This window comes from Perca flavescens, chromosome 11, assembly GCF_004354835.1.
Source record: "Perca flavescens isolate YP-PL-M2 chromosome 11, PFLA_1.0, whole genome shotgun sequence".
Lineage (NCBI taxonomy): Eukaryota > Metazoa > Chordata > Actinopteri > Perciformes > Percidae > Perca > Perca flavescens.
This window is the reverse complement of record NC_041341.1, coordinates 22,657,314-22,800,513: the sequence shown is the minus strand read 5'-3', so window position 1 is coordinate 22,800,513 and position 143,200 is coordinate 22,657,314. Positions and strand designations below refer to the sequence as shown.

At 40.1% G+C, this 143,200-nt stretch overlaps 9 protein-coding genes and 1 non-coding gene across 18 annotated transcripts in view; 2 read left to right on the top strand and 8 right to left on the bottom strand.

The window, feature by feature from the left end:
• Positions 1-36,542: 36,542 nt before the first annotated feature.
• zgc:162707 (UPF0524 protein C3orf70 homolog B) lies at positions 36,543-47,821 on the bottom strand. Its single transcript, XM_028591361.1, has 2 exons — positions 47,288-47,821; positions 36,543-39,008 (listed from the first exon to the last, which is right to left on the bottom strand). Exons 1-2 carry the CDS (start codon positions 47,469-47,471, stop codon positions 38,314-38,316), a joined length of 879 nt encoding a protein of 292 aa, XP_028447162.1. The 5' UTR covers positions 47,472-47,821; the 3' UTR covers positions 36,543-38,313.
• A 687-nt stretch (positions 47,822-48,508) lies between these two features.
• ehhadh (enoyl-CoA, hydratase/3-hydroxyacyl CoA dehydrogenase) lies at positions 48,509-59,579 on the bottom strand. Of its 3 annotated transcripts, none has more exons than XM_028590601.1 (7): positions 59,277-59,579; positions 57,601-57,704; positions 56,669-56,838; positions 56,255-56,366; positions 55,415-55,519; positions 50,908-51,249; positions 48,509-50,479 (listed from the first exon to the last, which is right to left on the bottom strand). In XM_028590601.1, exons 2-7 carry the CDS (start codon positions 57,674-57,676, stop codon positions 49,227-49,229), a joined length of 2,058 nt encoding a protein of 685 aa, XP_028446402.1. In that variant the 5' UTR covers positions 57,677-57,704; positions 59,277-59,579; the 3' UTR covers positions 48,509-49,226. The 3 variants fall into 3 exon arrangements, with proteins under 3 accessions (XP_028446402.1, XP_028446401.1, XP_028446403.1); XM_028590600.1 differs by lacking the exon at positions 59,277-59,579 and adding an exon at positions 58,836-59,256; XM_028590602.1 differs by lacking the exons at positions 57,601-57,704; positions 59,277-59,579 and having other exon boundaries at positions 56,631-56,750.
• Positions 59,016-63,507, top strand: tmem41aa (transmembrane protein 41aa). The gene is made up of 5 exons (XM_028590605.1): positions 59,016-59,590; positions 60,343-60,493; positions 61,130-61,291; positions 61,772-61,910; positions 62,303-63,507. Exons 1-5 carry the CDS (start codon positions 59,421-59,423, stop codon positions 62,521-62,523), a joined length of 843 nt encoding a protein of 280 aa, XP_028446406.1. The 5' UTR covers positions 59,016-59,420; the 3' UTR covers positions 62,524-63,507.
• A 3,373-nt stretch (positions 63,508-66,880) lies between these two features.
• Positions 66,881-112,857, bottom strand: igf2bp2a (insulin-like growth factor 2 mRNA binding protein 2a). Of its 2 annotated transcripts, none has more exons than XM_028590603.1 (16): positions 112,433-112,857; positions 111,217-111,277; positions 86,444-86,492; positions 85,701-85,752; positions 81,962-82,025; positions 80,216-80,506; positions 79,706-79,840; positions 76,342-76,464; positions 74,519-74,654; positions 72,287-72,424; positions 71,566-71,634; positions 70,822-70,944; positions 70,254-70,328; positions 69,964-70,095; positions 69,669-69,782; positions 66,881-68,278 (listed from the first exon to the last, which is right to left on the bottom strand). In XM_028590603.1, exons 1-16 carry the CDS (start codon positions 112,605-112,607, stop codon positions 68,180-68,182), a joined length of 1,836 nt encoding a protein of 611 aa, XP_028446404.1. In that variant the 5' UTR covers positions 112,608-112,857; the 3' UTR covers positions 66,881-68,179. The 2 variants fall into 2 exon arrangements, with proteins under 2 accessions (XP_028446404.1, XP_028446405.1); XM_028590604.1 differs by lacking the exon at positions 112,433-112,857 and adding an exon at positions 112,022-112,130.
• Positions 112,858-116,451: 3,594 nt separating this feature from the next.
• On the bottom strand, positions 116,452-123,094 carry tra2b (transformer 2 beta homolog). Of its 4 annotated transcripts, XM_028591676.1 has the most exons (9): positions 122,801-123,087; positions 119,730-119,968; positions 119,252-119,391; positions 118,974-119,136; positions 118,599-118,787; positions 118,409-118,524; positions 117,066-117,236; positions 116,876-116,946; positions 116,452-116,788 (listed from the first exon to the last, which is right to left on the bottom strand). In XM_028591676.1, exons 4-9 carry the CDS (start codon positions 119,004-119,006, stop codon positions 116,778-116,780), a joined length of 591 nt encoding a protein of 196 aa, XP_028447477.1. In that variant the 5' UTR covers positions 119,007-119,136; positions 119,252-119,391; positions 119,730-119,968; positions 122,801-123,087; the 3' UTR covers positions 116,452-116,777. The 4 variants fall into 4 exon arrangements, with proteins under 4 accessions (XP_028447477.1, XP_028447473.1, XP_028447474.1 ...); XM_028591672.1 differs by lacking the exon at positions 119,730-119,968 and having other exon boundaries at positions 122,801-123,094; XM_028591673.1 differs by lacking the exon at positions 119,730-119,968 and having other exon boundaries at positions 117,066-117,233; positions 122,801-123,094.
• Positions 123,095-126,036: 2,942 nt separating this feature from the next.
• hce2l1 (high choriolytic enzyme 2-like 1) lies at positions 126,037-127,726 on the bottom strand. The gene is made up of 9 exons (XM_028590456.1): positions 127,655-127,726; positions 127,508-127,559; positions 127,344-127,403; positions 127,094-127,246; positions 126,883-127,000; positions 126,553-126,731; positions 126,354-126,435; positions 126,141-126,265; positions 126,037-126,050 (listed from the first exon to the last, which is right to left on the bottom strand). The coding sequence occupies exons 1-9, from the start codon at positions 127,724-127,726 to the stop codon at positions 126,037-126,039; spliced, it is 855 nt and encodes a 284-aa protein (XP_028446257.1).
• A 994-nt stretch (positions 127,727-128,720) lies between these two features.
• hce2l2 (high choriolytic enzyme 2-like 2) lies at positions 128,721-131,967 on the bottom strand. The gene is made up of 10 exons (XM_028591295.1): positions 131,851-131,967; positions 130,715-130,848; positions 130,590-130,632; positions 130,445-130,504; positions 130,176-130,331; positions 129,916-130,033; positions 129,447-129,625; positions 129,159-129,240; positions 128,946-129,079; positions 128,721-128,835 (listed from the first exon to the last, which is right to left on the bottom strand). Exons 2-10 carry the CDS (start codon positions 130,772-130,774, stop codon positions 128,816-128,818), a joined length of 852 nt encoding a protein of 283 aa, XP_028447096.1. The 5' UTR covers positions 130,775-130,848; positions 131,851-131,967; the 3' UTR covers positions 128,721-128,815.
• Positions 131,247-131,319, bottom strand: trnak-uuu (transfer RNA lysine (anticodon UUU)). The gene has a single exon. It is a non-coding gene; the product is annotated as a tRNA-Lys (tRNA).
• Positions 131,968-134,449: 2,482 nt separating the features above from the next.
• On the top strand, positions 134,450-140,459 carry ankzf1 (ankyrin repeat and zinc finger peptidyl tRNA hydrolase 1). 3 transcript variants are annotated; one of them, XM_028591140.1, is made up of 16 exons: positions 134,450-134,669; positions 135,027-135,183; positions 135,272-135,390; positions 135,517-135,619; positions 135,705-135,916; positions 136,004-136,113; positions 136,237-136,390; positions 137,872-138,094; positions 138,192-138,290; positions 138,473-138,649; positions 138,776-138,907; positions 139,023-139,305; positions 139,375-139,486; positions 139,581-139,748; positions 139,848-139,918; positions 140,053-140,459. In XM_028591140.1, exons 2-16 carry the CDS (start codon positions 135,054-135,056, stop codon positions 140,177-140,179), a joined length of 2,220 nt encoding a protein of 739 aa, XP_028446941.1. In that variant the 5' UTR covers positions 134,450-134,669; positions 135,027-135,053; the 3' UTR covers positions 140,180-140,459. The 3 variants fall into 3 exon arrangements, with proteins under 3 accessions (XP_028446941.1, XP_028446939.1, XP_028446940.1); XM_028591138.1 differs by having other exon boundaries at positions 134,451-134,669; positions 138,470-138,649; XM_028591139.1 differs by lacking the exon at positions 134,450-134,669 and adding an exon at positions 134,789-134,872 and having other exon boundaries at positions 138,470-138,649.
• Positions 139,789-143,200, bottom strand: part of glb1l (galactosidase, beta 1-like) — a 9,735-nt gene continuing 6,323 nt past the window's right edge. The window contains exons 11-16 of the mRNA XM_028591141.1: positions 143,038-143,112; positions 142,447-142,536; positions 142,219-142,332; positions 141,926-142,057; positions 141,121-141,348; positions 139,789-141,001 (exon numbers count right to left, since the gene is read on the bottom strand). Of these exons, the coding sequence (XP_028446942.1) occupies positions 140,804-141,001; positions 141,121-141,348; positions 141,926-142,057; positions 142,219-142,332; positions 142,447-142,536; positions 143,038-143,112 (837 nt within the window). The 3' untranslated portion in view covers positions 139,789-140,803. The remainder of the gene's footprint in view (positions 141,002-141,120; positions 141,349-141,925; positions 142,058-142,218; positions 142,333-142,446; positions 142,537-143,037; positions 143,113-143,200) is intronic.

Here is a 143,200-nt window from a genome sequence, read left to right as displayed (position 1 = left end):
ATTTTGTAAAAGGACAAATCACAGTGCGTTGCGACAGTGAGCGAAAAAGAGAATCATTAAATGAGACACTCAAAAAAAATAGCAGGGTCCTTTATGCTCTTGTCAACAGCCCTGCAGTTTGTTTTGCGCTCACTGTTTTGTATGTACCGTATGACATGCTTCTATTAGTAACCCTATGTCTCGCTTGGAGCTCATTATGCAACCAGATGGGATCTACAATCACCTCCCCTCCATCATGGCGGCTGTGACAAGGTCCTTGCCCTCAGAAGATTCATAGTGTGTAATATGCAGGCGGCTGTGTTTTTGTCTTACCTTTCATCAGAGAGATGCAAGGAAGTGACTGCTTTTATCAAGTCAATGAGAGACATTGTTTGATGCTTCTATCCCATGTGCCCAATTTAAATATTGGCCTTTGTTTCGTAAATGTCATCAGTAAACATTGCTGCTGCGTGCTTGCAGTTGACTGTACCCTGAACAGATATGCTTCTGCAAACTCAAATGTGATTGCTCTGGCCCAGGGGAATGCACTGGGAGAAGATTATTACAGGGTATTTAGACAAGATGTTACTATCTCATTCAAAGCTGTGAAGCTGAATTAATCATTACTGTAAGTCAGTGTGGCACATGTTCAGACAAGGGAGAGACTGTACACTCTTCAAATGAATACTCTGTACTGTCTATATCTTGATAGGTGGTGAGTAATCATGCCCACAGAGTTCGCCTTTATGTTATGAGTATTCCTCAAAATCTGGATGCATCATCAAAACAAAGAAGCAAATTGCTCTTATTTTTAGTATTGCCTGACTCATTTAGGTTCCTCGTGCAGTTACTGACAAACCTCTGTGTACTTGTCCATTTAAATTATGCCTCCAGGCAAAGGCTTTTTAAAAATATATATTGGCCTAAAAAACATTGTGTTTCTTAAATCTCAAACAAAATACTTTAAAGGATTCTGCAGGATGTCAGAGTTTTGCCACGGGCCATTTGTTTGACAGACTTTGAAGGTCTTTGCTTCAAGCTGGTTAACATACTAATGTAAAAAGGTTTCCATGGTACATTGCAGGTCCTTCCCCATTCTCTCAGTTAGCCCCTCAGTCCCTGTGGCTTTGGAGAAACCACTTATCATCTTCTCTAGTGGATTGCTGTTAATCTCTCCTCATTGATGAAAGACAGAGGATTTGAGGCTACGACAGTTCTGAAGATTAATCTCCATTAACATTTTAAGCACAGCAATCATATTTAAGCCTCATTAAAGAACTTCATTTGTTGTGTTTATTTTATGGGAAAAAAGGATTCATCCTAAGATTCTCACCACAGGCTCAAAGGGCTTTAGTCTAATTGTTCAGAAACAAATGTTGAAGAAATCCCAGTTTGTCTGTAGCTTCGTGCCTTTAAGGAATTATTGTTGAAAACAAACAAAATATCTTAATTTTTTTTCTTGGCATTGTATTTTTTAGAAGGGACTAATGTAGGGCAGCAATTACAATTATTTTCATTATCAATGAACTTGCCGATTATTTGTGTGATTAATCGATTAGTGAAAAAGTAGTGAAAAACATCACAACTTTGTAGAGCCGAACTTTTGGTTTAAAACAAATCCACTTTTCTTTACTATTTTTGTTTAGAAAATGACTGAAATGATAAAGCGATAAAGTAGTTGTTGATTGACTAATTTATTAATGAACTAATTGTTTAAACTCTAGATTGCTGCAGTGTAAAGCAAAATGCAAACATCAAAAAGCAGACGTCTAAATGTATAATAATAGCTAATGGAAGTGATGGTGGAAGTACACATTCCTAAATTACACAAGATGGTTTAATGTAGCTTCAGTAGATTAGGAAGGTGTCAATTTGTGATGCCAAAAAAGTTTTTACAAGTACATTTAATACCGGTGAAATTAAATAAGAGAAAATGTCAAAAATGTTTTACTGACACATTTGTAAGACATCCAACTGTGTTTTTTCTTTTCTTCCAAGAGGGCACTATTGCCTCAACATTGAAACACACACAAACACACACACACACACACACACACACACACACACACACACACACACACACACACACACACACACACACACACACACACACAGTTTTTTAATAGCAGGAAAGCCCTGTGCTTTCAATATGCTGGATGCATGCTTATCAGCTCTTCCATGCCTAAAACTTATCCCGTAAAGCAATTGAATACAGAATAGCATTTTTTTTGCTGTCATATTTGTAAAAAAAGTCCTTGTGTATAATGTTGAGTACTGTCAAACTGAAAGAATTAGAAACACTATTTCTGTGTTTAGGAGTGACAGCTATGCTTTCTAGTGATATGGTGCTGAATGTAATGAGACATAGTTTTAGACCTGTTAGTATTTCTCTTAGCCAACTTCCCATTTTTCTTTTATCATGACAACCAGGACTGTGTGAAGCTCTGTGCCTTCATACACAAGTTCAACTGAGAGGTGGTTTGTTCTCTTTTTGCTGCACAAATGGAGAATTTATACAGAGTAAAGGGGAAATAGTTTGAGCCAAAGGGGGTTGAGGGGGAGCGTATACTGGCAGTCAGTCAGTCTCACATACAGACAGACAGCAGTAGTGATTGACTGTCAGTCTGTAGAAACAGGAGGGAGCTTTCTTCTCTTTTCCCTGACAGGCAGCTCTACCAGTGACAGAGGAAGCCAGAATGGAGGAAGTCATCTGCATCTAAATAAAGACCGCCAATGGCTTTGTCAGAGTCCATTAGGCAAATTGCCATGTTTGATAAATGCATCTACCACTCTTTTTTTACACCCATTCGTACAAATCAGCCTGAAGCAAAAAATAGTTTTTTTTTATGGTTTCCTAGAAAGGGAGAACATACATTGAGACGAGAGTAAGGATTCCACTGAAATATCATTTTGATGCAAATGATGATTGATCTTTGCATTTCATAATGGGTTGCCTCATGTCAGGTGCGCAGTGAAAAAATATCACCCTGGGCTATGTGCAGTAAACCTATTTTGATTAAAATGTGGAAATACATTATTACTTTTGCATGGGTGCCACTATTATTGTTTTCATATATTTTATTATTAATCTATCTTTTGTTTGTTAGTTGGCACAAGCAGCAAAGTTGCAGCTGATTGCCCCACACCACAGTTTGAATGCAGCTAATCTTTGCTGCTTCTCCTCGCAATTAAAGTGCTAGATTGTTGCACTGACTCTGTAGCATCATTAGAGGCAGGTCTCTGTTATCTGTCACAGCGTAAACCGCTCCTGGTTAATAGCTGAAGTCACTCAGTCTACTTATTCAGCTATGCTGCTTCCAGAGAGCCTCATTTCCCTGATCTGCAGCTCACTTGCTCTCCTTCTTCAGCATACAGTTGGTTGGGCAGTACAGCAGAAATCATTAGGGTTTTGCCAGGTAATGTTTTTCTTCACAATCACAATCTCTGATATTGTGAAATTAATGATAACTAGCATGACAAAGTGCTTTACAGTGAAACAAATATAAGTCATTAACAGAAGTAGAGCTTAAAGTGAACAAAAAATGAATTGGCAGCTATATTCAATATCGGTTAATAGCTTAATGCCAAACATTTGATGGTTCTATTCTTGTTTTTCCTTGTTGTTTGGGGTTTTGGACTGCTGGTCGGACAAAACAAGACTTAATGATAAATACATTCTATATAAACATACTTGAAAATATTCAAAGAAAAGTCACAGAAAAATTATGATTATATTAATCACTTGTGGTTCAGGCTAAAGCTAATTAGCAACAGTATCTAAGAGAGGAGCACTGAGGTGTTTCGAAGGTGTCATGCTGAACTGTGAACCCCTGTGATAACACCTGAGAACATAGTTTTGCTCATCTCACCTCCGAAGCTGTTATCAACACCCCTTACAAAGACATAAAAGCACTACCAGGACTTCCAGGAGATTGGCCGGCCTGCTATCTTGGATGTGCCTTCAATACTGATAATTCAAAGTGATACCTTGTCCTGGTTGGAGAACAAAATGCCCCAGGGCAGCAGTGGTGGAAAAGGAGAAGAAAAAAGAAGAAGTCAAATCAGACCTATTAAATGGATTACGAGTTATCTGCAGCACAGCGTGTAATTGGTTTTGTCTTATCATTGTAACGTCACATAGGTGCTAATTGAAAAGCCAGTTTATTAATGGGTGGACAGTCTTCAGAGGGTTGAGTTGTGGTTTAAAGGTCTTATTTCCAATAGCCTCCCAAATGATTATAGATAATAGACTGCTCCGACTGAAGCTTGCAGCTCACTCTGATGTTATTCCCATGCCGGTTTTCTGTGGATTTCATCCTCACTTTGCCTGCAAGTCTAATGAGAATAGAACTCAATGTAGTGGTAATAATATATTTCATTCTGAAGTCAAGATTTTATTTGTAGTGTCATACTCTAGCAACATACATTGTGCTTGACAAAAGCAAACTGTCTGCGGCCACTGTAAGTCATGAGGCAAATCCACAGTCCTCCAATCTATTTTGTGGGGCTTTTTGTGAAAGTGAGAGACAAGCATTGTCTCAGAAATGCTAGTTTAATTACATTCAGTTGTTCTGTGTGTTGTATGAAAGGTGTCTTGATGCAGCAGAAGTGTTTGGAAAATACGGACTCTAGATATAATGAGGCAACTGCCAGACCTCTTCGGCCATGAACAGTGGGAAAGAATAAAAAAAAAAAAAGCCTGTCTAAAACTCAAAGCACATACACCTAAAATCTCAGACAAAGCTGCAACAATTGAATTATGTGAAACAAACAAAACTGTGGTGGCTGCAAGAGGTTTTGCGTGTCACATTGTCAAACCACAGAGAAAGCTCCCTGATCCTTTTGATGATGCCTGACGGTATCTACAGTTGGAGACATGCAAAGAGAGCCTGGGGGATTTCTCAGAGGTCTTGTAACCTCGTGGTAAAGCTTCTCAAATAAGCTGTGTGTCTTTAGAGTGCTGCAGATGGCACAAAATGAGCTGCGATCTTTGGCACCCAAATGCAGAAAGAGCTGATGTGCTCAACTACTGTCTTTTATCTTTCACATATCTCATCTGCACGTCTGAAACAGTGAGGGAGTAGTGTACAGCAGCAGGAGAATCTCTATCCTGCCATGACATCCACTGCTGACAAAATCTTCCAAAAACAGAATTGTTTGGAAGGCAAACTTTATAGCCCACTTTATGCAAGTGGGCTATTCAAGCCTCAACCTTTTTGGGATGCTGTAGCACTGCTGCTGCTTTTTCCATAGAGGCTTGTGCATCTGCTGCTGATGGATGCGGATAGCTAGCATACATTATTCAAAAATTGAGTGCAGTAAAGATGATGGGCCTGACACACTGGAGGATGGACTGCCACCACGAGCTCTCACAGTTAGCTGTTTGTCCGAACACTGCTCAGATTCAGCATTCCCTAATCAGCAAAGGGAAGGCTTTCACTTAAAGGCATTATTGGTCTAACTAAAGCATTCTTATAGATGCACAACAGAGATGATCTATTCACACTCTCAGCAGTAGATGTCAGCTACCATTTAGGGTGTATACAGAAAGTGAAGGTTTATTGAATAAGCCTAGTCTTTAAAGTGTATTGGAGATGATTGTCACATTCACTTTCATTCAGCTGGGTATGCTTGTTATCACCAAATAGTGTTAGGAGCACACAGAGCATCTGTAGGCTGAGCTAATCTTCTTTCGCTTCAGCTCTGAGAGGTAGCCTCCACTCCACAGTATTACACACAATGCAAGATCATTTAAATGGTGACATTCCTAAATGGAGGAATTGGTTTGGTGTATAGAATATGGCTGAATGCATTTAAGATCCCTCCTTGATCCCTTTAAAGAAACTGGCAACAAACAGCAGCTAATAGAGGCTGTCTCTGCAGATTCTATCTAAATGGATTCATAAATCTAGATACTCATATGAAGACAGTTATGCTTTAGGTAAACAAGCTGCCTGACACACAAAATGCATTGAGTGCTGACCAGCATGTCTCTGTGTCTCTTGTTTCATTACCTGTTGGTAAAGATTAAACAATGCAACCAGATAAAATAGACATAGTGAATGACCATAACCAGTAAGCACTGATTGACAATTTGCAGGTTAAAAGATGTCTAGATATTTAGGTATCTAGGTATTATCATTTTAACAGGGTTTAAATGATGACATTTCAAGCCACCTAAAGGAATATATAGTTACATTAAGAGCTATAACAAAGAACAAAGACAAAACATTTCTATTCAGTTGTGTTTCTTTAAGGAATTTAAAATAACATTTACTCTCATTTTAGCTTTGTTTTAGTCTCCATCAACTCCTGTCGTGAAGGAAGTAAGGCACAGGTGTTTCTGTAATTTTGTCCACAAGCTGCATACTATTAGAGTAAAGTATAAGGTGTTTTCCAACACACCATCACTACTAAACACTACATAAACCGTCGAGATGTACAGTAAAAAAAAGTAGAATGTCTCCCCTGGATGTTTTATTTGGGCTTTTATCAGCCTGTATACTGTGTGATAGACAGTTAAGGGTATCTCAGGTTGGACTGAAGCTGCAGAGCTCATTCAATCTAATAAACTGTTAAATAACACAATGGGCTCACAGTAGGCCAAGGGCAACGTGCTGTCAGCCAGGACATGGAGGATAATGGTAAAGCGGAGATTTGATGCTGGTTTAGTGAGGTAGACAGTTAGCTGTACATGAAATACTGAGATGATGAACTCAAAGGCTGTGTAGCTTTATAATATCAATGCAGTATATTGTTGTTTCTGAATGTACTGAAACATTCATTCCCTTTTCTATAAAATGTATCTAATCTCATTTCCTGTCTCCAAGAAATTATATGTATAATACTACTAATTTGTTTTGCAAATTATGTTATGGATGTAGGGAATTGTAATTACTGCCTCTTTTATGTTTTCCAGCAACATTTATTTCTTGTGTAGGAAACACGCAGCTCTGGTTGGGTTTAGACAGATTGTGGTTGTTGTGAAGTATGCAATAAGAGATTAGTTTTGGCCACTTGGGGGAAGAAGAAACTAGTTGTCAGCACATTCCATTTGAGTTGATTTTGTAAGCAAACAGTTGCTCATTTATACATCAGTTACTTATTTACACAGCAACATAATTATCCATTTGGAGTCGTGTTTGTGGCCACCTGGTGAATCTCTGTTAGCTCTGTTTTTTCCTGATGGAAATATCTCTTTAGCTGCTAAATGCTCCACTATATATGTTCACCTGCTTTTTCACTGAACAGCTGCCTGCTGTGGCTCAAAACAACGCTATGAGAGCGGTGAGAGTGCAAACTAGTACATAAACGTAATTTCAAGGAGACAGGGTTGTCACGCTTTGTAAAATTGCCCTTCTCCCCTGAATAATTTCCTCAAGTATAAGAGCAATCTCTACATGTGTTACTTCACATCCCACTTCAACAGAACATATGTTAAATTATGCAAGGTCCTCTCAAAGCGCTGCTACACTGTGAATTTAATATATCTGTTTAGTGCTCACGGAGTGATAGCTAAAAGCACTATTTTGAAGATTACTGGGTGACTGTTTACAGTAGCCTGCTGTCATAGAGAACTACAATCAAGCCTTTACAAAAGGCATGTTGGCTGATTGTCTGATTATCTATGAATATGGGCTGATTAAAGAGTGTGTTCTCCTTGAGCCCACTCTGCTTCCTGTCTGCCCTCCTGCCTTCCCCTCCTCCTTCTCCTCCTCCTCCTCCTCCTCCACCACCATTACCATCACACCTGCCCGTCGTGCTCTGAACTCTACAGCCCTGAAAGTTCAAGGGAAAAATAGCCCGCCATCAATCTAATGCAGATGAGAAGAGCAAGCTCTCTGGATCAGCTGAGCCTGTTGAACATCACACAGCACAATTAAAACCCCTGAATGCAAATCATCTTCAGTAGACAACTACATGAAAAAGAGCCTTCCTTTCAAGAGTGCTCAATAGTGGCAGGCTTTCCAAAGCCTCTTGCCCATGTTTGCAGTTTAATGATGAAAGTCAGGGAGGAGACTGCGTCAGAGGGAGACTGCACCCTGCTTGGCAAGGTTGTTACCATGACATTAGGCAACAATATCAAGCTCATGAGGATGCTGTAACACGCTGTTTCAATAAGTTCAAGGCCCAGTGGAGGATTACAGTGTCATTCTTATTTAGATATTCATATTAAGCCCTGCCCTGCATCCTCCCAAACTCAAAGTGGAACGCATTAGGTAAAACTTAGCTAATTAAGAGAAGTACCTGTAGGGACTCTTTGATTTTGGTGTTTTAAGTCTGTTCATTTCTTAAAGTGTTTGACCTTGCTGCCTCTGTGGGGAAGTTTGGGAGCGAGGTAAAAAGCTTCTCGCAGGACTCTGGTCACGACTACGTAATTAAAAAGTGCCCCACAAGGCCCTAACTTTATTATTACAGCCTTGCAGAAATAACTTCAGATTCTTAAACACTGCTTAATGGGCCTGGTAGGAAAGCTTATTTTAGACAAAGGGGTCGGAATAAATTCTGCATCAGTGTACTCTGTGACATTTTGAAAGCTAAAACTCATTTTTATTAGGAGTGGCTTTGCTTTGCATTCTCTATCGCAGCTTTGTTCCCTTTAGCTCCAGGGTGCAGCATGTTTTCATGCTGACTTGCACTCAGTGAACCTCACATGATGCTGACATAGTAACTATACAAAACATGTTGGCTGTGTTCTCCATGGACCAGACTGCTGGTGTCCATGTACTCCACTCCTGGGTCTTATTAATATACCACCACAGTCTGAGCTCACATTTCTCAAGGTGGAAAGTGTAGGCGTGATTCAGGAATATTAACCAAAGCCTAACGCAATTTCCACAAGTCTCCTAACACTCTGGTGGTCTTGAAATGTCGATTTTAATCAAAAAGAATAGTTTAACATTTTGGAAAAAATGCTCATTAGCTGAGCAAGAGTTAGATGAGAAGATCGATACCACTCTCACATCTGTCAGCTCTATGAAGCTTGGCTTAGCATAAAGATGTCTAAAGCGCACTACTTTACACCTTCTATCTGAATGTGTTTAAGCCATACAAAAACCAATATGTAAAAACAGCTAGGCCTGGGGCATCCTGGCATTTTGTTGTCACTCTGAGGTTACTAGGCAACCAGTGGAGTGTTACTTGGACCTCATAACCAAGGGGGTAAGCTTCGCTTCAGAACTCAAACCTCCTATGGCGCCATTTTGTTGCTACCTGGCCATCACCTCCCGTTAGCATTCCACTGACTAGTGTTAAGAAATGTCTAAAAGACGTGTTCGTTCTGATTTCTGGAGGAGAGTCTGGGGTCGAATTGAAAGTTAAGCAAAAGGTTTAATGAAACTACATGAAAATGACAGTCAAAACAGCAGACTGCAAAACATGCTTCCCCTGTCGGGTCACAGTTAGCAGCCATGCGACATGACAAAACAAATACACTGTAAACAGCGGACTCCAGCAGCTTCCCCTTGCGGGGTCACAGCTGAAGTCCCGAAATCACCTCCGTTTCCGAATTATATTCCTGTGGAATTGTGGGTCTCGGATTAAGGACACACCTCTGATTTCCGGTTTGCTCCAGTTCACAGACAAAGGTCATTTTTCTTGGTAGTGCTGATTATATTCAAGTTTACAGAGATACACATTTCCTTTGTTCTAATCACGTCTAGCTCAGCAGGGAGTGGCTCTCAAAGTTGTTTAAACAATAAGTCTTCTAGAGCTTTTACATTTATGCTAAATAACAGCCATGACCTAATCAATTATTTAGAAGCTTGAGAAGGTGTGAGCCAGACAAATGCTGATTAGTGTAGTTACTTGATTAGATTTAGCTGCAGGCCCCATTAAACATTGTTTTCAAAACATAAGCATGGTTTTAACTTTTTACAACCTTGACAGTGAATAACTTTACATCTGAAGCGTTTAAAGACTCTATTTGTCCATTGTTTAGTTCAAAAGAAACACGATAATGTATAAAAGGCTCCATTACCTTGTACCTCACGTTATGGCTCTGTAACGTTTTTGTAAAAATAGGCTAACGATTGTGTCACATAGTAGAGGAATTACCGTATAGTACAGGATAAGCTTGCAGGCAGTTTCGATTTACATGAGCTGGTTTAGGATTAATTACTAATGTTAACCAGCATTTTAGTTAGCAATAATTAGCCTGTGCCCATGTTATCTCCCTCCTTCTCTGTAAGATTGGGAATGATTGAGATTTCTCTTGGCACAGCTACCAGAAGACTCACAACTTTCAGATACGTTGCTCACGTCACATTTACGCTGTCTTTCTCAGTTGGAGGCTGCTCAGTAAAGCTGGCCATCACCGGAAAAGTGCTTCTAATAGCCTCCACTGGTCTCCGTCCAGAACAACGGGGTCTGTTGGTCCATTATATACTGTCTATGCTCATAATCCCCCCTAAAACCATAACTTGTGGCTTTTCCACTTCGTTTTTTTGTAAGGATTAAACAAACGAGCTATAACATGTTAATTAGTGAGTTTTAAACATGCTAGTAGGCGGATTTCATTACCTTTGGATAGAGCCAGGCTAGCTGGTTTCCCCTGTGTCCAGTCTTTATGCTAAGCTAAGCTGCTGTAGCTCTCATGTAACTCTCTGCAAGAAAGCAAGTATGCTAATTTAACAAAATGTCAAACTATTTCTTTAAGACCAACTTAGTAACATATCCCCACTAACTGAAAGAGCAATATACTGTATTTTCCAGAGATCCACTGGATCAGTAACGGCACTGACACTGACCTTATCAACTGGATCGGGTAAAAGCCAGCTGTGACCAATTTTGACCACATTACAGTAAATACACTGTTATGCAGTTTCCTAAACAATTTCATTATACAAATCACTTTATCAGTTACATCCTGTCGGACCAATAACAATCAATAATATGATGTGTGTCTTCTGTATATCAGTCAATCTTTTGAAAAAATTTGGTCTTGATCAACACAAATGCTTTGACTGATTTATTACATATCCTCATTTTGGCAGTGAAATGCATTTTATGGATGCAATTATGATACAGAGGAAAAAAAGAGTGCTGCAGACCACACATTTGTTAATTATTCATCAGATTATGAAAGATAAAGTAAATCCTGGCACAATAGACAAAGACGACACCCAGTGCAATTAGGGTTTTAATGAGGGTTAAGAAAGCCTTGTACACAGTTTATGACACTTGGAAACAGAACACCTGTAGATTTGATCACTCCTGTAGAGAAAACCGCCATGAATCATTTATCTGTCGGGAAGTACACTGTGACTAATTGGTGTGCGTTTGTGTGTGTGGGAGGTTGTGTGGATGTGTGTATCTTTCATGTACACTGACATTACTTAGACTTGTTACCTGGTCTCCAGGCAATTGGTATTCTGAATTAAGCAAACCTTGCAGGATCAACATCATCTTCACACCTTTTCTACAATAAATGCAGAAGCTGAGGCCGGTTAGGGTTTTACTGTCATTAACTTCCTCAGTGCTGTTAAAGGCCGTGTTGCAGGGTTAATTTTCCAACGAATTTGCGCAAATTGCTTGTTGGTAATAAACATTTAAACTGTTATCCATTATATTTGATGTTGTTGGGTATCACAAAACAGAATATAACACAAAAAAGTAAGTACTATTTTACAGCGGTTTGCAATGATTCTCCTTTCCCCCACAATGCATTGCATTACGTCACGTTGGGGAGACGACAGACCAAAGCCCGCACTTTGAGACCATGTTTAAGACCCTTGAGAGTGACAAGAGAGTAAGGAGAGACGAGAAAGAGAGTCTTCAGCAGTAGATAGCGCAGGTTATGTTATATTACATGTTATTAGTGGTTCTTGCCACCTCTTCCTCATCCCAGTCAGTTGACATAGTTACTAGTACTAGGCTGAGGTTAGTCTCCCCAACGTGACGTCATCACCAAATTGCGTTAAAAAATCGTGCTAATACCAAAAACTACAAAAACTGGCCTTTAACACCATTTGGAGACATTTTTAAAATGATATACATATCTTGAGTGCTTTATGTACCCATTAATTGACAGTGGTTGTTAACCTGCAACATAGGCTTTAAAGAATCACTTGAAATGTGCAATAAATCTGAATATTACTGATTGGTATAAAAGTAGTGTGCTCCTCCTTGTGTTCTTGCTTTCTACCACTGAGCACCAGATGCCTCAGCTTGACTTTTTAGAGATCAGTGCCACCTATAATCAATACGTTTAATACCCGAGAGGCAGCTGTTGTTTGCCACAGACAGGCCACAGATGAGAAGATAGCAGCCAACCCAAAGGCACTGATCCAACTCACCATCTGCTCATGGAGGCAGAGGGGAAGGCTGCATGAATCAGACGCTCTCCTCTCATCACCTTCACGATGCCCTTAGCCTCTTTCAGTCTGGAGGTGAAGAGGTTTGAACTAGTCGCCTGAAAAACAGTAGTCGCAGAGGTGATTATCTTTGACTTTCATCAGTTTTGGGCAATTATTATGAAATAGGAGGTGCTGGGAGATACAGGAAGAATTTAATTAGTTCTTTTCAAGCGCAATTAATTCTGAAAACACTCTCAACTTTTTCTTTTGGCCAGCACAATAAGCTCTTGACACAATATTGACATATTGTCAAAGACATTACAAAGTCAATATGGGGAACATGTTAGCAAACAGTTGCCTATTTACACATCCAGCAGACACAGAGCCACCCGTTGAATGTAGGTCCAATTTTTAGCTCTGTTATTGGTCTCCACCAACTCCTGAAGGAAATATCTGGCTCTTAAGATGCTAAATGCTCTACTGTGTTCACCAGCTAGTTGCTAATTTAATCTGTGTATCGTTTGATTCCGGGCAGATAGTGTATAGATGGTAAATTGGTCGAGCTATCTCGTGAAAAACAGCTACCTGGTGCTGCTGCTGGAAATGAGAGCTGATGAGAGCTGTGAGAGTAAACCAAAACAATAAATTATATAGATAGATAGATAGATAGTTAACTTTATTAAAGTACAATACATTAAAATACAAATGCACTTAAAAAGGAGGTATACAACTACAGTGGGGTGTTGAACTAAAACAATGAGCTGCAAGACGTTAAAATGCTCCATAGCGCTGAGGGGAACAGCAAAGATGAGGATAATTATCTGTAGGTTGGTTTGCAACCCATTTCGCAGAATATGTAGTCATTTTGACAAACTTGGATTTAGTGTTTCAGAAAAAAGTAAAAAGTCACTGAACTGATACATATTTCACAAAACACTTATGGGATTCATGGGGATTTGTTTTCTTGGCTCTGCTGCTTCTGACTGTCGTTCCTTCTTTTAAATTCTCTCTGAGGCTTTCACTCTGTTTCATATGGCCAGTTACTCCCACCTGAGGCAACAACGACACTGGGGTTTGTGTCAAGTGTTAATAAATGTGACAGCCACTCAAACTGTCAAGGGACACTGCATGATTCAAACAAGTACAATAATTCGGCTGTTCACCTTTTTTATTACCTCTAGGTATGGGGACAGGCTCACGCTGCAGGCTGCTGCGATGATATTACATTGATGATATTGGATTATAATTGAAACCTGTTGAGCTTTTTCAGCTTGTCACCCGAACAGGAGATGTTCATCAAATTCACAATTAAAGGGTGTATGTGTCTTAATTTTGTGGGAATCAGTCTCAGAGAGCATTGTGCTGTATGTTTTATTATTTAAACACCCTTATATGTTTGCACTCATAATGAGCTTTCCAATTCTCTAATTTACGCTGCACTTGAAAAAAAAAACTTTACTTATGTATTTAAATCGCACAGTGTGTTGGTTAAAGAAGAATTTAAAATCACAGTATGCACATTTTTCTTGTCATAGCAAAAGAGAATGTGTAATAAATATCGTCAACTTTTGGATCATCCAATGATGCAACACTTATCACAACCTTACATTAACCAGCAAGAAAAGATTCACTGATGCAAGTACTAATTTTATTGGATTAGCTCACATTTTCTCTAACAAAGGAAATGAATCTCACCAAAATTTATTAAGACTGAATAATTAGACTGAATAAAAGAGAAATTTGTCTTGTAAAATTCCTTGCTAATTAACCAAAATGTGATAAAGAGGCAAAAATATGGCAATGCACACTTTTGGTTTTAGCTCATTTAACTGCTAAGGCAAATTTAAGACATTTAATTGTGAGAAACTCTTAAATTTCACATTTTCTTAAACAACTTCTCTGCAAAAGGACTGTAGAAAAACATACTTTCTGCTGTACTTGACATGCAAATGTGGCTTGTAATTACTGGTGCCAAAATTTGAAGAATAGACCACATTGTCGAGGTTATCAGCTTTAATGCTGTTGGACCTGCTCTGTCCCTGCTTTGTATATTTCTGCTCGTTTTAGTTTGTCTTTGTTTCTCGCATACATATTCATCCGAGGCTGCTACATTCATTAAGTTGCCTGCAAGAAGCTGTCGAATGCATGCATTTAGTAACAGCACAACCTCTGTGACTAATCTCAATTTAAAAAAAGACATACTGTGAAAATAGGAGGCAGTGATTTTGTGCAGCCTGTGACAGCCGTTACTCTCAGTGAGGAAGAAAATTCACTCTGGAAAATGACTCTTCCTCCCACCCGAGATCAGATATGTTGATTTTTCTGAGGGAAATAAACACTCTAACAGCTCCCTCTCACTCCCACACAGCCAAATTAGCTGTCACAGAGGACATTATTCTGTCATCTTCTGAGGTTCCTATCAAACATGTTTCCAGCATATAGATGCTCTGTGAATGCTGCTGCCCAAAATGCCATTTTGGAAATAGATGCACTTTAAAAAGGATAGTATGTTGTCTCTCTGCCCAAATAACTGACTGGTGTTTACAGTATACTGTCCCGAGCTGACTGTGCAATCAACTGCAGAAAAACAACAGCAAACCCTATAGTCCGCCATTACACAACACCACTATAGTGTCTGGGCTTGAAGTTAATTTGCTCTCTGTGTGCGAAGATGAAGTGCACCTCATTGTGCATACTAATAGCCCACATAAGGTCTTCAAAATGATAGAATGGCTCTGGTTTGGGGATGACAGTTGAAAGTTAAAATTGGTTTAAGCTTGAAAACAGCTCTCTCAGTGGTGATAATTACGTTGATGTATATTATACATCAACATAGTTATTATTATATATATTGCATTTATACATTGTATGAATGCAAAACAGTAAACAATGCTAATTTGCTAATTTGTCTCTTGTGTAAGAAAATTATGCTTTTCTGGCTGTGAATGTTTATGTTTAAATGCAAGTGGCAGTGAAATGTTTACTGTCGTTTCAGGACTAAAGGTAAAACAGATGGCTCTCTGCTGTTGCTCAGTCCTCATCTGTTGTAAATTTGCTCTGTCAAACAAATGTTCTGCAGTGCACAAGCCTACACAGTAATGAGAGCTAGTTTTTACACTTGGTTTGCGCTCTGTTGAAGTTCACAGACGTCTAAAGGCAGCAACAAAATAGTTTTCAGCATATGACAGTGTGATAGCTACAGTAGCTGCTGTTTTCTCTGCAGCTGGTGCATGGCTAATGACACCATTCAGCGGCGTGATGGACCCACAACAATTACCTATCACCAAGGAGGCATATTGAGGGCAGTGCCTAAGTGTCTCTGTCAGTGATTCAGATAAAAAGAAATAACAGCACTTTTAATCACTTCACACTCTGTGTCATTTTAACACTTTTTCATTAAAGCGCTTATATTATGCACATTTTCAGGTTCCTAATTGTATTTAGAGGTTGTACCAGAATAGGTTTATGTGGTTTAATTTTCAAGAAACACCATATATTTGTTGTACTGCACATTGCTGCAGCTCCTCTTTTCACCCTGGGTGTTGAGCTCTCTGTTTTAGCTACCGAGTGAGGCATCTCACTTCTGTTCCATCTTTGTTGGGAGTCGCACATGCGCTGTAACTATACGTACACACCGTCGCTGACTTGAGCTTCTAAAGATACCGGAAGTCATTCATTTTCAATGCAAGCTGGCTTCTTTCAGCTGCAAGGAGCGTCAAATCTGTCGGCGTCGCGTTTTGGGCGTTTTGGGCGTTTTGGGCGTTTTGGGCGTTTTGGGCGTTTTGGGCGTTTTGAGCGTCAATCAGAAAGTTGAACTTTGGTCAACTTTATGGTAATGAGCTATGACGCGGTTCAGCGGCAAGCAGCGGCAAACGGCAGCAACCAATCGGAATATAGACGTCCTTCTCGCTGGCTGATTCTGGAGAAACATACGATGTCAACTTTTGTTCCTACCAAGACATTAGTTCCATGAAAATGGAGGGACATCTCATAATCGTCATTGCTGGGTTCCCCTATCATTTATGATATGACGTTGTTTGCGTATAGGAACCAGTTAACGTGCCGTCACATGGTCTCTAAACAGTCCGCTCACGGTGAAGTCCTGCACGGGTCAACAGCTGGCGGCTGCTCGCTCTGCCTGTATTCTGCTGCGGTTCAGCGGCTAACGAGCGAGCTAACTGCTAACAGACATCGCTGCCACCAACAAACAATACATATTACTGGCCGTGCAGTGTCTGCTTGTGCTTTTTCTTCAATCGTGTGTTGAACATGATCGAAGAATGCTGCCACGTCAGAGCGGCCAAAGCGTCAAACAGCTTCCCCGTACTTTTTGACAAGCGTCCTCGACAGGGCGGCTCGAGCTTCTTTGCAGCTCAAGTCGTCGGCGGTGTGTACGTACAGTAATTACTGCTAGCCAGTCAATAGCAGAGTATAAGGGAGTGCCACGCTAGCAGCTAGGCGAGCATTATAACACGTGTTACAAAGTAACGCACATTCGTCACAGAAGTAAATGTTGGACAACAACAGAGCTGTTTGGAGCAGTTTGTGAACAGTGTTTTCTCTGGAAGATGGTAAGTCCCTTTGGGGTGAACTTTGGAGTTTTTCACTTTGTAAACCTATAACATGCACAAAAAAAGCCAAAAGGCATAATATGAGCACTTTAAAGAAAGAGTTCATTGATGTGCAAATCTGACAACAACCTTTATCACAGACTTGGCTCTCTTAATTTTTTTTTCATCCACAGCAGTAGGGTGGTTTTAGAGATGGCAATGTTGGTCTGTTGGTTGGTCATTCCACCACTTTGGTCCAGACTGAAAAATCTCATATAAAATATACTAAGTTTATAACATTTATAACACCCCCTGACTTTTAGTCTAGCTCCACCAGGTTGACATTTTTGTTTTTAATAAAGTACCTCCACAATTATTTTATGGATTTCCAGGAAATATGGTTCAGATATTTTTAAGCCCCTCTCAGGATGAATTGTAGTAAGTTTGGTTAACCTCTTACTTTTTCTTTAGCACCATCATAAGGTCAAATCTTTAATTTGTTCAATACTTTGTTTCATGATCAAATACCAGCAAAATGACTTAATTCCCATCAGCCTCATCTTTGTGTTTAGTGCTAATTAGCTAATGTTAGCATTACTCACACAATAAACTAATATTGTGAACATTATACCTGCTGAACATCAGCATGTTAAAGGATTTGTTTGACAATTTGCAAAATACGTGTATGCATAGTTTTTTTTGTACAGAATAAACAAACAAGCTATAACGTGTAAATTAGTGAGCTTCAGAGGTGCTGGTAGGCAGATTTGTTTAGGCTAGCTTTTTTCCCTGTTGTCTTTATGCTAAGCTAACTAGCTGCTGGATGATTCTTTTTGATTGAGAGAGATGCGTGATGAAATGTATTTCTCAAAATGTTTAAACTATTCCTTTACCATTGTCATTGGGAGCGTGTCAACGTGATGGCATTAGCATTAGCTCAAAAGCAGCACTGTGTTTGGCTGGTGACCACTGGTAATATGAAAATGATAAGACAATAACAAAATCACAGTTCAGTCTGTTGATGTACATTATCTGGACCATTCAAAAAGTCAGTCAACATAGAACCTAAAGTCACCTAAAAGAACACTATACCACACATACTTTTGAAATTGAATTGTATCACATAAATCAAATCCCTTCCTAGAAATAATGCACAATATCTATGACCTTCCTCCTCCTGTTACTATATTGCATGAAGCTCCTGGTCATTCATCTTGAGAGCAGGTGGAAAAAGGTCAAATCAGTTGTGCTGGCGGCTGGGCTTGTGTCAGGCTGAAGACACTGATCTAATAACGTCCTCATTAGCCGGCCTCCGCCTAACGGAAACCACGGCGGGGACCAGGGGGTCTGCTCTGCTGGTGACAGCCACCGCCTCAGGGCCGTCATGGGCCAGATGAGCCCAGGACGGCAGCTCACACACACCTCTGGGCTCCATCAGTCACAACCTATCTGTAATAGAGAGGACAGGACACAGTTAAGAAGCTGCTGGTGTTTGAGGATGACTTTGATTAATGTGGTAGGTTCATTTGACTATGCGACAGAAAAATATAGCACCCAATATCCTGTATGCTAAGAGCCAACAGCTGTATGTGTTGATACTGTGTTGTTCTTCTCACATATCAACTCCTCCTTTTTACATGAATATTGCAAGCCCCTTTCCTCTCTCTGCCTCTGTCTATGAAGCATTGCACAGTTTCTAAACCCAACAGGAATCACACCAGCACATCTGGTGCTTCAGCTTTGAGTACAGCCAGTATAATATCCAAATAGAAAGCTCCACTGTGGCAATAATCCTGCTTCTGTATATGCTACAGCTGCTTGTGTACTTTCTGGCAAGGCTGCTTTGTATCTCCTGTGACACAGATCAGTTTATAGCCTCAATGTAAAACTGTGGAGGAAGAGAGATCACTCCTACCTCTCTGACTGATGGGCCTCTGACTTTATTTCTGCCATCAGCAAAGTCAGCATGAAGAGATGCCCCCTGAGTGTGTATACAAACATGTTTGATGCTCCAGGATAACACTGCCACTCTTCAGCTGAATAGAAAGAGGAGGAGAAAGATGGTGGAATATTTTTGTAGGAATAAATAAACTATATAGTACTGAACGCATATTTGAAAGGTCTTTTTTACATTGATTATAGAGTGGGGTTGTACAATCTCTGGTTCCAGACTCTTAAATGTGAGGACTATTTTCAATGCAATTAAATCATTGTATATTTAATGTCTTTGCTGGGCTCTTTTTCACTTAAACGATTAAGCAAATATTTATAGCCACAGATTGATTGATAATAACATGTATTAGTGCAGGTCTACTAAAGAAGCGTAGGAGTATTGGAATTTAGACACAGATTAATTAGAAATTATTAAACATTAAACAAGTATTTGTCACAGTACAAAGGTGCTAGTTAGGACACCAAGATAAGTATACCAATTAGGTGCCAAAAGAGCCTCTGTGTGATTTATAAAATGATCAATAGATAAAGACCATTATTTTCTGCTAACTGGAAACAGTTTTTTAGCTGTGGAGTTGCAGGTAAGTACTGCTATTGAGAGAAAAAAGAATTCCTCGACCTTACTGACAGAGAGGGAAATAAGTGAAAAGAGGGTAACTACTGTACAGTGCAGCTAAAAGAATGATTGAATGTGTGGCATCCAATTTGACCTTTTCCCTTGCATTGCTGCTTCCTGTGCTAAGTTTTTTTTTTCCCTTATCACCCACAGTTTATGAAATCTGACTATCACTCACTGACATGTCACTCTTGTTCTTCTTTGGGGAGAGTTGAGCATATGGGCAGGATTAGCAGCAGCGAGCCTATACACGTGCTGATCGGTAATCTTGATCGTTTTTCAATCCTCTGCCCTTAATGATTCCCCTGTACAATAAAGCCATGTGTGAAGACAGATAGCCAGTTCTTCATCGGCCAGCTGTCATTTCCGGCTGCCATCAGCACTAAACACACTGGGCTCATAGTGACTATAGAGGCTATTTCACATGAATTTTAGTGACACTGACTGCCATAATGTTTTAGGCAAACAGCAAAGGCCAAACAGCCTTTGTGGTATGTTTTCTGTCATCTTCTTCTCTCAAGTATTTTTCTAGTGAGGGAAGCAGTAACGCTGAGAGGAAAACCATGTAGTGAGCATGCAGTAGGCGATGAAGCTCCCAGTGGGACTTGCCTAGCCAGCTGCTGTTAAAGTCAGGTGTTTCTAAGACATTTCAAGATTTTTCAAGTGTGCTTTATTTCCTTTTTTAGTTTTCAAGCCAGCAGTAGGGAAATGTGTTGCTAATTTACATATGACATTTTGGTAGATTTTGGTCTTAATACTGCTTAAATACTGTATGTCAGTGAGTCAGTAAGTCGATTAGAGCTGCAAAGATTAATCGATTAGTTATCAACTATTAAATTAATTAATTATTTTGATATTCGATTAATTGGTTTGAGTAAAAATTCTCTGATTCCAGCTTTCTCAAATATGAATATTTTCTACTTTTTTTCACTCCTCTATGACAGTAAACTGAACATCAGTGAGTTGTGGACAAAACAAAACAAGACATTTGAGGATGTCATCTTGGGCTTTGGGAAACACTGATCGACATTTTTCACCATTTTCTGACATCATATACCAAACAACTAATCGATTAATCAAGAACATAATTGACAGATTAGTCAACAAAGAAAATAATTGTTAGTTGGAGCCCTGATATCGATCATGTAGCCTAACCTTGATGAAGTGTTGCTTCCCATACTTTTACTGGCATGCCATTGTGTAATTGCACGCTCCATCCCTGGAGCTTGGAGCTCAAGTAATTTGGAAAGCTTTTGAAACGCTGTCATTGCAGGTAAAGAGCAGCTGACGGAAACAAGGCAGGGCTGTGGTGTTAAAATTGCAATCAGTGATGCAGCACTGGGCAGATTTTGGTTGACTTTAAAAAAAAACACTTCCCAGTTGTGTTTCACTATTTTTTGTCGAGGGTTTATTAAATAAATCTTCTCATCGATTCCACTGATTTCAAAAGCTGAACATATTAAATGGTGTTTGCTGTCCACATTCACATGTTAAACGTGCATCAACTGCTGTATCAGTAAAACGTTTAGAACAAGAGAGAATTTGAATTAGAGAAAGCCTTATAAATTCAGCTTTTAAAGGATACATCTGTGATTCTATATTTTTGTTATTATCAACAAATACCATGAAAGCATCTAAGCCAACAATAATTTAGTAATTGTCTGTGTAGCCTAAAATGGGTTTCATGCTTCTTGCATTCTCGTGGTGCAGACGGCGCACATAGTCGCCACGAAACCTCCTTACTGATTGTGGTCAAATTGGTCAGAGCGGATGTCCGAGTGGTGGTCAGAGCGGTCGCCTAGATCGGTCGGTCATTTGCGTATAGCGCCATCCACACCGTCCCGACCTCACTGACGAAGCACTAAACACATTTAAGCCTGATGTAGCTTCTTCCTCTAACCTTCACTGTTGTTCAAAAACACAGTTATCCACACTGTTTCATTAGGTGACATGTTCCCTGTTAGTGGGCACTGTGGTTTTTGATTCAATCCCACATATACTGTCCTGCTGCTGTAACTAACAACTAGAGTGCCAAATGTTTATTAATCTGCAGCTGAAAATAGTCCCCAACAAATACACAATCTGTTCCTGTTTGAGTAATGATTGCTAAAAAACTACACTACTAGCTACTAGCTCTTTTAGGAAATCACTCAGTCCTTTAAAAAGCATTTAACTATATATATTTGTAAGCCCTTTCGGTAGGAACAAATGGGCCGGGGACTGAGCACTAAACAGGGAAAGTCAAAAAGTAGTCTCAGAAAGACAGAATAATGATTTGGGTCTTATCATGGGATTTGTTGGCAATAAGAAAAATATAGAATAACAACAGCCTATACTTTAAAAACAAGGCTAATGGAAGAAACCCAACAATGGTGGACATCAAAACTAGGTTGCACACTAAAGATTATTCTGTATTTGTGTGTATATGTGTGTGTTATATTCTGTAGGTTTAGTAGCTAATCAAATAGTTGTGTGCCATGGGCTTATGTTTTCTAAAGTGCTTTGAACAAAACTGTGGCTCTGAAACTCTCTTGGGAGTGAAAAAACAACTAGGCTAAATAAGAACATAAAATCCACAAAGCAATAAATCAGATTTTAATTATTTTGTAAGCTGTATGTGAAACCTTATCTGGGTGGGGGAGTGAACTGCTCGGCACACCACATTATCACTGCCCTTTAGCATATGTCTTAACAGTCATCTCATCAAAATGTCACCTCTCTGGTATCTCATTCTGTTGCATTTTTGTAATATTGGAAAAGGTGACCACCACTACTATCTGATGCAGATTTATTCAGATTTATTTATTCTCCAGAGGTTTTTCTACAATGGGAAACTGCTTTATGAATATAATATGAAATAGCTAAGGAAATGCAGTTCTACCATCCAATCGTTTCTCTCATATTTAATCATGCTGAGGCTTATTCTTGCCAGCCAAACAGCGTGGTAGACATGTCTGCAAGCGTACTGCATCGTAAACATTCACAACCAAGTGTGAGGGCTTTGCCAGAGAAACCATGGTACTGTGCACTTCTTTGTTTCCCCGGGGTTACCCAGCACAGCGTTGACATGGCTCATAGTTATTCCTGCTCTCTCATTCATGCAAAAGCTCTCTCCTCTTGCCTTACATTTCTCACAATATTCCGCTATATCTATGTCTCCCTCACTTTGCTCTCTCTTTCCTGCTTTCCATCCCCTCTCTTGCAGACCCATTCATCCGTAGCCGGTACATCGGTGGCCATCCTGTGTGCTGTGTCCGATGCTTACAGGCTGCTCTCATGTCTCTATCTCACCCCTAAGCAACAGCACAGATTACATACTTAACTTTATTCATTTTTTTTTCTCTGTCCTACCCTCTCTTGCCTGGCATTAAAAATTCATCCACTCTGTGCTGTGTTAAAAGCACATTACGCAAGACTCTAAATATTCCCCCTCCCAGGCAGGAACAGTCTGTCCCTAACTGCCTTTACGTCTCTGCTCTGTCTGTGTGTATGCATACATTGTGTACGTGTGTGTGTGTGTGTGTGTGTGTGTGTGTGTGTGTGTGTGTGTGTGTGTGTGTGTGTGTGTGTGTGTGTGTGTGTGTGTGTGTGTGTGTGTGTGTGTGTGTGAGAGAGAGAGCTGAGAGCTTTTTCATTGCATGCATCTGTTCGCCTATATCTATCAGGTCCCAGGAGGAGGCCAGCTACAATGCTTAGGAAAGTCCCTCAGGTAGCAACGGGTGATGCAGCAGACAATAAAAACTGGTGAGGTTAAGTAAGGACCTCTCAAATCAACAAACACTCATGCCTGTTCAGTTTTAAAGAAGCACATGTTTTCTTCTTGCCCCGATCATGATTATGATGATAAGGTTTGCCACATTGAAAAATGTGCCTTTACCTCTTTCACCTGTAAGAGGTCGTAATTGCTGCAGTTTGACCGTTCACTCTAAAAGCCGTTCATCACCTAGAGATGGGCGTTCAGAGAAGAAGAAAGTGCTGCTGTGTGCATCAGTCTCTCCCCAAGCTGCTCTGCTTCCAGGAACAAAAGCTGACAGTCGAACCGTTTGCTACTGCCTCCTGGATGAAAAGCCTTGGTAATTGGCTGCCATTTCAAACTGTACGCCATCCTTGACAATGGCAGTGAAAAGAAAGAAAAGAAACATGTTCCCTCTGTCATCTTTTTTTTTTTTTAATGCTGTACGTGCCAAAGAGCAAAAGAACAAGCCCATTTGTTTTAAATGGAAACTATGTATGTTTCTAACGTGGTGTTTAATTTGTCTTCTGTGTTGTTCTAATGCAAAATCTCTGATTGCTGTTTAATTTGCACAGAATAGTTCCGTAAAATTTCTGTATCAGAACTGTTCAAATCCCCTCTATCCCTTTTAAAGGGCTGATTTTTAAAAAACGTTTCTATACTTTCAGGTCCATAATGTTGGGCATCATTGCTCAAGTATTAAGTATGTTTAATTCCCTCGATTGGATGAAATACAATGTGTAAGTGTGGAGAATCCAATTTCAGCAGTAACATAGTAAAGAGCTACACTGAACAGCTACACACACACACACACACACACACACACACATATACACACATGCACACACTTAAACACTGGTCCCCTGGTGCTCTGTGCAGCTTTTCTGTAGATGTTGGGGTACAAGTTTAGTGAATCTAATCATGATGAATATCACAAGGCTGGCTTTGACAGAATAAGGGTTGTTCTGTTCCTCCAATCCACTCCAAATATGACACCTTGTGCTTGCCAGCCCGTCTCTCCAAAGACAACAACTGCCAGCTCTTCCTGCCAGCCTGCACTGATGTGTGGCATTCCAAACTCGATCACAGTCGGGAATGCAACACCTGCAATCGAGAAATTTGAGGAAGCTGCCAAGTGCCTCCCATTGTGAGACATGTTTCTCTCTCTGCATGTATTTCTCTCTTTTGTCCTGCCTCTTTTTTGTCACCTGTCGTCACCATCTGTACCAGGTGTGCAGAGTATGCCAAGGAGAGCAACTGTATAGCTTGTCTTTAGCGGGTGTAAGGAGAAAAAAAACAATGCATCCATTCCACATGCATTACAGGCTTCCTCTGCTCCACATTACGTAAATAAGACCACCATGCCTTAAAATTACAAGTTGAAAGCAAGGGGATGTAGGTATATGCTGCAATGCATTGCTCTGCAGCATAATACATCCTGAATTAGTTAGAGGAACATCTGGTCCCTTGTGGCCAATTCTTCTGCTGGAGCACGTTGCGTATCCAGTGTCCCCTTCCTCGCTCTCCTCTGCAAAGGCTGTTTGAGTGACAGTTGTTTGCTGCACATTGGTCTGTTCTCTCTTCCCATGGGTCTAATTTGTGCAAGCTGCTTTTGAATTGTTGCAAAGAAGATGCAGGAACAAAGCCAGCTGAGGGGGCTGGGGCGTCTGAGACCTGCTGTTCCTCTCTGCCTTTGGTTATGATGCCAATTTATCTGCATTGTTCTGTTCCTCACCCCAAAGTGTCAGCCTTGTGTTTGTACTGTTTGGTGATATAATGAAGGAGTGGTGTGAGGTGAAGAGGTTAGTGGGGTAAACTTGAGTGCATGAGTTTTGTGCATCTTACATACCATCTAAATAATATGGAACAGGATACAGTGAACTACCAAATGTAGTTCAGACATTAGTCACTCATACAATTTTGATTATTTTGCAGCAATATACAGTACCATACACTAATTTGCATTTACACAGCTTCATCGCCGTGCATAACATTGGTGCAACTGCTTCCCCTGTCTTCTCTCACAAAGTTAATTTTAACCTGGCATTTGCAGCAGCAGCAGCTCATGACATCCTGCAAAGACTTTGACTAAGCCATGATTCAGAGAACTTTTAAAGTTGCTTTTAAAGTACAAGTATCACACTGTAGTTATTTTCTCTGGTGATAGGATGAATCAGCAACATCTGAACTCTGCAGGAAAAAAAAGTCAAGGGAACGAGCTGAGACCTTCAAAGTGAAAAAAGTCAAACTGTCTGTTTGACAAGTGAAGATTAGTTACCTTAAACTTTCAAAAAGGCAGAGTGCAGAGCATCAGCAGTAGAAATGTGTCATTCCTCTGCCCAAGGACAGCTCAGTTCGCCTTTGTATGTTGCCTTTTACACCTCGATCCCCTATAGCAAGAAAGAGGAACGCCTGTCCTAACACCTAAACTATAATGACATGCCAATTTCAGCTGGAGGAAATAGGAAGGTTACAGCATGCAAACTGTAGCTGTGACAGTGCTCAGCATCTTTAAACCAGGAATATGGGTGATCAAACTCTTAGCGGTATAGCTTTTTTTGATGATTTGAGATCCCAAATATTGAATAAATGGTGACAGGATTTGGAATAACATGTTTGAAGTTCAAAGGTGGTGTCAGAGGAAATCTTTGACAGTGGAGACCCACTATGGTTAGGCTTATGGGAAAATATAGAGCTTTTAGTTAAATGTTAATTAAGAAAATGCGTCCTGATGACTTTTTCAATATTTAACCAATATACTGTACATTATAAAAATAATAATATTTAATCGTTCCCTAACCTTAACCAAAAGCTTATAGTGCCTAAACATAACCATGGACATCTTTAAAATAATGTATTTGCCATAGACGGATATTGTATTGCTACAAGAAAATATTTAGGGAAAGGAAATGAAATATGTTATCAGTGAACATTTTGCAATAATAACAAATTAATATAATTTTGCAACTTTGCAGATAGTATATAACATAGTAGTAGTACATACAGATAATTTCTAGGAGACAGGGTTCTTTGACAAGAAGAAACAAAGGCAAACAGTGAAATGATTATCCAAACTGCCTATACATCCATCCATCACTGTTTACAGACTGCCCTGGTTCAGCCTTAACATACTGTACTTACTGTAGTAGTGCTGTGACATAGTTTTCTCATTAAATGAGGGATTATTACCAACATTATGGGTCTGTTCACTATCAGTTTTACTTCCAAATACAGAGGTTTAGATAATCTAATAATCCAGCTAAAGTGTTGGCTTGTTTACAAGCTGTCTGATCATCTGGCTGCTCATGTTTCTTGCACAGCAGATCTCAGCAATTAACTTGGTGAATACAATATTATCATAACTAATAGGGACAATGACCAAAACTATGAAAAAATACCTAAATTCCCAAATAATTTGAATAATTATTTAATTTTGTCACACAAAAGAATTATTACAGGATCACAAGCAAAGTTTTCTTATTGTTGCATGACATGCACTACAGTAAAGGCTGTGATCTGTGTTACAGCAGATAGACTTGATGTATACAATATATAAACTACAGTATATGCGTACAGTAGCTCCGAGACTCGTCTTTTTAAGAATATCCTCATTTACTGACTATCTGACTGTTTTTCTCTGGTTAGTGTGAAAGTAAGAAAAGAAACAGCTGGAGTCTAATCAATTTTAAAAACACAAAATGCCTGGTGTTGCCCAAAATGTCAACAGCACAACATAACAAATACACCTATTTCTACAAGCCACGAGTGAGAAAGTAAATGCCAGGCAGAGAGATGGTGGGAGGTTTATTACAACATTTGTAATGATCCATGATGAAGTAGAATGGAGCATAAATCAAAGAGACATCCAGCTAAAGACAATGGAAATTAAATTGGGTAATGGAGTGCCGGAATATACTGCGGAAAAGCTGCATCAAATTTCAACATGCAGACAGAACTATTGATGATAACAAATGGAGTCCTGCTGTGAGGCTGTCAAATGAGATAAAGTTATTAAACTTTTTTTACAACTACACAAGAAGAACATCGTAATCAGCGCCTTTTGTGTGAGGAGTTTCGCTTATGCACATTTAACACATATATACGGCTTCCCAGTCCTGGTTGTTTTTATTTACTTGCACTTGCTGCTTCTGCCCGCCTTTAATGATTTCAGAGACAAAAATGAGACAGCCACTAACAATTGTCCCATGAGTGCTGTGTGTGTTCTCTACAATGAGCAGAGGCAGTGTATGATGTCCTCCACAAAACAAAATAAGCCTGAAATCTTAATTTAAAAAAAGCCTTTACAGACGTCCCTAGGAAATAGGATGAGATTTGTGAGTGTAAAAACATATCTCTTGGAGCAAATCTCAAGGCCTTATTCAAGAAATTACATAACATACCTACATAGAAAGTAACATACTCTGGTTTTAATTAAAGGAGACAAATAAAAAAAAAACATAACAGTCTGACATGTTTCCCTCCAAGTGCAGCTGTGTCGTGGTGCCATATGAGGCAGCAGAGAGGGATGAGAAAATACTTTCGAGACACTGACTGAAAGAGTTTAGTCTTCATTTAGTCTGTGTTTTTTCAGCCAGAGGCAATTCTGAGTCAATATCTGCTGCTTAACATTATTGCTCCACAGTGACCTTTGCAACATGCATTCATACAGCTTGAGACGGTGAGTGTGATGAAAATACAGTAGGCTGGTTTGACAGGATGGCTCCAAACCATGAGGGAAGTGATGGGTGATGATTATCTGGAGTGAGAAGGATGACAGCAGGCCGCAGACAGTCATCAGACATCTCCTGACTTGGCGTTTTGTCAGTTTGAAAGGACAGACTGCCAACACTTCATGTCTGTGTGTGCATGTGGGGGTGAGATGGTGAGTAAAATGTTGTGTCCCGTCATTTTTAATTTAAATCTAATTACATCATATTAATTCAAATTATTTGTGTGCTTGTCTGCCTTTGCCACAGACACACCTCTAAAGGTTGAAGTTTTCAACTTTGACAAACTGTGAAACAGTCAGACACACTGATAAATACAGAGCAGCATGCAGGTTTTGTACCTGGGATGGTTTTGGCTGGGACCTAAAGAAACAAAGGTGGCTTCTAGCCTCAGTGCTAGAAGCCACCGTTGCTAGTTATAGCATGAATGAAGATTTTAACAATAATAATAATAATAATAATAATAATAATAATAATAATAATAATAATAATAATAATAATAATTGTTATCAAGTGCTTTCCATAGACGGAAGGCATCTCAGTTCGGGGAAGTGGGGGTGCTGGCAGTGAGCCAAAAGGCAACAGGGGTTGAGTCGAGTATTGAGGCTTTTTTGTATGGATCTGGCTTCGCCCAAAACTCTGAAATGCTCTTTAGACCCATAGCTATCCTCTCCCCTGAGATCCTGCACAGAGAAGAGGCCTTTGTTACTGCCTGGCATCAGCACATCTTTGGAAACCTTGATTGTACTCCATTTGCAGCAGGAGTCTCTGAACCAGATACCAACCTCGTGCTAAAGCCACTACAGCCAAATTTCTCTGCCATGTTATTTCCGGCATCGTTGCCCCAGCTACTTGTCTGCTTCTTCTTCGGCTCATGGGACACAGAGAGGAGAGTCTGTTGGGTTTCCTCAGAGATGGTTGCTGTCTCTTAAATAATTTAGTGCAGCCACAGAAAGCTTGGAGCAGTGAATGACACGTCTACTCACTGAGCAAAACTCATGGTACTGTATCTGCCAGCCATCTAAACCCTATGTCAATGTAATGCAATGTAGAGGTGTTTCATCTGTGTGTGTGTGTGTGTGTGTGTGTGTGTGTGTGTGTGTGTGTGTGTGTGTGTGTGTGTGTGTGTGTGTGTGTGCGTGTGCGTGTGCGTGTGCGTGTGCGTGTGCGCGCATGCATGCGTGAGTTTGTGTATGTGTATAAGCACTGCTAAAGAAAAAAACCTTAAAAGTTGCAGACATCACAACAAATAAAAGCACAACAAAGGTTGTTTCGGGTGAGATATACTTTAGTTTACCCAAGTAACTTCGTATCTATACCATCGTACCTGCAGTTTCATATAGCACAGAATGCAGACTGCAATGGCACTCAGATCAGGATGCCAACATGCAGAGTGAAGTCAGGCAGCGGGGTGAATACAGTTGGAGTGCATCAACTGGACTCCTGCAGCAGTCAGGGTGAGAAAGATAAAAAAAGGAGGTTGATCAAAGGAAACTGAATCAAGATGTGAGAAAATTATATTTGAATACACATTTGGGGGTTTTGCATGAAAAATAGCTAGGTTAATGAAACGTAACTACTCTCCAGCTCTAAATACTTTATGTGTTTGTGAATGTTTCTTTTGGATGGGGGTGGATTGATGCAGAATGTGATGTTCATTAAGTTTTTTCTGTATGCCTGTTATTTGTGTTTGCATACGCCTTGGTAGACCCATGCCTGTTATTTTGGTTAAGAGAGCATTGCAGCCTTTGGCTAAAAATACCAGCCTAACAGTCAGCAATTAATAAAATTTGTTGTAATTGTGCTCACAAGGCTCAATGTGCTGCACAAAAATGAGGAGTGACCATCGAGAAATAGAGCCAGGAAATGGAGCGGGAAATAAAGACAAAGTAGCAGCATTGAAAGCGGAGGAATCAACAGTAGCTGAATGCAAAACAAAATGCTGTTGTTTGCAGGTGAAGATGTATGACTGAAATGACAGTGAAATTATGTTCATATAAGTTTAGCATAAGATGGAACAATCAGAAAGCAAATGGACAACTTACTAGTGCATGCATGTTGATTTAATGATTTAATTGGCTTAATGTAGGCCTACTGTTTATTTCAACTGCTCAAAGAAATCGTTGGACATTTTGGGAATTATCAAAATCCTTGGCTTTCTTGCCCAGAATTAGATAAACGGGCAGATACCACTCCCACCTCTATACGGTAAATATAAAGTTACAGCAACCACACTTAGTTTAGCAAGAAATAGTCTACATAATCCGTTTTTTACATTCTGTTTATGTACATATTAAAAAAACAAGATTTAACATAGTGAACTTTAGAGGTGCTGGAGAGCGGATTTAGTTTAGTAGACCTTTGGACAGTGCCAGGCTTACTGTTTCCACCTGCTTCCAGTCGTCATGCTAAGCTAAGATAATCGGCTACTGACTGTAGCTTTACATTCAGAGCACAGACATGAAAGTGGTATCAATCTTCCCATCTAACTCATCAAAAAAACAAATAAGCGTCACTCATTAGACATTTATGTACAATATCTACCTGTTTGTACATTTACATACATATAATTGTAATTGTATACTGTAGTTCCCATTTCAAAAGAAAGAATAGAGAAGCTACATAGAAACTTGAAATGTTTCTATGTTAACTGTTTGTCTCCCAGTGACATCTCGTTTTTTTCTGATCATAAATGTCACAGTTTCTCTTCTATGTGGTGTTCTGTTGCATATACAATGTCCTTGATGGAACAACACCTTCTTCACTGCTGCGTCTTAATCCATTAAAAGTGGTGTGAATCTCTACAACAACCTTTCATATTCATACCAAGAATCAAGCCAACCTGACCGCTCTACCCCCACCTCCACATAATCCCACAACAATGAAGAAAACCATATTAATGCACTGAGAAGCTAGAGGTCTGGTGCAGCCTATCAGCACCCACAGGCAAAGGGGCTCAGCTGTTATTTACATGCTAATAGTGTTAGTGGAGGCAATGAGAATGGGGCCAGGGCAGGGGGCCACACTGCAGCATTTTTTATGGGTCCATGGTGCATCACAGCGGAGCACAGCCCCATGGTGTGGAAAACCATCGGCTGGTCCTCATCTGGTCCAGCCAGCAGGTCCATTTACGCGCTGCTTAATCAGACGTGTCCGTTGGAGGCTGCTCCTCCTCCTCTTCTTCTGCCAGGCCTCTTTTCAAACACAAATTTGTCCGTCTTATTTCCTACTGCTGAGCTGGTGGTGTTGTACACCTAGCTTGGGTCACCATTAAATGCAGTTTGAAGAAGTCTGTTTTCATTGTCCATATTAGGCTGCATGCTATTGTTTGTGGACATTTACTCATGTTTTGAGTTGAGATATTCAGATATTCTCTGTATCACGCAAATAGATTACAATGTACTTAGGGTTTTATGAACATGCTGTGTTACTGGGAGCAGGATTCAAGGCTATAGACATGAGCAACCTTTATTTTTCACCCACACTCTAACTGTGTGGTGTAGGTGTAATGTCCTTTATTTAGATGCAATTCAAAGATTGGTGTGGGTGTAATGCAACTTAGGCCATCCAGAGAAAAAGGCCAAGAATAACCTCCTGAAAAGAACAGTACGCTAAATATGAAGCAGGCAGTAGCTGGTTAGCTTAGCTTAGCAAAAAATAGTTTATTTAACTATTAAATAGTTTATTTAATAGCCATTTAACCCCTGTTAAATGGCTAATTGTCATTTTTACAGTGAGGTATTACTGTGTTAATTAGTGAGATTTAGAGGTGCTGGAAGGCAGATTTTGTTACCTTCAAACAGAGCCAGGCTAGCTGTTTCCCCTTGTTTCTAGTCGTTATGATAAACTAATCCAATCTTTATGCTAAGATAATCTAGTTGCTGGCTCAAGCTACATGTTTAGCGTTCAGGCACAAGAGTTGTATCAATCTTCTCTACTAATTCTTAAAAAAAGCAAATAAGAGTGTTTCCCAAAATGTCAAACAATTTCTTTAAATTATTCTTTTTAAAGCACACACTAATCTCTGAACTTTGTCTGTGTATGCAGTATGATGGTTTCAGACTGTTTGGCTATTTACATTACTGCTTGTCTTGTCAGTTTTTGTGTATAATTGTTCGAAAAGGTGATGTTTTGTTTACTGAAAGAATTATATGAAATAATATAATCACACGTCGACTGCCAGTTTGGAAAAATGAGTTGGTGTGGGTGTACTGTAACTTTGGCCAGGTAATCACGCTGACATTTAAGAAATCCTGAATAAAGAAAATATAAAGAGCATGTACAAGTTTCTAAAACTTTCTTTTCATACTTGATGATGTTTTTTTGAACATTTTGCTTCAAGATCTTGATACACATTAATGGATGCACAAAGCTTATCCTGGGGTGCTATAATGGCTAAGATCTCAGAATGCAATAATTCCCCTGAAGCCGATGCTTTTTTATGGTTGACAGGCAGCGGGCCTTTAGATTTAGAAAGCTTACGTCCCATATTTTTTCAGTCATATCTGCTAGAAGCAATCTGGGTCCAGTGATGGCCTAGTTCTGTCCCTCTATTTTGGGCAACCCTTTAGAAAGTATTAAATAGAGGAGAACAATGCATTTTTTGAACAGCAGCATTATAAAATACTCTCACAGATGAGGGCCACATCTGTCCAAAGTGTTGTGGGAGAGAACTGAAGTGATATCAATCATTGTGAAGGCAGAGATGTAATAGAGTTTTATTATGTTACAGCCTCTTAATGTCACATCTGTAATTTCTCCGTAAAGCCATCATTTCCTGAATGTAGTTTTTTTGTGCGTGCATGAGGGTTGAATCGACATGATTTAAAACTGCAGTTTTTGTGTCCTCAGGGTTCAAGTGATTGTAAGTCCCCACTGGACACTGGAGCCACCTGCTTCTGATGAATTCCTCAAGTGGTTTTAGCTGTACTGACCTTTGAATTGGGGACATGGTCTCTCCACAGGTGCTTTGTGTTTTATATCAGTGCCGTGTGAAGATGAAAAGAACAAAAATTGCTCTTTTTTCAGAATTTTTTTTTCTAATAAAATGTTCAGTATCTAAAGGGGCTAGAAAAGAACGCATACCTTTGATGTCAAACAAAATTTCTACAACACTCTTTAAAAATAAATCACTATAAATCAGTCCTCTTATGTGCAGCTAAAAAAAATGGTTCAGATAAGAGAGCAGTAAAACAAATGTGCACATTCATCTTTTTTTGTTTTGTTTTCCTACAAAGCATAGAGTATCTGCCCACTCCTAATGATGGTAGTTAATTCCCTTTGTCTTGTTTCTAAAAATCAAAAGCGCAAAAAGAATAAAAGTTATAGGGGAAAAGATTTACTATAACAAACTGAAAAGCCAGCATAGGCATCCCCAACATCCTCTGACTCTTTGATGTGATTACAGAAAGATGGATTGAGACTTTCCCCCAGTGCTCAAAAACCACACAATTGTTCTGCTAATGGCCACTATCAAACTCCTGAAAACTGCAGAAAAGCAAGAAGATAATAGCTTTGTTTCAACTGAGAACTTTTGTGGAGAGATGTGAACTAGTTTAATTCAGGATCATTAAGTGAGAAATGGAAAGTCCAATATTCAAAAGAACGTGCAGAAGGTGTTACAAATTGTAAGTGATCATTCATCCAGCACTTTCTCCAACTACAGAATCATCATCTAATACAGACTAATCCACAGCAACAAAGTCAACTAATCACATTATTGTGAGTCATTCGGCCATCGCACAAAAGCACTCACAGGCTCTTCAGCAGTAGTAGTCCAAGGATGGATCACCAAGTAGCTTTAAGCAACAAAAAGGGAATACTTTCAAACAAAGCCCTGTCTATCCATACTAAAACTTGAAAGTCTTTTGCAGGGAGAAAGTCATGCTCTGTGTGTAAAAGGAAAGAGTGCCCTAAATCCATTTTAAAGAAGAGGGCAGACAGTGATGGGAAAAGTAATGAATATTTTACAGGTAGGGAGTACGGAGCTGCACTCCAGGTGACACTTTTGCGTTTATAGAGCTTATCAGAAACCCATCACTCATTGAGCACTACCAAGGCAAAGCCATGTGTCTGATTGTTTATCAGCAGCCTGTTGGTGGTCCTCTGTTACCTGCACACTGGCTGCATCAGGCCAATCACAGGGACATTATGCTGTAAATTGGACATATAAATGACCCTTTTGATGGAGTGGTGCTGCTGAAATTTGGCTTGGCATGCCTCAGATTAGAGACGGGCGATATGAGGAAGCTGTATGCCTGCAATATAGTGCTGGTTCCCTGTAGGGAGCTGATATGGATTTTCATGAGGTGCACTGTCAAATTATAAATGATAGAAGAATGTTAACCCCTTAACTTCTGGTTTCCCCCTTAAACTTTCCTTTAAGTGGCTTTGAAGTTAGAAAATTGCCACGCTGTTTGACAATATCACATATAGTACTGTGTTCTGTATCAGCTTGGTCCAGCTCTTCTTTTAAGCTTCATGACGTTTTTATGATGTATATGGAAATGTTGTGCATCATTTTATAAACATTTACCGAAAATATGGATGTTCTCTGCAATTCAAAATAGAGTTCTGTGAATTTAAATAAGGTATGGTTTCACAACATGTGTTTATTACAGTATGTCATGTAATGACAGTGGGGTTGTTTTGCCCAATATTCCTACATACCTGGAGGGTTATTTTTTACACTTACAGATGTCAATAATATGCCACTATTTAAAAACGTATCAATAACATAACGTAACATTACAGTATACACCAATGTACTGTTTACAAAAAGCCTTCTGAAGCTGCCCAATGACGGGCACTTACAGTACCCAACACAATTAGTCAGCACAATAATCCAAAATCATTGTCACTCTCTCGTGGTATTTGTGACATGGTTGTATGCACAGTCAGGCCAAATTAAGGCGAAACAGGAAAACTCCTGCTATCTGCAAACTGTACCATGTCTACTGTGTCTAAAACCCAATAAACCTTTTAGAGAAAAGCATAAGAAAAAAACGTATTTTAAATCATTTTAACAGCATAGAATTGTCAAAAACAAATAGTTTAAGGAATAGAAAGGACTTTAACTGAAGATAAATGAATAAAAGTGTGATATGGCCTGTTACTTAAGATCTGGGGCATGCCATCAAAAACATAAATGGAAGGCATTTGTAATAGTGTATTTTGTGGTTATTCATTTGTCTGCATCTATTCCACCTACCTGCATTACAGTAAAAGTAGACATAATGAATAACAAATTCTGCATTAGAGACATTTTTTTACTTGATTCACTCTCCTCTTACTCAGGCGAGGCACTGCTGGTGCTCCATGTTTTCATTTTGTCACTTAAAATCTCCTCTGAGTATTTGTGGCTTTTGCTCGTCTAATAACTGGCCTCTGGAGACAAAGTGCAATTGTATGAAATTAAAAGGCAACCTCCTGAGGAAGGTAATGTGTTTGTACGCACATCAAAAGAAAAAATAAAGTGCAGCTGACATCTCTCTACAGCTTGTGTGACTCGTGCTGTGCCAACCGTGCTTGTAAAGCGGTCCTTGAACAAGGGCGTTTTTTGATTTGGCTGTATCTTCCTGTGTCGTGCGTGTGTGTGTGTGTGTGTGTGCGTGTGAGAGAGTTTGAGAGTTCTCCACTGCTCAAGGAGCCTGCAAATTGAATGACTTTGCTGCGAGGGATTAACACTAACTGTGATCTATCTCTTCATGAAATCTGTCTGCAGCTCTTTTTAAATAATTTCAAAATGTTGAATTACATGCAACCCTGTGTGCCTAAAGGCACGCACACACACACACACACACACACACACACACACACACACACACACACACACACACACACACACAAAGTCCGTCCAAAGACTTTACATGTGCTTGCATCATCATCCTTTTAATTTAACTTCCTCCGCCTATCCCTGCAGTCCCTCCGTGCACTCCCACTTTCTTCTCCTCTCCCACTTGCGCAACCAGTAGCACACTCCTCCTATTCACCACCTAGCAGAATAATGAATGTACATTTATAAAACAAAAACAAAAAAATTATTAACATTTCATCACGGCCTTGGTTTTCTCTATTTTTCCTCACAAATAATCAATAGATAAAATGAAGCGGGTAAAGAGAAACATGGAGAAATCAATCTGGGCTCAAAGTCAAGGTGAGAAAGGCCCTTGCATGGTCTCTCAGAAAATCAGCTGCTGGACAAAGATTGTCTGGTGCAGAGACCCAGAGGACATGGCTGGACTATCGCTGGTGTGAATCAATACCAGGAAGCATGGAGGTCAGAGATGGAGGGGTTTAACTCTAACTTGTATTGCATTTCTTTCACCATAATTGTATGCAATACTAAAATTGAGGCAAAGGTCATCTTAAAACCACCTCCACTCTTCCTCTAACTTCAGTTTTCCTCTTGCTTTAATGTTATTTTTCTATGCCGGAGCAGTGCAAGAAAGTAAAGGTTACATAGGAGGGAATGTGAGAAAGAAAAACAAAGGACACAGAGCTAAAGTAATGACTAAATTTTAGTGTATCTCTCACTTTGCTTTGCTATTCCACTCAATCTCTGGAGAGCATTAGTCATCTGTGTGTCAGGTGGACGTGTTTGAGGGTTTTTCAAAGAAGACTTAAACTTTATTTTTGCAGAAAATGCCCCACACTGGCAACAAAAGACAAAACGAGGGAGAAAAAGTGTGAGTTTCATTAAGATTTATTCAATATGAAAATAATATAACATTAATAAGAACATAATATGTTTTAAACTGCATGAAGCGGGACTGTGTTCGGTGTAATGTCAAGGGCTGTCCCTGAATAAAAAAAAACATTTTAATTGATTGACAGATACAGGATTGGATTTGAATCACACATTTGTTAAATTGATTTTTGACATGAGGAACTTCTGCAAATGAATGCAGTCATGCAAAAAAACATCTAGCGTATCATTGCAGCACTACATATTTGTGAATATTTTAGTGATTTTTTGCAGATAACTCTCCAGGAAGTAACTCTTTAAACTTTAAACATTATTTTACTAACTGACTAATAAGGGGCTGTCTCACCTTTTATATTGGAGTGCATTTCTTATAACATTATGTCCATAACAACATCACAACACCAACTCAGAATCCTATTCCATACTGTAATCTCCGTGCATTAAGTGACATTTTTCTGCCCCATAGCACAAAATTACTGTTACATACTAGTCTAGCCTGCACACCTTCTGGGAAAGGTCCCCTTTCAGCTGGCATCACAAGACATTTTACTGTCAAGCCCAAAAAGCCAATAGCAATGAAGGTTTATTATTGTAAAAGTTTATATGTATTTATGTGATATATTCCCTCTTCACTAGATGTCTTGCCAGTTGCTTCTATGACAATGTGACTCCTACTTTCGTCACTGTAGCTCTGCCAGAGACACGTGCTATTTAATTTCTTGGCTGCTAATAGAGGTCAATACAAGTCATGTTTTGCTTAACACCCTTGCCACTGCAGTTCAGTCCAGCTTGACCAGAAAAGTTGGTCAGAACAATGTGTTAATGTCTGATAAATGGTTTTAAAGAGTATCCTTGACCTTCGCTGGCAGGTACAGTATAGGAATGTGCTTCTGTGTAATCCTTGATTGTCAAACACTGACCTACCTACCGCTCGTGTTGGTGTCAGTAAAGTGCACACAAACTGTGGGCCGGGAATCTTTTTATTAATGTGACAAAAGCAGGTGTGTCCCAGCAGCTCGGTGCTGAGCAATTAACAGGTTACAAGGCTGATGTGCTTTAGGCCCATGAGAGGTAGCTGGCCTCGTAGATAATATGCTGAAGTGTTAGAATTACTAATACGTGTGGGTTGAGCCATTGACCAGAGAACAAGAAATGGAATGCTTATCTGCCACTTAAATGTTGAATTAGAATAAAGTTTGACTGCCAGATTGACGACTGGAGAACTCTTGAGAATTACCTAACTGCTCATTATCATCAGGAAACCTACGTATACCACCTTAGTTCATACAAAATTTAACTCCAGTAATATATAAGAGAAATCTCGGAAAAAAAACTTTTCCTCTTATGGAAGTGCACCTACTATTGATTCCTTTTGTATTTTAGATTTTCACTGTATAAGTAGTACCACATACAGGAAGTCTATTTGGTCCTCTGTGCATGTGCTTGATATTCTTGTGCTTGTGCCTTTCTCCTGTACAGTATTGTAACAATTAGAAATATCTAATATCTAGAAATTCACTCCATGCAGGGGATGTGGACAGAGGCTGGGTTTGAGTGCAGACGTACAGTCCTCGGCCACCTGCTGGAAAACATATTCAACTAAACAACCCGGCAAAGCCCTGCTGAAGCCTTAGAGAGGGGTTTGTGTCCTATTTGGTCTACATAGAATAAATCCTCAAGTGTTATTCTCAATAATTCTACTCTGTAGCACATGCTCCCTCACACCTGGTGTCCATGTTGATGTTGTGTCAGTTACACAGTTGTTTCAATCTTTTCGATGATCTCTATCATTGACTTGGAGGGGGAGAGCAGAGAACAGTCGTCCTGATCCCAGAGGCTGCCAGGGCTGGAGTTCCCATCGGTGCTCAACTCGTCGTCCTCCTCCTCACTCTCCTCCTCGCAGGACTCCAGGTAGTGCAGACCTAGCGCGTTGATGCCGGAGTCCTCAGAGCTGGACGGAGAGGAGCAGTGGTCCATTTTGGGGCCTTTTATCTTATCCACGGGGGAAGGATGTTTGTGTTCACTGTACACCTGTTGGACCTGCTGGACCGGCTGCACAGGCGCAGATACGTGTTGGGTTGGTGCTGCAGGCTTCACTGGTTGCCTCGGCTGAGAGGGATTTTGGGGCATCTGAGGTGTTGCGGGAGCAGGTGTGGGAGGGGTAGGAGGATGAGGTGGTTCTGGTAAGGGAGGCGGGGGGCGTTGCACGTAGCACATCTTTCCGTTGATGCGTTTGACAATGTAGTCATCCACAAACAGATCTGCGATGACGCAGTACTTGGGTGACTCCAGGTGAGGCGGGGACTGAAAGCAGGGGGCGAGCTTCAGGAAGCGCTCAGCCAGAGAGACGGACAGGTCCATGGTGTTACTGTACTCTGTCTCAACAGCTGGCACGGTTGTGCTGGGCAGCTGGCACACATTGGTCATGGGCTGGTACACATACTTGCCTAAAGGAGAAAAAAAAGGAAAAGCTTTGATTAACGCACTGTGCACTACCTGCTCAGCAGCAAACAGCAGACTGACACACTTACAAGCTGGTGAACATAGTGAAGCATTTAGCTGAAGAGACAGATATTTCTGGAGTTAGAAACCAAAACAAAAGTAAAAGTTGATAATATGTCAGTGTTGTTTTTACAGCTTGTTCCGCTGCTCCAAAGTGACCAAAAAAAAACACTCGATGCAGGTTCAAATCAATGAAATACTAGATAAATCCAAACTATGGCACCACGTGGAGACTTTTGGCAGGAATCCCGACAGCAGCATGAAAATGCACTCTGAAAATTGTAATTCATGTAAATATGCTTTTGACACATTTTACAACTTGTTTTTCTGTGTCTCTGCATTAATTGTTCTGTTATGTCTTGGTATACACCAAATATATGTCCCCAAAAAAGCATTTTTGAGCATTTACATATCACAATCCCTCTCTTTTCTCTTCCTGTCAACTGGAATATATTTGATGACACTTAGGGGGGTGTATAAATACATATATGCAATCAAATGTGAACCCTTCTCATCATTTAAAACCGCACTTGACCCTTAGCTCGTGGGTCGTTGTAGCTAGCAGATAAATATAATAGTATTATTAGTAATGAAAAAACAGGTTTGTTTTCAGCCAGTCTCATGCAATTTTCGCATCACAAAGCATTTTGTACTGCCAGAGGCAAAAATACCTGCCTTGCCATTATCTGCGGTGGAGCGGCAGCCAGAGTGTAACATAGTTTCCATTTCAGGCCTTCCAGAGCAGTGCAGCAATCATTTTTGACCATAAGAAGCTGACTCAAGTCTTAATTCAAAAATGACAAAATAACACATAGGATAAAGGCCATACAACAACGGCGTGCTGATTTACATCTGTATTTCTAACATAATAATGGTGTAATATATCGTGTCACATAAATCCTCTATGAGATAAAGGCCATACATTTGTAAAGGAAAGTGCAAAATGACTGCTCTCAAATGTTACTCATTGTTTGCAGCCCACTGCCTCCAACTCTGAACCGTGCTGCCTGAATAGTGCAGCTCAGATGTGTGTTTAACTGGCTCCCTGGAGAGAGAGAAGATGACAGGCCTACAGTACGCATCACTTCCTCTCACTGTGTCCTTGTCTTTTGTTTCAATGGCTGGGGGAGTCATTCAATCAAAATCTGCTCCCAGGTTACATTGAAAACATCAAACTACTTCAAAGTAAGGAAGTGTCTCTGTTTACAGAGTTTGCTGATGAGACAATTTTGCGCCACACAAATTATATTTTGTTCAATTAAATCTTTTTTCTGTCCACAATAGTTAACTGAATTCACATGACCACCTCATTATTTAAGGACAAAAATAATCTACACATGTGAAGCAATTAAAAGAGGCTTGATGTCCATATACTTTGTAATCACTGTAAACACAGGAGCTAATGTCAATACAGACAAAAGGGGGGACAGTAGCCATCCTCTGTTTAATGAGAAACTCAATGGTCCATGTTCAGACTGAGACGAGCCCATTCAGGCAGACACAATAGCGGCAACAAATGAGAGCTAAAGCTGTAAAAGGCAATGTGTTGACATTTAGTTTATAGCATATTACATCTAATTGCATTCATCCATCTGGAGTTTCAAATACTAAACGCAATACTGGGGTACAGACAGATGCATGGGCAGACAACAAAACAGACAGACATACTGTAAGGTGCTAACACAACACCAACACTGGTTGTCCTCAACAGTCTTGCAGAAGAAACACAGCCTGTCTGCAGATTTACATGGTGTGTGTGCAGAATGCAGAATTAGTTTGTACAAAAATGGAAATATTACTGTTTCCATCAGCCCCACAGGACTGAGCGTTATGTTATATGTGAGATTAATCTCACTTAGTCTGGCAATAAGGAGAAAAGGAGAATGTTCTCATGCTAAGCAAAACAATACATTACTGAACTGCAAAATTAAACTGAAGAAGTTTTTAATTGATAATCAGACCTGTAGTCACATATAGGGGTGGGACGGCGTGGGGTGATGTATGGGCGCGGGGGTGTGGGGGTGGGTACAGATGTAAAAATACATCTATTAGTAAAATCAAGAGTTCAAGAGGTTAATGAGACGCTGGGAGAACAGGCAGCTCTTTCCTGATAAGTTACAGATTGCTCTCTAGAGGAGGGATTAGAGCAGAGGAGCTACAGTATGAGGAGCTCCAACTCCTCTGCTCCCACCTGCCTCCATCTTGCATGCCTTCTCCCCTCTCTCCTGGGCCTGTATCTGGCTGACAGCAACACAGTCTGGTTTAATACAGGAGATAGTTTCTCTAAATAATGCAGCATGTAGCTCCTCAATCTCCCACTCTCTCTCACACAGAGCTTTGGCATCCCTCCGTCCAAATTTCATCTTTACTGTTGCTCTAAAGAGTGCAGCTGGAAAAAAAATACTTGGAGAATGAGGTGTTATTGTTGAAAAACTTGACATGTAGTGATAGGAATGGGCACGACTGTCTGACACAGATCCTAATGTTGGCTTATATCAAAGCCTCAGTGGAGACTGAGTCATTAACAATCCCCTCAGTTGTTTGAGACGAAACCAGAAGTCTTTATGTGCAACCTGAGCAGATCTTCTACTGTAAATGCAACACACCAGTTCAAAGCAGCATGTTGGTAAAATCAGATGAACAAAAATAATTATTTGAGCAGATTGTTTTTCATTTATCAACAGCTGCTGCACCCATTTGGCCGGTGGTTACGGCCCGCTCACACATCCGCTGCTCTTTGTGTTTAAATCTGTCCAACAAAGAGGCTGCTGCAGGGGCAATAACGTCAGTTTCAGGTTTCAGCCAAGGGGACAGTCTGACCCAACATCATGTGAAACGCCTTTCCTATTTCCTGTTTCATGCCTCCAGAAGCAAAAGGATTTTCCTGACTTGCAGCCAGTTTAAAAACCACAGTTTAGTCTGCTACCATAATGAAAAAAAGCAACTCTCTGGACAGTTTATCCTGTACCTATATCTAACCTTCCCTTTCTCTCCAAGATCCTTGAGAAAGTGGTTGCTAATCAGTTATGTGATTTTCTCCATAGCAACAGCTTATTTGAAGACTTTCAATCAGGATTTAGAAAACATCATAGCACAGAGACGGCACTGGTGAAAATTACTAACGACGTTGTAACTGCTGCAGACAAAGGACTTGTCTCCATACTTGTTTTATTAGATCTTAGTGCTGCTTTTGACACTATTGACCATACAATCCTGTTACAGAGATTAGAACACTTAGTCGGAATTAAAGGAATTGCACTAAGCTGGTTTAAGTCTTATTTTTCTGATCAATCTCAATTTGTTAATGTTAATGATAAATCCTCTAAGTACGCGAAAGTTAAACATGGCGTTCCACAAGGCTCAGGGCTTGGACCAATTTTATTCTCCTTATATATGCTTCCTCTTGGTAATATCATTAGGAAACACTCAATTAACTATCACTGCTATGCGGATTTACACCCAATTATACTTATCAATCAAACCAGACGAAACAAGTCAGTTAGCTAAACTTCAAGCATGTATTAAAGATATAAAATCCTGGATGACCTATAATTTTCTGATGTTAAACTGTAACAAAACTGAAGTTATTGTACTGGGACCTAAACACCTCCGAACTTCATTATCTAAAGATATAGCTACTCTGGATGGTGTTGTCCTAGCCTCCAGCACTACTGTCAGAAATCCAGGAGTTATTTTTGATCAGGATATATCCTTTAACGCCCATCTAAAACAATCATCGAGAACAGCCTTTTTTCATCTTCGTAACATTGCCAAAATTAGGAATATCCTGTCTCAAAACGATGCTGAAAAACTAGTCCATGCATTCATTACTTCCAGGCTGGACTATTGTAATTCCCTACTGTCAGGTTGCTCAAATAAGTCCCTTAAGACTTTCCAGCTGATCCAGAATGCTGCAGCACGTGTTCTGACGAGAACTAAGAAAAGAGATCATATTTCTCCTGTTTTAGCTACTCTGCATTGGCTTCCTGTGAAATTCAGGATTGACTTTAAAGTCCTTCTCCTGACCTACAAAGCCCTAAATGGTCAAGCACCATTCTATCTAGAACAGCTCTTAGTACCTTATTGTCCCACTAGAGCACTGCGCTCCCAGAATGCAGAGCTACTTGTGGTTCCTAGAGTCTCTAAAAGTAGACTGGGAGCCAGAGCCTTCAGCTATCAGGCTCCTCTCCTGTGGAACCAGCTCCCAGTCTGGGTTAGGGGGGCAGACACCATCACCTCATTTAAGAATAAACTGAAAACTCTCCTCTTTGATAAAGTTTATAGTTAAGAAGTGAGGAGTTGCAGTGTCCGCCTAACCCGGCCCACCTGCTTCTCTTCGTAGTCATCAGATTTATTGATGATATAATCAATAATAAAGTGAGAGTAGAGGGAGGCAGGCCAGTACAGCCTCTCATCAATGTTTTCATTTGTTTCCTTTTGTATGCATCCTGTCCCAGAACTGCTTGTTACTAACCTAGCTCTGGGGAGTTTACTCCCCGGAGTCCTTATGTTTCTTCTTTCATTCCCTTCAACGCCCGGCCGCGTCCTGCTGCGTCTGCTACACCCACCCGTGCTCTGCAGCGCCACGTTTCATCCCGCAATGCCCTGCTGTGACATGAACTACAACGACTACCTTCAAAGTCACTGTTCCACTATCTTTAATGCGACTATTATCGCCATCACACCCCCAACCGGCCCCGTCAGACACCGCCTACCAAGAGTCTGGGTCTGCCGAGGTTTCTTCCTAAAAGGGAGTTTTTCCTTGCCATTGTCGCAATAGCCACTGCTACTGCTTGCTCTTGAAGGAATTACTGTAATTGTTGTTGCTTTGTAAATTATAGAGTGTGGTCTAGACCTACTCTATCTGTAAAGTGTCTCGAGATAACTCTGTTATGATTTGATACTATAAATAAAATTGAATTGAATTGAATTACCGCAACAAGACTTGAGTCACATGTTAGTTTGTCACTACAGTGAGGTAGCAGTCACCAAGAATGAACAAGACAATTACGTGGGTTCATTTTTTTGAAAAGGTGAACTTGTTGCATGCAAATATGCGTTCTAAAGCTCAACTCAAAGCTAATATGAGGCTTCAGCAGTCTAAGTTAGCCAAATCAATGTGGGTATCTTACAAAGTTGCAGTCTTTCTTGTACATAATTCCCTCTTTGTGTTTTCCCGTACAGTGTTTACTTGCTGAGCTGCGTTGAGGGAATAGTAACATAAACAGGCAATGTGGTGTTGTATTAAAACAGACTTAAAAAGAATCTGCAATAATTCTTTCAAAACTTGTTGAACTTTTGTTTGGTGCTCCCCTGTTTGCAACATTGCGAGACCAACCGTTAAAGTGGTTCCCAAACATGAACAATCAATCAAAAAACATCCCCTCTGGCCTGTGCTAACAATGTATCGACCATTTAATAATAGCTGAAGATTTTTAAGGTTCAGCACTGCGGCAAATTTTGAATTGGTCAGCAAATCGATCAATGTAGCGCAGAGCTTTATCCAATAAGCCTCCATATTTCCCTTAAGAAATAGATTCGAGCTACAGCTACATGGTGTGACAGATGAGATGAGAAAGTCTGACAGAAGGATCCGCATTTCTTCTATCTTACAACAAAAGTACAAGTTGTAACATTTGTAACGTACAAAATTGAAGCTGGCAGAGAACAAGCAGACTGACAAGACTGTTCAGGACTCATTAGGATCTGTTAGACTTTCTTAATGAGTAATTCATTGCTCTGCCCGGTAATTGTAATCAGTTAGTTGAGGATAACGAGAGAAAAAAACTATTCAGACCAGGTGGTTCCAGTGTTGCTGTGAGCAGAAGCTCTCATCAGACATGACATATTGGCGGTGACACTAAATACAGCTAATTACCACTAATGAGAGGCTTGGACTGATGTTGTCACCAGCTGGGAACACTGCCTCCACATACATCCAATTCCAGTTTTCCCCATTTTCTTAGCCAAAGGTTTAAAAAAAGCTACAACTAAGTGGAAACTACTAGCAGTCAAATCATCTTTTTTGGTTGTTGCTGTAGCCTGCAGAGACGATAAGCGTCGTGTCTGAGAGCAGAAACTGAGAGGAAGACAACCTAAAGGTGTTTCCTTTGCAACGGCATGTAGGAAATAGGAGAAGCCAGTAGTGTAGTCACAGGTAATCACTGTTTGAGAATTCAAATGCTGAGCCAAAGTCTTATTACACATTGACCTTTTGTATTTGTTTGCCTGGAAACCTATTAAAAATGTAATTAAAAGGCAGACTAGCAAGGCTCCCTGTGGTGAATGCACAATTATCAGCCTCAGAACAAGTTTATACTCAAGGCGACAGTCATAGGCACATTTAAATTAAAAAGTTATTAAGGGCCTTACAACATTTTCACTCTTTTGCATCCAACGTTATAATGTATTAGCTAGAAAGAAGGGCGTGAGCCAGGAAGCGCAGGCGGGCATTGCATGCAGAAGCACGCTGCTGTACTTCTCTCACCGGGTGCCCTGTTTCTGCCTGATTCAGCAGTCTAAGCTGGTTTATTCTCACTGTGGTGCATGAGTATCCAGAGAGGAGAACCTGCAAATTACAGTGGGAAGAGATGTGAGGGTGAGAAGCTCCATTATGATGTGGCTGGCTCTGTCTTCTATACCATGACAAGCCTGAATGAAATAATGGGGACAAAGTGCTCCATGTCAATTGTGCAGCACAGTTTCAGCCAGAGTGATACATATGTCAATGCAGAAAGGAGGAGCAAGTCTAAATGTTTACAAATGATGTAACACTGAACAGGCTTTACTTCAAATCCCAGCTCCTAATAAACACCGGAAAGAATTCATCATTTTTCTGCCACATCAGATATTTCAAATTGCTTGGCTCATTCTGGACGGAGGCAAGCATCTAAATCCAATGATTACATGGCAAAGATTACAATGTGACTTGTGCAGTTGCACACTATAAGCCTCGACTGAGTGGTGCAGAGTGGAGGGTGATTGTGTTTTACACTGATCTGAGGATTTTCAGAGCAGTCAGAGATGGGATGAATTAGGGCAGCACAAAGAGACGGACATCTCGTCAGGTTCAGACAGGGCTATTGTGGTTCTTCGGCGGTGTGAAAGTAACCAGATCAAGAAAGGTTCAAATGGAGAGAAAGTGTCTGAGGTACATGGGTGGTGAAAATGTCCCCAACAGTCCTCAAAGTGAAAAGAAAATTGTCCATGAGTGAGTGGAGCTGCTGTCCTGTTACCAACACAGTCAATTTAACAGTCAAAATAAATGACACTGATTATATTGTAGTACTACTATTGAGTTAAGTTAACATTATCAAATATTTGGCTTGCAACTAAAGAATATCAGCCACTGAACCTAACCAACTGATTGACTTTGTCTGAACATGTGATGATTTTGTGGCCAAAGGTCATACTTTAAAAGGATAATGCTAATGATATTCAAAATGTGGTTACACTTTACTTGAAGGTATCTACATAAGAGTGACATGACATTGTCATGAATGTGTCATAAAACATTATAAACAAGTCATAAATGTTTATGACATAACGCTTCTTTTAATAAGTGTCATTCGGTTTTTGTCATGACAAGTTATGGTTATGGTTAGGGTTACAGTTAGGGTTCATGTGTCATGACTGTGTCATGTGTTCATATGACAGTGTCATGTCACTCTTATGTAGAAAACTTCAAGTAAAGTGTTACCCAAAATGTTTCTTATTGTCAATAAATCCCATGAAAAGTCCAAAACAGTGTGTTAATTAACCTTTTTAACATCCCTACACTGTCTGTAGCACTCAGCCCCAAGCCCGTTCCTTCCTACGGAAAATGTAAATCTTTAAATTTGGGTCACAACTATACAGTTTTATTTTTAAAACAGGCTAAATAAACTATCCATAGGGCGTCTGTTCGAAGGTCTCTGATAAAGCTTAAATGTGACACTAAGTTTGACATCGATATTATTGCAATGAAAAACAAACATGTTTGGAAGTTTTATCAAAAGATGAATTACATCACTGGGCAGCAAATCTTCACTAGTCTAAGCGCGTCAATATCGAGTTCATATCTGCTACATTTTGCCCTTTTCTGTCGAGACACAATGCGAGTACAGTGAACTGATACTGCACTCACAACACGGCCATGAATAACAGCATATTTTGCCACCACAGTGACAGTGAGATAGATCTCTGGTAATACAGAAAGCTATTAAACCACAGAAAACAAACTTACAGTGACACCAGCCCAAGTGGCAGCACCAGTGCAGCTTGAAGCACTTTCCGTGGCTGTGGGTAGCGCAGATGGAGAGTCCATCGCAAGGCAGGAAGTCTGGTCTCCCCGCGCAGCTCTTGGCCAAAGCCTGCGCCTCGTCCAACTTCTCATTCTTCGGACACTTCTGTGCTCGCGAGGCGGCCATGCCAACATTTCCTGGATCAAAAGAAGAAGGAGCTCCGAGTCCGAGTAAACTACAACATAACCGCGAGGGACCGAGCGGAGGTTTTACGGTCCACGTAGCCCACGAAGCTTTTCAATTTGGAAGAGAGACGCGAAAGGCGTTGCTGGATCTCCCTCCAGAGCAGCTGGGTTAACGCTCTTACAAAGGGTACAACAACAACAAAAAATCCTGTAAAAGTAGTCAATTAGCTAACGTGTAATGCCACATTCAGAGCCTCCCATGGTCGTGATCCACACATCTCTTCAACCTCCCCTCGCGTCACGAAGCTCCTCTGTGCGCTGGTGACGCCGTGAACAACGGCGCGCATCTGAACTTCATCTCACGACGGGAGGAGTCCACAAACACAAAGCCAGCTGCTCTGCGCACTTCAAACACATCCAGGCTTTCATCGACCCCTCTAAGAACTTCAAAACACCAGGGTCTGGATCTAAAAGAAATACCAATTCACCTCAATAGCTAATATTCACAAATAGGCTACATTTCTTTTAAATATATTTTTATAATCTTGGTAATATTTCATAAGCATGTAGTCTTAAATCTTTTTTTAGGGTCATGCATTAACCTGCTTTTAAACAATGAAAGGTTCAGAATTAGTGTTCTTTCAAATAAAATGGAGCATCGTGGGCCTACTGTATAATCCAGCTGTTCAGTTTGGAGCCTACATCCGCTAGATGGCAACCCCAACAACATCTAATCATGGCTGGGGCGTGAGATTAATTCGAGAGTGAGCCATTGATTTAGGTTTGGCGCTTTGTGTCTCCCTCAGCTCTTCTCTGTCACCGCTGCAGATGAGTCAGCAGAAAAAAAACTGAAACCCGAGACGAATGCTAGAAGAATGTTTGACTGATGAAACAAATTAAATGAAGGGCCACAAGGCGTTTCTTGGATATACTGATGGTAAGAATAAAAAGCCAAAAAATTGCTGAAGTTAATACTGCACATAGTGTTCCAGCTGCACACAAATAGGACAGTAAATCACACAAAAAAAAATCAATGCATGAGTTTATAACAGATCTTTATTGAGGTATTAGCTGATCGATGTTGACATTTTGTACATACAGTAAAAAAAATTTACCAACATTTATTAAACATATGAATAGGAAATCTAGGAAAATCAGTGAAAGAATCTCTTTTGCATGCAGATGTTGCAATTCTAAGTGTGATTTATTACATTTTGGAGCATTTAAAAAAATCTGTTATTACAGAGTGAATTATTCACATCATTATTTCAGTATGTTTTTCTTTTTAACTCTGCACTAAACTGAATTACCATTTTATTGGCTACATCTTTACAATGTAATTCGATAGATAGACTAGTATTTTGACTACCGGCCACTTACATACACCAGGAAGACAAAATATTAGAAAAAATTATACAATTGATACAGTATTGCAAGTTGAATCAACATCCCTGATACAGTGTCAACAAAAACTCTATAAGCTTCACAAATATACGATCTATTGTCGTATTGAATTGCATTACACTGTTTATGTGTACCTAATGCACTGGTAACTCAGTGTACTGTAGGCCCACATCCAGAGACACTATGATAATTAATTACAAAAAGCACAACAGCCTCTAACAATATCATCCATAATCACAACATACATTAAAAAAATCAGCGTTATTATACAGCGCAGTCCATTTTCTTTTAATTAAAGTATAAGACTCATTATTAAAGTGAATAAAGAGATTAAAGCTGATATGCTTGAGATTTAAAGCTGGCTTTGGTATTTCTTGATGACTTCCCTCCACCTGTGGATAGGTGGGCTGTCACTGGCCACGAGCCTCCTGAGGAGGCTGCTGGGCTGCAAGTAGGGCACATCAGGGTGGGCCTGCTGGTAGTGCTCCAGCCTCTCCAGGATCTTTGCCAGCCCCACCATGCTGGCGTAGAACATGGGACCTCCACGGTGCCTGGGCCAGCCGTAGCCGAACACATAGATGACATCGATGTCTTCGGGTCCTGCAGCAATTCCATCCTCCAGGATGCGGAAGCCCTCGTTGATCAGGGCATAGAGGCAGCGCTCCAGCACCTCCTGGTGGTCTATGCTGCGTGGCACTAGGCCATGCCGGGCTCGGTACTCCACCAGAAAGCTGTGCAGCCAGGGGTCAGACCTGGCAACCCGACTGCCGGGTTTGTCATACCGGTACCAGCCCTGGCCTGTTTTTTGGCCAAACCGTCCCTGCTCACAAAGCAAGTCTCCCAGGGGGCTGTACCTGCTGCCTTGTCGGATTCTCGCTGATTGCCCTGATGCCATGTCAGGCTCCACCAGCTCGTCTCTCTTCCTGACTCTCCAGCCTATGTCTAGCCCAGAGAGGTCGGACATTCTGAACACACCCATGGGAAAACCAAACTCCTCCAGCGCTCGATCTACCAACTCAGGTGTAGCTCCCTCCTCCAACAGGAAGAAAGCTTGTTGGAGGTATGGCATCAGCATGCGGTTCCCCACAAATCCCCGGCAGTTGCCAACTGCCACACTGACTTTGCCCATTTTCTTTCCCAGTTGCATGGCTGTGGCCACAGCTTGAGGAGAGGACCGTGGCCCATACACCACCTCCAGCAGCTTCATGACATGGGCTGGTGCAAAGAAGTGCATCCCGACCACCAGCTCCGGGTTTGGCATTTCAGAGGCCAGTTTGTCCACATCTAGTGCAGAAGTGTTGGTGCACAGCAAAGTGCCTGGTTTACAAACCGCAGACAGCTGCTGGAAGACTTCAGTCTTGAGGGCCATGTCCTCAAACACAGCCTCGATGACCAGGTCGACTTCTGCTACAGCCTGGATGTTTTGGCTGTAACTGATCCTATCAAGCATAGGAGCAACCCCATGTCGCTTAGCTCCTCGCTCCAACATGCCAGATACTGCCTGCTTTGCCTCCATCAACTGCTTCTCCTGGGTCTCCACGGCGACCACAGACAAACCTGTCTGAGCCAGGGCCACTGTTATGCCTCTCCCCATGGTGCCAAGACCTTTGCGGACAAAATACCATGGTGACTACATAAATATAACCTCAGAATCATCAGTGACACATATCACAGACATTTGTGACCAATCAAAAACAGTATATACATGTATAAATCACAGAAAATCATTTTTTCATGCACACTACACAATACTAGACTGTAAATAGCTTTTAGCCTGGGAGCATGAAGTTTTTCCAAAGCTTGCAATTTTAATGCACAAGCTGCTGAGCTTCACATATCCAGATTGTCAAACATCCAATCCTCCCTGCAGAGAAGACAGAGTTCATCCATACTCAGCCGAACTATAATTGAGGGCTTAGTTTCCATAGGCAACATGAATTTGGAGCTTCCGCACAGATAGCTTGATGAGTCAATGTGCTTGTGCTTATTGAAAGCTTAGACAAATAGAAATAAAAAAAACCCAAAGCTCTTACCGATGACAGCTGCTTTATGTACAGGCATAGGCTTGCTGGTCTCCCAGCGGGCTCCACTGGGCATCCTCCACCTGCCAACAGCTCTCTGAGCAAAGAAACAGTACTGCTGGGCACGGGCCTGGCCTGAAGTGAAGAGCGTGGCCATCAGCTCTTGCTCTCGCTCCATGCCCTTAGTATACGGCAGGGTGGCGGCCGCCCGCACTGCCTGGACACATGCAACTGGTGCTATAGCTCCACGGGCACTCTGACGCACCTTCTGCATCACACCCTCAAACAGAGCATCGAAATCAGACGGAAGTGGACACGGATAAGTACTTATACGACGAGCATCCATTGACTGACCTGAAATAGAAACATGGAAGAAACATGACATGGAAGAAAATCAAAGATTTCCTCTCAAATAACATTTGTACACCTGCATCATTTTATTGTCTTATCTAAAAAGCACTTCCTAGTTAACATTAGTACCGCTTTTTTCAATTTGTCAGCCAGCACTCAGTCTGGGTATAATTGGCCACTCAATTACTAGAAAACCCAGTAGCTTATAAGAGCAGAGTGATTTGACAGACCATTTCCAACATAATTGGAGAGACTCAAGCATGAATGCATAACACTGATCTGAAACTAAAAGAAAAGAAAAGAACAATTTGGTTCTGGGCAAAATAGTTAAATTAGGTAAATTTCCAACTCTCAGAGCAATGGGGGATATTAAATTTTTGTGATTCTCAGGCCTGTGAGCAACAGGACAATCCTGGAGCAATTTGTCATGTGAAACTACATGGGAAGAGTTAATATTGGAGCCTAAAAACTTTACAACACAAAACTTCCCGTCTGCAGTGATATAAGCCTGCGAACAATGAGACGGAAGAGAAGAGGGCCACTTGACTAAAACCTTGTTAAAAGCATCTTAATTCCCATTCCTGTCTCCTCTGACATGATTACATGAGACAGTAGACAGAATCCTTCACAGCTCCACTGAATAACACTCAGCCGTGGGTCTGGGCCAGAAACTGGGTCACCATGGCAAAGCTTAAACGGACAGCAGTCGCATCTGATCTGTTACATCCACTTAGTCCAATAACTAACAATTTGGTCTAATAAAGGCAGTGTCAATATATCACAGAGGAAGAATCAATGGTAAAGGTAATTTCAGGTCAGTTAAAAGTACTTTCTGGAATGTCAATGACATGCTGTGTGGCAGTGCAATGTGATTCCAATGTACTTTAGGAGGGCATTATTGCAGCAGTTAATCTGTAAATGGTTGAGCTGTGTCGATGGATTTGTTGTGCAGCAAGTGGAAAGCCTGGTCATCCTGACAGATGTAGCGGGCAGATGTTGCAACTACTGGGGTACAAAAGATAATCTCGTCACCAGCAGAGACTTGTATTTGTATGTGTGGGTTTTGTGTGTGTGTGTGTGTGTGTGTGTTTTTTTTTTGCATAAATATATACCCATGCGCCAGCTTTACTGCTGTGTAGTGTTGTATGGTTGTATGTATGGATGTGACCGTTCTATTCTGTGTTGGTTGACTCACCAGCTGTGCATCTCAATGTCACAAACATTCACATGTTTTGTTTGTAAATTTAGACACACATTTCCTGTCTCAATTTAACACCCATGCTAGTCAACTCAAGACTGGATCATCTGTTAAAGTCTCCACAGATTTCAGTCCTATCTCCACAAATCTCCCATCTTGCATGCTTCTCTGTCTCTCTCTGGCGTCTCTGTCTGACTCATTCTAAGCCTCAGCTTTGCTAACAACACTGACTTTCTTACCCACTCAAAGTCATCTTGGCAGTGTTGTGTGGAAAAAAGCATTTGTAAAAAGACTGCAATCATCTTTTGAAATGTTTTACAGGCAATCCTGGAGACTTACTGTTGACATTTTGCACAGACGTAGTGAGACTGTTTGCTAAAAGCGGAGCATTAGGCACAAACTAACAGGTTTCATACTGACTTTCATGTCTTAGGTAATGAGCTGTCATTGCCAAGTAAGCTAGCAACTAGACTGGATCAACGGAAGTACATTTCCAGGATAAAGCCTGACATCTGGTGCGTGATGTCAGAACTTCAAGCTAGCAAGCTACACGCTGAAAATGGCAAGTTTTGAAGAACATTTGGATCATGCAATAAGGTAGGCCTGCTTGGTTCTTTTGGTGAATGAGAATACGTTTAGGACATTTACTATTTAACTGGGGCATTTTGCTGGGATTGCTGTGGACAAAGTACACAGGGTGATACACTGGTAAGAGCAAATTATGTTTAACCATGTATCCAGCTGAAGTAAATAGCTCATGTTACTTTACTTTGTACTCAGTTAACTTTATGTGATATTTTCTTTTGCGGGATGCAAATGTTCCACCATAACAAGTTCCTTCCCCAGACTATTTTGCAGATCCACCGTTGTTGCGTCCAGAATTTAGAGCTGCCCAAGACGATTGTGATTGGTTTAAAGAAATGCAAAGAACCCAGAGCGTTTTTTCTCCTTATTCCAGAATGTATCTGTGGTGTAGCCAGACCTTACTCGACAGCGCTGTGGAGATTGTTCTGGCAATGTGAGACTAGCTAGCAACAAACAGTTAAAGATTACATCTCTGAAACAAGTAACCGGCAACCAACAGTATAGTCATGAAAACATACACCTTCCCCTCATGTAATCTGACAATGCCAAAACACAAATCACACAGCAGAGTGGGTGGTACAGTATGTGTATAAGATCACAATACTAGAGGGGTTAAAACATTCTTAAATACTGAAAGGAATAGTTTGGGAAATGTGCTTATTCACTTTCTTGCCGAGGGTCGGATGAGATGTTTAATACCACTGTCATATGTTTATGTTAAACATGAAGCTAAAGCCAGGGTCGGAGCAGGGGGGAAACAGCTAGGGCCCTATTTTAACGATTGAAGCGCCTGGCGCAGGTGTGTTTATGGCGTGTACAATCCACTTTTGCTAGTTGAACGGCGGAAATAACGGTCCGTAAACCAGGCGCATGGTTCAAAAGGGTTGTACTTAGGTTTGGACCTTGGCGCATTGCTATTATGATGGCGGATTTGCTAAGCAGGAAGAAGAGATTTTCAGGAAGAGAACTGATCTGCTCGTGCGTGAAAGCAAGCAAGCAGATCATATCATAATACTATTTCACTTTTTAACCTTTTGCATGTTTGTGTGCTGCTGCGCGTCCCTGTGTGTGTAACAAGCTTAGTGTGCGCACAAGCTGTGCACGAGCCTAGGTGCGTTTCGCTGTTAAAATAACAATGAAATGCTGCGTTGTTGACTTTAGACCAGGTTTTTGTTGGTCAATGGTGCGATAACTTTCCGCTGCCTCAAGATAGCAATACGCCAAGAATGCACCTGAATACACCTCCCTGTAAGACCAGCACGCCCGTGGGCGCACAGATAGGCGCAGGTGCATTTGCTATTTAAACAACGTTGGCACTGGATGGGAAATCGACAACTGCAAAGACACTTGCGTCGGGCTTTGCGCTGTGCTGCGCCAGGTGCAAGATAGGGCCCCTAGCCTGGCTCTGTGTGCCCAGCCAAGAAATAGTCCAGCATATAAAGTTCCCGTGAACCCACAACCTGTTGTTCTTACACTTTGGCTTTTGTACGGACAAAACAAGACATGATGTGTTAATTAGAGAACATTAGAGAAGTGCTGGTATGCAACTGTGAAAAGAACCAGGCTAGCCATTTCCCACTGCTTTCAGTTTTCATGCAAAGCTAAGCTAAGCTAAGCTAAGCTAAGCTAATCTAAGCTAAACTAAGCTAAGATAATCAACTGCTGGTGGTAGTGTCATTTTTAGTGAGAGTGGTATCAATCTCCTTATCTAACTCTCAGCAAGAAAACAATTAAGCGCATCTAATTTCAAAGTATTCCTTTCAAATAAAAATAAAATGTATATAAATATGGCTGCATTTGAACTGATTTGAAGAATAAAATCATCCTCTACACAAGAGCAACAGTGGAAAATCAAAACATGTCGCAATCAATCTTAAATGTTTAATTTTTTAATTTCAGTTGAGCCTACTACTGTTGTCCGTCAGTTTTATAATGTACATGTAGCAATGGGTTACCCTTTACACAGACTAAGAAATCATTCCTGGTAAACTGTAGGGACGCGGCACACTTTAGCAATCCATTCAGTGTGAGTGATGACTGTGATTCATGGAGAAAATCCTCATCCTCCTGAACGACTAGCAAGGGCGCATTATTAATATGCTTAGGAAAGTTTGTCCCTTTCTGCCCTTCTGAATAATACAGCAAATGCAGTGAAGACATCCGAGTACATCTGACAGAGCCATGAAACATTTATGGTTTCTGTGGTGGAGGATCCTCTTGCCGTGTTTTCTGCTTCCTTTGACTTCCACAAATCTACATGTCAACACTTCTTGATGTCGGACTTGCCAAAAATAACTGCACTGGGAGGAGTTTTTCTTCCTTCCACTGAGCTAATTTTAAAACTAGTGAAGAGTGAGTGGATGTTATACCAGTGGGTACCCTCACCTGCAACACTCAGAGAAAACGTCACAGCGACCTCCACAGCATTGTGATCAGTAACCTGATCCACTATGCCAAGTTGAAGTGCCTGAGCAGCAGTCACATGGATGCCTGTGGGAGACATGAAGGGCATCAAAGGTCCATCTGGATGACATGTGACATTTCAAATTATTAGATAAGGAATAACGAGCCATCCATTCAGTACACAAGCAAAATGTTAAATTCTGACATTTATTAAACAATGACACAAAAGGAGTCTTAAAAAAGATGAAGAATCACAGTTTGCCTAAATCCATTTGTTAAGAAAATTTCAGAAGAGAGCAGTGAATCACAGAAAAGAACACCTACTGATCTCTGCTGGTCATCAGAGTAAACAACCTATCTCTACATAACAGCAGCTGCACTCTTGTGTTTATGCACAATCAACAGCTCAGTCAATATTAATAATAGATTTTAAGAACTATAATTATATTAAAAAAAAATGTTAACCTTTATTTTACCAGGGAAAAGAATCACATTGAGATTGCAATCTCTTTTGCAAGTGAGCCCTGGCCAAGAAGGCCGCACATAGAGGATACACTTTAACAGACAACAAGTAACAGACAGACAGGTATAATATGTAGGGACATCTGCATGTTGCGTTATCTGCGTGTTCATCTTCAACCACAACTAAATTACAAAAAATGTTGCAGCACAAACAGAAACCTGTTCAGAAAAACAGACCAAGATATATGGGGACTTCTTCACATTTGATACTTTCCTGTATCTGGTTTGGTACTTTAAAGACGGTCTTAATTTCTACTACTAACTCTGTAATAGTCAGGCAAGTTAACCTGTCTTTGCTACCTGTGGTGATGAGGTTTAAGGCCGCTGGGACCCCGATGAGCCTTGACAGACGCTGGGTTCCCCCTGCAGCTGGCAGCAGACCCAGAGTCACCTCTGGAAGCCCCAGTCTGGCCTGAAAGGACAAAATAAATGAATGGGTTTTTCATGACATTAACAGACACAGCTTTCTGTGGCCAATAAATATACATGGGCTATTACATGGCCTAGAAGGGTGAAAAACCTTCTTTTTCATCACAAAATTAAACCGTCTAAAACATGTGTCATGGTCAAACAAGGCTGTGTTTTGAAATGAACTTATTTTTAATGACTCTGGAAACAACAAAAACAAACATAAGACAACACTGTCAGTTAGATACTGATGCAGCTCAACACTGACCTTAGAGAGACAGAGAGAGATCTGAAGCATGAACTAACTTTAGAGTGTGCGATTCGATAATGACAGCCAAGTGCCAACTCAAGGCCTCCGCCTAAAGCGCTTCCCTCTATGGCTGCCACCACCGGCTTGTTCGCAGCCTCGATGGCGTCGATCATCGGTACCAATGGAGGACCAGACATGTTTGTCCCAAACTCCTTGATGTCAGCCCCTGTTATGCAAAATGAAATTGATGCTGTTATCAGGGGGGATTAAACAGAAACAACATACTGTAATATGAAGGGCATCTTGTTCCACGAAGAGGTTTGCTTCTGGATGCCTTCTTCTTTTTATATATTTGTATGTGCTTCGAATGTAGTAGATACTGATGTTCTAGTGAATTCCAATTCAAGCTGGAATAGTATTCATTTCTTTTATGAATTTCTTTTCTTAAACATGAAATAACAGTATCTATTTTTCTTAATGTGTAATTTTTCTTATATGCTGCCATTCAATTTGTGTGTGTGTTTTTTTTTATGTCATATTTAAAGATAACACTCTGAAGCATTTGTATGCATTTATTTTTAAACTTTGTTCTTAGTGAAAATACAGTATTTTGAGCCAGTGGAACGACATTTTGTTCATATGGGCACTCAGTTGAATGACAATAAAAGCTATCTATATATGTATCTATCTTATTGCTTGTAAAGGCAATTAGATTACAACTTCAACAGCCCTTGTTCCCTTGCTGAGGAGCAGAGGCCCTAATTTATTGTAGATTATAAAAAACACTGAAGGGAAGACATCAAGTGTGTGATTGGGGGCCAAATGGATCCATTGTTTCCAAACAGAATGTCATGGAGTTTTGCCTTTTCTTAGCTTAAGGGCACACTGATGACAGTTCACATCTGGAAGTAAGAATGGAAATGACTGATGTGGGGCTATGCTACCATTGTGAAGTTACAAGAAATAGAAAAGAAAAAAAAACATATACCTCCACAGAAGTTTCCATTCTGGCCACAGATGACCACAGACTTCACAATTGGGTCACTGAGTGCTCTCTCCACCATGTCAACAATGCCCTGCCTCACCGCTGCACTGTATAAAAAAAGACACACTTTTATGTGGTACTGGATGTACAATATCGCTGAAGTTTACCTTTTAGTTACCCTTTAAACTGCTAAGCTTAAGGGGCAATACACACCCTTCTGTTACAGTCCTTCTTCCCAAACATAATGTGCAATATTTAGAATATGACATTGTGTACATTTGTGGAATATGTTTCTGTAAAATGCAGCAGTAGTGGCCCAAATAGCGAGGCGGACAGGATACATCTTTCTGAGAAAAGTGCCCCTCCCTTAATACCACAAGTGGGGTGCCCTTGAGCAAGGCTGTTAACCCCTAGTCTCGCATTGCCAGACCTTATTCCATAGCGCTGCGGAGTAGTTAATCCTGCTGCAGTAGATCATTGACCAGCAGATCAGGCTTTGTTTTTATGTGCAATACCCACTATTCATTCATGGCAATACCATAATATTACAAGTAAAGTCCTGCATTCAAAATTCTTAAAAAAAAAAAAAAAGTATTATCAGCAAAATGTACTAAACGTTAAAGTACTCAATATGCAGCATATTGGCCCTTGTCAGTTATTATTGTCACTGATGCATTCCCATGTAAGCACCATCATTAAAGAGCAGGTCGAAGGTGAGCTGATTTTAACTACCTAGCTATACTGTATAACAATGTATATTTTATAGTCATCAATAGTCACAATTTTTTTTATGTAATATCTTAATCTACAAAGTCACGTACTGGAATAAAAAGTACAGCATTTTTCTCAGAAATGTAGTAAACATGTAGTATTTTTATGTTATAACATGGAACATGGACTTCTTAAGCAAATGTACCATATAGACTATATTAACAGCTATTCCACCATTGATTTAAGTAAAAAGCCGTTGCTCTGACGCCACCTTCTGGCAAAGAATATATATACAACGTTATATTTAAAATCTTGTGCTGATAAATCAGGGTTATATTCTCTTTCGCACACAAGTTTGTGCGCACCTTTGCAAGTTTGGGATATCTAACGTTATAGCATCTCGTTGATATAAAAGTCCCTAACATATGCAGTAAATGGTCTTACCACAAGATAAAAAGAAACGTATGTAAACATTATTGATCATGTATTAAAGAAGTTCTGCAGCCTTGTTTTGGACTTCAGCTCACCTTAGTGCGTTGACAGGCGGATTCTGAAGAGTAATCAAGCCAACAAACCCCGAAACACGAGTATATTGAGCCATCGAGCCTGTCGACCAAATACTACAACTTTGAACTTTGTAACTTCCCTCCTGTTGGCAAGACTACATTAGCTACCTTTGTCACACATCCATGCTTTTACAAAGCGGTCTTCTTCGTCGCCTCTTTTACTGGTGGTTGATGGCAACGACTCGGAGCATTAACGCCCCGATCTGGACCCGATCAGAAAACACAATTCTGTCCATTTATTGTTTCCTTGTTTTAATAGCATACCGTTAACTTGGATTTCTTGATGTAGCTAGCATGTAATTATACATTTCAATTCAAATATTGTAATAACCCCAAGTCTCCTCCCAAGTCTGTCGAGCAAACAGCGGCTAACTTGACAATGTAGGAGTTAACTAGCATTACCTCCAGACGGTGGCAGTGACGGAACACCATGGATACCAGCTGCCGTTAAACCTCAAAGAAGAAAAAGAAGCAGTGGTTGGCCATTATTTCTCTCAACAACAACGAGGAGGTGAAGCCGTGTCCTGGCTGACCGAAGTGTCGAATATGCGCTCACTTGTCGGACTAATCGCTGTTGTTGCTGCAGCCAGCTTGTACCTGTATTCGCTGTCCCTGTATCTTCCTGCGGCACCGCGGCGACGTCCTCATCCAGCTGCCGACAGAAAACATGTGGAGACAGAGGTGTCAACTGACAGCTCCGAAGATACCAGCAGCAGGTGACTGACGGTAGCGTTAGTAGCTTTTAGATATAGGTAGATATTATATATGTATATACAAAGTATCTCTCTACAATATTTAAAGAGGTATTTGACTGTAACGTTACTATCACTAACGCTATCTGATGTTATCGTGCTCCCATCTCATCCCAGTCTCTTCATACATACTCTCTCTCTCACACACACACACACACACACACACACACACACACGGGAATAATAAAGTGACACTGATTTCCGACATCCTACCAGAAAAAGTTTATAGCTAGAAGTATAAAAGTGCCGTAAAATAAAATGTATAATGGCGTCTCAATTACCTCGTCATTTTTCGTCCTCTGTTTCGTTTAAATGTTTTAAATGTCTCTGCAGAGTTCATTGGGTTTTACGTTAGCGTGATCGGCCATAAAATATCAAAAATGATTTGTATTTTGCTCTAAAGAATACCTAAACGATTAATTGATTATCAGATAGATTGCCTATTCATTTTCTGTCAAGCTACTGATCAACTAGTTTCATCACTAGTAAACAATATGAGAACTAAACACTAAATACTTATTAATATTATTAATTCATTTTAAACCAGTTCAAAATGCTGAATATTTGATATGTGATTTTGTATTTGTTACCAGATATACTGTGTCAATATTGAAATATTGTTGATTACAATTATATCCTTTGTCCATATTTCCCTGCTGTGTCTGTTCATGAAAGAAGAGTGGATGATGTGACTATAGCTGTTGGTGTTCTTGCAGGTTGAAGTTCCCCTCAGATCTGGAGGAGCTGAGGGAACTGGCTGAGCTCCTGCAGTTTTACAAGACCGAGCACACTGGATATGTCCTGCTACTCTTCTGTAGTGCATATCTCTACAAGCAGTCCTTTGCCATTCCTGGATCCTCATTCCTGGTAAAGTAAAACTAGACTCTCTGTAGTGATGCTGGATAACAAGGCAGACATTGTGAACAAGGCAAAAACAGTGGATGTTGACTTGTCGAATAATATATTTTCAATTATGATTAAAGCAATTTGTTTGAAATTCATGGGTAAGAATTAGTCACAGTATTTTTTGACAGAAAAATGACGAATGGATTTAAATTTGCCCACCCAAATATGGCAATACTGGAAGGAAGGTGTAAAAGAAATAAGCGTTGCATGCAAGATGTACTTAAAGGAAAAATAAAAAGGCTGGGTCTCTTTTTTTAAAGACACGCCACAGAGGATAAAAATATACAGCTACCTCAAACAACAAAGGGTTGTCAGGCTTTCCTTTTTTTATTAGCTTTTTGTGACAGTTTCTCTCCCCCATTTAATGTTATTTTAATCCTTAGAACTGATTGTGCAGCACAGAGAAGAGACCTCAACCACACAACCCCTGCTGGTTAAAGGGACACCAACATCTTACACTTTAAAACTGTTGGATCACAGAGTATTTCTCTCCTTAGAGAGAGACACAGTAAATGTGCATGTCAGAGCTGATCATTACACACCCATATCGATGATGTCTAGCAGTAACACGGGTCATCTCCACTTGTCATTGTGCAGAACATTTTAGCAGGAGCTATATTTGGACCATATCAAGGACTGCTGCTTGCCTCTGTGCTCACCACTGTGGGGTCCACCATGTGCTACCTCCTGTCCCAGGCCTTTGGAAAGCGCTACATTGTTACCCTCTTCCCTGATAAAGTCTCCATGCTACAAAGGAAGGTAAATCTGTGACACTATGTAAAAAACTAATTCATCATGATGCTTACATTGTGCAAAAATTGCTCAAGTAAAAGAGAATAGAAAATGATTGTACTTATACCTAACAACTCTATTTTCAGGCTCCCAATGAAAACTTACCATTGCAATTCTTTTTGTAAAATGTGACTCCTATTTGTAAGTAAATATGCAAAGTTATACCACGGGTGATAACATATTTTGTTTTTGCAGTATTATTCAACAAAATGTATCTTAGTTCTACTATAACTAGGTCATATGATGATTCTTGTCACATTCCTGTTGAAAAACTAGACAGCACTTTATTGTGGTTACTGTGATTTGAAACTGGATTTTCGTTTTATTACAGTATCAGAAAGCAATGTGACATAACATTTACACCCAAAAGAGAATTCACAAAAAAGAAACATGCATCTACTGTCCCTTCATAGATTCTAACGTCTCGTTTAACATCTCATCACCCAGGTTGGGGAGAACCAGGACTGTTTGCTGTTCTTTCTGCTCTTCCTGAGATTCTTTCCCATGACTCCCAACTGGTTTCTGAACATGTCTGCCCCTATTGTCAACATCCCCATCACCTTCTTCTTCTGCTCAGTCTTCATTGGTAAGCACACATGGATCACCTGATTGACAGCTAGTTAGAGTGACAACGCACGCATTCATCATACTGTGCGTCATGTACTCAGGAAGCTCAACACTAAATCAAAACAATACAGATAATTTTCCATTCTTGGGTCCCCCCCACCCCCACATAGATTATAACACTAAAAGAAAAAAGATTTAGCTGACTTCATATCACCTAAATCTAACACCTAAAGGCCACTTTAATGGTTGTTTTTAGGTTGCATGCTAATTAATATTAATAAGTCATATTCGTCCCTCTGTTAAATCATTAGTTTCATCTCATTGAGCATTTATCTCAACACTGCAAATAAAACTTCATATAATCATGTCTAACTACCGATTTTGTTCTTGATCTGCCATCTGCTTTCGTAGGCCTCCTGCCGTATAACTTCATCTGTGTACAGACGGGTGTCATGCTGTCTGAGGTGGCGTCGCTGGATGACTTGTTCTCCTGGGAGAGGTTGCTGCAGCTGCTGGCCATCGCCTGCATGGCTCTGCTGCCCGGCGCCCTCATCCGCCACTTCAGTCAGAAGCGTCTCAAACTGGATGTCCAATCGCAAAATGGGCTCATCACAGATAAGAAGGTCCAGTGATTTGTTTTGGGAATTAATTTGCTCCCTGGTGCTTTAATGCCATCTGCCCTCAAGAGTGAATGTATTTAAAGAAAAACTTTGCCCACACAAGTGTAAAGGTTTCTTTTATCTGGAGTCCTTTACTGTTCTGCAGCCATCTGGAGATGGAGAGCTTTTAGGAAAAAATAAGACTGGCACAGTGGGATTTGGTGCCAAGTTTTTTTATGTAACCAAATGTTGGTGTTTTTGTGCCACAACTTTGTTTGGGCACAGTATGTATATAGATGTATGAATGTACAGTAATCATATGGAGAGAGGGAAGGAATTTAAGGAGACTGTTATTATACAGTAATAAGTGAGTACTACGTCAATGTAAACAGCTAGTGTTTCAAGTGCCTGTCACACAGTGAAAGACTGTTTGTTTGAAACTTCTACCTCCAACATGGACTTGTGGAAAAGTTCATGTAACAGCCTACTCATGTTTGTTGTTGCTGGATGGTTAAGGTGATTGTTTTTTGGGTTTGTGATGTCAATTATTTGATTTGTAACTGAAATGTGTATCTTGTTTGACAATCACATTTTGCAATTTATAAATTGTAATACTATTACTATTTTTAAACTTTGAACTCAAAGTTTTTCAAATTGTGTAATTTGGCCTCAGTCTTTTTGAGTAACCAATTGAATTACATCCTGGTTTTGTCATATCTAATCAGCTGGATTCTTATCTGAAAGGGAAGGTGCAGCTAATTCAAGCAGTGTGAGGCCTCTGTTAACTCAAGACTTAATATTACTAACTTTGCTGCCTCTTTTCACAGTCCGTGTGTCTTTTGTACAGTAAGGGTCCAACGCTGCATAAGCTGCAAGTGTTATTTTAAGTCTTTCTTCATGTGGGTTAAGATGTAAAATGTTCTGTCAGCTTTCTGTTTCTTCAAAGATGTAAAAGTGTAATGTACATTTGTGGTGTATCAAATCACAATCAATGTGAAACCTTTTTATTTTAGGTGAAAAAACTTAATGATAGATAAAATATAAAAACAGTAAATGTTTAAAAAAAAAAAAAAAGAAGCATTTCTTTTTTTCAAATAGTCTTTATTGCTCAGATCCAGGTTGCTCAGCAATACAGTTCACTCACAACTCAAAACAACAGCATGGCTGTTACGAGAAAGGCATGGATCCACGAGATGGATTAAAAATGGATCATATGTCTGTCCAGTGCACAGTCACTGATAACTTTGAGATGTTTGGGACCGTTTGGCCCATGGAAATGTAGGATTTGAGGGTTGGGACCTACTCAGGAAACAAAAGGAATCTCCCAAATGGTGAAATGCAGTTAAGAAATGGATCCATGTAAAACCACAACTGAAAGTCTAGTGCAATATGAAGTGTACATACTGGATCGCCTACAACAGTTTCATGCAATGCTTTGTGTTTTCCCATTTAACAACAAGACAGGACAAAAACACTGCTGTGGTTCTGCATACATCCAACCAGACTTTACTAAATCCTTCCTCAGATAATCTATAATTTTTGGATGGTTGTTGAATGCCCTATTTTTTTCTGTTCAGTTGCAAAGGCAGACAGTTATTTTGCCATTCCGATTCCCAAATCTATTCAAAATCTGAGCTAGGATATTTTTTTTAACCACAATTTAACAGCTAGTATTATTCGTAGTGATTTAACAGGAATGAATATTAAAGCAAAGAATTGCAGCTACTGCTCCGAACTACATTATTAAATCAGTGTAAATGACGAGAAAACCAGATCAACAGAAAAAAAAGCCTAAACTATCCAACCAACATGTGATATGACTAACAACACAGTACACCCTCAGTGATGTGTGTAATTGTGGTTTTCTGGTACTGATTATTAATGTCTAGCAACACCCCACAAAACCTAGAAACAACCAATCATTGGAAATAATAAAAAAAAGGTTACTATCATCTTGACAAGTTTCTCCTCAGATTGCGGCCGGCTTACAGATGTCTCAACAACCAGGACGCTGTGCTGACAACACCACAGTGAAACCGAACCAGCTGGAGGGAAACCTGCACTTACTGTGTAAAAAGCCAAACACACAAGAGAGACAGAGGTCTGAAGAGTCCTCTGCAATGCAAAAAAAGAGCCTCAACTTCGAAACTGCTCTAAAAAGTTACTCCTGACAGGTCAAACAAACCATGAGTGACAAACTACAACTTCCAGTGCTACTGTGAAAAGCCGTTTTTTTCTCCATGACATGCCTCACAACAGACCACCACAGGAGTCACGCGCTGGAGTAGAAGCACCATACTGCATTCGTGTGGGTAAGGTCAGGGTATTTGAATCAGGTTTGGTGAGCTCTATCATCATCATCAGAATGAGGTACTATACCAGCTGTGGGGAGGCTTGCTGAAACAGCCTCAGGCATTGTGTGAGTTTGATAGACCTTTTATGTTATATTTGAATATATTTTTATATATATATATCTATATATATATATATATATATATATCCTTGAAAAATTAAAAATCAGCTCTCAACAGTTAAAAGAACTCCAAAGACAAACACTAACTTTCACTATATCATTCATTTATTTAATTCCTTTGCCCTACATTGGTTTTAGTAACTAAAGTCAGCCTTGGATTCTGAGAGGTAATTCTGAAATGTACAGCACAAAAAAAAAAAAACTCGATAGATTGATGAGAAAACCATTTAGAGGTCAGTTTTGAGGGAAGCTGTGACGCTCTAAACTTCTCCCACAATCTCTTACAACGCAGGTGCAGACTGATAAGTGTTCTAGAGAGACAGAAAACAATGCATTTATGTGTGACTCTATTGTACATGTTTACAGATATACAGTTATCTTGTCGTACACAGTGACACTTCAACGACTAGAGTTGTTCTACATTCTACACAGAAGACTAGGGTTTTTACACCATGTTCAAGAGTCCCGTCAGTGTATTTTTGCAGCTTTGTGTTTTCTTCAAATCAACCCCAGAGTATGCTGTTATCAAATAGAGCTGGTAAGATTGAATTGGGTTGTTAAAAAAATCAAGTGAATAAACTTCATTGTTTTTTTAAAAGTCTAAAAAAACCTGGAGGTACAGTTGGGAAAAACAGGAGGTACAGTTGGTTAGTTTCTGTTTCTATCAACTGATTTGTATCTTTTTTTTTCATTCTTTGATGGTGAAATCAGTACTCAACATCCACATTCAGAACCACTTCGGGCAGGTATGTACCCCTTAGATCCTGCTCTTCATTCCTTTCTAGCAAAAATGTACTTGGAAATCCTTTTGACGTGTATCATTAAGAGGTTGAATGGCATCCAGGCAGACAGTCCAACAGAGTTGACTACAGTTTACAAAGTTTCACTAGTCGGCTGGACCTGAAGAGTTTAGAGATTACTATAGATCTTTTGTCTTGTTCTTTTTTTTTTTTTCATTAAAAAGAAAATTAAAAACGCTCAAAATGATCAGTTAACAAGGCATACAAAATGTGGAAAAGGGGAAATGAAAGATTGGACTGAGGTACCCTGAAGCCTGAGGTAGATCACAATACTGACATGCGCACTGTTCACATCCTGACCAAAGTTAACGCGGTGGTTCACTTTACTGTTCTCCTATTTTTTCAGGTTTTTATTTATATTATTATTCATAGTCTAGTTTTCAAGAAAATAAACACTTCCCTTCAAAATAATATGGCAGTGTCCCACTGAGGAAAAAAAGAAAAGGACTTTGTTTTCTTTTTGTTTCTTATCAATAGCTCTCATCACAAAATAGGAAAAAAATAGATTTATAAATATTACTCTCTCTTTTTATATATATATACACACACACACATGTGCACACGCACACACATGCACACATACGGAGGAAGCTGTGCGTATTGGCAATAACCTTGCGTCTGGAAGATGAAGCTGATGGTTGATGTCTGAAAGGTGACAAATAAGGCAACAAGCTCCCATGGTCTCCAAAGTAAAGCACAAAGGGACACCAGGACCTGCGTGTCCAGCGCACCCACAGAGCATTTGGCCAGCTTGCCAAAGTAAAAATAATAAAAATGAAAAGTTGAAAGAAAAGAGCAAGAGTGGCAATGACAATCTGTGCCTCTGGCCTGACTTGCTGCTGGACACGGCAGGGGTGATATTTCTAAAAATCCTGCACATTGTACATTCACAACTGTCATGCCGTTTTAGGAAGCTCCCTGACAAGAAAGGGTTAAAGCCAAATGCGGCTGCGGTCATGTTTGCGGTTGTGTGTGTACCACAGGTCATACAGTGCCTCCCCATAACCCCCACCCCAACCACCCTCCACCCTCTAACCCAAAAAGTTGTCCTCACTGCCACTCCACACACCATGAGTCTGCACCCTCCCACCCCACCCCACCCTCCCTTAAACCCACGTCTCCTTTCTGGGCCTTCAGCTCAAATTTTTTCCTGGCCCTTGTGATGTCCTCAAAAGGCCGAGTGTGTGGCGGGGCACATTCAAAATGACTGGTCACCTGTTAACAAGCAAAGGTTCACCAATTTGTTTGCTCTGATTGCCAAGAATGTCTGTAGAGACATACATTTAGATTTTTTTTTTTTCAGGACAACAAGCATGGATGTAGATATAGTCAACTGTACAGTATGGGAGAGTGATACCAGTTTACTGGTGTAAAAAATCCCTCTGTTGCATTTAACTTCTGTTGAGTGAAAGTGGCAGTCAGTTCAATGTTATCAAACGGGGGAAAATGTCTTTCTTGACTAACAAATATTTTTATCCTATTTAAAAAAAAACATGCCAGATGAGAGAGAGTGATGAGAAAGTGAAGCAGAAATAAGCAAAAAAAAAAGAAGAAGAAAAAAAGAAGTGAAGCATTAAATGAATGCTGAGAGACATTTCAAAGGGACGTTATCTTTTGCGTTGGCACACACACAGGCTTGTTACAAAGACTCAGAACCATTCACCATATTTACTTATAGGGGTTTTTCTTTTTGTTTTCAGTGGCCTATAATGTGAACAAACAAGGGAAACTGCTTTATGTGGCTGTCACAGCCCAATCAATCTCTGGAACAAGCAAACATTAAAAACTACACCACACTGTAGCCTACTGTCATTTCGATAGAAAAATAACAGTGCATACTCTCAGTGTGTATCAATATATTTTTCTACTCTGTGTTAATACTGCTAATGATATTTAATCTGAAAATCTGAAAATCTTAAACTCTTGAGAGAGAAGGTGTCCATTGTCACTCGCTCTCGTTCTAACCCAAAATATCAATCACAATGCCTCGTTTACGCTTGTGTTAATACAGTTGCTTTATCAGTTTGTTAGGCCTATGTTAGTCCAACTAAAGAGATAACGATAACAGGGCGACATACTAATATCTGTTTACCTTTTTAACTGTGAAGACAACAGTTCCCAAATTCTCTGCCATTTCCACCTTTCTTGTAGATATTTTTTTTTTTGGTCTTTTTTGTTATATTATATCAGTATGGTTTCTACCACTATCTGCTCTCACAGGGCTGGCAGTGCACACAATGCCCTCAGCCTTTGGCTCTCACTTGTTTCCCCCCTCGTGAAGTTCTTTGGTTTTGATCCCGGTGCTGCTGGTCTGCCCTGCATGTCCCCCTTGGCCTTGGCCTTTGTCTGGGTAGGTCTCTGTCCGTTTGGGAGGGCTACATTCATTGGCTGGCGCCCGCTGGAGCCACCACGCTGGTCACTTGGAGTAGTGCGGTGACACAGCGGCGCCCTGCTGGTGTTTCTGTTCCTGCTGTTTGACCTGCTGAATGATCTCCCGGATCTTCCTCTGTGCAGTCTGTGGGAGAGACATCACATGCAGGACGAGATGTTAATTGATACATTACAATGTGTGCATACAATGTTAAAACAATCTGAAAAAAAATCTGGAAAACAAATCCTATTAAAATCCTATTATGTAAATCGATTTAGTTAAACCCTACATGTAAATGTATCTGAAAGAAACCCTGTTGATGTGCAGATAACTGTCAAGTTTCTATGAAAAGTATTAAGAGGGGTGGCCTCTAGCTCACCCAGTAAGAACATGCGCCCCATGTAGGCTGAGTCCTTGACAGCGGCCTGGGTTCAAATCCAACCTGCAGCCCTTTGCTGCGTGTCATCCCCTCTCTTTGTCTCCCCCTTTCCTGTCTATTAACTGTCACTATCAAATACTGTAAAGGGAAAAGTCCCCAAAAAATAATCTGGTGGATGAATTGTATGTTTTTTTCCCTGCAATTATCAGTCTGTCAATTGTATTAATATATCTGTGTGAATGATAAAAGTAATAACTAGAAGGGCACTCGGAGAGCGCAGGCCTCTACCAAGGTGTGCCCTATATCGCAATGTTAACTTTCCAACTTGAGGGGGCGTTCACGTGAAATGTATTATTATTATTACATCAATACATGAATGCAGCCCAAATGCCCTGTCTCTCAATGTTATTGAAAGTGAAAAATAATTTGTGTATCTGCCCCATGATTCAGATCCGCTCCAAAATTTCATGGGTTCTTCCTTGGCCCATGCTACACCCTTCCATGAAAAGCGGGCCATTTATTTTCCGTAATCCTGCTGACAGACAGACCTCCTTGGCGTATGTAAGAAAATATTGGTCACAAACCCGCCAATCAAAAAAAAAAAAAAAAAAATGTAAATGGACTGTTCTTATATAGCACTTTAACATTGTACAGGAACCATTCACCATTCACACACTGTGGCCAAGGATGCCATACAAGGTGCCACCTGCTCATCAGATAATCATTTACACACATTCACACTTTCACCGCAGCATCAGGGGCAACTCAGGGTTCAGTGTCTTGCCCAAGGACACTTTGACATGGGACTGCAGGGCCAAGGATCAAACCACCAACCTTCCAATTGGCAGGCAACCGCTCTACCAACTGGTGTACACAAAGTTACAGTGTCAACTGGAATTAAAACTGGTTGCACAAAAGTGTGCAGATTTAGCCTGGAAGCCAAGATGAGCACTTGTTATATGATGTTACAATGACAGTTGAGGAAAAAGATGTTTCTCAAGAGAAACATACACCTACATGTTTTGTGGTTACACCGCACATAGCTCCTAAAATAAGAATGTCTCTGCATGACACCCATGTGCCACTGCGTTAATAACAAGTGCAGCCATTCTTTTAGTACATACTGTATAGGGCCTTAAACCTTGTTGTGCGTACCTGGCTGGCAAAGAAATGCCCGGTGATTTTCACAAAGACCTCGTCGTTCTCGTCTGGAGTTTGGTCCCGCGGTACGATGACCTCAGCACTCGTAAGGTTCTGCAACTCATTTACCTGGAAAACAAAGATCCTTGCTTTGAATTTCAACTCCAACCCCACTTTGACATTGCTCACTGACAAATGAAGGTAAACTGAAACCCACTTTGATGAAACCAAGCAAACCAGGTGCTATGTGATGCTTACATGCAACTGTTCTTTTCCATCCCCATAAATCAGTTAAGTTCAGGCAACTCACCGTCTTGCCGCCTTTACCGATGACCCTGCCAGCTGCAGTTGAGGGAACCTTGATGTGCGTCTCCAGTTTGACCTCCTCCTTCGCTGAGAAGAAGTTCTCCTCTTTCAGCTTCCCAAATATCCGACCTTGGGCCTGGAATACAGAGGAGGGAATGAGGCAAGGAGAGACTGGGGAAAATGGGGGACACACAGTGATTCACGGCTGTTTACTATAATATAGGACAAATAAAAAAATAATTTGAAGTAGCAATTTTATCCTCAAAAAAATAATTAAAGTCATTGTGTTTTTACCTTAAACTGGGCCTCTGGGGTTCCAGTAATGATAACCATCCTCTCAGTAACATCTGGGGTGTCAGCTGGGGCAATCTGACACACACACAACACAACACACACACACACACACACACACACACACACACACACACACGGATGGAGATAAATAAGGAGAATATGTGTCCAAAAGCTGGCGATCTTGCTCTGCGGTCATTCAATCCATGCGGCCACTGAATCATCTGACAAATCTGCAAATTCCTACAAATAAATAGCTTAAGATTATGTTATGAGAATTCATTGACCAGCTGTCTCACCACTCCAGATGGGGCTTGAGGGGATTTCTGAAATGCTCAGCTCACTAGTCATCTCCTTGTTTTGACCATAAATAACTAACACCCTCAGCTGTGGTCCATGACATGCTGCTGACTCAGCCAGCACTGACTGCCAACTTGTTAACTTCACCTTAATGCTTAATGTGAAGCTTCGAATAATGTGATGCATGTTGATCATAGACGGGTTGACCATCTAGTTCCCCTACACACTCTCCTAATTGAAGCCAGTGCTGTATTGACGCTGACAAACTCACCTTGATGGAAGCTCCAGCGAAGTGGGCGAGTTGTTTGATGTGTTGGCCCTTCTTGCCGATCAGGGCCCCGACTGCCTGAGTTGGAATAAAGAGGTAGACAACCTCCTGTTCTGGAGCCTGTTGCTGAAAAAAGAGACCACAATACATTTTAAATATGGTATATTTACAATGATGACACCACATGCATAAAGCTAAATTGAGCTCTCTTCGTGGGTTTTCTCTTTGGGTAAACATCCCGCTCTGGCTAGGTTTGAACGGAATATTTCTATTAGGGCCGATAGTTGCCCTATGTTTTTGTTTTTCTTAGCATGGTAACACTCATGTACTCAAGGTTTATAGAGTGAATTTTTCATGAGCCACAGGACAACTCTGGGCTAAAAAGTCTCCTTCCAGAAATATTTGTGGTGTTCTGGTGACTGGGTAATGGTACGCAGGAATGCCAGACTCACTGTTCAACATAGTGAGAGGTTGTCGTGGTCTCTTATTTATGTCTCCCTGTCCATTAGTCCTCTTTTTTTATACTGTGGCAGTCCTTCCCATGTATAGTATAAATCATTTGCAAAAAGAGACGTTCCTCAACACAGCCGGCTTAGAAAACGGCCACATCCTAAACTTGAGGCTTTTCCTAAGCTTCTTGTGTGCAAAAACATGCCATCAATTATTAAAATATTTTTCTAACTTCAAAAAAGAACAAGAAATTAGTGGTCAAGTCTCTGACTGTAGTGCAGATTTCAGGGAACATACTGAGTGCTGGTGGGTGATGGCACTTGCTGGAGGAACCCCGTACAGAGCACTGAGATGTGAAGAGTGACTCTGAAAGTGAAGTGACAAGCAGACCGATCAGATGGCACACACACAGACACAGACACACACAGACACACACACACACACACACACACACACACACACACACACACACACACACACACACACACACACACACACACACACACACACAAACAAACACATTTACAGACTCATGCATGTACTCAACTCAAACTCTTATTAGGAGGAATTTCAGGGCATAAACTCACAATGAATCACACAAAAACTTTATTGACTACGAAGCACGCAAATACATTCTCACACACTGTCTCACACCACTTTGGCTCAACCTCGTCAGGCAATGAGTGGAGACTTTGTTTTACAGACAAACTGACTCATCTCTGGAGAAGATGGGGGAATTCTGGTTGTTTCAAACTGTGTACAACATCATGAACGAAGACCTGAGTCAACATCGTGTGTTTCTTTTCAAAAAAGCACTTTAGGGTGAACCTGGTTTACCATGTGTTGGAAAAAAATTGATAAATCAAGGTAAAACTAATCCCTGCAGGAGCTGTGCATCGCTGCGCTGGGTGGGTAAAACCAACAGCGGTAAAGTCATTCTAAAAGAAGTATTTTTTCAATCTTTTTTCACCACCTAATATGGCTGTGTGTACATAGGTTAAAAAAAGAGCGTACTCACTAAGAATGGGTTGTATCCTGCTGGTGCCACAGGGGGCACTGCACCACGTGGTCCAGCAGCAGGGGGCAGCACCGGCAGACCAGAAGAGAAGATGCCCAGAGCGTTCAGGTTCAAGCCTGGGATCAGGTTGGCCTGTTGCTGTTCAGAAGAAGACAAAGAGAAGAAATCAAAAGAAGATAATACATTAGGATTTAATTAAGGGTCATTATTTATGTTTTTTAGACCAATTTTCACAGAAAAACATGCTGATATGCTGAGGAGCAGATCCCTTTAAACAGGCATTCAAGAGTCGTGTTTCCTGCGGCAAGAGGACTCTGGCTAATACAGTTTACAGTAAGAGAAAATCGTTCTACACACACAGCTTAGAAAATCTACTGCTAATAAGAGCTAAAAGAGAAAGATGAGGGGAGAAAATGACTATTCTTACTGTAAGTAAAGTTTTTTGATTAAAAATTGTTTAAAATAATTGTCACAGTTTCAATCTAACCTAACTGTTGTTTTTTATGTTTTTCTCTACATCACCTTTAAGATAAGAAAGTTGAATTTGTCCTGCAAAAGTTATGTTGTGCTGAGACAATTAGACAGCAACAATCCTGATAATCAAATCACCTTTTAAATCATTCATCAAGCAAAAATAGCAAACATTCTCTGGTTCCAGTTTCTCAGATATAAGCGTTTGCTGCTTTTTTTTGTTTTCTGTTATACTAAATTCAATACATTTGATATTTTAAATGTTGTTCGTACAAAACAATTTACTTGAAGATGTCAACTTGCACTCTGGGAAAAAGTGACTGATTATTTACTATTTCATGTGAAATTATTAACCAATTGATTGAGAAAATATTCAGCAGATTAATTGATAATGAAAAAAATAGGAAATAATAATAGGTAGTTGCTTGTGGTGTGAAATGTTCCTTAACTACTGCTAACTCCATTATATATACCCATCCATCATAACAAAGTGTTACTTTTATTCATGTATTGCATTGGTGTTCAGTAAAAACTGTAATTGTATTTAATGTAATTTCTTAAGTGTATGTATTTCAAATTTATTTATTTTCTAGCCATCCTTCCCTTTCTCTAAGTGGCTTTGCCACTATGCCGCCATTGTAAATAAGAACCTGTTCTTAATGACTTGCCTGTAAAAACAAAGGTGAAAAAAAAAAATAAACATGTATCTCCAAATTTGGTGATTTTGAATTTTTCAGATAAAATTAAGGATTAGGTGTTCCTTTAAAATAGGTGGAGAAAATTATCCTACTTCTTAAGCTGAATAAACCATTTAAAAACCCACAGGACCATCTGAAAAATCCATTGTCACAACGCTAAAAACAGGGCTGTCTGCTGTTGTCCTGGCATGACAAAAATATTTCTCCCTCAAAGTCAAGTCAGCTATTCTGGTTTCTAGCCCGTGACGGCCTCCTTTCACTTCCTTGTTCCAAGAAAGCTTTGTGTAATATCCACAAAGTCACACTAGATGGCCCTCACCGCTTACTGTAGAGTCGATTCTCAGCCCGACAGGTGCCACCAGCCAGTACAATTTAACCGCATGCGGCGTAATACTTCTTGATGACTATTTCTTAGCCAATATCGGCAGCTCATGTGAAAGCTACTGGGATATTATTCTAAGTAACTGCTGTTCATCATACAGACCATCATCACAGTGAATACACTTTATCAGGATTCATCTCTGTATAATAGGGAGTGTGCAGCGTGTGGTATCATCGCTAACTCTCTTCCGCTGAGGTTGACCTCTCTGGCTGGCTGCAGCACTGGTGATGTCATCGGGACAGTGTGAAAGAGGAGCTGGGTGAGAGAGCAGCCTACAGATATCAGATGGATGCTGGGAAACGCAGTGTGTTACAGCAGGAACACAGACACACACACACAGCGGGGAAGTGAGCGTGAGTCAGAGGTGCGTGGAACAGGCACACACACACACACACACGTTCACAGACATGCTGTGTTCAAACACTCACTGATGAGCTATTCAGCGATCGTTTACTGTTATCCATTTACCAAGCAGACAACAACGGGTAATACTAATGCTGGTGGTAACATGTACTGAAAGGGGAGGTCACCCTGTTGTATATCATCCCTCCCTCTCCAATGTTCACCTGTCTTTGTGAGTCAACCTGAGATCACACACACACACACACACACACACACACACACACACACACACTGAACATTCAAGAGGCCTGCAGATGGTAACTTTTAAGCTTGGCTTACGTTTATAGCAGCAATGTCATTCTCGTAGGCTTCCCTCAATTTCTTCATGATCTCCACCTCGGCTTTACAACACGCCTCCAAGCTGCCCTTCACCGTGATGGTCCTCTCAGGGTTGTAAATGGTTAAGTCTTGTAACCTGCAAGGGAGATCACACACACACACACACACACACACACACACACACACATAAATAAATATGTGCATGTTGTGCAACTACAAATGGAGAGAACAGAAACATTCACTTTCTGCTCACTATTTTCTTATAAGGTGGATATGACTAAGCTGATTGTAATTGCATTTCCTGTTTATCTAACTTAAGAGTTGTTGAAGGATGAGTCATCACCATCAAAAACTGATTCGCTAAGAAGCAATTTAGTGCTGCATTTTCATAAAGTTGGAAGACACAGAAGAACAGATAAAAAAAAGTAATGATGAAAACTGAAGCAGCACAGGCTGAGACAGTCTGTCTTTACTGTAAGTTCCCTAGTATGGGATGAGCTCCAAAATCACTGGTTCCTACACATCCCATAATGCAACTCAATAACGTTTCAATGTGCCTCATTCACACCACATCGTCATCAGAGCATTCAGAATTTTCGAGCATTACCGTGTCATAATTAACAACTTGGATGTTGACGTGAGCGCAATTCACAGGTTGAAAACTCGTAATTAAGGTACTCCGATATGAAATGAACGCAGCACTGGATCCTTCCTGCCTGGGGAACACCTATGTCTTTTGAACTCTATGCCCCTAGTTTGCAATGCAGACTTTGTGTAGTCTCCTGTCCCAAGCTAAACCTGATGACATCCTCAGGGTTGTTTTCTTTTCAGACTCGACAAAGCTCCTCCATAGACACAAAATATAATATAAAACTCTCACTCACAACCCTCTGTCCCTCTCATGGTCAGGATGTGAACATATCAGCAGAATGACACGTGTGTACAGACAAAACGGATTCATCTATCCTTGCTTATTATTTGAGAGGACAAAAACTGTTGTGCAGAAGCATTAGTGTAAAACACTGCAGAAAGATATTTAGTGTAATCTCCTTAAATCACAGTTAAGAAAAAGTTTGAGTGAAAAACTCTTTTGCCCTGAAAGTTGTCTCACATTTTTGCAAAACACTGACATAACCATCAATATCGAATGTACCGCTTGCCTCCTTTCAAAAGGACCCTTTTCCTCTATCTTTGTCTCTCTCCTCATCTCTGTCTCTTTCTCAAGGCTTATTACATTCTCAGAGCTCACAGAGACGGAGCAATTAATTAGCCCTAAATGAACCAAGGTTGGTGAGCACAGCCTTTTAAATGGGGTGTAATCACTGCCTTTTCAATATTATGTTCTGGAGTGAAGATCCTGTAAGCAACTCTTCACATTTGTTCTCTAACAACTCAGTTAAGTGAAACCGCATGCTGAGAGGCTAAATTATGAATAAATAAATAAATAAAATTAATGAGCACAATAGAAAGGTGTAGCACCTGTTATTTGTGTTTTGGTTTCATTTTCATTTCATTTTTTATTTATTAAACAGGAAAAGATTAAAGACAATCGGGCCTGACTCAGTGTAAAACTGATTTTCAGTAGGTTCCTGCTCTGCAGAACATAAACACCACATACACAACAAAACTCCTAGACAGAAACAGTAACAAACATACAGACCAGGTTAATATATATAGTCAAAATTTCTGCTGTTCCACAATGCCACAAGCACTCACATCAGTGTGTGTGTGTGTGTGTTCTTGAAAATGCTAGTACGGCTAGTAGCATCTCTGCAGAGCGCCGTGGGTGTGTGTGAAAGAGGAAGGTGGGAGAGGCGACTTACGAGGAGATGGTAATCTTGGTCCCTGTCTCCTCCTCGATCTTCTTCAGGTTGCGGCCCTCCTTCCCAATCAGCCGGCCCACAAGGCTGTTGTGGGCGAGGATCTTCAGAGGGATGTCCTCTGTCCTACACACACAAACACACACATACTCAGGTTAAGCGAGATAATAGAAGATAAGTTCCGTTGAGTGTCACTGATATGGTGTGAGGAATGTCATGGTGTGATGGCGATGAACAGGAATGTTGACAGTTGCCCAGCCGGTGTAAGCACATGGCACAAAGTTAAGACATGAGCCTTTTATTTAGTGAGGTGTGCACAATGGTGGCTTTTACTGATTTTCACAGAAAAATACCCAGATTTTGACAAGAAAGAAGATCAGTTTAAACCCATTTTCCTGTAGAGCTGCTGTCCACATGCACCCAAATGTTTTCTGCTGCAAGAAGACATGTCCACCGCAGTGTACAGTAAACAAGGTACTGCTGCAACAACCACATCTCAGAAAATGCTTCTGGTAATAGGAGGAGAAAAGAAAAACAGGGTAGAAACAAAACTGATAGACTGATAATGTGCTGGAGTCCCAGTACTCAAGTTCAAACAGTAAAACTACAGATTGTCTCCTGTATTCTTGCATTATTTGTTGTTGTTTTTATTTCCTTTTATCTATTTTTTTATCATCAAAATAAGAAACTGATAAATTGCTAAATACTTGCATGTCATTTAGCAGTAATTATATATTATATAGTGACAGTGTTCAACTGTCTTCCAATTCATTGATTATAATTAACTTTTACACCAGCATTACGTCTTTTAGTCAGTGCACAGCAGCTCAACTAAACATGCAGAAGTTTAAAATCTACAGTCAAGTATGCAATTCAAAATATACGAAAAATAACGTTTTTTGTATAACGCATTTTTGCTTGTCAAATCCAAAATTAAGGACCTATATTATGCAATATCAAACGGTTTGGCCCTAAATCAAATGTTGTGTCTTGTTTGTTAGGTGTATCTTTATTGTCACAGTTGAAAACTGGTTTTCTTCCTCTTGCTATTAAGGTTGGGAGATTTAAAATGATCGAGGAGGAAAACAGATTGTTTAAGCTGCGTAATTTAGGTAAAGTGGAAAGTGAGTTTTATTTTCTTTTTGTGCCGTACAAATTATGATGATTTGAGAAAGTTAACTTTCCATGAAATTGTTTGAAAAAACCCTGAAGTATTCTGGTGCACAGGTGGGCAGAAATTGTAATGCTTGTTTAATTTATATGTTTAAGTCCAAACATTTGTTTTAAAAGCCTGGAAGAGGTGGCAAAACTAAATATTTCACTAATATTTGTTCTGATTTCTCCAGTATTATATAGCTGGTGCGGGGGTTTTGCCACTGATTTATGAACTATTTTGTAGAGAATGAAGGCCTGATGATTTAATGGTGAAATAATAATGACAAATTAATATTTAATTGGGATGATAAATGGAGCCCTTTTTCAAATAGATTTTTCTGGAATGTATGTATGTATGTATGTACATACATGTACATATATGTACATACATACTGTACATGTATGTGAATTAAGGTTGTGAAGGGGTGTGGTGAAGGTTTCTTTTGGGCTGGGTCACAGACTAGGTGGTGTGTGTGTGTGTGTGTGTGTGTGTGTGTGTGTGTGTGTGTGTGTGTGTGTGTGTGTGTGTGTGTGTGTGTGTGTGTGTGTGTATATGTGTGTGTAGGGGGAGGGTCTGTAAAAGTTGATCTTTGCTGTAAGGTGGAATTAGTTTGGGGTGAGCTGTGGGGCAAGTAAGGGGAGATGTTGTGCGTTAAGATGCCAAGTTTAGTGGTTCAGGTTTCACTGGGTGAAATTACAGGGTGTGGGTAGGCCGAGGTGACACGTTAATTTCTGCAGGTGTGGCACCGAGGCAGGGAAGGGTGGAGGTTATTGTGACTTTGAGAAGAGGTTAACTGAATTGACAGAGTAAGGTGGATCAATCCAGCAGACCTATTTATTGTTGTGTCATTACATCACATTCTTTTTGACTAAAGCAACTGTCAACGAACTCGATGACATCAAAATGGAGTTGCACCCTGTTTTGAGCTGTCGCTAGTGGTTCTTTGCTGCAAGTGTTTTTTTTGAGAAAATATTGGTGGCATTTAGAGCTACAGCCCAATAATGCATGCTGGTGTAATTAGATTTTTTTTTATTTTTACCCATTTTCTTCATATACAAATGATAATGAATAGTTAAATATTTTGGGAAATATGCTTATTCTTTTTCTTGTCGAGAGAAGATATGTACCACTCTGTACGGTGACTGTGAGGCTACAGCTAGCCGCTGATTAGCTTAGCTTAGCATAAAGACTAGAAACAGGGAGAAACGGCTAGCCTGGCTCTCCAAAGGTAACAAAATCCACCTAACAGCACCTGTAAAGCTCACTAATTAAAGCATAAAACAGTGAATTACACTTCAGTTTTTGTACAGAATAAACCAATGAGATATAAGTACACACTTCCCTTCTTTATCAAGTCATATTTTCCAAAATGTCAAACTGTTTCTATAATGGTGTGAAACCTGGGTTGGATGTGATTATCAAAAAGATTTAAGACTTTAAGGAGATTGGCAGCAAAGTGTGATGTTATCACAGAAAGAGGTGACATTTTTTATTTATGCTTAAACTTTCACATGCATTCCCACCAGCCTTAATCATCCGATTCAACAGCCTGAAATATTCTTTGGTTTAATGGGAGACCACGTCGATACAAAACACTAGCCGACAACAACAACCGACAAAATAAACAACCTTGACAAAACTAATTTAAGTGTGATGTTTTCTAAGATGTATTCTGCAAGTCTGTGGAAACATGTTCATATTTAAATGGAAGCAAATGTTTTTTTTCTGAATCTAGCCATGTAGGATCTATCCCTTATATTTCCAGCAACACTGACTGTGTGCACACATCACCGGGGGTAATGTAAAGGCGTGTGGCCCCGTCGACAAACAACACAATTAAAAAACTAATAAAGACAAACACAAGCTGGGTGATGATGCTCAGATCCAGCAGAAGCTCAAAGAGTTTAAAAGGTGCAGTGTCTTGTTAAAAGTGTCAAGCCCAATTAGACAAGTTGGCCTCGTTTCTTAAATGCTAAGCTGTGATCACATGTTAGCCTATGTGAGTGTGTCGTGTGCACTGTGTTTACTGTGTTAGTGGTCCAAGCGAGAGAATGCACAGTGAGATTAAAAGGTGTGCAGGCAGGTTAAAGGATAAGATTACAGCCCTGCAGACATTATGGCTAATCTCCCTGTGGGAGAGTAAGCATGCCCTGCATAAGCAACATCTGAGTGTGTTTATGCACGTTTGTGTATGTCCAAGGGCAGACTCACGTCTTGGTCTCGTTGGCCTCCTTCTGCATGATGTCCAGGATCATACGACAGGCAGAGGAGCAGCCGTCAGGAGTTGAGTGGATGGTGATGGGCTTTTCTGCTGCACCTGCATTTTCCTTCCGATGAATGTCCACCCTGAGAGAGGGAGAGACAGACAGAGAGATGAACTCAACATAAACAAGGACAGAATCTCAGGCGAGAGAACAAAGTAATAATACATTTGTTATAATTGTGTATTACAGATCGAAAGCATGCGGGGAAAAAATGAAGGTACTAAAAAGATAAACACAAAGATAACTTATTTGAAAAGCAGAGAAAACTATTTCAGAATTGTATGGTGTTTCATGCTATCTTGCATCATATCTCAGACAACTGGCCTTCAAATGCAAGCCTGGATACATAATTAATTCAAGCTTCAACAAAATAGAGCAGGGCTGTTTGAGAAGTTTATAAAACAGGAAAGAGAAGAAAAACAGCAAGAACCAGGCAAGATCATCAGAGTAAGCTTACTTGGACTGTGTCTGTTTAGTGACATTCTTGATGGTAAGGCCCTCCTTGCCGATAATGGCTCCCACAAACTGAGTAGGCACGAGCATACGCAGGGGGAAGTCATGTTGTCTGGTGCGTAGAGTGCCGAAGTCTCCTGAGGGCCCGGGCTGAGAGGCGCCCTGGTCCCGGGACGACCGACCCCCGCGCCGCGTGCGGGGAGCCTGGTCGGGTGGAGCAGCATCCATGTCCACAATATATGACACCTTTAAAGAATAGTCCTCGAACTGGTGTCCTGTTAACTTCTCAATGGCTCTGGAAGTGGGTGGAACAGGAGGTGTGAGCCAATTATAATGAAATGATACGTCTAATTGTCAATACAATCTATTGTAATTGTCAATACAAGGAATTAATAATATCTCGGTATAGAGGCACTGTGGTATTTCTTGAGTGAGAGTTTGCAAAAGTTATTTACTAAGATTTAAACGTAAAAAAACTGAGATATAGATTCTTAAAGCTACATTGTGTAAGAATTTCTCCCAACTAGCGGTGAAATTGTATATGACAACCAACTGAATATTACTTTCTAGCCCTTCCAATTCCGAGCGCATTTCAACTCCTACGGTGGCCGAACCCGAAATTATCTCTTAGTATCTCCATTGTTTACACACAGCTATTCTAGCCACTATTCTTGGTGCTTTGCCTGTCGTGTTGTCGTTTTAATTCTTTATCGCTTCCCTGGTGAGTAATCTCCCCCTGGCATCCGTTACGGTGCCACTGAGTTTAAAAGCGCGAAAGGCGGAGGTATATCCCTCTTTGGCTAATGTATTTTAAAGATGGAGGCGCTACATGGCTGCCATCATTCATGCTACTCGTTAGTATGTATTCTGAATGATTCTAAATGGCAGATTCTACGCTTACGAGAATACGTTGATTAGTTGGTGGAAGTAATTACACATGAATGAGCACATATTTGTGAAAGAACAAAGGGGTTTTTGCTAAGAATCAACTAAAATAATTACACAATGTAGGTTTAAGATATATTAATTGCTTTAAAACTATGTTTGTACATGATGCTACCTCCTTCCAAGCATTGGTTGCGTACGTAATAAATTAACGCTAAGCATCTGTAAGATGCACATGAACAATCAGGACAGTACATCATTACAAAGGTAAGGGAAGTAACATCAGCAGCACACTGAACAAATGACAGCAATGGTGGAAAGTTTTACAAAATATTTCCATCCACACGGAACGTCTTCACAATAGGAAAATAGATACTGTATTTTAATAAAGTCATACTCACAATTTAGTTGTTCTAACCCTTTTTAAGATTTATCCACACTAGGCAACATTTAAAAAAAGCTCAGTTTATGCGTCTAAGTGTGGGCAGAGGGCTGCCATGGAGTAGATAAAGTACATAATGTGTTTTTGGCGCTGCTGTTTTTTTCTGCGTCATCTTAACATTAACTATGTGGTAACTTTCTTGGGTGTCACCGTGTTCATTTAAAGATGTGTCAAATCCGAAGTTCACAAAGAGGATATTCCTGTTTTGAGTATTGATTTAGCCCTGCTCTGACCCTTTGTGGATGTACTTTTTAATCCTCAAGGTACACACAAAGTCCACAGACAAGTAGGTGAACAATGCTGCTCATGTTGCTGCTGCTTGTCTGTGCATACAAAAAAAAAAAAAAAATATATATATATATATATATCACAAGCCTTACTCTTAGTACACGGCTGAATCAAGTCATTATTTGTGCTGCTTACTCTTTAGCTTCCTCCTTGGTTGCGTACGTAACATTCACCACTGCTGTTTCTGTATCAGTGTTCACTATGAAACGAGACAGAGAGAGAAAAAAAAGCAAAAACATAAGATAGGTTCGGGCCACATTTACACATGCACTAACAGGTCTTTTTTGTTGCTGTAGGGGAGTCAGACACACGTCCAGGTTCCCGTGGTGACCCAAAGAGCCACTTGTCTGTGTGAATCCATTACAGCCATCACCACACTGGCTTCCCTCCAGAACCCGCTGCTGCCTCCACAGACAGAAGCTGCTAAACACAATAGCCTCTCTGCTACTTGCACAATAACGGATTAAAGTTTGACATGACAGCCTAAACAAAGCAAGTAATCTGTGATAAAGCAAACAACAGGGGCACACCTTGGGAAGATTTGTGGTCTTGCACTGCTGCTCAGAGCAGAGCTAACACTGCCACAGTTAGGAGTTTGATTCCCGCTGGGACTAGAGGTGCAACAGATCACAAAAGTCACGGTTCAGATCGGCTCACAGGTTTGAGTCACAGATCGGATAAATTTTCGGATCAGCACAAAAAAAGGGTAAATTTAAATGATTTATTAAAAATGTATGTAATAACTTAAAACAATAATAACTTATTTCACCAGTAAATTGCTGTCAAACGACAAAAACAAATGAGGAAAGGGTATTTTACAATAACTTTGAATGCACCACGAGGTTTACCAGTTTCAAATAAACGCACCATTTAGTCCCGTCTGTTTTGTTTTTCCGACAACATCAGTGACCAAGTGATAGTTTGTATCATATATTAGCACTGGATTTTAACATGTGCCGTTTACGTGAACAGAAAATTGCGTCGCCTGTATCTTTTTACGGCAACCCTCCATAGAGTTTTATCAGCGACAGTAAAATGTATTTCATACTATTATTATGGTTAAACTTTGCAATTAATCCGCAGTTCACAACATTCCGAACCGTGAGAGTTGATCCATTTGGACCACGGATCAACTATGGTCCGTTACACCACTATAGCTGGGACCACACCATTGTACAGCAATGACGAAATATGAGTCCATGTATTAATTGATTGCAAAAAATTTATTTGCAATTATTTTGATTATCACTTAATGATTTAAATTATTTTTCAAGCAAAAATGACAAACATTTCCCAGTTTTAGCTTCTCAATTATTAGAATGTTTTGCTTTTTGTTATATTCCGTTTATCATATTCTTTAATATGATAAACGGAATATCTTTAGGTTTTGGACTGTTCCGACAAAATGAGAAACAGAATTACATTTTATAGACCAAACAAATAATATAAATATTAGAGAAAACAATCGCCAGATTAATTGGTTATGAATAAATGTTAGTTGCCACCCTAAAGTAAAGGACATAACAAAAACACGCCCCTCAGCGTCTTATATCAACGCACAACTTTAACCGACGCACACACAGACAGGATGAAGCTCTGCATTCACACAAAATCCAGCAATGCCCCACCTTCCCGCAGAGGTGTGTGTGTTTTTATTTGTGCTTTAGAGTGTAACCGCCATGAAACAATGACAAAATAGTGCTTTATTCCCGATTCACTGCTCTGTTCTGCACTCCCTCTCTTCATTCACCCTCTTGCTCGCTTGACCACCTCTCTCTCTCTCTCTTCTCTCTCTCTCTCTCTCTCTCTCTCTCTCTCTCTCTCTCTGGCTTGGTGAGCCGGCGAGAAGGGGACAAATTTGAAGTCTGTGTGTTTACAACCAGTAAACGATACTTACTAGATATTATACCTTTAATGAAAGAGATAGCAAGAGAAAAAGAAACACAACATGTCTTAGTGATGGACCTCTGTTAGAAGAGACAATGGCATCTCTGCTTTGTCAATGAAGGATCTGTTTGTGTAACCGCTAAATGTCAAAATTATGAGTCAGCAAAGAAGCCACGGCTCTTTGATAGTGAGAACTGATGACAAAGCCTGCTGACGAAACATCCACTGCTGATTTTTTAGATATCTTAGAAAATATGCATGTGAGTCAATTTGCCAGTATCATAGAAATAGTGAAACAAGTGTTTTTTAGAAAATAAAAACAGGCATCAGGTAAAGTCTCTCTGTAAGTGAAAACTAAAACTTTCAAACCTGCGAGTGTGCTGCGGACAGCAGGTTTGGAAGGGTTAAAAAACAGTGAGAGTGCCCAGCTGGCTTAGAGAGGGTGAGTGGGCAGAGCCTGGCATGAGGCCCGGCCCCAGCACTCACAGCCAGCTCTCCCCCGCCACGCCTGCCCTGCCCTGCCCCGCCACGGGCAGCCTTCACTGTGCCACACAAGAACATGGGACTCATCCAAAACCTTACCCCGTAACCAGAGCGCACAGACACGGGCAGAGAAAAAGTGACAGGCAGACAGGAAGTCGGACAGAGACACAGAGAGTGACTTAAGACAAGGACAGATACGCAAGCAAGCTGGCTCTCTGGAAGCTTTGATCACACACTGCTACCAAGCAACTCTGACGCTCGGAGAACCGGACTAAAGAAGAAGGAAGAAGAGGAAATGCTCGCTGGTATAGTACAGATGAAGTGGGTTGTTTTTACGGCAGCATCTGGGAAACTCTGAGTGGAGTAATTTCTCTGCTGGGTTGTCTTTTAGCACCTGTCATGACTACAGTGGGTGATAGTTGGTCTTGGCTGCTTTGATGCACAGAGAGACACCGTGTGTGTGTGTGTGTGTGTGTGTGTGTGTGTGTGTGTGTGTGTGTGTGTGTGTGCATGCGTGCGTGCGTGCGTGCGTGCGTGCGTGCGTGCGTGTGCGTGCGCGTACGTGCAGGGTATGCAGCTTTACGAACCTTTTGCTGTCTTTACACACATGCTTGAGTAGTAGACGTTCGTACACACACACACACACACACACACACACACACACACACACACACACACATAGAGCGTCTCACTATCTTTGTGGGGACCCGTCATTGATATAATGCATTTCCAACCCCCTTACCCTAACCTTCCCTAACCCATCACAACTAAATGCCTAACCTTAACCCGTACCCTCACCATAACCTAATTCTAACCCTAATCCTAAAACCAAGTCTTAACCCTCAAACTTAATGTTGTGGGGTCCAGGATTTTGGCCCCACAAAGCTGTCCGGACCCCACAAGTATACTGTATTCCTGGGTTTTGGTCCCCACGAATGTAGTTAAACGAGGAACACACACACACACACACACACCCACACACATAAACACACACATACTCCATCAGACTGTGAAAAAGCCTCACCACAGGCGCCTACAGTGTCCTCCCCCATTACCATGATGCACCTACCCAAAACAGACGCACAAGCAAACAGGCATAAACACACACACATACGGACACATTACTACTGGACGTCTGCCATGTCTGCCCACTTCAATCCATACGCTGAGTCTAAAGGGACCAGTGGCAATACACAGTGCTTTTATAGAAGCTGCATGTAATTCAAACGCTGCTCTCTCTGGGTCAAACATTTGTGTAAGATACACACGCACACAGACAGACAAGATGATAAAGGCTGTTTTATATGCAAAGATGGGTTATGTTTAGATAATGGGTGTGTGGGATAATGGTAACGAGGAAGTTAAGTCAGACAGGGAGACTTGACTCACTGGGAGGTCTGTGTGTTCGTGTGTTGCTAAATAGACACATGTGCATTAAACAGTTGGAACCAGATGATGATGATGATGAGATGTGCAGAAAACACGGCGAGGAATAGCTCTGTACCTTGTTCCACGTTTTCTACAGTACCATACTGAGCTAGAAGGCCGTCCAAAACCTGAGGGAGAAATGAGAGCATAGGTTAGAGACAACTAAGGACACTGATGCAAAAACACACATGGATACCCACACACACACACTTTTTTGACTAGCTGATTAGTAAATCTTTTAGAAAATTGGTTGTTGTTGCGAAGAACTTATGAATGACTTGGAAAATGCTTTTTAAAGGTACAATCTGTCATCCAAATGTAAAGTTCAGAGCACAAGATTCTAAATTTGCTATACCTCCTAAAATGGGCGACAGATGTTTTAATACATGGACAATACACAAAACTATATTTAAATGATTAATGTTGTTATGTACTGTTAAAAGGTTGTTTACATTAGTAATCTAATGTTGCAATGTTTTATTCTGTTATATTTCAAATATTGATCTATAATAAAGACCACAAAAATTACAAATTAGATAGTTTACTCCGCCTTTTATTTATCACTGCATGTACACACGGAGACACTCACACAGTAAAAAACAACTTGAACCCCAGCAAGGTTATAGATGTTGACACATACACAGTGTCATCCCCACAGTAACAAACACTGACATAAATATAAGCACACATGCACACAAAATACAGAAATACAGCATTAAAGCTGGTGCTTCAACTGGACATCACACACACACACACACACACACACACACACACACACACACACACACACACACACACACACACACAAAAACAACTGACCTCCCACTGTAGATGAGGGGGAATGTTCCGGATCTGGATCTTCCGACTCCTGTAGAGATGAGAGACACAGACGGAGTGGATTTAACAGACCTGAACCACACACTCACACATTTGAGAGTTACAGTCATCTGTTGTGTTAACAGGAAAGCCAAATTTCACTCATGTATACAATATACACATCCAACAGCTGAGAAGCAGAGACATTTTGTGATGAGGGCAGAAATGCAGAGTCAGAGCTGTACTGGGTATAATCTAACAGTAACTTTGTAAATGCCCACAGCTCATTAGACAGTATCACAAATTAAAGGACTGCCGTAGAGCTGCTGAAGGAAATCTAGGTGTGTAGGTGGAGACATTTATTAGACAGCAGCTACTGACGCTCAATGCTATTCTCACTACTCTCACTGCGAGACGTGGATATGACACCAAAAAAAAAACAAGAATGATGAAACATAATTTGGTAAATCAAAACCCATTTGATTAGAGATTATAACAGAAACAAATGCCCATTCGTAATTTAACAATTAAACAAAGTTGTTTTTATTCGAGACTGGTCCCTCAAAGAAGACAGTAACACAATTAAAGTAGAAGTCATACAATTTACAGATACTGTCCATCAAAAAGTGCCAAAAATGAATTTAACTTGGAAAACTAGTGCTGAAAATTCTGCATGAAAAATAATCATCTGGAGATGAAGATTGTGTTTTTAGTCAGCAGTCAATGACGGTATAAAACAGAGCAGTCAATAAAATAGGCTTTTCAAAAATTGTGAATCACCGCAGCCACGAAAGGTCCTTGACCAAAAACGTTGAGGCTGATGGTTCCAGTAGTATGCAAGATTAGCTATGGGCAGACATGCACACGTACACACATAACTTGTGCCTGGAGGGGATACAAAATACCAATATACCAACAAATAAACACAATTTTAATTTATTCCATGAAAATGTATCACTTTTGTTTTTAATTCACATTCATTTCCATTTTTATCCTAATTGTTCTGTTACTTGTCAACTTTGTGAATTTGATTTATGATTAACAACAAAAATGATCAAACTCTGAGTCTGGTGTGAATGAGCTTGGTTTAACTACATCTTTTAGTTCTTTATCAAAACATGTCAGTCAAAGAAGACAGAAAGATTGACGTTCAAATAGGACAGCATCCCTCTCTGCCCAGTCGTTTTGGGATCAGAGCTTTCACACAGGCTTCCACTTCCCCTCCGACCTCCAGTCAGCGTGTCAGCTCAAACAGCACAGCCACATAAACCGCCCGGTGACCACAGGCTGTTAACAACTGCATTAAGGTTAGAGAGTCCAGCTCCGCATGAGAGCTGCTGATTTAAAAAGCAGAGAGGCTGGCGGAGAAAAAGCCACACCGCTGAGCAACCGCATCCCAAAAAAAATCATTTAAGGACAATTAGGAGCCATTACCAAGAGTGGGGAACGAAGAGGCACAGAGATAAAGTGGAGGAAGTAAGGTAATAAGAAGCGATAACAAGAGGTGGATCAAAGTTTAGGAGGATTCTCCACGAGAGAGATAAATGCAAAGATGCAAGCATATAATACACACACACACATATAGCTCTTTCCTGCATCATCGCTCTGTCTTGAATGCATGTGTTCACACACATTTCTTTATTTAGGTTTTGCATCTTTCTCTCCAAAAACATCTCCCTGCAAAAAGGTCAGAATTTCCGGTCAACAGCGAGGAGAAGGCGAGAGGAGCGAGCCGGCAGCTCGACATGATTGATGATCTGATTGTGCTGCTTGAGGAAGAAAAAAAAAAAGAAGAGGATACAGCAACACATGGGTTTACGACAGCCCTCTTCGCTTCTCTCCTCATCTATCCATCTGAACTGTAAGAACTTTTTGTTAAAATATTGAGGAGTAACTGAATAGACTGCTATTATTGATTATAAGGTAAGCGATCACAAGCATAAACATTTTCCAACTTGCATACACATACACAACAGCTGTAACGATTCACTTTCATAAATGAAACAACAGAAAAAAATAACTTAAGTTTGGGTTTTCCTCTGCCATGTGCCTCCTACCACAGAAACAGAGGACACAAAAGCATAGAAAACAGAAAACAAAAACTGACAATTCCCAGCGTGTCCTACCACACGGTGGCCTGCAAGCTTTCTGTCACTGATGGTGGTTTAAAGCGAGTGGCTCGATGAAAGATCTCTCTTGGCAACTGCTATCCAAACAAGGGTAAACCGATAAAAATCAACCTGTACCACTACTAAAAACACATCACCTTTTTCAACGTAGTAAACAACCTTGTGCCGTCCAAAAGCAGGCAGTGGCTGAAAAGCTTTTTAGACCCACTCCAAACCCCAAAACAGCTCCAAACGCTGGCATCCCAGAGCTGCCCAATATGGAAACTAAAAGCTCCTTTCATTCAGCGTTGTCTGCTTAAATAGCCCCATAGACTCTGAGGGCCCAGCTCACTATTATGTTTTTGCTAATTGATTTGCCAACTGTAACCCTGATGTAATGTTAGACTAGATGACGCTGAACTGCAGCACAGTGATGCCATCCTCTGTGCTCTTTAAAAGTTAATAAGCACATAAGCAGATTCGCTGTCAGGTGAGGCGAACTCCTGGAGGACAGATATAACTGTAACTATACTACTATAACTGGATGTCTTTATCAATATTGTCCCACTATGTTACTTTTCTCTGTAGCTTGTACATGTTTTGAAGGTCACTTGCTTGTCTGTCATCCTAAAATATGCATAGCTCCCTGAATGGACATCTCTCGGAAAAAGTGACTCCCAACAGTTCTTCTTCAAGGTCTCATTTTCAGCATGCCTGTGGCCGCTGGCTGACCATAAGATCACTGCTTTCTGTCAGTCTGTCTGTCTCCAGGGTAGGGAGAGGCCCACGATATAAGCCACCCTGCAACATATACTATTGTCTGTTGGCAGTGTTTATGTCTAGCTACAGACATTAACTGCATATCCTCAGGTTATATGTGTTTTGCTTATAATCAGGGAATAACCCAGTGATATTGTATGAAGCAGCAGGCTTCTGCTAATGTCTGTTTGTTTGCATTTAAGGTGAACCCAGCGCTCTTTTTCAGCTCCTCCTTTCAGTCCAAAATGAGCCGCAGTAGAAGATACAGACTGAAGTCAATGGTTACTTAATGTTTGTTGAATGTGACCAAGCTGTCTGCTGTTGGTTTGGAGCAGCCTGCCAAGAGAAAAAAAGCCTCTCAATTTCAGCCTTTAAATATCTGAGGGTGGCCATGTTCATTTGAAAAGCTAATATTTACTGCACCCACCTGCACAAGGTAAGAAACCTGCGAACACGCATGCATACTAATACACACATGCATGCGGAGCAGTCAAAGGAATTTTAACCTTTAAGAGGGCGGACAGAGGGGTGACAAAAGAGGGTATTCATCCCTCGCTAGAGATTTGCAGTGTACCTAAAGATGAACACCTGATCATCAAAAACCCTGTGTGAATTATACATTTAAAATCTTTTTTTCTAACCTTTTGTTTCCTGCAGTGGTTTTATCCCTTGCAATGTTTCCTTTTCTTTCACCTTCTGATCAACATTTAACGCTTTTGTGTCTCTGGACTGAAAAGACTTAGCTTGCCTGATGAGATCACTTGGTTGTAACTAACTGTAAGAGCTGCAACAATTAATTTTGTTCTATTATTTGATAATTGATTAATCATTGAAGTCAAAATTCAAGGCAAAGGTCTCAAATGTGAGATTTGTTGCTTTTCTTGGTCTTACATTAAAGCAAAATGAAAGTTTTGGGGTTTGAATTGTTAATCGGATAAAACAAAACGGGATATTGTGAAGGCCTTTTTTCATTCTTTTTTTAATGCTTTATAGTTCAAACAATTAATCAAAAAAATTAACAGCAGATTAATCGACAACTAGTCTAATCGTCAGTTGCAGCCTTGTGGTAAGGAATAATGAACTCTATGTGCAAATGGCTTGACAGAATTAGCAACTTTTTAAAATGTTTTTTTTTATATCCTAGAGAAAAGAGTTTTGAATCATTTTCACATCAGCTCCAACTGGAGTCCACCTGACATGAGTCACTGGGCTGCATGTAGACAGAGATGACTGAATAAAGAGCATGTCTGTCTTTGAAATGAAATTCTCTTTGGTGGAAGCTAAGAAAAGTGGTCAAGACGAAACAGCTAAGGACAGTCTGGGAAACAATTCCACCACAAATGATAGACATAAAACATAACACAATCTAAAATATAGGATGCATTTACAAAATACTGTGAGTCAAAGGTTTTGGGAGATATGGTCTATTAAATCTAGACAATAAACGACCACATATGACAAGTTGTTATCACGTGACCTACGCTTGTCCAGCAGCAGAAGACGTATTGAGATATTTGCCAAAGTATAAAAATACACTTTGTAACTAAAAGTCCTGCATTTAAAGTCTTATTAGGTAAACGTGTAGAATTAGCTGCAAAATGTTCATTCAATTTTCCAAATCCTCAATTCAATTACATTTTCAATTCTAAGGTCACGGTTCGATTCGATTCTCGATTTTTACTTCTTTTTTATTTCAAGCACAGGTTGCTATGGCATTTTTAGACTAGACTTGTATGTAATATAATATCTGACCTTTGTTTGCAATGTACCACATTACATTGTCAAATTTAAAACATTTATTAACAACATAATGTAACAATAACAAATCTTCCGTCAACTGGAAACTTGACAATTTGTCAATAAAATAAAAAGAAAAAAAAGTTTACCGATAATCCTGAGGGCAGACTCTGGGGTTCAAAAGGCTCCATTACCTTGTATCTCACGTTATGGCGCCGTAGCAGACATTTTTTTAAAAATAGGCTAACGATTGTGTCATTACCACGTGACTTACTGTCGCATAGTAGAGGAATTACCATATAGTACAGGAGAAACTTGCAGGCAGTTTCGACTTACATTCGCTGTTTAAGTTTAATTACTTATGTTAACTAGCATTTTAGTTAGCAATAATTAGCCTGTGCCCATGTTATCTCCTTACATATACCTATGCTCTCCATCTCTGCAAGATTGGGAATGATTGAGATTTCTCTTGGCATAGCTACCAGAAGACTTACAACTTTCAGACAGGTTGCTCACGTCACATCTACATCTTAGAGCTCAGTTGGAGGCTGCGCAGTAACGCTCAGCCATCACCGGAAAAGTGCTTCTAATATCAGAAAAAAAAAATTAATTGATTATCAGAGTCTGAAAGATGTTTTATTTTGAAAAATGATGGGATTCTCTCCCGTATCTCGCACGTCTCTTCCTCTTGACACGTCACGTGATATTTACCGCACAATGAAGCCCACAAACTTGCTAAAAAATAATTAAACAAACATCTCTGCAGATTTTTTTTGCTCAGGGGAAAAGGCCCGTGGAGGAGGAGAAGACAGAAGAGGAGCCTACAACTTCAAAGAAAAAGAATTTTAACAGACAATACCAGGAGTCCTACTTAAAATACAGATTTATCGCAACTTATTCGGCACATGGAGACCAAGCACCCCGATTTTCTGCCCTGACAGCAATCAAAACAAAATCACGGAGTAAACTGGAAATAAGGAACGCACTTCGGGTGTCACTGTCTCCCGTTACCCCCGTGGGACCGTTTGGTTGCACGGAAACAAACGCAGGGCTCCCACTGATACATCGTTAAGGTAAATTGTGTTTTTCATGCATTTTACATTTGTTTTCATATTATATATATTATTAGATATTTGTTTCCATGCTGGTTGTATCATTTTATTTTGTTGTGTTTATCCTTCACACCTTGAAAACCGGTCCGTGGCACAAAAAAGGTTGGGGACTGCTGCTCTAGACAAATAAAAAGACATCCTAAATAGTTCAGTCCACCAGCCCTGTCCAGAGTGCACTGCCTCACAAACACTTGCACACACAGTCCCCTCTACTAGAATCCTCACACCATATTGTTTCGACATCAAATTTGTTTTCCTCCATTTAACTGTTATTTTCCTTTCTCCTGTGTCCATTTAGCTATCAACGCTCTCACCGTCTCTGATTAAAAACTGCTTCGCCGTTGTTACACACCAATATTTGTTACCTAATGCTTAACAAAATGATTCATTCCTTGTGATAAAACGGTGAGCTATATCACCAGATGTGTTATGCCAGAAAAAAAACAGAAATCTTTCAGCTGAAAGCCACGCTTGATAATAATAATAATAATAATAATAATAATACATTTTATTTAAAGACAGATGAAGTCCACATCAGTACAGAAACAGTCCAATGCAAGACTTTATATTGCACACAAGATAACTGATGACTTCCAAAATGAAAGATGATCTGGCCTTCATCACAGCCCTACATACCATACAGATAAAATAGGAAATGAAAACCTCTGCAGTCATAAATCACACTGTAGGCATGTGATAATGCACCTATTACATGGTCATATTACAGTCCAGTGATATGAACTGTCTAAGCAACACTAATGTGTCTGTTTCTTTTATGTGTAGCGGTTCAACGTTTCAATGCTGAGTGCAGCATAATGTGATCATCTGACAATCAGCTACATTTACAGCTATATGTGCATGTATCTGAGCTCTTACATCATCAGTATTGTAGAAATGTAAAGCTCTAAGCTGACGAATGCACTGTTCTTACTGATAAAAGGTCAATTTATACCCAGTGTAGAAGTGAAACAGCACTATCTTATATGGGTCAGTTTTGGTGGGTTGGTCAAAGTGTCTGGTGGTCCTTATACACCAACTGCAGACTCGTTTAATCTGAATTAACCCAATTTCTAGCTTTGATCCTTAAGCTCTTAAGCACCTAAATGCCCTGAAATCTCAGAAAGGAAGCAACAAGTCAACAATATTCACGAGACCCTTCTGTGTGGAAGATGTCTCTTTGCTCCTCTTTTCAAACTCTGGCAGCGCTCCCAGTGTCCCGCTCCCTGTTGCTGGATGAAGTTGGAGCTCAGGCCATTTCTGTGTAGCGCTCCTAAGCACTTCTCTAAGGCCCATCCAATTGTTGTGGAACAGAGATAACAGGATTTGTATGAGAGAAATGTCTATGCATTGCTGTTTACCTTCAGCCACAAGGATGTGTTCCTATTTGTCCTCCAGAAGGACAAACAAACCCAACCTACAACGTCTTGTTAGAAGTCAGTCTGAGTAATACATGAAATTTTCTTTTATGGACATTCCTATTTATCCTTCTAATTAATACCAAATTACTCTTTTCTGGAAGATTCTTGAGATGATTAGGATATTTTTCTGACATTAAGGACATCTGGAAGTATAGATAGATGGTGTATTCATTATGTTTTAAATTACTCTATTAGAAGATCATGACTGAAATTGAGATTAAAAGTTCATTCTTGACCTTAAAAACAGTGGCTTGCAAAGCAATATCAGCTGCTAAGACTCAACATTTTATTCAACATTACTGAAAGGTCTGTCTGTCATGAAGGTACCAACCTTTAACCATGTTTACCTGAAGGATTGCATAAAACTTGTCAGGGCAGTTGTCAGAGAAAGCAGGATATGCTTGCTAGTGAGTCAAGTATCATTACCATTGTCATTCTTGACAGTTTTTTTTTGCTGAAAACAGCTGCTTCAGGGGAAACAACACTGCCGGGAACTATGAGAGTGAACCCTAGTAAAAATATTTATTAATTTAATTTTTTTTTTCAAGTAATTACTGTAGTATAACTAGCAGGAGACAAGTAATAATTGAGGTAAGTTTGGAGACATTACCTTATTTAATCATTAAATTAATAAATATTTTTGTTGTATCTCTTTTCGGTGTTGTAATTTGTAGACGGCCCTAAGCACTCGTCTAACTGCAGGTAGCAGCAGCAGCAACAGAGAGCAGAAGAGAGCAGGCAAGTGTTCATAAACTTCTGGTGTACTTACAAACTTTCCAATCCATCGTTTTATGAGTGCATAACCTATTTGTACTAGTGTAGAAGTTTGGTATCATTTTGGGCATTATTAGTGGGGTAACTTATGAGATACAAACGTGGGTCCATTAGCCCCTGCGCTAAGCTATTCAGCTGATAACGCTACTCTACGCTAACTCTCCCAATGTTCGACCCAGGTGAAAAAAGCTTCTGGGGGGGTGTTTGGCTCGAGGTCATGGTGCAAAGGACCCTAGGGTGAAATTACTACGCACCATCACTTTAAGTTGTAGAAATACCCATGAGACAAAAAAAATAGGCTGGTTCATCTAAAAGAATATTATAATATTGTTAAAGTAATAATAATTGTTTCTGGTTTCCTTCACATTCAGTCGTATTAAATAATTGTATTCTTCTGGGCATTCATTTGCATTCATCAAGCATTTTTCCCCCCATCAAGTAAGAAAACAGTTATTTTATCTGCTCTTCGCCATTCTTCCCTAACCACATATATTTTACACTGATACTGCAGAGTGAAAAAAGCTGCCGCTCCACGGTGCTGCTAACCATCTCATTTCAGTAGTTCTCAGGTGCTTCTGTTTTCCCTCCCACCCGTTCGGCGGGCGAGGACTCATCAGAATTCAGCAGGCTTACCTGCCTGCCTGTTTCTCTTCACGCATAGGTTTTCTCTGTGGCACCGAGGCAGGGAGGCACAGGCCATGCAGATAGACATATGCAGCTCTGATGGAAGCCACAGCCTTCCTGTTGACATCTGTCTGCTCCTCACTGTCGACACTCACTCAGCTGCTCAGTAGAAATATGTAAATAAGGAGAGACTGCACATTGTTTCTTCACCTATCACGTGTGGTACAAGGTTCATTGACAAGGTCCATTGGCACGCAAGGAAATTTCAAGTAGATTTAATATCTTGTATCAAATAATGATTTAGAATCACATTATGGGGATTATTACAAGTGTCTCAATAGATTTTAAATGACTCAGGCGAAGTCCTTGCTCATTATCAACTATATCAATAGAAGCATTGTAGAGGGTGTTCTGATTTCCACTACACATCGGCTCAACAATATGCCATGATGTCACAAAGAAATGAAGAAAATAACTATTTAGAATTAGATAAGACACATACAGACATTCTCTTGGAGTGTCCAATGCAATGTGCATTCTGCAGCAGATATACAAATATTTCTAGTTCTCGGTGTAATCACTACAAATTTATTTTCAGTCAGTGCTAAAATGCCACAGGGTGCCCAGCTGACACAAAACAAATTATCTCCCGTCATGCCTACTAAGCCAATGAAATTAGAACTTTAAAATGTTCCATTTGCCTATCGCTGTGTCACAATGCATTTCTATTTGATAAAATAACAGTAACAATAACATGGCGACTGAAGCCCCTCCATACGGCTCTGAACATGCATCCACATATTTGAAATTAAATCTAGACATTTACATTTGGTGCTAAAACACATTTATGTCCCACGTTTATCTTAATTCATGTTTTACTGAACCTTCTTCCAGCAAGGATACTCTGCAGTAAGAAGCTCAAACATTGTAATAACAAGTCAGAACGGTATTGGATCTCATGTGTTATATTTATATTTTTATATATATATATATATATATATATATATATATATATATATATATATATATATATATATATATATATATATATATATATATATTTAAAAGCTGTTACCATACACACACAAGCTCGAGTAGTAGATGTGCGCAGGCATGCATGCACGCAGGCACGCACGCATGCACACACAGACACTGTGCAGAAGTCATTTCTGCCAACAATGCACAATGCACAATGCAGAAAACATTCAATCTGCTGCAATTACAATGTTTACAATTCAATTTAGTTGTGCTAAAACCTTTTCCCTTGCCAATGAGCCACAAGCATCAGCCAGAAAAAAATAAAAAAAAATAACAGAAAGATGATTCGAGAGGACTTGCAGAGTCATGTGCCACGCTGCTCTGTCCTGTCCTGCGCACATCAAACGCTTGCATACCCCTCCACACTGCTACTTCGCTAACTGAGGACTCCTCTGAGTCCCCCGTCAAAAAGCACGTAGTCAGCACTGTCACTGACAGGCACGCAGCGAGCCTACAGGGACACAGCTGACACATGCTATCACACACACACACACACACACACACACACACACACACACACAAATGTATAGCCGACTGGTGTGCCTACTCTTCTCTACATGCACACACTGATGTATTTTCTGTGTCTCTCTCTCTCACACACCTCAGTGCTAAGAGCTACTGACCGGTGGATACCAGCTCATACTGCGGCGGTGCAGTGTGGGTCCGCTGTTAACTGCTCCTCATGGCTGCTTCTGTTGCTTTATGTTGAGTTGTACAGCTTGCTCCTTAGGTCTCATCCTTTAATCTGGCGACCATGAGGTATTATACTGTAGTTGGAAGGCTGAGCCCGCCTGCTATAGGTGTATGTCCCAACAGGGTTAACCTGGATCAATACCGCACACACAACACCCAACACTCAACATTACGAAAGCCCTCAAACTGTTTCCCCGCCTGCATTCCTCTCTGCCTGTCTCCTGCTCGTCTACAGTCTGTCTCTCATCGTCCCTCTCTCTACCCGTCTCACTACACCCTCCAGCTACCTCTGGAGAGCTTTACTTGTTCACACACACATGAACGCACTACCTTTTCTCTTTCCCCTCCCCCTGTATGCAGGGAAGTTCCTCACAGAGGAAAGCAACTAGCAGGGGGTGAGTGAAGAGGCCATAAAATGTCTTGTATAGTTTTTTGTTGTTTTTTCCAGCCGGTCTGGACCCCCCCCTCCCTCTCCTATGTATGAGTGCCTTGGTCTATGTTATGTCTAGTGATGTCTGTATATACTGTATGTCTAAAACTGTGTTCACTGTCTTTCTGTTTTCTGGTCTTTTGTTGCCAAAAATGCCATGTGATTTCTGCTGCAACCTAATTTTCCTACTGGGACAATAAACAAACTGCTACTACTAAGATTTACCCTCTGAGAAACAGAAACAAACCTGGTCAATAAGCAGCATATTTGGAAACACCCCTGCCAGTCACAGCTGCTGTCACTGAGGAGTCCTCGCTCTCCAAACAGCAGCAGAACAAAGCTTTTGGAATTCTCAAACGCAGGATCGCGAACCGGTGCCAGGCCTGGAGACACTGGCTGACATGTGCCGGAGTTTAATTAAAGCTATGTTTGCTTTTGATCATGGTGCTTCTTACAAAATCTCTCTTATAAATTTAAGTACATTTCAAATGATCTAAAAAATAACACTTGTACTGTGCTTTTAAATTTATTGTTTTTAGATGGTTTTGGAAAATCATATTGTCATTACTCTTCTGTAGCATGTGATAGTTGTCTTAGCCGGTTTATGTTTGTATTTATTTATATATTTATTTTAATCTAAAACTGACTTTTACCTGTTATATAAAGAAAAAAGGAAAGTTTAATGAAAATGAAGGTAGCAATGCTGGAATTTTACCACACAGTATTGGTTTATTATATATATATATATATATATATATATATATATATATATATATATATATATATATATATATATATTAAACAAGTGTTAAGTAACTACTAAGTATTTTAGAGCTTAAACAATTCAACAATTCTGAATCAATTCATTGATTAGGTGATTGACAGAAAATGAATTGCCAACTCTTAAGCAAATAAATTACTGGTGCGAGCAGAACATGTGCTGCTGTTTTGTCTTATGTCATTTTAAATTTAATTATTTATCATTCATTTATTTTTTTATTTTTTTGCTGTTGGTCAAACAAAACAAACAATCTGAAGATGTCACTTTTCGTGCTGGAAACTTGAGATCAGAATTTTTTAGTAATTTATGAACACACTACCAAATTATCAATAAATGATTCAAGAAAATAATTGGCAGATAAATTGGTCGTGAAAATTATTCTGATTGATCAGCCCTGAAATAATTATTTAAATGCCTCAACACTCATTATGAATGTAGACACCTGGTAGTTAAGAATAATTACTGTGGAAGAATGATAGGAATCAACTACAAATGAACAGTTTATCTATTTATCAGTTTATCCTTTTGATTGCACTTAGACTTATCATAAGACAATTTAAACATCACAAAAAATTGACGCCTCTTAAAAATAAACATGCAAGTAAAGGAAAACAGAACCAGTAATAGATAAAAACAGATAAAGAGATTAAATGAACTGCAGACTAGCAGCAATTTTACACTTTCAGTGAGTAAAGACTGGTCAAGTAAATACAGTGCGGTAACTTCAATAAGCCATCAAGAGATTAACAAAGCGGTGGGATTATCTATAGGACGCACTGTGCGGGGGGGGGGGTGGGGGGGAGGGGGGGGTCAGCACAAACGAGTTTAAGGTTAAAATGACATCAATAGACAGTTCTAAGCATTACAGACTGGATTATATTTACTGACTGCAGAGGGTGGCAGTGGATGGGTGCAAAAGTCAGCGTGGAAAACGTCTGTAAAAGAGCAGTTTTTATCATTTCTATGGGTGGATTAAAATGGATAAGGGCATCCAATACGTTAATTACATACATACAGTAGTGCTCCTCCCAAAACCTTGAATCATCTTGTGTCACGTGAGTCACAAGTGGCTGAAGTGGCATTATCCTTGTCAGACTTTAATCCTGCGGCCAAAATGGCTTCAAATCCTGACCTACTCTCTGAAATGAGGCAGGGGGCTTGAGAGGAAGTTTAGGATGCTTCGGATTCAGAACTATGTGCGTGTATTTGTGTGATTCAGTGACAAGTTTGGAGGCTGCCTGTATGCGTGGGAATATAATATGTTGTATGTAATGTTTTGTTGTTGTTGTTATATATGTGGCTATAAGGCACTCAGTAGAGCCCAAATGTCTGCAAAAAAAGCTACAGCCTCTGCAATGGTTTATTTTTGTTTATTGTTTGTCTTCCACGTTTGATTTTCTGACAAAATCCTACAGTATGTGAATGCAACAGCACACAAATACGGTAGTAAGCTTTAAAACAAACAAAACACATGTCAGGCTTTGGCTCAATATCCACAGATTAATAACAATTAGAGACAGTCTCTGTTTTGCTAGACAGGATACAAACACCAAAACAAATCTGCAAGCATTTACAGGCCGACTGCTTTCATCATTCCTGGCAGAAAACATGCAAGGCTGGTTCCCCTCTTTAACAAACACCCTGTCTAAATTGAAGGGGCTATTAGGCTCATTCCTTAAAGGCACACACTGACTTTTTGGGACTTTAGCTTATTCACCGTATCCCCCAGAGTTAGATAAGTCCATACATACCCTTCTCATCTCCGTGCGTGCCGTATCTCTGTCTGACGCACCCACTACTAGCCTAGCTTAGCACAGATCCTGGAGGTAACCGGCTCCATCTAGCCATCTAAATCACAACATGTAAATAGGAAAATGTTGGCGTTATTTTGTCACTTATTGGGAGCAGTAGGCTAGATGGAGCCGGTTGCCTCCAGGATCTGTGCTAAACTAGGCTTGCGGTGGGTGCGTCAGACAGAGTAACGGCATGCACGGAGATGAGAAGGGTTTGTATGGACTTATCTAACTCCGGGGGTTTACGGTGAATAAGCTAAAGTCCCAATAAGTCGGCGTGTTCCTTTAAGACAGCCACAACACAGCTTCATTGAAAAGCACTGAGTCAGTGTGAAGGCCTGGTCCATCTGAGCACAAACACAAATGATAAGATTGTTTGTCATAATCAGATCTCTGAAGAAACATCTGCAGTGGTGAGCTGCATTTCATGGACAAGGACAAGAAATGGCCAATGTTATGAAAAGCAAATCATAGTTCCGAAATGTCTGTTACTCAGAGTCCATCTGTGTGTGTATGTGTGTGTGTGTGTGTGTGTGTGTGTGTGTGTGTGTGTGTGTGTGTGTGTGTGTGTGTGTGTGTGTGTGTGTGTGTGTGTGTGTGTGTGTGTGTGTGGACCTTGGTTGTGAATCATGTGCCTTGAGCATATGGATACGGCAGCTTTGATGTTGTGCGGTGATGGGGAGGAAGCAGCAACACTGTAAATGTTCTACAAATGCCTGAGGTGGCCGTGCATCCATCAAAGGGTACAATAAACACAAGTCCGGTTCAATTAAGACTTTTCTTCAAGTGCAGCATATTTGATGCATCATCTTCAGCGGCTCCACATCTACACCACTGTCTCTTTGACATCAAACTCGCCTTTGAAGCTTGTCATTCTATATGTCTGTAATTTATTCTCCCACAATGTCAAGCGACCGGAAACGGGCCTGCCTGGAGTCACTCCTCACACCACTTAAAACAAAACCATCTCAGCAACCATCTCTGAAATGAACTGTTGCTTCCCGCTTGGGGGAATGGCAGGAAGACAGAGGCACTTACAAACACAAATATATGCAATGACATAGACACACACACACACTCACATAAACACACAAACGCTCACACACACACACACACACACACACACACACACACACACACACACACACACACACACACACACACAGACGTCTACTGTTGTCGAAGAATTCCACTAGTGGTAACCACGACTCTACTAAGAACAAACTGCCTGTCTCTGTTACACTATCTGATAGGGCAGCTCACATTCAGCTTATAGTACATAACATAGAGTTGTACACTATTTACACCCGCTAATGCTAACACACAGCCAGCTTCATTCTGCGCTGCCACGCTGTGCCAGGGGAGCAGTGACACTGTGAGCTGGAGGGAGGTGGTGAGAGACAAAGCACGCAATCTAGTTGGTACACATGACATGGTACGCTGAAACAAAACATGCACAAATACGGAGGAAGATTGAAGGAAGACAAGAACCGAATTTTGCAGTGGAAAGCGATTGTGAATCTCCCTGGAGCGAGGAGGTGAACTACAGCTGCATCTTGTGGAATTCACCATTAATCACAATAAAAATCCCATGAACATGCACAGAATGAGCATGTTAATGTTCAGTAAACGTGGAGGGAAAAGAAGCAATCATACAAGACCCCATTAACTTTTGCAACCTGCCAAAAAGAACTCATGCATGGCTGCTTCGGCATCAAATATTTACTATCCTGGTGAGCTGAAGATGTCCGTGTTTTTGCCTTTGGGTTTTTCAACAAGATCGTGCTCTGTTATAGGGGCAGTCTTCAATTTTAATTGGATTTGTGTCAGTGTGTGCTTCATTTAACCTGACAGGGACGGGGCAATTCATCAATCAGTGTCATAATGTTGTTTGCATGTGTGAGACAGGGGCGCTGGCTGGGCAACCAGTGTGCTGCAACTGCTGCACCAAGAAGTCTATGCTAAACGCATACAGCCAATAAATCAATCAATCAGGCGGTATCCTAGCAACTTGCACGTATATTTTGTCGGTTTCATTCATGATGTTTTATACATAAAAACAGTGCATTTAAAATGGGAACATAATAGCTTAAGAATCTCAGGACTGAGTACTCCTCGTGTACAGTAGAGATACCGCAGCAGCTACTGCCCCCATGGGAAACCCTGAGTATAGACTGTTTAGTGAGACACACACACGGATGAACCCTCCACCATAAAACATTCTGCGCCTCCAGTGAAATATTAGCCAGTGGTCAGCAAGACAGCAACTATTTGCAGTTTTTTTCACATTCTGTTCACTGTCCCTGTGTTGTCAGCGGTTGTATGAAAATACGCTGCTGCAACCTGACGTTTGGTGTGATACTATCAAAACTCCCATAGGGTCCGTTCCTTTCCCCTGCAACTCTATTCTTCTATTTCTGTCTTTCCACTGCTCTCTCACTATCACTCTCTCTCACATACATGCTCTGTCTTTCACTCACACTGTGACGGACTGTGTATTGGCATGTGCTGGGTCGCTTGGCAGGGAGGCGGATAGAGCCATCCTACTCTATGCCTGGCCCATATTACCCTATTCAGCAAATCATAGTCAGGATCAAGCACCGCTGTGTATAACAACAGGCTTCATGGCATATCACAATTGCCAAATACTAAACACTACTGCTGCTGAAACTAAAGGACAGCCTGCAACCGCTGCCACAGTTCAGTTCTGTAAAACATAAGGGTTGCAGATGGCGAAAGTTTTAAAATGTGCACTAATACACAGACATTTACTTAAAGAAATGACAAAAGCAAAATTTTTTAAAAAGAGAATCAATGCTTTTCCACCTGACAAAAAGAAACAAAATCATTTAAGGAATAGTTATGATACACTTATTCCATTTTTTGCCAAGAGTTAATGAGAAGATCAACACCACTCTCATATATGTATGCTATATATGAAGCTACAGCCAGCAGCTGGTTAGCTCAGCTTAGCATAAAGTCCAAAAATAGGCCTGTCTGTATGCTAAGCTATGCCAATAAGCTGCTAGTTGTAGCTTCATATTTAATGGACAAACAATCTGTCTTCTTTTTTAGTGAAATTATTACATTTTCTAACAAGGCTGAGAAAAACAGGACATAAAACATAATGCACTAACATAAACACTAACTATGACCAACAGACCTCTGATTTACAACAGTGCACCTGAAATCTGATATCCAATTGTCTTGCTCTAAAACTAAAAGAAAAGTTGACCATGAGGACAGTTTCAAGACAGAGTGGAGTTTAATGTGACTGCTCAATGCTAGGATATACCTTTAAAAAACTAATTTCATTTAACATCAAACTACCAGCCAGGAGTTGATTTGAGAATATACTGTACATGATTTATATTTTTCAATGTCTCAAACACACATAATCAGAAATCCTCCTGTTTGTGAGCAGACCCGTCACAGTCTTCTGGGAGAGGGGTTAAAGCCACTTCAAGCCAACAGCAGCCTCACAAAGCCAGCCAGCCAGCCTCCTTGACAGGGGGATGAAATGCTGCCCTCTATCAGCAGTGCTCATTTCTCCCCCACGCAGAAGCAAACAGACACACACAGACACACACACACACACACACACACACACACACTGAGATGAAAACATAAGCATGTGTGTGTGTCATACACGTCTTTGACTAGGACGATTTCTCCATGTCTTCCTCTTCCTTCAGAGACAGTGTGAAATAGAGGAAACACAATGGTCAGACTGTGCTCCAGGTTGTGTTTGAGGCTCAGCTGTGCGCAGACCTTACTGTAGATGACTTGTTCAGTTGGGGGATTTTCCCAGCTTCCGTTGCATACATATGGAAAAAGATGGAAATGGTGGCTACAAGTGGGTTTATGAATAGGAAAGGTCGCAAAAGGGCTGTGGCTGTGACATAGATGGACAGCCCACTCAGCAGTTTTCTCTGCCGCACTTGTGGGAAGAAAATGAGCACTTGAAGGTTTCAATGAAGCGATAGCTTTACACAGGCATTTTATTGAGGCACCTTACCAGGCTATGTATTCACTGTCATATAAAATCAGCACTCTGACCACTGCACCGCCCATAGCGTGAGCCACACCAACACACGGCTGGACTGCAGGCAGGGGCTTGCAGCTATAACCGGTAGGCAGTCTCCTGGGAAATGGGTGGAAATTACAGGGTCCCCAAACTGACAGCAGATTATGACAAATTTAAGCTGTAAACATAGGATTTTGAAACCAATATCAAAACATATTATAATGATCACGGAGGGTGAATCTCAGGGTCTTGCACGCAGTAAACTCAACTTGCGTGGTGTTCTGTACACTGGAGGACTTTGGGTTCATTTTCTGAAAGCCTTTATCGTTCGAGCTCTCCTCCTATAACTAAGCAAAACACTCAAAACTGGTTCCCATGGCAACGAGGCGAACCTAACCTGGAACAGTTGGAACTGAATACAGCGCTACCTGTAAACACACACGGACACACATATTCACGAGCACAATGGCACAGATTTGCTCCCACATCAAGGTGCTGTAAATGTCAGAAAACTGTATTTATTTTTTTACATTTGCTGCTTCACAGAGATATGATAAAACATAACAAAAGAAATTCCCTCATCTACATGGGAGAAAAGGCATATACAAAAAAATCCTTACATATTATTTTATATTATTACACCATATCGGGATGTTCCTGGAACCAGGGGTGGGTATAAAAAAAATTAATTCAAATATGCCAGGAGAGAGGGTTCTAGCTGAATTTGAGGGTGTAGTTAGCTCAGGTTGGACAAGGTAACGTTACTGAAACTCAGTTGGACAGCAACATTTCAAATGACTTTGTTTAATTACAAACATGAGGTCAAGCAGGGTCCTGTCTTTTGTGCAATGTGTCTGCCCAGGCAAAGCATGAACATCGTTTTTCATCTCATATGGTCATTTTCTATGTTTTGTTGTGGGTATTTTGCATCTCTTAGTAGTCATGTTGTGCCTTTGTGGTTGTTTTGCATCTCTTTTCAGTTGTTTTATGTCTCTTTGAAGTCATTTTTTATCTCTTTGTGGTCAATTTGCACTTCTCTGAGGTAGATTTGTGTCTCATTGTGGGACATTTTGTCTCTTTTGGTTGTTTTGTGTCTCTTTGTGATCATTTATTTGTATAGGGGCAAGTATGTAGCATAAACCAATGGCACACACCACAGCATTTACAGCCTGGGCTAATTTGCAATGCCTGTCCCTCGATGACAAATATATAAAATGTTTTCCATTACTTTATAGTAATCAGATTTTGCAACAACAAATGTTAACAGTAATTTTATGCAGAGGTTCGGGTCCAGGGTATGAGGGCCTGTACCTGATAGTCCCTTTCAGTAATCCATCCATGATACTAATAAGCCAACTACCTATCACCTTCTGACTCTAGTAAAGGACCCAAAAGGGGGGCCAATCAAATTTAAGGGGGGCCGGTGCCACCCCTGGCCACCCCTGTGGCCACACCTCTAACTGGAACGTTAAAAGCAAGGTAAAAGACCGAGAAATATGCAAGATGCAAAGGTCCGATAGAAGAGATTAAGAAGACCATCTGACCTGGGTGAAGCTTCAGGCCAATAGCATTCCCAGCTTAAGACTGTAAGCCAGTGTAACAGAGCCTCTTTATGAGCCTCGTCCCTACCACTCAACCGGTTTGCATAGGATTGGCTACATGTAAGCATTACGTACCGTGGCTCACTCGGATTGGCTGTTGGGAGTTCACGCGATATTCATTTCACCTGCTCAAGACCCATCAGAGCTATACAGTTCCAGCAGGGTTATATGGTGTTGATATGGGACAAGGACAGGGTCTGGCTGTGTGAGAATGCCACCTGCTGTGCCCCTCAGCTGCCCATCCTTCTACAGAAACCACACCCTTGGGTGCCCACTGGGAGCATGACACACTGAGGGGTGAGAAACCCTAAAGTTTACATCCGGCATGTAGCTTTCAGCTACAATTTTACAGCTTTTCTTCTTCTCTAGTGTTGTCCTCAAGCTGTGTCTGAACATAACTGCATGTACATAATGCCCCCCCCCCCCCACCACACACACACACACACACACACACACACACACAGACTGAGCAACAGAGGGATATAGAAAAGACAGAGCAGCTGTTACATCTTCAAATTACTTCCCCAAAAAAGCACTTGGGTACAAACTGCAATACTCATAATCATTATATATAATTCATTAAATATTCAAATGCAGCACATTTAAGATTCCAGCAATTTATTAAACCCTGCTTAGCTAAACAACATCCTCAAACATCTGCTCAAAACAGCCTATCCTGTCTCGGATTGGTAAGATAGTTACACTTTTATTTTGTACTAACAGCAAACTAAAGGTTGTCTAATGCATGCCTGGTAGACAGGTATGTAAAAATATTCCACTGTCAGCACCGAAAATGACTTCATTAGAAATATATTTGGTCATCTGAAAGGGTTGTATTTCTAATAAATTCAATGCTAACAGTGTGCAGAAATTCAACTTTTATTTGTATTTTCTACTAAGAGAAGATGACTTCAACAAGCCAATGAGAATGTATCATCAGTGACACATTATCTTGCAGACAGAAGAAAAGTGGATTCAGAGGCTCAGTTCAAGAAGGCTTCACACCTCTCATCTCTAATCAATGAGGGCTTGTTTTACTTCTACCGTGGGCCGTCTCTCCATTACTCCCATCATTCAATAATAACAACTAGTGAGAGATAATGTGTAATGGTCAGGTCACAAATAACAACACAGGCATAAGTGTCTTATTGGATGAATGGTGTCATTCAGCCCAAACTGCTGATAGAGAAACCATCTCCGAGTAGTGAACCTGTTTTACTTCTCTCATCACCTTTAGAATTTGGTGATTTAGTATTAAAGAAAAAATCCTCCTCATCCTGGCCACACCGGCCACACTTAGTCACTGTTGCTCCAGAGAGTCATCTAGCTGATTAATTAACTCGTAGTTGTAATGAGTGTAATTCTGCAGTGACATATTACTCATGCAACAGGTTGGAGCAGAATGTTAATGACAGCTAGACTGAGAAATTAATATCTACAGTTGCTGCAGTAATGCACAAGCATGTTGGTTGAAAAATAAAAACGAGATTCCAACTCTCTGGGTGCTTAAACAGCGATCCCACAGGTCTGATATACACGCAATGAATTTACAATGCTCTCACATCTTAACTCGCCATTCCCTTAAGCTATATACCCTGTTGCACAGGCAAGTCTGTTATCACTATATGAAAATACACCTTCATGAAAAAGTTAATAATTGCTATACAAATATAGCAATGTTGGGAGAAGGGCTAAAATTTAAATGCTGCAGCTTGAACACACTCAAAATAAAATGCTTGAGCAAATACTTGACAAGTAAATAGTCATTTTTTGATGAAGAACGAAGAATGAAGAACTTTCTCATTTGGCATCCATTTCTTACACCTCATGAGTATTATTTTCCACCAGTCTTCTTCACTCTTAATGAGTGAAACATCTCAGACAGACCAATCTTAACTTAAAAAGACACCGACAACACTCTTTAAGGCAGAAAATGAGCATAGTTGAGAGACACCTGGGGCATCTGCTCGCCACACTCCACAAACAGATCACTTTGAGGGACCCCTCCTCACAGTGAGGGGAGACATGAGGAGTCAGGAGAAGGGTGCAGCGGATGTGGCTTAAGAGGGGAGCAGTGCAGTGCCTCCTGCTATCACCCCGGACAAAACCTGAATTGAGTCTGAATTGGAGCGCTTCCCCTACACCAGGATCAACTGGGGAGTATTAATGGATTCAGAGTGGATCAACTGATGGCTATCGTATTTCGCTGTTTTGACTCAGTGTGTACTCACGACCCAACACACACATGTGCATGTGCACCACTATGGTGCAATGCAGATGTTTACACCCATGTCTTAGTTTGTATCCTTTTGTGAGCAAAAAAGGTTTTGCAATCAATTTAGCTTTATCAAACAACATTAAGCTGCAGACTTAGATTTATATGAAGAGCACAAACAATTCAGTGTGTATTGTGATACAGCCTAATGGAGTGTAACACAAAAGTTAGCACTCAATCACAAATTCATCACCAGTTTATTGGCGCACATTTTCACTCCAGCTTAAGTCAAAGGTGTAGAGAGATAATTAGGAGAAGAAAGGTCTGGTTTTGTTATGGCTAACCAAGCAAGTATAAACTTGCATACTTTTCAGAATGTGTTTACCCCACAACAAGGCTGTCGTCACATGCTTAATATTACTCATTGATCAGGCTAACAGAGAGGGATCATGTTACTTGCTTTGTCCACAACTTCATCTCCTCGCTTATTTAACAGTCAAACAGCATATCGTTTATGTAGCACCAATATCAATTAACCCCAAGTCACAGTCTGTTTCCTGCGTTGCAGATACTCAGCCACATGCTTTGCTTAACAAGGAAACTTAACCAGGGTGAGAAAAATATTGTTTTCTGTTTACTGATATCAAAATAAGCCACCACAACAAAAATACATAAGCAAAATGCAAGAAAGATATTAAGGTTTGAGCAAACAAACTAAATTCTCTTCTTAAACATAAGTCATTCTTCCAATCAAATTTAGACCATATCAATTAAAGAATTAATAATAATCATTCTACATAAATATACTTATTTTCTCTCATGTTTCAAGAGTTTTGTTGTATTGATTATTATTATTATTATTATTATTATTATTATTGTTGTTGTTGTAACGATTTAACAGTTTATAAAACCTACAATTACATAATAAGCTCAGGTGATCTTAATAATTAAAGAACATGTATCAGAATAAATAGTTTAATCGTTAATTTAAAATAATAGTTTATTATTTTGAATAACAGTTGTCTCAGCACTGAAATACAGGATCAATTAACATTAAGTAACCTACATTTTTATAACACCGTCAAATCAATTTTTTTATAAAAATCCATCCATCCATCCATCCATAACCCAGATAATTTCTAAAACTCTATTTAAAATGACTGATGAAGTGCAATTTATTATTCTGTATTGTCCATTGCAAGAAGCCTCACAAATTGGAACAAATAAAATTAAAAAGATAGTTTACTTCAGCTTAAATTACTTCTATCAAAATAGTATAAAGGCTAACACTTTTGAACCAATTTGAAATATCAAAATTCATGTTAGTGAAATGACATTTAAATACTATTCAAAACTACAACAATTCATACCTTTATCTTTTATAGTTTATACAAAGTTGCATTTAAAAAGGCCCAATCTTTTTACAGAACAAACTCATTAACAAACTAAATGTTATTACCAGAATAAACAATCACACGTTTTGCCCTTAAAATATACATAATTTAATAGTTATTCCCACTATGCCTATTGGCACACTGAAGATATTAAACAACAAAGCACAACAGAATAATATAAATAAACAGTGGCACAGCAAATAGCAGCTGCAACTACAGCAGAGCCACAAAACCAAGAAATGACAAAGGCCTCAAGATGAACTCACACACTACTTCCTAAATGACAAAACAAAAACTGGTGATTGGTTGACTTCTCAAGCCCTGTCACTGTAATAACCATGGTTATTACATATAGCCTATTTAATATCAAATCCATAACAATACCTTTAATTCTTACATTATTATCTAAATACAGGTTTTAGAAATAACATAAAGGAAATACTGTTGAGTATTCTAAACCTGTACTATTAATTAGATTGAACATTTGCATAGTAGACCTCTATAAATTACGACAAATAGACTACAATATTCACTGCAGAACAAAAAGATATCATTAAATTTTAAATCAATGTAAATATTTCTGCAATAATAGATAAACGCTCTAAATGATGACAGGAAAACTGTAGGAAGCTTTTTAACATTAAATTGAATTATCACCGTGGAAAAGCATTATCATAATATGGAGTTTCATCTCCACTTGACATTTCGCCCAGTTTCCACTGATTCAAAATGAACACCTGTACGTGTCCTACGCTGCATTCATGTCGACCTCACTGATATGGCAAAGATTTCACTTTAAAGGCCTGTTTACAACGTGCACACGTCCAGCAGCTCCAAACACTACCGATTGGACACATGCAGGCACATGTATGGACATTTGTTCCATCTGATTCCGCCTATAGCCGTGCAGAGTGCAGGACCATCATGGCAGCCATTATGAGGCTCTCCAACATTGCCATGGCCTACGTGCACACAAACTGTGGGGAGTGGCGCAGGCTTTTACACCATGTTGCGCCTTGCAGCTTACAAAACGTTCTTCAAGTCGAGCCATACAGCGAGGAAACAACATAGCAGCTCGATCATTTGACTTTTCAAACGTACAGATTTTTCTCTACGGTGTGGCACGGCAAAAAGAGAGACGAGAGCTGTAATGCAGGAAAGTGTGCACTGAAGGGGGAGGACTGTGCTGGAAGGGCATAAAGTATGGGTCACGTGCTCCTCCACAAGGGGCTTGAATATTTACCTTTCTGTCACGCAATGTCGTCTTTCCCTAAAGCCAAAGGCATTGTTGTGAAAAAGGGTGGAGCTATACAAGAGTATAGGCAGCATATCTGCAATAAACGAATGTGTTTATAACGCATTACGCACAGGGCGAAAATGTGTAATTATTATTTCCATGCAATTGATAGCTCGTGGACTTCTTGTGTTTGTACACACTGCATGGACAAAGCACATAATATGACAGTGGTGTCATGGAGTTTAGGGTTAACCTATAGATTTGCTCACATTCCTTCAACTCGCGCTTTTCTCTCTCTTGCGCACGTACAAATAGCCTACACACACACACACACAAGACGTGTTTCTCACATACATACATCCACGTCCATGTAACCAGAGGAGAAGCTCAGCTTATTGGTATGCAACTCATCGTGCAATGCAGTGTTACAGTCAATAATGAAACCTAACGTTATCGCTTACATACAGGGAAAACAGCCTTGTGTAAAAACAAATGAAGTAGCCAAGATATGAAACTCTGATTACAGCCTATATGAGAGATCCAATTAAGATGCCATTATTAGCCTACATGTATGCACTGTGTTGTGTGTGTGTGTGTGTGTGTGTGTGTGTGTGTGTGTGTGTGTGTGTGTGTGTGTGTGTGTGTGTGTGTGTGTGTGTGTGTGTGTGTGTGTGTGTGTGTGTGTCACAGTGGGATAGGCCTTGCTGCGGATCACGCGATATGGCAGCAGCCACCGTGTGTTCTGCGGATGTTGGGACTAAACTGTTTCTTTGTTGCTTTCTTTCTTTTGTTAATTTGTCATGCAATCACATTTCCATCGCCAGGAAATAAAACTACAACAGCCTGATTAAAAACCACACACTGAAGCGGAGAGTTCAATCTGATTCCGTACTATATTTCACAGCGGAAGCCTACAGGTCACACACAGTAGGCCTTGGCTATGCCATGGGGCACAGTATAGGCGTAAGTCACAATGTGTGCGTGTGTGAATGTGTGTGTGTGTGTGTGTGTGTGTGTGTCAGATTGTAGGCCTACCTTAGTTTTTTGGGAACAGAGTAGTCTACCTCTATCAGCTTTCCGTGTAATTCAACTTTACCTGTAGAGACGAAAATGGATAGTGTAACATTAGCTGTGTGTCATGAAAGCAACAATGCAAGCTGGTAGGCCTATACAGCAACACTTTGAATCACTTCACCAAGTAGGTGCGTCCCCATTCAAACAGACAAACCCTAAATAAAAGTACTCTACACGGGCGCGTTGTGCGCACGGCGGCGGATAAACTGGGTATGTTAGGATTTAAACAACTAGTGGGGCATTTTGAGGGTCGCAATTGAAGGGAATCGGCGCCAAAATGAAGCATTTAAGCTTTTATAGTATGGGGGGGAAATGGGCAGCCATGCTTTCCACTCCCACAACCCTCCACAGTGCAATGAGGGGTATTTGTTCTGCTCTCAGTAACGAATGCAACATCAAAGAAGAGATGGTTTGAAAGGATAATGACTTGTACTCTTTCTATTCTAGGTGGGTGTTTCTTAATTCTCCGTGTTGACCCAGCCGGGAGTGAATTTGAAGCGCTCCTCGGCGAAGCTTGAACACGGGTTTGCGTTACTCTTGTGAGTGGCCTGGCGCAGCACGGAATTAGCGTCTCACCTCGTCCCCCCTCAGCTACCTGTTTATTAGCTCTTTCCTCCGGACCCCCATGACCCACCTCCAAGACACCTCGTAAAAACATACCCAGACATCAGAGGAACATGGATCTGACAAGTTTTCCGCGGTCGCTTCGCTCTGCTCTCTTCAATAAAATCAAGATAAAAAATAAGTGAAAAATAATTATGCCTACCCGAACCATCAGACCAACCCATACATTCCAGTGGGTGATTGCAAAGTAGCACCCCACACTATAGGAATCTCCAAAATATAGGTTATTGTGCGCGTTAATAGCGTTACGACGGCTCAGGTTTTCTTAAGGCAAACTGGCACTAAAGCCCTGAGTGTGTCCTGTGATCGATACATTATCCAATTTTTGTTGGAGCGTGCATGGCTGAGCGTTCATCTGAACTCTGATGGCACACGGATGTGATCGCAAACACTGTCCCGAACAACACCACAAAAATAATAATAACACAAGCAATGATTAGTATTTCACATTTTGGATACCCTGAGCTATGGCTTTTTCAACCTGATCTTGCAGTTTGACTCGCTGTGAATTTTTCCTGTCACAAGCAGCATCACTTATCAAATCCACACTTACCAGAAAGAGTCTCTATAGCCTTTATGGCCGAGTTCTGATCGGGGAAGTCCACAAAAGCATAGCCGGATTTCAGTAGGACCTGGTCGGCCACTGGCAGCTTCCTCTCCCCGAAGAGCTCCTTCAAGTCCTCGACAGTGACCGAAGGACTTAAATTCCCAACATATAGTTTGTTCATGATCTGAAAGGAAAAATCTCGAAGGGGTATCAGATCTTAAGAGTGAGAGAGTGGCGATATTTCAGAGAAGTAAAAAAGAAAAAGAAAAAAGAAAAGAAAATCTGATGGGTTTTAAAAAAAAAAAAAAAAACGCAGCAATTACCCCCCAGGAAATTACTAAACTATAGGCGACCCCCCAGCACCAACTCTGGCCCGGTCTAACTCTTTAACAGGGACTGGGGAAAAAAGTGTCGTTACGACGCTACTCTGGAGCCAACAAGCACCGCCTCTAAATAAAATCTCCCTTAAAAATCACAAGAAAAAACATTTGGAGGTGCATGTGGATTCACTCCTGGTTCTCCATCGTAGAAAGTACATTGGGGTATGAAAGTGGCATGATGATCACTGGGTTCATTCAGCAAAGGGATGGGCTTAAAGGAAGCAGAGGGGTTATTTCATCAAATTATAATAAGGGCCGTGCCTTGGGTCCCTCCAGGCTGGGAGAGTGAAAAAAAGGGCTACTGTGCGGAAAATCAAGTCGTTGTTACTGTACTTGTCAACCCAAACAGTGTCACTGATCTCCACAGTGTGCATTTTATTTATTTATGAGAGACACAGAAATATGGATTTATGGAGCGGTGTATGCAGGGGGTCCAAACCTCACCATGGATGCCTGAGATATTATCCTATAAAAAAAAATAGTTGTGATAATATTTATGATCTTGTAGAATTTAGCTACATTTGTAACACAGTCAAAAAAAAGAAACAGAAAATAAAGGCTATTGAAACAATACAGAAAGTGAAACCTCAAAACAGCCATTCTTGTACATTCTGTCCTTGTGTAGAAATAACACTGAAATAAACATTATTGTTGTAAATCCATATCAAGGGCAACTGACAAAGGCCTCAGACCTGCAGCTTTACGCAATGTTATTAAAGGCGATGGCACTTTTTGCTTTGCATTTCAAACTGTGGATAGTGCTAATGGATCCCACTGCAAAGTGTAAAAGTGAGCAAATATTTATTTTTAGATGCTGATAAGGAGACGTGAGGGGATTCCTGGCCCTCAGTTTTATCTGTGCATGGGGGAGGCGCCCTCTATGCAGTGTCACTCAGCCAGTCTGAGCTCATACTCCAGGCTACAGACATGGTATAGCATCTTTTTTTGTGTGATGTAGGTGTGTGTATTTGGGTGTTTGGGAGGGGAAGCTAAGTAGGTAGATAGGTAAGAAAGGTGGATTTCAAAACAAAATCTGAAATGTAAGGGCTGTGGAGCTGCATGGCAATGGGGGACAGGCTGCAGTGCTCATGCATGTATGTGTACCTACAGCTGTTACCAAGGGGAGGAGCCTTTGGCTACAGCACTTGAGTGTTTCTACATGTGACTAGCCTGTGCCTTGGAACATTACTGCCACCCTACTGTAGTGGAGAGAGTGCCAGCAGTAGGAGCGACCATTTCTCACCTTGTTTACGTCAGTGTGTGAACAGAGGAATGTCCAAGCTGTGGCCTAATTACAAAACAGCTCTTTAGTTACTTTCCTGATGACATGCTAACGCAGTTGTTGCAGGCCTCTCTGCTGCTAACTGAGACTTATTCAGAGTTCAAATAAATGACTCATTCATTTCATTTACTGCACTAAATGATTACTATATTAACTTTTGCAACTCTTGACAATAATGTATGATTTGTAACTTAAACAACATCCAATTATGAAATTTAATTTTAGCCTACTAAATTACCATTTTACTTAATATCAGTTACATTTTACTATTTTTTTTTTTTACTTTTCTAAGTGGATAACCAAAAGTCAGATCAAATTTACCTCACACTCTGGATTTGTTTGCATCCTTTCTTGTTAACATGTTATGCCCAATTAGGTCAGTATGCTAGCAAATTGTGCAACCAGCCAAACATGATTTTCACTCAGAAAGGAAAATGAACCACAACTGAAAGGGATGTGACATTTAGGGAACACAGAGCGACCTGCTGACCTAAACAGATGCACACATGCATGTAGACTTGTGGTAGAAGGGGGAAAGACACAGGCTGATGCAGTTTCCAAGGTGTGGTCAGCTGTGTGAGTGTCTTTTTGCTTTCCTTTCTATCATACCGCTGAATCACATTTCCTGTGTTAATGATTAACTCTACCTTTTATTTTCTTAACAGAACCCCCCCTCACCCTCCCATTCTAATCAACCAATGTGGATTACCACAACATAGGAAATAAATACCCATGAATAAAACCATAGATAAAAAAAACACAAAACTATGTTCATAAAAAAAAGACGGGGTGAGATAGGCTAAGTGTTAACAAATGCTGTTCAAACAACAGCATAAGAAACAAACTAGTATTGAATTTGGAATTAAAATGACAGTTTATGTCCTCCTTACAAGTTTCTGGTTGTACTGTCATATCCCCTTTGGGATAGAACAGTACAATAACAGATTACATAGTCCTATTAATAGCTAAAAAAAATAATGTGTAAAGTAGCTATTTACTCAAGCATTGCACACAAGTACAGTTTTGAGGAACTGGCAGTTGAAATTATTGTTTCCTTTTTGTTAGATTTGACTTGCTAAAAGATATGCTAAAACTTTGAAAAGAAAAAAAAATAGAACAGTAAAGACAATTTACATTCAACTACATCTTATATATTATTGCATCAATATATTTACTACAGGATACCTAATACATTTTAATTGCTAATACTATCATTATTATGTAAAGGGTTAGTTAATTCACATTACAAAAAATGCTGTGAGCACCACAATGCAATATATTCCCTTCTTTTGTATTGGGGTAAAGGAAGACTGGACAATGGCCATTTCAAAACATGGACAAATAAAACAACTGCTTGTCCCCACTATATATGAGGTTTGTTCTAATAGTGCTGGTAAACAGACCCTTTAAACTGCTTCTACAGACTACAATAGACTGAGACTCCAACAAGTCATTCAGTTTATCACTGAATATTACTGTTTGGGCTCCTGTGTAACCAGCAGGGGTAGATGTTAGACCTGGCAGGTCTTGCTTCACCACATGTTGAGTAGTAGTTTAGTTTACCTGAAATTAACATTTAGCTGCACTTGCTAATGGAAAAGTTGTCCTCATAAGTTTGTTGACTATAAAGAGAGCCAACAAATCACATATAGTTTAGTTTAAACCTGTTTTATGATTCAGAATTACAGCTTCTGGTCAGGGAATATTAGCCTGATAATCAGACTGAATTGCCTTTTAGTTCCACACCACTGAATTAATGAAAAAATGTGAGATGCAAAACATGCAAAGATTCAAAGGTGTGGAACCAGGCTAAGGGAATATGTAGCTCTCTTGATAGTTTCCCCAGGGGTTATTAGATAAACTGAAACTTTACTGATGTATTTCAGCACATTCATTCAAGTAATCTGTGTCAGTTATAAAATCAATCTAGTTTAAGGAGCTTTCACACCGCCACATGGTAACTTGCTGGTCCAGTCACTTCAATGAGGAAGAAATTGATCACAGCAGTTAGGAGTATTGAACATGCACAGATTACCGCCGGCGGTGTAAAACCAGCTTTACCGTTTTCATTATTTAACTGGTAGCTTGGTAACATTTTGACAGTTTTTAGTTTATAAGATGAAAGCATTTTAGACTTGATAAGTGAGTTCATGCCTTCATTCATTTGTGGATTTGACAGTTTAATGGCTCTCCAGAAAAACTCTAGAAAAGACATGCACTTTAAAGTTGAGAACTAAAATGCTGTAGAAATCAGCACATATAATACACAAGGAGGGTGTATAAAAGCCTTCATCTTACAGCATTTATAAGAGCCTCGCAGCAGCAAATGGTTAAAGTATAGTTAGGAAGGACATGAGTCAAAGTGAGAAAGAAAAAATGCATCTTCCTTTTAATGTGCTCAAAGATGGAACATTCACTCAATTTGTATACAAAAACATTAATAAAAACATTAATATATTTTTTACGACAGATGTGGCCTATACATTTGAAATTAAAATCATGAGGGGGCAGTTTGAGTCATGCCAAATGACACTACTGATCTCAGTTAACACATACTGGTCATGTACATTAGCAAGTGATCACCTGAGTATCACTGAGGATCACCTTAAAATAGAAGATCTATTCTGAAATCAATCATTCCACTCAAACATTTCTGTGTGTGGGAAGTGGAGGGGCTTGACAGCAACGTTCAATAGCGACCTGTGAAACAAAACGGAGTCATTAGACACATTGCAACCTGATGAATGCTCCAATAAAAGAGTGGATCATTTATGAAAAAGGACTCACGGGGAGAATAAGACCGCGACCTGGACCGAGACCTATAAGCCCCTCTGTAGTATGGGGACGGAGATCGCCTTCTGAAACAAGGCAAAATTAAACACATTTATTTTTAACTTCAGAGGATATTAAAAAAAGAAACACCACAAGTTAAGAATACATTTCTGCAGGCTATGCTGAAAAGATTGACATAAGTCACCTGTATGACCTGTAGTGATCCCTGTCATCGTAGCGTTCATAGCCGCCTCTGTCGTATCCTCGGTCGTATCCGCGGTCGTATCCACGGTCATAGTCTCGTGAGTTGCGGCGAGGACCACTTGGACCACTTCCACTACCTCCACTACTACTACCACCACCACCACCACCACCACTACACAGAAGACAATACAAAGATCAGATTTTGTTTCCTACTTAACAATTAGATTTACAGTTAGGTTTTATTTTATTATTACAATTCATTCCATCTCAATTTAATAAGACAGGTGCCCATCATATCACATATAATATACTGATTATTCTAATGTTATAGCAAAGAGACTCCACTTGAAATGTATCTTCAAGTCTGCGATAAACGCTGATGATGCTGTTAATACTCTCTCTGAGCAGAACTATCCAGCCATGTATGTGGCTTTAGCAAGCATATAATCAGGCCATGGTGGGACACTCAAAGCCTTTCAATTTACTTTATAACAGGTATTTTAAAAAGTTAAAAAAATTAGATCTTTCCATTTATATGAAAACATTCCCTTGCCGAGGTCTTAAGGTTATTCATTGCTTTTAACAGGAACAAGATGCCTTACATCAAACCTGTTTTTTAGTTTTTTTTTTTAATAAACCCAATGTAAGTGCTCCTGTTTCACCAAATCGGTTATTATATTAATTATATTAAGTAATTATTTCCACCTGACTGACCTCTGTATCTGGTACAGTTTAAACAAACTAAATGTACCTGGAAGTTGGAAGGGCTCAATTTTGCATTTATTTTATAACTTTCTTTTAAATATATTTACGGTAGGTTATTATAAATTTAGGTCAAGGTTATTCATTAATAAGACAATTTCTGTTTATGACATTACACATACAGTTCTAGACAAAGTGATTACTCACCTCTTCTATAATTACACAACTAAAATTCTTTTCCAGCTAAATTTGTCACGTTAATTAAAGCAAATTAAAGCACCCAGGGCTGAATCGATTCACTACTGATCCACCTTCCCAATATTATGCTTTTTGTCATTTTTGTGATAACACTAGTGACTATAGTACGGCTGTGTGGCATTCAAACATCAGTGAGCCTTTCCACCTAACAAATTGGATGATTTTGATGTCCATATTTGTTAGTAGTAGATTGAATAACACTGTCAAAATTGGCCCAAAACCTTGGGTCCAAAATAAATACAGTAATATTAGCTCCAAATACGGCCTTCTATTTGTAAGAAAACCACTCCGAAGTTTTACTTAAGAAATTATAAGCATTCATCTTTATCTTTGGTAGATTGTCTAATTATTCCACACAAACACAGTATGTTTTAGATGCCTTACTATGTGGGTCGGCCCATGTAGATTCCAGGGGTTGGGGTGTGAGGTCTTTTTGTGATGGAGAAGTCTACCCTGATCCTACGACCATCCAGCTCCATGCCGTTTGCTCGTTCCTTTGCCTGAACATACAAATACATATTAATCACCTCTTTAGACCCAGAAAATATTTCTTTTCCAACTCATGTTCTTATACCTCCTTGGCATCACCGGTGTTCTCAAAGTACACAAAAGCAAAGCCCCTGGAACGCCTCGACTGCTGGTCATACACAATAGAGACATCCGCCAGGGGGCCATATTTAGAGAAGACTTCCCTCAGATCCCTCTCCGTGGTGTACAAGCTCAGGCCAAACACTCCCACGCAACCGTTTGGGTCTGGATTAGCCTGTGGTTGTAAAGATATTACAGTTCTGAAGAGTCCTTCATAATCAAAACAAAAAGTTTCTTTAGTATTAAATTCTGAATCATTATATAGTAGTGTTTAGGATCTAGGATGAATATTTTCATACATTATGCAGAAAGAACATAAGCAAAGCTGACTGATTTTTAAAAACGGCCATTGAGCACTTACTCGGTTACCGATGTGCCTGCGGCGGTTGGACATCGGTGAGCGGCTATGACTCCGGCGTCGGCGCTCTCCACTGTAGGACCTACTGTGAGATCGGCGGCGGTAGGACCTTGAGCGGGATCGAGATCGGCTATAGTGTCTCCGTGAGCCACGGTGAGAGTGGGACCTGTATAGACAGAAACACTTCAACGTTCATATTTGTTCAATGAGCACGCATCTACATATCCAGTCTGTCAACTGGCATGGGTGGAGTTTAAAAAACAAAAAATGTTTTCACTCACCCAGATTTTGACCGGGACCGGGATTTGGAGCGGGAGTGGCGGGAGCCTTCTTTTGAACGGGCAGGCGACCGAGCTGGGGAGCGGCTTGCAGACTTCCTAGAGCCCCGAGGACTCACACTCCTGGATGCAGAGCGAGACTCCTAACGAACCACACACACACCAACACACCTCTTGTCAGCACCAATGAGAGGACAAAATGAGAAATGTGCCTAAAAAAAAAAATTCTATTTAGTAATTAAGACTATCCTGTCAAAAGTACAGAAAAACTGAATTTAGGTTTGTGGATTAGGAATGCAGGTTAATGCTATTTTTGTAGCCATGGATAATATGACATCAATAGGATTACATTAATCAATATAATTAAATTGTCAACATGATGAAAAAAAAAACAGAAATTTGTCAGTTGTGTAAAAGTGTAATGATTTAAACTGTTGTATAAAATAACAAGAACATGCACGCAAACAGACCAGAAAATTACTTAGTGGGTGGCCTTATCCAGATTACTTCCTTAACTTCATTTCTGTAACTTCATTACTTCACATTATTCTTCTTTCTTCAATTGTTTTACTTCTTCTTACTTCCCCCATCTCACACTGCCCATACTTCTTCCCTCGTCATGTTTTAGCATGCATTCAACAATTCAGCTTCACACATCTGAGCTTCATATTATTGAAAATAAAGTGGACTTCTTCCGCATTTTCTTCGTCCAATCTTAACCTTTATGAAAAAGAAAAGGATGAAGAATTTATGACTACAATTAAAACTGCACCCGCATTCAACTTTTAATGTGTATAATCTTATGACATGCATTGGAATGTTTAAGACCACATAATACAATTTCTTTATGTTACAATATTTCACTTTCAGTGGTTCTACATTCACTGTTAATGTCCTTTCGGCCACTTTTAGTTAGACTCAGCCTCAGACCAGTCCTATACATTTACAAGTCAGTACAAAATGAGCCATGATTACTTTTCAGTTTTAGCTTTACATTTTTTGTTGTTGCAATAAATACATTGTTTTCCATATTAAATAGACGCTGCAGACATCATTTCTGACAAGTGGCATCTAAGGCATTCAAGTGTATTTCAAACCACTGAATGTGAATAACCTATTCAAGATTAAACCCCACCAACATTGTCTTCATTTAAAAAAAACACACACAAATCTCAGTTTAATGTAGCCCAAACAACCTCAAGATGCTTCTGCCACCCATCTGTATTGACTTGCATTACCAGGAGTGATGATGCTGGCATTAAATCTTGGGAGTAAGCTGGAGATTTATCAAGAGTAAAGACACATTTTCTTCAAAGAGAAACTGCTTAAACGCAAACACGGTGGCACAAACAAACTTTTAAACTTATTTATTAAAGTAAAAAAAAAAAAAAACACGAAGGCTGAATGTGCGAGTCAATGCAAATGAATAAAATGACATCTTGAGGCCGTTCATTTTACATTGTTGTTCAATAACATTATGTTGCTTCATTTTACAGAAAGTACCCATGCCCAAACCCAAAATGAGAGATACCATAATGACAATTTAGTATTAATGTAAGCAAATGTAAATTCACATCACTCAACAGAGATCCTATCTTCCATCTCTAAATGCAATTTACTACCAGTCAGTTCCAATTAACGTATTTCTTCTGAAGAATTAACCAGAATCTGGTTTTACACCGCCACATGACAACCGCCCTGACCGACGTCTACCGGGAAGAGCATTTTCGAAAAAAGCAAAGCTCTTTTAAAAAGAGGTTCCTGTTGCCCGGCAGTTACCACCAGAAGTTCAGCACGCTGAACTCTGGGCGCGGAGCAAAATCTGGGCTCGTTCATGTGGGTGGCAACTGCTTCATACCCCTACCGCCAGGGTCTAAACCGCTTCCCCTCGGCCGCCTTCCCCTCACTGAAACGACAAGAGGCGGCAAGTTACAGCACACTTATGTACCAAACGTGTCTACAGGGGTGTTTTTTGACCATGGAATAATCCCCCTTCCCAGCATTGGACGCCTGATGGGCTTGCCACTGGCAGTTATCAATTTCTCTTCAATGACCACTGACAAGCAAAGAAAACAGGCTACACCTTGCGATAACCGCGAGGGCTGCACCTGATTTGATGAAGGCTTCACGGTCTGCTCCCAGATTTCAAAATGGACCAACTTTGTAGCTGGTTTGAAAACTTACAAGAATGTATTGTCCGGCTGCTTAAATAAACAATGAATGGGAAGCGTGGAAATGACACCGACTGTGGACACGTTCACGTGGTGCGTGGGAAACGGCCCAAAGTTTCCCAAAAAAGCAAAGCGTTTTTAAAAATGGTTCCTGCTGCCTGATGTTTACCACCAGAAGTTCGGCACAGTAGGGCTGGGCAATATATCGATAATATATTGACATCATGATACAAGATTAGATATCAGATTTTGGATATTGTAACCGTAATATGATATAAGTGTTGTCTTTTCCTAGTTTTACAGGCTACATTACAGAAAACTGATTATTCTGAATTTATTAGACTGTTTTAGCTTTTCTATTGTTTGCCATTACCCATGTAACGTTTGTCATTAAACCCACTTTACTGATGATTATTTATTACAAATCTCATTGTGTAAATATTGTGAAAGCACCAATAGTCAACCCTACAATATCGTTGCAATATGGAGGTATTTGGTCAAAATTATCGGGATATTTGATTTTCTCCATATTGCCCAGCTCTGCGGCACAGTGAACTCGGTCTATAAGACCTTTTTCACGGCAGACATGTTGATATGTCATAGTAGGAAAAGCACAGGTGTATTCCAAACCATTGATGATGGCTGCATTCCACTCATAGATATATGCATATGCATTCCACTTAGGAGAGGCCCTGGTATTATTCATGCTGACTCACTGAAATAGCTTACTGGGACACTTGATGGAATTGAGCCATCGTTAAGGTTATCAATTTCAGCTGTGCTTTTCCTACTATGACAAGTCAAAATGTCTGCTGTGAAAAAGGTCCATTCATACCCCAAAGACAGAATCAAAACCGCTTCGCCTATGCCGCCTTCCCCTCATTGAAATGACTGGAGGCGGCGAGTTACCGGGCGGCGGTGTAAAAGCCCGTTTAGTTTCTGCGCCATTTGCTAACGTAACGTTAGGTAAATGTATGCCCTCAAATATTACACGATATACATTGAACCACTCATTTTAACCGCAGCTTTTAATAATTTGTTTGGTTAAAGTTAGCATAAACATTGCGGTCTGTGGCCTAACGTTAGCTAGCTAACACAGCTATCGCTAGCTAGCTTAACTAACGGATATTAGCAGACGCTATTATTTACTGTAACGTCAACGTTACATTACCTGGAGCTCATTTTAGTCGTCTAATATTAGCAAATCCAACTTACAAATTGGCATATTCATGTTTTATAAAATAAAGATAATCCAGGGATATATTTAGACTGGATAGTTAGCTAGCTAACGTTAGCCAACACAATGTGAAGACATTTCTAAACAACCGAATCATTTAGCTCCATTAAAACGTTACAACGCTTTCATAAAGCTCATACGTACCCGCTCGCCGTAACCTTTGTCATTATCGCTCATTTTTAGTGCCACTGAATATATTGCAATGACAGATTGTTATGGCGCGGCGCTAACCAGCTAGCTACAATTAGCTACAACGGTACGTATGCTTGTGTGTGTGTATGTATGTGTCTCTGTGTGCTGCAGCAGCGAGCGACTACGCTAAACCCCTCCCCCTGCGCAGAATGGATAGATGCAGATGCCATGCGGTGGGCAAGTAACGTTAACTACTAGTTACATTCCTCCATAATATAGCCTACTGATAGTGTCCTTAACGAATTAACGACTTTTAAAAGTTAGGTCCATATTCCCAATCGGACTCTGTATATCCTAATAACAGTAAACTGAAACACAATGTAGGGAACAATGAGCTAGGAGGTGGTATTGAGATTGCAATACTGGAAATTGAAGTTCACTACCATTAACGATATATATTGCTCAATGGGCACATTCGTATCTCATATAGGGTATACTCAATAACCTATTTTTTAAATGTATAAAAAAGAGAATGTGCGATCAGGGGTAATTTAAGGATTTTTTAAGTGGGGTGGCACAGGGCCGGGGGACCCAGGGGATTTTATCAGAATACAGCATAGAAAGTCTGTTTAGAAATATAGGAATAGAATATCTTTATTGTCATTGTAACATATACAACGAAATTAAGTGCAGTCCTTTTCAGTGCCAAACATCTATGAGGTAGCCATATACCATAATAAATAATAAATACATAGTAAAAAAAGCTACTACTGCAAACATATTATATTAATTCTAAAAAACACATGGGAGACACACTCATACAGGCATCCACATTTAAAAATTGCACATAGCCCTATTGAGGTAGATTAGTGGTAGGAACTATACTTTTGCAGCATTAGTCAATGCACTTATGGCTGTTGGATAAAAGCTGAAAATATTGGATAGGATAGAACAACACAATGTAATTTTGCTAAATAAAACACATCACATTCATTAATTTCACTTGTTTTTATTTTTTTGTATCAAAATACAATACACATCTTCTATAGGCTCTTAGGGCAACATTTTGGATAGTGATTATACATTAAACATGTATTAAGTACAGTGTTTCTCACAGAATTACATAGTTGTGGTCGTAGCTGAGTGGTGAAGAGGGACTTCAGTTAGCCGCTGCAGCAGCTCGAATTTAGCCTTCGCAGACCCTAGCGCCAAATGCCCTCCATCCCTTCGCGTTTAGCGGCCTTTACATTTAAATTTTTATCGAGAAAGGGTTTAGGTCAGATTCAGAGCACCCTGAGGTCCCGATATTTTCAGCGGCTATTGAAGCTAAGATCAACCGATAAAAGTTATACTGCAAACCGGGTTTAGAGCACTGTTCGGTCCCGCTCTTGTCCGAGTCTCTGTTGCTGCCCTTGATTTTTGAGGTCCTACAATGGTTATAAGTTCTGTACCGTCTCTCTCCTCCCAAAAGCGGGCAGGAGGGATTGCAGAAAACCTTTTGAGAACCTCCAGGAACATTCTCTGAATGTTCTCTAAAAGTTCTCTGCATGTCTTTTAAAAAAAGACATAGGCCTACAAAGGTTAAAGGTTATTTTTTTAAACCTTCAGAGAACCGTCACAGAACGTTCCCTGTAGGTTTTCTGAACCTCTGTTCAGGGAACGTTCCCTAAAGGTTAAAAGAAAAAGAGGCAGTTTTCGATCAAGAACCTTTAAAAACATGCTTAGTCGTGGTAGGGGATCCCTCTTAGACCTGGCCTTCCTAAAAGTTCTCCCTCTTCCCTCCTGAGAAGGTAGTTGTTCACGACATGCTGATTTGAAATTTTAATAAAGGTACTGAAAAGGTAAAAATTGTAGCCTATGTCTGATCTATATTGAAGGGATCCATCTGACAGTGGTAATACAAGTTTAAATGCATTTATACTATTATTACCACTGTCAGATGATAATTATTATCATTTATTTATAGACCTAGGCTACTATTATTACCACTGTCAGATGGATCAGCAGTTCATCCATCCATCTTGGTCCGCTTATCCGGTATCGGGTCCAGCAGGGGACCCCAAACTTCCCTTTCCCGATCCACATTAACCAGCTCTGACTGGGGGATCCTGAGGCGTTCCCAGGCCAGGTTGGAGATATAATCCTTGCTTCCACCTAGTCCTGGGTGTTCCCCGAGGCCTCCTCCCAGCTGGACGTGCCTGGAACACCATAGGGAGGCGCCCAGGGGGCATCCTTACCAGAGCAGCGGCTCTACTCCGAGCTCCTCACGGATGACGGTGCTTCACACCTTATCTCTAAGGGAGACGCCAGCCACCCTCCTAAGGAAGCCCATTTCGGCCGCTTGTAGGCTACCCTGGATCAGCAGTTTTTTTTGTGAATTTGTTGCACGGTTACAACAGGATTCAAGGTCTAGGTTTTTAGTGCTGGGATTTTGCTACAGGAGATTGGCAGATAAAACTGCACTAAATATAAAAAGACCAATTAAGTGACATTTCTGTGGCTTTTGAGTTATAAGCGGGATCCTACACAGAAATGCTGGACTTACACTCAAAACTCCATTCAAACCATAAAGTGCTGCACATCTTTCATACATTCTGGGTAGCCTATTTCAACTTTTTAAAGCCACCAATTCAGTTTAGAATATCAGGTGCAGGAGGGATTTATTTCTGATAAACTGGATGAAGTGCCCCTTGTGTCGAGGAAATTCTCCTAATTAAGTCTTTAAAAAGCCTCTTGTTTCAGCTACAAATGTGTAAAACAAACTATTACTCTATTACATTACTGTTGCATTTTCTTTATTCAAAGTGAGAAGTAGCTGAGAAGGAGGCAGAAAATGAGACAAACTAATTCAGAGATTGGATGCAGTGATCTAAGGGGCCGACCACACGGAAACGTTTTTTTGTGCAAAGATCGTTTTGGTACGTGTGGACGGGGCCTAATTGGCAGCAGCAGGCACGTAAAAATGTATGCTGATTTGAGCTATTTTAGAGAAAAACAGCTTTTAATTTTTACTTTCCCCTTTATTTCACTTTATCTGTATCCCAGATTAGTAAAATTTACCCAGAACTGACTAACACAATCTAAAAGTACAGACTATAATCTGTGATAACTGAAAATACTAATACAGAAAGATGAAATTGCTATAAAGTAATGTTGCCCATTTAATCTACTAAAGACCACAAGTTACAATTAACCACTTTACACCGCTGACAACATAATATACCTGAATAATAACACTTTGGATCCAGTTACTCATTGACACCTGTAGTGGGGAGTAGAGAGAAAATGTAATCACTCATTTTGAATGAAAGAAAGTTTTTTTTTAAACCCGGATTTGTGTAAATTCACCTACCACAGTTATATAGGATGTTTATTTTATGAAGATCTAGATTACTGGGTCCATCTCGCTGGCCAATTGGAATGTAAGGATCTGGTTTGGGGATTATTGTTGGTCCACCATCTTCAGAGAAGGCATATCTGGAGAGAGAAATTAAGTATATGGTATTGTGACACCCCAGCCAAACATGCAAAACCAAAAATGATGTTGCCTCAAAGAGCAGCTCACCTTCCATAATGCATGACAGAGTTGTAGTCATATGGACTATTGAGATTGTTTGTCACCTGTTTCCTGAAGTTATGAATGTGATCTGTAAAAACATAAAAGATAGAACACAAAACTCATTTGGTGAGGAAAGGACTAACTTTGTGGACTGGGCTTTCTGAATGCAATGACACAATGTTGGGAGGTAATCATTCATCCAAACCTGGCATTATGTTTTTCCATACAATTGAGACATAGTGGTCACGGTCTGAGCGAGACTGCTCATGTACAAAGCCCAGGGCGTGCATGAACTCGTGGGCAGCCACTCCTGACCACATGCACCCAGGCGTCTGCAGTGACAGGATCTGGCTTCCTCCAGTCTGCCCCAGGAACGACCAGCAGCTTGGGGTACAAAAGCGGAAATGACGTGTCATCATCACATTAGCAAAATCACCTCATAAGAATCATCCTCTGCAGCGCTGTGGAGATAGGTCTGGCAATGCGAGACTACTGTATATACGCGGTGAATTTCAAGACAAAAAGTCATGCTCACCCATATCTAGGCTGAATATCAAGAAAGCTGACTTGATGAGTGCGTGGAACAAATTTAATACATGTTCCAGCGGCAATGTCTTGCATCCCAGTTTCTATAGTGATTCTGTCCATGTCATCTACAGCAAAAAAAACAACAACTTTTGAGTTAAACAGAAAGATTTTGACTCCCAATGCATTTGCAACACCTCTTTACATCTTTAGATTCATACCATATAGTGGAGAGATTATGAAGGGAACATAAACAAATCCATCAACTGATTTAGACCACAGACAGGCATTGCCAGGGCAGGTTATTGCACTCCGTACGTATGACGCAGCAATATCTCCATCTCTGATTGACAGTCCTCGGGGGGCTCGCAACCCTGATGAGAAAAATCCCTTAATTGAGTCCAGGGTATTCTAAAAAAACATATAACTACTTAAATCAGCACAATTTCATATCATGTACAGCTGACTTACTGCTATTGATTTCCAGGATTTGATCCATTGCATTCATTTCATCACGGTCTGTAATTTCATCTGAACACAAAAACAAAGACATGCAAATCTCCCTCATTTTCCATTATTATTAAAATGAAGAGTATGATTTACATGCATGTAAGATAACTTTTTCCAGAGCCCACCTGAGTATTTCCTTTTTAACCTTACTTTTCCCTCATGCACTCCAGTAGAATTCTGTAATACAAAGGTGCATTATAATACATTTAGTTGCAAAGCATGACAAGACTAAAAGGGGCATTTGCTCTAAAATAAGTTATTTTGGTACTGACCTTAACAGGTAGAGTATACACCTGAGTCAGCAAGCCAAACCAGACACCCAGAAGGATCATGGTAGAATGCATTCTTGTGTTTCAGCTTGGTAAACCAGTTTCAGTCCACAGTCTTCCAGTGCGCTAAGAGCTAAATGAACTCCTCACCTCCACTGAATATATATACCCACTTCTCCTCCACTGCTTTCTACTGATAGGGCACATGTTCTATGTTGAAGCATGATTAAAGACCCCTCATCATCCAACGTGTGTAATTTACTCAATTCCACTGCTGATCCGCAACAGGTGGTCCTGATGCTGACCTTCACTTGTGCCCAGTACTTAGCACATGTAAGATTCAGCACTTTCAGAAACGAAGGTGTTTTGCTTTTGGATGTACTACAACTCAGCAGTTGCTATTGGGAGAATAACTGTCCACCCACTCCAACAGACCAGCAATTTGTGTCTGACTGTACTGGTAACCAGTGATTTTGTGATAAACTATCAGTTGATAACTATCTTGACAACAATTATTTTGTCACGTAGGTAAATACATAAAAACAAACCCTTATCCTTCTACAAATATTATTCCTTTTTTATCAAGGGGCCAATTTGAAGGGCAATGACTGAATAAAGAATCCCATCTGTTGGCTGTTTATGAAATGTTGCCTGTGTCACTGCAAGAATAATACAATAATATTGCTGTATCTGAGTTAAGGGTGCATGGTTTCAAGTATGGATACATTCTTGCCATACCACAAATTGGCTCTTTATCAAGCAAGGTATTTTATTTAGTCTTCCTCTGATTAAAACACACTTCGATCTATTTTTCCTTTAATTGTGATCAAATGACCCATACTTTAATTCTTCCAAAACTGCAGGCGAGCATGCATGCAAGTTACATTTTCTTCAAATTCAAATAATCTGTTACTGATTTTTTTTAAATGACACATGCTGTATAAACTGGGCGGATAAGGACACTTGGATGAATACTTGTCTCTTTACTATAACAACACAAACACCCCCGCTCATTTTCAACATCAGCGACATGTCTTGTTTAAACACATACAGAGAAAATGCTAATAGAAAGCTTGAATCAGTCTTTATTGAAATTGTTTCCATGATTTAGATCCGTTTATTATATTAGCTATCACATTCCTGTTTCACATTTAATCAGTTTGATTAGTATTCATCCATGGCACCTGCGTAGAGAGAGACAGAAAAGGTGACAAGGTTATATTTGCCCATTTTGCAATACAGTTACTAGCTCTGACATAATTACTGGAGGTTAGTTAGGATGTTCGGTACCAACCACATTTATAAAGCTTGTTGATTTTCATCTGGTCAATGTGGCTGAGAGTCGATGCCTGGCCCAGCTTTATGTCCTTGCTGTTGTGGCTGTTCTTAGGAATGATGGTTGGCTGCCCATCCTGAGAGTAGGCATACCTAAACATATCCATGTTATAGCATAAGACATAAGCCACATTATAATATCTTGATTGATCTACATGTAATTATTACTTACATCCCAAAGTGCATGATTGAGCCATAGTCATATGGTAGGTCCAGACTGTCAGTCTTAAACTTCTCAAAGTTCCTTAACCGATCTGATGGAAATCAGAAAATATTTTAATCTAAATATTTGTGAGTAATCATTTGGATTTTTGTTGTTTTTGTATACAGTTGAGCATTTTACATCTTTGTTTCAAAAAATTGGTGTAGAATGCAGTTGATTATAAATATTCTTCAATTTACCATTTGTAGAGAACTCATTAGCCAATGCCAACCCCCCTTCCCGTCCCTTTAAATTTACCCCTCCAAATGTTCGGCCACATGATGGTGACATAGTTGTCCCGGTCAGAGCGAGACTGCTCGTGCACAAAGCCTAGGGCATGCATGAATTCATGGGAAATCACTCCAACCCGGAGGCAGTCAGGGCTCTGGAGAGACACGGTCTGTCTTCCACCACGCGTACCAAGGTAGGACCAACACCTGGACACACACACACACACACACACACACACACAGAACATATCATTAGAACAACTTTCAAGGAGTGAGTTTAGTGCTGTACCGTAGAGGAGGAAAGTAAATATTAAATGATAATTGAAGGTTTACCCATTTAGATTATATATTTCTTATAATTATTATATTTCAACAAAACAAACTGCTGCTATTCAACTCTCCCATTTCACATTTCTTCCACACAGGAAAAAAAAAATGGAGTAACATTTTGAAAACAAAGACTGCAGGGATCAAACTTTCCAAGCAAATGCTCTCACCCAGACTTTGGCTGGATGTCGATGTAGTCTCGCTGGTGAGTCCGGGGAACAAACCGCACACAGGTACCTTTCTCTATGCTCTCCATCCCTTTCTTTATCAGCTTTGTCTCAATTTCAGCTGGTCATTTGTTTAGACACAGTGGACAGAGAAGAGACCATTCATAAATCACCAAATACAAAGTTGGTGAATCAAAAAAAGTATCAGACTGTAATGTATTGCATTTGTTTACACTTTTACACAGAAAACTAAAATGACGTACAGTATTCAGGTGAGAGCCTATATGCAACATAGACATGTCCATCCACTGACTTAGACCAGAGGCAGCTACGGGCGAAGCAGACTTTGGAGCGCCTTCCAGAAGAAACAGCAATGTCTCCGTCTCGGAGACTGGTAGTGCCGTCTATGATTCGGGAAGCTAAGACAGAAATCATGGAAAATAAAATCATTCTGGACATGGCAACAGGAGCTCATTTGTTAGAGCATGTTGTGTAAACTGCAAAAAATGCAAATAAATTGTGTGCAATTTACCTTGGAACTCATTAGTTTTAATGATTTCGTCCATTGCTGTCCCATCATATTCTTCACGTTCTTAAAAAGGAGAGTTTTTAGTCAGCGCATGTGTTTTTACTGCTGTTTTACATTAACATTTAGATCCATTCCAAATTGCATTTACCTTTATAGCCAATGGGGCCCCATTTTGGGCTGAACAAAAATGTCTGCAAAACAAAGACAGACAAAGTTTTTTGAAATTCTGGTGCAGTCTGTTCGCAGTCCCATTCCAATCCCATGCATATTTACCTGAGCATGTACCGCCGAGAGACAGTTAGAAACCAGGCACAAGACGATAATCCGCTCCATCTTTGCCAGTCTGATGCCTTCAGTGTTGCCATTTTCCCTGCACAAACACCTAGCTTTATAGGCGTTTCCAGTCACTGTCCAGAGATAATACCCATGATTATCTCAGGTAAATTATAGGTTACTGTTGTTTGTTTATGAGTAAGTTTAATCCCCAAATTAGTTTGATTCATTCATAAACAACAACTCCAACAGTAGGATAATGTGAGGTTTCACTGTGGGTAATAACAGCTCCACTTCAATGACTAGTTTTAAATTAAATGGTTTAATGTTTGGCACAGGTTTTTGGGCAATTTTAGGCTTTGGATTTCTTATACATTTAACAGGAGTGGTGTTTTCTTTCTACTGAAGTTAAGTTTACCAACAGTTACTATGCCGCGCTTCTAATTTCATATGATAAATAGCACTCGCAAAAACCATGTGTTAATAACATATTCTCATCTTCAATACGTTGTGAAAAGAAAAAAAAATCTACCGCCCGAACAGGGACTTGAACCCTGGACCCTCAGATTAAAAGTCTGATGCTCTACCGACTGAGCTATCCGGGCTCTGACACATCGTCCGGAAGTGCTTTATATAAAGCGACACAAAGACGATTACCTGCTAAGACAAATGACGAATACTACGAGTACGGCAGGTCCTGGCACAGATTTTAAGAAACACTTTACACATTATATAATGACCGCATTTTCTGGCCATACATTTCTGTCAGAACACGGAAATTCTACGGTAGGTTGACGCAACTCGAAGCTAGCCTAACCTAGCTAGGTATAACGTTAATTAACATTAGCTAGCCTAAATTTGCAAAGTTTGATGTGTGTGGCTACAACGAAATACGTCACTACGTTACGAATGACCAAGGACAATTACATTTAACGTTACATTAATGTTGGCAAAGTGAGTATTATTGCATCTTTGTTAAAAAACGAAGTATGGTATGTTCACGTGGGTATTCACCCCTCTCGCAGGATCATGTCAAAGAGCTGCAGAATGCCATCCAAGAAAGCACTCGCAAACTGGTGGAGGCCCAGCAGAAAACACTTCGTGCTGAGGAAGAGATTATTCAATGGTAACGTTACCGTTATTAAAGTCTATATGTAGCGTTGGATTGGTTAACTTGAGTTGAGGAGAATTTGGTCTCAGGATTAGAATGTAAAACACTTTCTGTCTTTTGCACCTGTATCCTGCCTGTTACGTTTTTGCTTACGTCACACGGTGATTATCCATAAGGTGGTTATCAGCATTATGTCTATGGTTATCAGTATTGAACTTTTATGGTTCGGCCCATGTGTGAATTAAGGTTTAACATTTCACATTTTACTGTGGCGCTAATTGACAGTTGCCATCTCAGTGTTATAAACGCCATTGTAAGCCAAAGTGAAGTGTTTTTCTCTTTGCTGTTTAGTTTGTTTAACTTTATTATTTCATTGTCCATACTCTTGGATGAATGTTACAAGGCTGGGGCCCTTAGGGCTTGGCAATATGGCCCAGATGGATCTTCTATCCCTATCAGAATGTCTGTAGTGAACAAGATGTAGGCCTATTGGATGTTTTCTTTCACCCTTCAAGGAAGTGAATCTAAATCCTTTTTTACATTATGAACCTGAGTTGCTTTTATTCAGCCTGTTACCCAACAGTTGATAGCTTCACTTAAAGTTGTCAAAACAATACTTCTACTTAAGGCCCTATATAGACTACTATCACATCATACAGTGTTGACTTTGTTCATTCATATTTTCTTATGAGTCCTGTTCTCATTTGCAGTACCAGAGAAACTGAGCGGAGAGTGGATTTGATGAGGGAAAACAGTGGAGTTGTTGATGCGTTGCAGCATCTGGGTCATCTACTGCAAGAGGAAAGGCACCTTTCTGAACAACTGAATGGTCAAGCCTCTGCAGACAGGTAATGTGCTGCGCTACAAGCATAGAGAGAGAGAAGAGAGAGAGAGTTACCCTGCATAAACCAAACTTGTTGTCTGATAACGATTTCACTGTATATTTAATCTCTTCAAGAAATCAAAGGAATGATTTGCAGGAAAGGTGTGAGCGCGTCACAAACAAGGCAAGAAGCCTCGGTGCTGAAATTCTGGAGGTGAAAGAGCATCTGGCAGAGGCAAAGGCTCGTAATATGGCTGGTAAGGGGAGCATGGGGGGTGTCTACATACTGGTAAACTTTTATTTTAAATACAGTAGTTTGTAATCTTCTGTCTTTCTTTGCCAACAGCACAAGCTTTGATCAAAGCACCAACTGGCAAATCAAAGAGAAATCGAAGCAAACCGAAGTTATTTGAAAGTTAAACAGGTTTTTTTGTAGATTACAGATTTGTTTTTATAATTGCGTTTGATATTCCTAATTAACTGTGTAATATATATTGTTGCACCTAATAAAATGTTTTATTTAACCTTGTCCCAGATCACTTATATTTAATAGCCCAGCAGGAAGCTCATTCATATTTTTTTTTATTACAAACTTATCGTGTGTGTGTGTGTGTGTGTGTGTGTGTGTGTGTGTGTGTGTGTGTGTGTGTGTGTGTGTGTGTGTGTGTGTGTGTGTGTGTGTGTGTGTGTGTGTGTGTGTGTGTGTGTGTGTGTGTGTGTGTGTGTGTGTGTGTGTGTGTGTGTGTGTGTGTGTGTGTGTGTGACAAATAAGTTGACAAATTAAGAGGTTATGATCAGTCGCATCAAAGGCAGCACTAAAATAGCAAATCTGTGCCCACAATTATTAACCTCTCAATTGATGCAAGTAGAGTGACCAGCCCTATATGCATGTTGGAACGTAGTGGTTAAACCCTTTGTAGAAAAATAGTTTACAGGCAAGATGCTGATATGCTTGCTGTTAGGACCATTGAAAGTTGATATTTTTTCATATGGGACCTGAAGCACTAAATACATTTATTCAGTAGGCCTAATGTACGCACAACAATTTTCATAATCAATTCATCCAGTGTTATTCGTAGTTTTTGTAGTTTTGTTTTTGTAGTTTAAGACTATATTTCTACTTTGTTTTCACATTTTCTGTAAACCTTATTATGTGATTGTTTGGATATTTGAGACATATTTAAAGAATAACACTTGGCAAAAAAACAAACTTCAGCAGTAGAATGTGGAAAAAATAAAGAAGACCTACAATAGGTTGGTTAAAAATAAAAAAGCAGGTGGTATTCAACTGTTACATTGGCTGTCAACCCTAGACAATTCATTAAACAACACTTGAAAGGGTCTTTAATACAGAAGGATATGAATAGCCTTTATCTAAAAATATCATTGATCCATCTGGTTTCGATCTTGCTATTACAGTTCTAACATCTACAGACATTTCGTTTCCTATCTTAATTGAGCAGTGGTTTCACATAGCTGACCAGTGATGTTATCAGAAAACTCTCCACTCATAAGTAAAACAAATCATTATTCAGAATGGCCCTTTTCAGAATACATTTTTATCACTGGATTATAATTAGTGATGCATGCGTGACACTTATTTTGCAGGATGGGGCTTATTTTTTATTACTTTATGTACTGCTGGGTATCTTAACCTATAATAAATCATTGCGTATTAGTTTTTTTCGCATTGCTAATCTAACTGCACCATAACTAAATGTAGTGGAGTAAAAAGGAGTAAATTTTAAAATATTTCATTTTAAAATGTATTAATGGAAATACTCAAGTACGGTACAAATGCGACAAATTTGTACAGTACAAAGTAAATGTACTTATTACATCCCACCACTGTTAGTAGGAATCACTGACTAGTTTGCAACCTTTGTCTGTGGACATCTTCTCATTGACGCGTTATTGACGCTTTCGAGCTTCCGTAGATACGTCATGCGGAAACACAAGGCAGCATAACCATTGACATATGGAGCATAAGTGTCAGCGCTTTTTTTGCTTATCCTTTTATGGTACGTTATTTGCTATTTTTAAGTGAGTTAATGTAGCTTACACTAGATGTTATATACTTTAAGGACTATTATAAAAGCACAGACAGCGCAGCCTTTCAATGAAGATAACTACTTCCACTGCCACTGCTAACGTTAAACGTGTCGTTCAAAGAGCAGAAAACATTAACATTAACGTTCGTCACATTACATCAGATAAGATAACTGTTAGTTTTCAGTAATCTTGGTTTAGCTGTTCCCAGCTCATAACAGTAATGTTCTAAGAGTTTGACTAAGCTGTTAACAAGTGTAGTTATTATTGTGAATGACTAAACAAAACTTACAGTACGTTTCTCTGTTTGTAATGTCTTAACTTCGCAGGTAACGTTAATGAGGTAAAAAATAGGAATGACAATGACGACTGGAACCGACTACCGCTCCATCTTTAATTTGTGCCCAAATGATGAGGCTTTGATTGGACTGAGAAAAGTGAACCCCGTCCTAAAACAGGCTGTAAACACTGACCCAGTCGCAGACGGTATGTATGAATTGTAGCTGTCGTTTCTGTAGTAAAGACCCTAATTCTCTGTGTATTTGAAACTAGCCTTGTCTTGCCTTCCTCATAGAATTGGAAGACAAATCACCAGAAGATGACAGACAACGGCAGTCCAGCCTGGTTAGAGAGGTGTCCGACAAGATGGTCTGCTCAGCCTGCAAATGCCTCTTTATTGCACGTGAGGAACAGGTGACCACATAACTTCAAACTCTGCTCTATTAATTATAAAAAAAAAAAAAACGATCTGTTGATGTACAGAATCTGTACATGAGCATGTGTTATTTAAGTAATTCATATTTTGTCTTTGAATTTCAGATAGAGCACTACAAACTTGACTGGCATCGCTTCAACTTGAGACTAAAGATTTCAGGAATGCCACCAGTCACAGCTGAAGAGTTTGAGAGGAAGACTGGAGCTGGTGAGGAAACAAGAATCCTTAACAAGAGCAATGGGCTGTAGTAGTGTTTATAACGGTTGATACATTTTCGTTCTTTTCTTTACAGGAGACATGTCAAGTATCTCAGGCTCAGAGTCTGATTCAGAAGAAGACGACTCAGATAGTGAGAGTGGGGGAACAAGCAGCAACGTCACTGGCACTGATAATGAGAGCTCCGTTGAAACCAGTTTATTTACTGGCCGGCCCTCCAGCAAGCTGTTTTTCCAGAACTCAATCGGGCAATATCTTTCAGTGTTCGGCTGCATTCTGCAGGGACAGGTGAGGCTCAGCAGCTACAGCAGTGTGTGTGATGTGTATGATAACATTGATTTATTTATTCTAATTTTATGTCCTGTAATATTTCAGTCCGATGATGATCAAGATGCAGTGTCCTCCCTGAAGGCCATAAGTAAAAAAACTGTGTGGGTCATTCTCATGACAGGTGGAGGACACTTTGCCGGTGCTGTATTCCAAGGGTGAGTGGACAGTGTTTTTGGCTTGTTAGCTTTCCTTTTTAGATTACACATTATGGCTGGAGTTGTAAGTGTAAAAGGAGAGTCAGGTGAGCACTTGCCCAACACAAAGCATTCATTTTACAGAAAAGAAGTCCTTCAGCACAAGACCTTCCACCGATACACGGTGCGAGCGAAGCGAGGCACTGCCCAAGGACTCAGAGACTCTCAGAACCGCAGTCACACGCCCAAGTCGGCAGGAGCTGCTCTGAGGCGACACAATGAGGCGGCACTAGTCAAGGCAAGATTATGGTTCATTTAAAAAAACAGCACTACCTTTTCTGTTTTCCTTTACGACAGTTTTCTATTTTATTTACAGAGTACAAACTAATTAAAGGGACAGTTCACCCCAAAATCAAAAATACATATTTCCCTCTTACCTGTAATGCTATTTGTCAATCTAGATTGTTTTGGTGTGAGTTGCCCAGTGTTCAAGATATCTGCCGTAGAGATGTCTGCCTACATTAATGGTGTCCTCCGAGGAAGTACATGGATACGCTTCCTGCTGTGATACGGTTTGCAGGTGTAGTTCTGTAGAAAGAAAATAGTTCCTACCTGAAACTGCTCACCACCAGGTCTGTGGATTATCTTAACTAGGTCATGATTTCCTGAAAAGAGACATTGCTGTTGAGTTTTTCAAATGTATTTTTTGGCGCTTTGAGCACCTCAAGCCAAGTGCCATCTAGTTCCGTTATAATGGGGAGAAGGCAGACCTCTCTATGGCCAATATTTCCAGCACTGTACCAACTCAAAACAAAACAATCTAGATTGATAAATAGCACAGAAAAATATTTTGTAGTGACCCCTTTCAATAGAACGCCACCACAGTGGCATAGTCGATTTTTACCACGCGTGTAGTAGGCGAAATGACCAAAATGTCCACTGTTTCCAATAAAAACACAATGTATTTATTTCCCTTTGTGATACAACAAAATACAGCCACTTTGTTCCTCTTGTATTCTACTACTTTCTTCTCATAAACGACAAACGTAACAATCCTCTACCGCACGGTCAAAAACATGTTTGTTTCTCCATTCATGCAACACCTTTGTGCAGTTACCTCTTGATTATAATACCTGACATCTAAGTGACAAAGAACCACTGCCCCAGGTGTTGGGAGGTTGAAAACAAACAAAACAAAAACACCAAAAATGGCTTTTACTGTACATATGTATTTTTGATTCTGGTGTGAACTGTCCCTTTAAGCAATAGTGTGCTGTTACATGGCTAATAATGATCATGTAACCCCTGATGGTATCTTTTGCTGAATTTCATTCTTTTTTTCTCTTGCACCAATTAAAGTTTTGGTTAGGGTATCTATCCTCCTTTAAGAGTGTTGTTTTATTTACTTTTGTGAGTGTGCCAATACATCCACGGAGCCTAAGTGCTTATTCATGAAAAGAGTTTGCTGTCTGTAAGGGTTGCTTATTCTGAAAGGCAAATTTGAGTGAGCAATTGTATATTGTCAGAAGACAACTCCCAAAAATGCAAAATGTTTCTCATTAAACAAATACTGCTAATTGTATTATTGTTCAATGCCTTAATTAAATTAAGTTTTATAAATTAATACAATTCTAAAGTTAGAAAGTAAACCATCAATAATGTAAATGTAAATGTTTCAGTGTAGTCCATTCTTGGGTGTTTTTTTTTTTTCTACCTCGATTATAGGGTAAGGTAGAAAGTTTTTTTCATGTGCACAAACATTTTTATAATCTTTTACAGGAGATTCAGGATCTTCTGGCTAGCTGGGCTGAACACTTGAAAGAGGCCTCTGCGATATTTGTACGAGCCCCCAGCTACAATAAAAGCATCTTTTTTGGTGGTCGTGCAGCTCCTTTTGACAAAAAAGATCCCAGGATCCACACAGTTCCATTTGCCACTCGCAGGGCAACCTTTCGAGAGGCACAGAGGGTACACGAGGTGCTTTCCACCATCCATGTTTATGGTAAGCTGAATTATATCCTTGGAATAATGACTGTTATCTGCTCATTGTCGTACAGCCAGGGTATAATCAATACTGTGTGCAAAATATCTTGTTGCAGGGAAAGACACAGACATGTCTGCAGTTTTCAGTCCATCTAAGAAGGCCTGGAAAAAATCTGTTAAACTCACAGCACAAATAAATACCGGTCAAGAGAAAGGTAAGCTTAAGAGGTTAACATGGACACTGTCGGCCTACACTCTATTGAACTTGATGCGGAAAAATATGGCAAAGTTAAGCTCGCTAAAATTAGGAGTTAATTTATTAAAGCTTCAACACAAAGTTTATTTACTGTAAATGTTGGTATTACAGTACACTTCCTTTTATTTTTGGCATCAGCAGAAGAAAACGAAAAACATGATAGCTCTGATGAAGTAGAGGGTGGAGAGATCCAGCTGGAGATGGTGGAGTTGACAATAGGAACTCTGGACCTCAGGGAGTCTGAGATCTATCCCTCCAGGCACAGGAGGAGGAGGAGAAGGAGGAGAAAGGAGGAGGAACCCAAACTGCAAAATGAGGGTAGGTCTGCTCCGGTGTGTCGTCACATAAGTGGCTATAGTAGCTACCTTACAGAAACCCAAGAACGCTTATTTATCACACAAAGGTTCTGCAGCGTTTATGAAATTTCACATCCATGTGTGACAGAATTGAGTTACACAGAAGCAGACAATCAAGAAGAGGAAGTGCCAGAGGCTACGCCGGCAGAAGATGCACCTCAAGAGGCGCAATCAAAGAACAAGAGGAAGAAGAAAGCACAGAGTAAGAAACAACTGGAAGGTAATTGCTTCTTTGTCACTATTGTTTATTTTTATGCTCCCATTTCTCAATCTTGCAAACTCTGTAATATATTTCGTTTAAGATACTTATTATTAAGCTTTCTGTGTCTATATAGAAATTGTTGATGAGTCGTCAGAGTACGGCCTGAGGGATGAAGTGTTTACAGCCTGTAAGGTTGGGGATACAGATACTCTGCGTAGAGTCCTTCAGCTACCTGGAGAAACGTCAGAGAGTCGAGAGCAGTTGGACAGCAACCCTTCTGATGTCCCAAGTCCTCTAACTCTCCTTAATAAGCCCATAGACTCGTCAGGGTTCACTTTGCTGCATGTAGCCTCAGCAGCTGCACAAAAGGCAGTGGTCAGGCTGCTCCTGGACGCAGGAGCAGACCCAGCCTGCAGGTATAAATGTGATAATTTGCAGCAATTGTAGTGAACCTATGCCCAGACTTAAACAATATTCCTTTACAGGGATAACAAAGGGCAGACCTCGTATATTGTCGCCCCTGACAAAGACACAAGGAATGTGTTTCGTAAATACATGGGTGAGAATCCTGACAAATATGACTACAACAAGGCGCAGGTAAGAATGTACAGTTTTTTTTTTTTTTTTATTAAACATGTATGCCATTAAATACTTGCAGAGCACTTCTTTTTTTGCTCTTTCACACTTCAAGGTCCCTGGGCCACTAACGGCAGAGATTGAATCCAAAAAGACAGAGAAGAAAAAGGCACAAAAGGCATTGAGAAAACAGCGTGAAAAAGAGCAGAAGGAGGAAAAGAGGAAACAAGAGTTGGAGGCAGAGGAAAAGAAGAGGTTTGCATCTCTGACTGATCGTGAAAAGGTGAGTTGATGTGTATTTAATCACTGATATTCTTGTTATGTTTTTTTTTTTTTATAGTAACATCTTGAAAATGTTAACTGTTTCCTTTTTTGGTTATAGAGAGCTCTGGCAGCAGAGAGGAGGTTAGCGGAGCAAGTTGTTGCCACGGGAGTCGGCCTCTCTAATGTGAAGTAAGTCCCCCAGAGCCGTCCTTATAATTTAAGACTTACGTAATGCTGTAGTGTCAACAAGCACAATACTGTAAATGCCTTTTACTCAAAAATGTCACTAACATTAAATGTGATTTTTGTTTGTCTCTCTCCAGGAGGTGCTGGTTGTGTGGAGAGTCTCTGCTTGGGAAGATCCCTTTTCAGTATCTAGAGTATTCCTTCTGCACCCCTCGCTGTGTCCAGGCACATCGAAAAGCCAACACTCTCCCAGGCAAGACCTAACCCCCATTTGGAAAATTTCAGTTAAAAGGAAGCTACCTCATTAAAACTAAAAGTGAATTTGTGCAGCCTAATATGGCTGTCTTGTCAGTGTGCTAGTTTCATTTTCAACTATAAAATAAAAATGTTAACATTTTATTATGGCAGATGATCTCAGATAACTGGATGCATATACTGTATGAAAACATTACATAATAAATGTATAATTTATTCACAGTATCTGCAACTGTGGAAAATATAAAAAAAAAAAGAATGCAATAAAAAAACTGCAATACTGTTTGTATATCGCTGTTCTTTCTGCCACAGATGTCAGTGAATGTTCAACCTTAACAACAAACTCCTCAATGAATCACTGTTTTACTGAAGCTGCTGTTTTAAAGCAGTTTGGATTGTGATGATAAAGAATTGGCTACAGATGATACACGGATATCTGAAGTGATTAAATATTAATGCTACCGAAATAATGTGGAAAAAAGCATGGAGCAAATTTTCCTGCGTCAAGTGAATTGTTCAGAGGACTAGTTTTACTCGGCTTCAGTCAAACTTGCTTCATACAGATATCGGGATGTATAATTTGTACAGCTAAATGTTGAGAAATTGTTGTGCTACTAAACTAAGTGTGCTCTGTTAAAACTTTTTGACATCAAGCTGAGGCCGGTCCATGAAGAGAACCCGCAAGTGTGCTGGGGCCCCCTCCAGCTCCAGCACTGTGATGTTGTTGGGCAGGGTGGTGCTGAGTAGGGGTCCAGGGATATAAAGAGTCAATTGAGGGCCCCTTGCTGGCCAGTATCGTCCCAGATTAACACCATTAATCCAAACCTGACCCTGTTATAAAAAAAGACAACAATGATTAGGATACAATAATAAAATCCCGGGAATCATGAGGTAAATCCACACAGGAATTAAGACCACCCCCCCAAATAAAAAAAAAAAATCAACATCACCTTTGTCCATTCATTGAGTTTGAGAAAGGTGTCCCAGGCGAGGCCGTTGGGCTGTAAGGTTCCCATGTAGAAGACTGGCCCAACTGAAGGGTCTTTCTCAGGGGCAGGGAAGGACTTTTGACCGTCTGAATGAGGCCATCCACCAGCAATGGCTCCATCGATGTCCAAAGGGTAGATCTTCCAGTCAGTCAGCACATCTTTACCCAGGATCAGGTTGCTCAAAAGGCCCTGCAGCACACATACTGTTTACCATCTAATACTAGGACTTTGTGTGAGTAGATTTAAAGCACAGTTACTATCCAACAAGTGGGAATATTATTTTGTTTGTGGGTTGTTACCATCTCTAACAGGGACTGACTATGGCTATCAGTCTTTACATTCATAATTCAAATATGTAAATGGATAGAGAATACGAAGAATTTGTCTATAGAAGTTCAGTAATAACAGTGTATTCATGACAGAGTTTCAGCACGCTTTGTATATACCCCATATATCAAATGAAACTTGAATTATGTCGACTTATTTAGTTTAAGGTCATTTATGTATTTTATCACCTTTCTCAAATCTGCAAGCCTAGGTTGAGGCAAAGGGGAGAATTATAACGTTAATCTTTGCTGGTTTTAATAAGGTGTAAAAAAACAACGATAGACTGATTTAGTAGATATTAGTTTTACACCTACAGCATTTTACAGAACCCCAAACAATGGTTCAAGTAAAGACAGTGCCAACAAAACAAGAGCGTTAAAGAAGTGTGTGCAGAAACAAAATGTGATTTACTCTACGGGATTGGATTTTGTTTTCTTGCCTTGTAGTCATTGATCTTGCTGCCAAAGTTTACCCTGCCCATGTTCTCAACGAGGATGTCCACAGTGTCCCCCTGCTGTCCAGTGACGTTGATCACCAGCTTAGTGTCTCTCTCCAAAAGACCCTGGAAAACCTGTCCACGCAGACACACACTCATGAGTATGAACATTAAAAAAAAAAAAAACAACTTGACATTCTATAAACAACACCTGGTCTTAACCTGTGATGTTTTCCCTATACCTGACCTGAAAAATCAGATTGGCTAGACAACAAAAGTTCATTGTAAAGGCTCACCCCATTGACGGATACATATGCACGGTCATGAACCCCATTGAGTGGAGAGATAAGTGGTGTAGACTGCGAGAGGTCCCGGGGCAGCGTGGTCCGGTAAAGCATGTATCCATAGAACTGAACACAATAGACATGACACAACAGTCTAGAAGTTCTCCATGTTTCAAGAGGTTTACTGCCACTACAACACTAGTCCCCTCCCCTGTTGTTGCCTTCAGAGAGACGCCATACCTGTTTCATCTCTTCAAATGTCAGAGGATACTGGGATTTCACTGGCCCGACGGGTGAGAGGGTGTTCAATAGACCGCTGATGTTGCCAACCTGAAAAAGTGTCAACTATTGGGATCAATCACAGCAACCTCTGGCTCTTTACACTTTTTGCACTTTAAAATCTAAAATTGTATAGACCATCCTCCAGATATTCATTCTAATCAGCTAAAACTTCTTAAAATCCTGCTCTTTTGTGCTAGAATATGTATTTTATTGAAGTGGGTGTCAGAGGAACCCCCTAGCATTGCCCAGTGGATATACAGTGTACTGGAGTTTATGACCATCTAAGCCCTTAGCTTCTATCTGAGAGAGGAACCGTTTCAGTTTCATAAAGTCTGGGGTCCATTTACAACTTACTTGGGATCTGATTGTCTGCGTACAATAACAGCAGGGCTGTATGGATTGGCTTGGGGTGAATCAATCTTTATTGTCTAACTGTATGTTTATATATGTGCATTCCTGATTTGTATTGTATGATGGATTGTTGTACCTTCATTTGAAACTGTGATGACCTGTAAATCTGTCAATTAATAAAATCTGACACTGTATTACCTTTTTCAGGGTCACAAAGCCATAGGCAAATTTAGGAGTTGCTGGTGGCATGGGGCCAGAGGGAATATCTCTGAACTGTAGAGAAACAGTGATGCATTAATCTTAGACTTATGAACAAGTGTAATCAGGACATCAACCTTAGTGGGTGGCAGTTCAATCAGTG

What these genes read in the sequence shown, in the direction of transcription:
- zgc:162707 (XM_028591361.1), bottom strand. Translation starts at nt 47,471, where the DNA reads ATGGCCGCCTCGCGAGCACAGAAGTGTCCGAAGAATGAGAAGTTGGAC. An exon ending in CCACTTGGGCTGGTGTCACT is followed by an intron (nt 39,009 to 47,287) that starts GTAAGTTTGTTT and finishes TTTCTCCTTTAG; the next exon opens with GCAAGTATGTGTACCAGCCC.
- ehhadh (XM_028590600.1), bottom strand. Translation starts at nt 58,909, where the DNA reads ATGGCTCAATATACTCGTGTTTCGGGGTTTGTTGGCTTGATTACTCTT. An exon ending in CCGCCTGTCAACGCACTAAG is followed by an intron (nt 57,705 to 58,835) that starts GTGAGCTGAAGT and finishes TTTTTTATACAG; the next exon opens with TGCAGCGGTGAGGCAGGGCA. An exon ending in GTTTTCTCTGAGTGTTGCAG is followed by an intron (nt 51,250 to 55,414) that starts GTGAGGGTACCC and finishes TTTCTATTTCAG; the next exon opens with GTCAGTCAATGGATGCTCGT.
- tmem41aa (XM_028590605.1), top strand. Translation starts at nt 59,421, where the DNA reads ATGCGCTCACTTGTCGGACTAATCGCTGTTGTTGCTGCAGCCAGCTTG. An exon ending in TCCGAAGATACCAGCAGCAG is followed by an intron (nt 59,591 to 60,342) that starts GTGACTGACGGT and finishes GTGTTCTTGCAG; the next exon opens with GTTGAAGTTCCCCTCAGATC. An exon ending in CTTCTGCTCAGTCTTCATTG is followed by an intron (nt 61,911 to 62,302) that starts GTAAGCACACAT and finishes CTGCTTTCGTAG; the next exon opens with GCCTCCTGCCGTATAACTTC.
- igf2bp2a (XM_028590603.1), bottom strand. Translation starts at nt 112,607, where the DNA reads ATGAACAAACTATATGTTGGGAATTTAAGTCCTTCGGTCACTGTCGAG. An exon ending in GGCTATAGAGACTCTTTCTG is followed by an intron (nt 111,278 to 112,432) that starts GTAAGTGTGGAT and finishes TCGTCTCTACAG; the next exon opens with GTAAAGTTGAATTACACGGA. An exon ending in TCTGTTCCCAAAAAACTAAG is followed by an intron (nt 86,493 to 111,216) that starts GTAGGCCTACAA and finishes TCATCTCTACAG; the next exon opens with GAGTCGGAAGATCCAGATCC.
- tra2b (XM_028591672.1), bottom strand. Translation starts at nt 122,833, where the DNA reads ATGAGCGATAATGACAAAGGTTACGGCGAGCGG. An exon ending in ACACCGGTGATGCCAAGGAG is followed by an intron (nt 118,525 to 118,598) that starts GTATAAGAACAT and finishes TTGTATGTTCAG; the next exon opens with GCAAAGGAACGAGCAAACGG. An exon ending in TACATGGGCCGACCCACATA is followed by an intron (nt 117,237 to 118,408) that starts GTAAGGCATCTA and finishes TCTTCTGTGTAG; the next exon opens with TGGTGGTGGTGGTGGTGGTG.
- hce2l1 (XM_028590456.1), bottom strand. Translation starts at nt 127,726, where the DNA reads ATGCATTCTACCATGATCCTTCTGGGTGTCTGGTTTGGCTTGCTGACT. An exon ending in GATATTCAGCCTAGATATGG is followed by an intron (nt 126,732 to 126,882) that starts GTGAGCATGACT and finishes TTGTACCCCAAG; the next exon opens with CTGCTGGTCGTTCCTGGGGC. An exon ending in ATGGAAAAACATAATGCCAG is followed by an intron (nt 126,436 to 126,552) that starts GTTTGGATGAAT and finishes ATGTTTTTACAG; the next exon opens with ATCACATTCATAACTTCAGG.
- hce2l2 (XM_028591295.1), bottom strand. Translation starts at nt 130,774, where the DNA reads ATGGAGCGGATTATCGTCTTGTGCCTGGTTTCTAACTGTCTCTCGGCG. An exon ending in TCTCGGCGGTACATGCTCAG is followed by an intron (nt 130,633 to 130,714) that starts GTAAATATGCAT and finishes TTTGTTTTGCAG; the next exon opens with ACATTTTTGTTCAGCCCAAA. An exon ending in TAAAACTAATGAGTTCCAAG is followed by an intron (nt 130,332 to 130,444) that starts GTAAATTGCACA and finishes TTTCTGTCTTAG; the next exon opens with CTTCCCGAATCATAGACGGC.
- ankzf1 (XM_028591138.1), top strand. Translation starts at nt 135,054, where the DNA reads ATGACAATGACGACTGGAACCGACTACCGCTCCATCTTTAATTTGTGC. An exon ending in TGAGAGGAAGACTGGAGCTG is followed by an intron (nt 135,620 to 135,704) that starts GTGAGGAAACAA and finishes TTTTCTTTACAG; the next exon opens with GAGACATGTCAAGTATCTCA. An exon ending in CTCTGACTGATCGTGAAAAG is followed by an intron (nt 139,749 to 139,847) that starts GTGAGTTGATGT and finishes TTTTGGTTATAG; the next exon opens with AGAGCTCTGGCAGCAGAGAG.